Source organism: Oncorhynchus tshawytscha, linkage group LG03 (genome assembly GCF_018296145.1).
Source record: "Oncorhynchus tshawytscha isolate Ot180627B linkage group LG03, Otsh_v2.0, whole genome shotgun sequence".
Lineage (NCBI taxonomy): Eukaryota > Metazoa > Chordata > Actinopteri > Salmoniformes > Salmonidae > Oncorhynchus > Oncorhynchus tshawytscha.
Genome location: NC_056431.1, coordinates 28,383,089 through 28,513,493, shown reverse-complemented (window position 1 = coordinate 28,513,493; position 130,405 = coordinate 28,383,089). Strand labels below are relative to the sequence as shown.

The 130,405-nt window shown below is 43.3% G+C and overlaps 1 protein-coding gene across 2 annotated transcripts; it reads right to left on the bottom strand.

The window, feature by feature from the left end:
* Positions 1–9,166: 9,166 nt before the first annotated feature.
* Positions 9,167–121,347, bottom strand: me1 (malic enzyme 1, NADP(+)-dependent, cytosolic). 2 transcript variants are annotated; one of them, XM_024399783.2, is made up of 14 exons: positions 121,112–121,347; positions 86,612–86,745; positions 81,588–81,737; positions 49,692–49,767; positions 42,696–42,857; positions 33,285–33,388; positions 16,898–17,007; positions 15,828–15,925; positions 15,016–15,129; positions 14,484–14,589; positions 13,975–14,117; positions 12,468–12,641; positions 9,969–10,067; positions 9,167–9,560 (listed from the first exon to the last, which is right to left on the bottom strand). In XM_024399783.2, exons 1-14 carry the CDS (start codon positions 121,238–121,240, stop codon positions 9,393–9,395), a joined length of 1,767 nt encoding a protein of 588 aa, XP_024255551.2. In that variant the 5' UTR covers positions 121,241–121,347; the 3' UTR covers positions 9,167–9,392. The 2 variants fall into 2 exon arrangements, with proteins under 2 accessions (XP_024255551.2, XP_024255561.2); XM_024399793.2 differs by lacking the exon at positions 121,112–121,347 and adding an exon at positions 120,757–120,841.
* Between the last annotated feature and the right edge of the window lie 9,058 nt (positions 121,348–130,405).

Sequence of the window (130,405 nt, the reverse complement as noted above, 5' to 3'; positions counted from 1 at the left end):
ATGTTACACGTTTAAGTGTTAATAAAAATGTATCTGGTGAAATGACTGTTTCCTCTTTACACATTGTGCAAATGCACAACAACATTCTGGCTGTCTAAAACGCTACCAAAGGTCAATACATTGTGTAGGCCTAGGTCTGATTTACTGTAGTGGATCTCTCTGAGTTCCCTAGTCGGAGTTGTACAGTGCCTTGAAGTATTCACTCCTAAACGTTTTCCACGTGTTACGAGCTGAATTTGAAATGTATTACATTTAGATTATTTTTTTGGTCCCTGGTCTACACACAATAAACCCCATAATTATAAAGTGAATTGTTTTTAGACATTTCTACAAACTATAATGGAAAGTTGAAATGTCTTTAGTCAAGCATTCAAACCCTTTTTGTTATAGCACGTCTAACTAGATTCAGGAGTTAACATTTGCTTAGCAGGTCCCATCATAAGGTCATGTGCAATAAGTGTTTAACATTAATAAAACAACTACCTCATCTCTGTACCCCACATATAGATAATTGTACGGTCCATCAGCCGAGCAGTGGATTTCAACCACAAAGACCAGGCAGGTTTTCCAATGCCTCGCAAAGAAGGGCACCTATTGGGAGATGTTTTTTTTTTAATCTATTTTTTAAAGCAGGCACTAAATATCCCTTAGAGCATGGTGTAGTTATTAATTACACTTTGGATCGTGTGAATACTTAAGTCAATTAGATGTTTGTTTCATTTTCAAGACATTAGCAAAACATGTTTTCACATTGTCATTATGGGGTATTGTCTGTAGATGTTTTGAATTCAGGCTGTAACAATGTGGAATACGTCAAGGGGTATGAATACTTTCTGAAGGCACTGTATACCATAAATGTATTCACAAATGGACTAAAAGCTATGTCTGTGTACTGTCCTCTGGAAGATAACGTTCGGAAGACTGTTTATGTTAAACACGTACTGTACACCAGCAACCCTTAGAAAACCACAGTGGCCATCTTTAATATTAATACGACGGAGCCATGTCATGGGATGGAAATAAAACCCGTGGTATGCTTACACAATAACACACAATAGTGTCATGTCCAATGTAACACCCACTATCAAGGGAGGAGGACGTTGCGTGCAATTTTATTATTGATATCTACAGCACACACACACACGTTGTAACTCAGAAGAAAAATCAACACCCACAGTTTTTTGTGCCAAAACATTGTAGTACAATTTAGTTAGAAAAGCAATGGTTGAATCAATCAACATTGTTTCCACATCATGGAGACAGCCAAGGAACGGATTTTTTTCGAAGAGAGTAGAACACAAGGGATTTACATGAACCTGTATGTTTAATTTGTCCCCTATGACTGAACAAATGGAGCCTATTTCCTGAGTGGCGCACCGGTATAAGGCATTGCACCTCAGTGCAAGAGGCGTCACTACAGTCTCCGGTTCAAATCCAGGCTGTATCACAACCGGCTGTGATTGAAGGTCCCATAGGGCAGCCCAGCATCGTCCAGGTTTGGCCGGGGTAGACTGTCATTGTAAATAAGAATTTGTTCTTAACTGACTTGCCCAGTTAAATAAAGGTAATAAAAATGACTTATAACTGAAGATGCAGCATAAGAGTAGAATCACAATGTCCATGTGTTCTCATTTCTTTCAAATACCTGTTGATCCCTATTAACACTGCCTTGCGCAGTCACCAAGCACAACTTGGCTCCATTCCTGATTTCAGCAAAGTTGAGAAAAGTGGGAAAGCGATTAGACATCGGCGGAGATCTAACATGAAGAGAGCACATTTTGACACTCCTCTTATCACCCCACTGAGCCCACATGTGTTTGGGGGAATCAGAGTCCAGGCAGGCAGAGATTCCTATCTTCACTCGAGGCAGCGGGCTGACTGCTGGAGCACTTTGCATAAAGATAAGGGGATGAAGAGGATAAATAATTGCTTTATCGTCTGAAGGATTGGAAAGAGAGCATCACTTACACTTAGTTGTTAAAAGACGAAAAACAAAACAACAGTGGTATCATAAATGAACCAGACGTGTCAAAAGTCCCCACATAACAACATTGCATTGTCGTGATAGCTACAGTATGGTCGGATGATCTCATTTCTTTTGCAAGCTTTTTTCATAAAGGAACCATACATTAAGCTCTCATGTCACATATTACAACACGTGATAGAGCTATGTAGCTATGGTCGGGCATTCTAAGGTCTGTTGCTGCCTAAAAACATGGCCCTGCCCAGCCCACCTGTTTGAGCAAGTGATCTGTATTATGGGGTTGACCACTTCTCATACCCAGACAGAAACTAAAGGTCACTGCTTAGCAGCATCAGTCCATGGGTAGCTCTCACTGTGCTGAAGTCAGTGTCAGTATTTTTATTTGCTTTTATTGGTTACTCTGTCTTCAAAAGAGAACATTACAATCAACATTTTTTACTTTACTTCCTGAACTTCTCAAATAAATAACCAGGACAAATAATGTCTCAGTCAATTCTCTCAAGGAGTCATTAGGTGGAATTACAATCAGTCTGGAAGACCTACTGTAGACTCAAAACAAACAATACAGTTCTTCTCGAGAGAGTGGATAGACTAAGGATTTTAAGAATCTATCAAACAATATGACAGACCAGAGTATGTGAGTGGAGCGGCGCTGGAGTGGAGCGAGGAGCCTGCCCAATTTGACTGGAGAGTGGAGAGAGATTCCCAAAGGCTGGAGTGTCCAATTTAGCACCAATAGCGCTCCAGTAGCACTCACTTCACAAACTCGGGGCATACCCGGCCCAGCATGCATTTGTAGTCTGCTTGTGGGTTGCTTTAGGCCCTTGCTTTAGCTAATGTCATGGAGTTCGCTAAATATTTTCATAAAGAAACTGAAAAAAACAAGGTGACTTACAAAGATGAGGACCAACAGCAAGAGAGGGAGTGCGGTGATGTAATGTCCACAAATAAAGAATCATTGTGGAATCTGAAAAGACACAAATCCTGAAAGCATGATGGTGTACTTGCTACATGCACATGCTTAAAAGAAAGGAATGAGGTGGTTATCTAATTAAGTCATCGCAGCAAAGTATTTATAAACAAAAAATCTGATCTCTTAAAAGTTTACTTCATTGTTGGTCTGTTGTCTATACAATAGGCCATAATTGATTTTGGCCCAATAGACCTGACATATTTATTATTTCAAGCAGCTTACCGTTTGGTTGAGTTATTTATTTTGTTATAAAAAATGTTTTACCCCTTTTTCGTGGTATCCAATTGGTAGTTACAGTCTTGTCCCATCTCTGCAACTCCCGTACAAACTCGGGAGAGGCAAAGGTCAAGAGCCGTGGGTCTTCCCGAAACACGATCCCGCCAAGCCGCATTGCTTCTTTGACACAATGCTCACTTAACCCAGAAGCCAGCCGCATCAGTGTGTCGGAGGAAACACCGTACACACCGGCAACCGAGTCAGCACGCATGCACCCGGCCCGCCACAGCAGTCGCTAGAGCGCGATGGGACATTGACATCCCGGCCGGCCAAACCCTCTCCTAAACTGGACGACACTGGACTAAATGTGCGCGGTCTCATGGGTCTCCTGGTCGCGGCGGCTACGACACAGCCTGGGCCCGAACCAGGATCTGTAATGACACAGCTAGCACAGCGATGCAGTGCCTTAGACCGCTGCGCCACTTGGGAGGCCTGGTTGGGTTATTTTGCCTAAAAACCTTTAGGCCTACCTAAAATAAAAAACACTCTGCATCCCTGTCCAGCCTGGCAAGAGCGGCCAAAAGGGTGTTCAACATACCCAGTGGCTCTGCAAGCATGGAGAGGATATTCTACGCTGCTGGCCTGCTCTCCAGGCACCATGACATGAGCCTGAAGCAACAGACTCTGGCCAAACGGGTGTTTCTAAAAATGAATTCAAAGGCAATGAGGCATTGTTCATTTAATTTGTATTTAATTCTAAGTAAGTCACAGCTAATATGCACAATTATACACTATGATGATTTAATACAACAAAATGTTGTGTAAATGCTGAGCGCTTAATATCCCTGACTCCCTACAAGCCTAGCGTGTCACATTCATTAAAGCTCCACAATATATTTCTTTATAGGCTATAGCCTTGAAATAATTTAAATAATATAGCCTAAATAATTTACTTCCATTCCTTTTTAGGCTCCCTTTCTGGCTCCTGACCTATTTAGAGTGTTTATATGCAGTTTAATATGACATGTAGCCTATTTGAAATGTTTTCGTGTTTATTATAATACTTTTCATTCAAAACATATGGTTTGGTTTCAATACTTCAAAACCAAATAGTAGATCCAGGTAGTCACACAAATTGACTGGTGTTGGTTAAATTGTGATTTTAATGAATGGAGTGTATTTGGAGAGTTTTTTTCTGTGAGCAAGGAGCAGATTTTAGCGGTGGTTGGAAAGGACATGGAGCACCTGAGCTTGAGCACCACTCCATGAGCAATAAGCGGGATTTCTGACCCCTCAACTCCACTCACATACTCTGACAGACACTAATACTGTGAGTATGGTCGGGACTCAATCCTTGTTGTTTGCACACCTAATATAGAATCCATAATATTAAGCTGCTGAGCCTTTTATATACCAAGAGAGACCATAATTATCACTCTGTCTACATCCATTCTGACATTCAACGAACTGTATGGGAACGTAAACAAACAAGAAACCGCTCCCCCAGAGGGAGTGTTTCTGGTGGGTGGAGACTAATGCGGAGAGGCATAAAACCGTCCTACCTCACTTTTACCAATACTAGGGGCGTTAAAACTCTAGACCACTTTTATTCTACCCACAGAAACACATACAAGGCCCTCCCTCGTCCTCCCTTTGGCAAATCTGACCATGACTCCAATCTCGTGCTTCCTGTTTACAAACAAAGGCTCAAACAGGAAGTACCAGTGATGCGCTCAATGCGGAAGTGGTCGGATGAAGCAGATGTGAGGCTACAAGACTGTTTCGCTACGTTCTGAGATACATCCTATACCATTGAGGAGTTTACCACAACAGTCACAGGCTTCATCAATAAGTGCATAGATGATTTCGTCCCCACAGTGACTATACGAACATATCCAAACCAAAAACCATAGATAACAGACAATATCCACCTAGACTAAAGGCTATAGATACCCCTTACACGGAACAGGACACGGACATGGATGCGTCGACCACCAATGAGACATCAAACACGCAAAAGGACGATACACTCAGGAAAAAAAGGGTTCCAAAGGGGTTCTTTGCGGAGGGATAAGCTTCTACCAAGAACTGTTTTGATCAGAAGATCCCTTTTGGAAGACAAGGGTTCTTTGTAAGGCAAAGGGTTATATAACCTTTAACATCCTTAGAACCGTTTTTGGAAGAAAGGGATCTTTGATAATTCTTTGGAAGGCAAAACGGCTTCTACAAAGAATCATATCATATATTCCAGCATGCTCTAGTGCAGGGATATTTTCAGAATTGTTTGTTTTACTGTTATATCAGTTGTTTTTGCATTGATTGGTTGATACATTTCATGCAACAGGAAGATAAATAAGATATCGATTTCTAAACTAATCAATCTTCACTTCCCTGGCAATCATTCTGAATGCAGGTTGCAGGTGATTAACAATTCTTCTTGTTGGATACCCTAACTCTAGCTGGATTCCAATAGGAATTACACATCACTTTGCAAGCCAGCATATTGTGACTTGCAGGCCTGATGTGGCCTGTAAACCAGGAGATTCCTAACACCCCTGTGTTAGGATATAACTCGGCACTCAAAGAAAGGCCTTATATATGCAATGTATTGTCATAAATCATTCTATTTTAAAGGCTAATGGATCTGTTCATAGCGAGTTCTTGGAAGAGCACTCTATTTTACCTTTAGGCAAGTCAATTAAGAAGAAATTCTTATTTTCAATGACAGCCAAGGAACAGTGCCTTGTTCAGGGGCAGAACTGCAGATTCGTACCTTGTCAGCTGGTGGATTTGAACTTGCAACCTTGGGGTTGCAAGTTCTAACCACTAGGCTACCCTGCTGCCCCAGGTTCTTGGAAGAACCCTTCATAGAGGGTCCTAGATAGAACCATTTACAGGGGGGTTCTTTGAAGAACCCTCTGCAAAGGGTTCTACCCAGAACCAAAAAGGATGCTCGTCGTATGCGGCAGCGCATGCAGACAATAACAGATTACAAAAGGGAAAGCCAGCCGTGAGATGCCCATTGATGCAGAACACCTGTGTGAAAGCCCTTGTTTTTCCAGATGACGGTGTGATTTCACTCTTCATGGCCGATGTGAGATTAAATGTTTAAAACAAGTTAACAATCACAGACGGAATACCAAGGCATGTTCTCAAAGCATCCACTCCAAGCTAGAGAGCCTGAGATTGAACACCTCCCTCTGCAACTGGATCCTGGACTTCCTGATGGGTCGGCCCCAGGTGGTGAGGGTAGGCAACAACACCTCCGCCACCCTGACCCTCAACACGGGGGTCTGTCAGGGGTGTGCACTTAGTCCCCTCCTGTACTTGCTGTTCACCCACGACTGCCTGGCATCGCACGACTGCCTTACAACACAACAGTGGTAGACCTGATCACCGACGGCAATGAGACAGCCTACAGGGAGGAAGTCAGAAGCTTAGCAGTGTGGTGCCAGGACAACAACCTCTCCCTCAACATCAGTAAAACTAAGGACCTGATCGTGGACTATAGGAGAAAGAGGGGAGAGACCCAATCCACAGGTCTATAGTGAAGAGGGTCGGGAGCTAAAAGTTCCTTGGCGTCCACATTACTAAGGACTTAACATGGTCCACACACACCTGCACTGTCGTGAAGAGGGCACGGCAACACCTCATCCCTCTCAGAAAGCAGAAAAGATTTGGCATGGGCCCTCGGATCCTCAAAATGTTGCATAGCTGCACCATTTGAAAGCATCTTGACTGACTGCATCACCTCTATACCAGGCGGTGTCAGAGAAAGGTCAGAGAAAGGTATTGTACACACCGTTTACATCAGCTCTCGTATCAACAGGCTCCGAGACAGCTTCTACCCCCAAGCCATAAGACTGCTAAATAGCCATAACACTGCTAAATAGTCAATTAATGGTTGCTTGAACTATCTGCACTGACCCTGTGCTCACTCACTAGACTATAAATACAGTACACACACTCCATTGACACCCCCACACATACAGGCACAACAAACACACTTTCACACATCATTTGCTGCCAAAACGGTTAATTTCTTTTATTTGTATTTTATATATTATGATGCCTAGTCACTTTACCCTGCCTTCATGTACATTGTTTTGTATTTATTAAACTATTTTTTTTCTATTTATTCAACTAGGCAAGTCAGTTAAGAACAAATTCTTATTTACAATGGCCTACCAGGGAACAGTGGGTTAACTGCCTTGTTCAGGGGCAGAACGACAGATTTTTACCTTGTCAGTTCAGGGATTCGATCCAGTAACCTTTTGGTTACTTGCCCAACGCTCTAACCACTAGGCTATCTGCCTCCCATACATTACCAAAAGTATGTGGACACCTGCTCTTTGAACATCTCATTCCAAAATGATGGGCATTAATATAAAGTTGGTCCCCCCTTTGCTGCTATAATAACTTCCACTCTTCTGGGAAAGATTTCAACTAGATGTTGGAACATTACTGCGGGGACTTTGGGCAATTAGGCCTGGTTACGCAGTCAGTGTTCCAATTTATCCCAAAGGTGTTCGATGGGGTTGAGGTCAGGGCCATGTGCAGGCCAGTCAAGTTCTTCCACACATATCTCGACAAGCTATTTCTCGATGGACCTCGCTTTGTGCACATGGGCATTGTCATGTGAAAAGGAAAGAGCCTTTCCCAAACTTTTTCCACAAAGTTGAAAGCACAAAACCATCTAGAATGTCATTGTATGCTGTAGAGTTAAGATTTCCCTTCACTGGAACTAAGGGGCCTAGCCCGAACCATGGAAAACAGCCCCAGACCATTATTACTCATCCACCAAACTTTACAGTTTGCCCTATACATTGGGGCAGGTAGCGTTCTCCGGGCATATGCCAAACCCAGATTCGTCCATCAGACTTCCAGATGGTGAAGAGTGATTCATCACTCCAGAGAATGCATTTTCACTGCTCCAGAGTCCAATGGCGGTGAGCTTTACGCCACTCCAACCGACATTTGGCATTGCACATGGTGACCTTGTGTGCGGCTGCTCAGTCTTGGAAACCCATTTCATGACGCTCCCGACGAACAGTTATTGTGCTGACATCGCTTCCAGAAGCTATTTGGAACTAGGTAGTGAGTGTTGCAACCAACGATTTTTATGCACTGAGCTTGTGTGGCCTACCACTTCGTGGCTGAGTCGTTGTAGCTCATAGACGTTACCATTTCACAATAACAGCACATACAGTTGACCAGGGCAGCTCTAGCAGGGCAGACATTTGACTAACTGAAATGTTTGTCGATTGCATGCCTGTGTGCTCAATTTTATACACCTGTCAGCAATAGGTGTGTATGAAATAGCTGAATCCATCAATTTTAAGGGGTGTTTACGTACATTACATATACAAAAGTACCTCCCTCAAATACCTCGTACCTCTGATCTGGTACTGCTACTCCCTGTACATAGCACCATTCTTGTGTATTTTATTTTATTCGTCGTGTTACTATTTTATTTTGTATTATTATTATTTTATTTTATGTGTCATTGGGAAGGACATTTCACGGTTTTACTCTGCATTTCACGGTTTTACTCTAATTCACACCTGAGCCAACATCTGCAGAGTCTACAGTGAATGTGGTGCCCACGAACCTTGTGAATATAGCCTTTAATAGGCAGGCAAATTGTTGGCAGGGCAACACACTTCTCTATAACCCCGGCCTTTGTGTATGGATGACCGACTCTTAGCAGTATATCCATGGGGAAAGAGTTAGTCATGCTACTTTTGGACAGCTGAGTGGAGACATCGAACATGTGACATCAAAAACCCACTCTCCTCTCATCCTGTGCATCACTGCCAACAGTCTTTCTCCGAGTTATACATTTTGTACACACATTTTCTGTTAGCTTTGAAGATTGTATTTTGCCTCTTAGTATGACAGGGTCATGGGAGCAAACAATGGCGATGCCCAAAACCTCCCCAAGAAACCTCTCAAAGTACTGTACACCCACACAAACACAATGGCAGCAGATATGAAGTAAACAATCATTTAAAGCATTTTATTTGATCATCGTGTCTATTTTGGCTCATAGCTATCACATTCATAAAGATATTTTCTCTTTTACATTATTAACCCACAATCACCATTGCCTTGATGATATTGCACTTCTGTCGTCTCCTTCACTCCCTTCCTGGACCCTGGTCTCCTGTCACTTCTCCTTTGTGCCCCGCGTCCCTCGCCCTCAGTCTCTCCGCCACGTCACAGTTTGCATGACTGGATGGTCATGGCGTCCTTGGGCCAGTGGTAAGAGTCCACAGCAAACTCGTCATAGTCGGTGCTGTAGATGAGGGAGCGCACAAAAGCCTCCTTATCCTCAGGCTCCGGGTACAGCGTCGCCATCTTGTGCTCGTAGGCAAACTTCACGATCTGTAAGACACACAAACGCGATAGTTCATAGGTGTACACGGTATAGACGGAGTAGTATACAACACGTTAAGAAAACCTGCTCTCTCCATGACATCGACTGGCCAGGTGAATCCAGGTGAAGGCTATGATCCCTTATTGACGTCACTTGTCAAATCCACTTCAATCAATCCGTGTAGATGAAGGGGATGAGACAGGTTAAAGAAGGAATTTTAAGACAACCGAGACATGGATTGTGTATGCGTGCCATTCAGAGGGGGAATGGGCAAGACAACTCAATATTAGGAAGGTGTTCCTAATGTTTGGTCTACTCAGTGTAAGTGTGAAGACCTATTGAGGGTATGGAAGCATGAAGAACTAAGGACATGTTTGTGTGTGTGTGCAGATGTGTGTGTCTGAGTGTGCTCTCACTTTTACAGCCAGCTTGAGAGAGACATCTCTGATGGTGTTCAGGGGAGGGTACAGTCTTCCCTCCGACAGATCCTTCTCCGTCACCAGGTCGGCAATGGTCTGTCAGAGAGCAACCAAATGGATGAGTTATCCACACACAGTCAAACAGATATTCGGCATACCTCAACACATACACACATTTTACTGTAAAGAGTATTGAGACATTGGAATGCATTTTAAATAAAGTTACATTTGATTAGATGTTCTACATGATATACTGGCTAGGTGGGCAGGAGGGTATAACGGGTGGCAATCAGTGTAGATAAGGTGGCTAAGACTTGACATTAATCCCACCCTCTCCCTCCTTCTGTTGCGCAACTGTCCTCTATCCTCAGTCTACACTAATTGGCAGGCTAAGTGTGGCTCTTATATGCCTGAGGCACACGATGACAGTATCAAATAAAATATGAAATTGTCATTCAGTACTGCACCCCCACTTATGCGTCCCTGTGAAGTTTTAATCGTCTCCCATGTCTGCAGAGCCAGGCAGCAGAGAGCAAAGCGAGCTGATTGGCATTCGCACAAAGAACAGCCTATGAGAGGTTATCAGTTTTGCCATTTTTTCTGACGGTTTATTAACTGGGCTTACAGGGATATTATTATATTTTCCGTGACACTGAGTTGGGGACAGACATGAGGACGTGTTTAAGGGATTTCCTTAATGATCTGTAAGCACAGACTGGGTTTTACTGTAGTGTTTTTGCAGACTAAAGTCTGCAAAAATACTACAGTGATTACTGTAGTATTTACAGTTAACTATAATATAAATACTGTAGTAAAGTAACTATTATATACAACAGTAATGCATGTAGTGTTTTTGTGGACATTACTGTAGTATTTACTATAGTGTTTTAATTTTATTATCCTTGACATCAAAGTGGAGTCTTTCTCCTTCAGGAAACCTACTGGAGAAATGTAAGTTTCTCCAGTAGGTTGTACATAACCTGTAAGGGGTTTAGGACTGGGTAAGGGGTTAGGACTGGGTAAGGGGTTAGGACTGGGTAAGGGGTTAGGACTGGGTAAGGGGGTAGGCCTGGGTAAGGGGTTAGGACTGGGTAAGGGGGTTAGGACTGGGTAAGGGGTTAGGACTGGGTAAGGGGTTAGGACTGGGTAAGGGGTTAGGACTGGGTAAGGGGTTAGGACTGGGTAAGGGGGTTAGGACTGGGTAAGGGGGTAGGCCTGGGTAAGGGGGTAGGCCTGGGTAAGGGGGTAGGCCTGGGTAAGGAGGTAGGACTGGGTAAGGAGGTAGGACTGGGTAAGGAGGTAGGACTGGGTAAGGAGGTAGGACTGGGTAAGGAGGTAGGACTGGGTAAGGGGGTAGGACTGGGTAAGGGGGTAGGACTGGGTAAGGGGGTAGGACTGGGTAAGGGGGTAGGACTGGGTAAGGGGGTAGGACTGGGTAAGGAGGTAGGACTGGGTAAGGAGGTAGGACTGGGTAAGGGGGTAGGACTGGGTAAGGGGGTAGGACTGGGTAAGGGGGTAGGACTGGGTAAGGGGGTAGGACTGGGTAAGGGTGTAGGACTGGGTAAGGGGGTAGGACTGGGTAAGGGGGTAGGACTGGGGTCTGAACGGATAGTTCTGAGATTCTGCTCTTTTCTTTATAATTGAGGTATATACTGTACCTGCCATGTAGGATTCTCACTCCTGGGTGGCACAAATTGCGATATGGGGGAGGGGAATGGGCAAGGTATATGCACATTCGATACTGTAGAATTAACTATAGTTAAGAAGTGTAGTGTTTCTGCGGGCTGTGTTTTTGCAGACATTTCTGTAGCATTTACTACAGTGTTTGTTTTGCGGATAATAGTGTAGTGTTTACTCTGGTATTCTACAGTATACTATAGGTTTACTATAGATTTCTAAAGTGAGTACTGTAGTATTCTATAGTAAACTGTAGTAGTTTTCATGTAGGGTCTCCAGAAAGGAGTGAAGATGAAGAGGGAAGAAGGAGGGTAGAGATATGGGGAAGAATTATAACGAGATTGAGTGTAAAAAAAATACAGAAAGAGATACAGAGGCAGAAAGAGAGAGATATTGAATTGGAGAAAAGACATGGAGAGAGAAGGAGAAGAAGAGAGATACAAAAGGAGAGAGATAGAGAGGGAGTTGAATAGGAAGTGATAGAGAGAAAGGAAGAGAGAGTGTTGTAAAAGAGACAAAAGGCCAGATATAGGGAGGAATATGCAGAGAGAGAGAGTCAGTTGAAGAAGAGCGAAGAAGAGAGTTGGAGGGTGTTTGTGTGTGGGTGTGTATTAAGAGGATATTTTAATGAATGTCTGTCACCAAGCTATTTGAAAATAAATTAAATGATAATTGGATGGATACATTTGCATGTATGTATGTATGTATGTATGTATGTATGTATGTATGTATGTATGTATGTATGTATGTATGTATGTATGTATGTATGTATGTATGTATGTATGCATGTATGTATGTATGTATGTATATGTGTGTTACCTCTGCGGTGATGAGGAAGATCTCATCGGTGACGTGTCGGATTGCACAGGCGGTGACGCCCAGGCCGACTCCAGGGAACACGTATGCATTGTTGCCCTGGCCAGGGAAGAACGTCCGCCCATCAGGGAGGGTCACGGGGTCAAATGGACTGCCACTGGCAAAGATGCCCCGCCCCTGGACCAAACACAAGTGTCAAGGGTGTCAACACGGGGAAAATATATTATACTGTGCATATACTGTACCCCTCACCTCTCTAAATGAACTTTCCCCCAGGGTCATTGTAGTAAGTTGTTAAGGGATGTATTATCAATAATGACTAATTATGTATACATTTCAATGAGGACTGAATAATCAGAATACTATTATGTTACTGTACATGTATGAATTTTCTTTTAATCCTCGTACTGAATATAATGTGTGTAATTATAATCAAGAATTAGAACAATGACTGTCTGTTCCTTAGTAGAAATGAATGATCTTATCGTCAGACTGGCTAGAATGCTTATCTACACAGGGAGACCTTGGCTCGGTCATAAATGATCTAAATTGGCCAGAAGCTATGTGGGAAGGCTTGAGAACTATACTGCCATTGTACTGAAGTGGAGAAGAGACGGGACAGTTCGAAAACTAATGACGTCATTTTCAGTTTATAACCTGTGGTAAATTGAATCGTGTTCAGTACTCTCGAGAATAAACGCTACTGATTGATTTTGAGACTGGTCTCTGTCCATTTTATGCAAATAAGGGTCTTACAAATTCTTAGGAGTGGGCAGAGTGTTTAATTGAATTGGTTAAATAAAACATAAAGGAATTTAATTCCTCTAACATAAGTAAAATATGTGCTCTTTATCAATTCATGGAGTGGTTGCATGGCCGAATTCTCTGGACGCCTCTTCCCGATCTCTAAACAGCTGAACCTTCTGTACCATCTGTGGGATTACAGGCTACTCTGGCGAAAACACAGGACGTCCGGCTGCCCAGAGGTTGAACACTGGCAAGTTTCAATCATGCTGTCAATCAAATTGCGTGGTGTTGATCAATGAAAAGCGAAATAACAGTTTTGGGGTTAAAATGCAGACTGTCTTAGACTGTGTCCTGCTTATGTTTATTCTACTGCAATATCATAAGTTACAACAGACAGAGGGTTGTAAGCCTACATCCTAAATGAACCTAGAAAATATCTATATTTTTTAACGTTCGTTTAAATCGCCGCTGGGTTTTTCATTTCAGCCATTCAGAAATATGAGGAAGTAAACCAAGTAACACTTGGGCAGAATGTGATTCCTTTGTTTAGCTCTGGGGAGGAGGCGCCCAGGTGGGCGGGACAGGAACTCATTGGTTTGATTCGGTCACGCAGTCTCAGCCACCAAATTAACCAGTAAACACAATACATTCACTTATATTAACTTCTGTACACATACTGTTCAAGCACAGTGCTGTTTGAGTGTTGAAGTACACAGACATTTGAAGACATTTGCAACAGCACACTTCAGACCCCCTCCAGTACCTCTGTGATGGTGTAGCACTGCTCGGCAGTGCACTCTGCCTTGCTGGTGGGGTTGCTAAGGGCGAAGATGATTGGCCTCTCATTAAACGAGGCCATATCCCGAATGATTTCCTCCGTGAAAGCTCCAGAGATGGCCGCCACACCTAGAGAGCAGGATCATATTCATTAGGCACCAAACGGAAGAAAACGGACTGAAACAGGGTGGGACTACCTGAACTTAAACCCAATACAAAATGCTCACTTTCATTTGCCGTTGCAAAATGTTTTGCTGTGGTGTATCCTAATGAACAAGACCCACGAGAGAACACATTAACCATGCAGACTACAAACTCTAACCCAGGAGTTGTATAAACCAGCTCTATCCACCTGGAGAGATATTGGGTAATTGGAATTTCAATTAAATCTCAGTGATTTACTGGATTGTATGGAATTATAATCTACATAAATAAAGGTTATATGAAAATCCAATTGACCCCCCCCCTCCCCCAGTGAGCTGATTGGTGTATTACCTATGATGGCTGTGGGTTTGAGTTCATGCACCACATCTACCAGGTTCCTCATCTGCTCGTGCTCGTGGGCAAACCTCTCCTTCTCATGGGTCAGGTGGTCTCTGCCCTGAGAGTGGAAGAGAGATAGTTGAAAGACAGATTGTGATAAAGCTTGTTTCTACACATGCCAACTGGCAGCTGCCGTGCTCTCTTTGAGGATCTCTGAAATGAATACATGAAGGCATTCAAACACAGGCACAAAAACACAAAGACTATCTCCAAGAGCCAAAGATTCTGAACTGCTCAACCCTAACCCACTTAAGGGAAATAAGCTTGATGGGGTTTCAGTGGAGTCAAGTGCTATGTGTTCTGGTCACTAGAGGGCAGTGTTGACTCAATGCTGGTCTACAGAGTTGGTGACAAATCTATTCATACATCATGAATATATGCATGTCTATAGGTCCGGACAGCGGGGACTCCAGACAGAGCTGTGTCTACTCTACAGGGGCTGAGTGACCCTGGCCGAGTGGCAGAGCAGAGGTACTTGTATCACCTTGACGATGAGGCCCTTGGAGTCAACCATCCAGATCTTCCTCAGAGCCTCGTCTTTTGGGAGTCCCTCCTTCTCCATCGCCATCGTGATGAGGTCAGCTATCCCCATCGCGGCCTGGGGACAAGAGGGATAGAGAAGGCAGATGTGATAGGAATGCCTCTGTGCCCCACCATTCACTTCCCTGATCAAACAAGGAATAAGTCCCTAGCTTTCACCCCTAAACCTGCAGACAATTTACCCAGTTATTATTCAGACTTAATATAATCTTGACTCGTTATATTAATGCACACCTTTTATTTTGGGATTTAATTCAATGCAGGTCAGTGAATAGCTTGAAAGGCTCAACAAGTCATTTTCTTCTGTTCTCAGCACAATAACCATTTACTGTAAAATGGCCTCAAATTCTACACATTACCATCTACTTCCCTTTCAATACAAAGTGGTCATGCATCAACATGGAAAACACATGAAACTTGGCATTTTAAAGAAGATGGGGGGTACTATAGTTCACAGTCAGGCCAAGAGCCCCAGAGACTAAAAGACATTCTAAATGTCTCCCCATTACAAATTATGTTGAGCTAATCACAATTTTATGGCCATGTTCTCCTGTTTATTAGAGACAGGGTCTGTTGAGCCACAGCCTAGAGGTCTACTAGACCTCAATAAAAAGCTCAGTGATTGGGAATGGGAATTTGAAGCATTGGTTTGCGCTTATTTCTGATTCTGTCATTAGGGGCAATCAGTCTGCCGTGTTTCTGAGCAGAGAATAAACCAGGAGTGAATTTGCCCATTGACAAGAGTTCTGCACCCACCTCCCCTGCACCCTGGAATACAATGGTATGGTCTGACATCTTGCTCTTGGTGACACGAAGGGCAGCGAGTAGGCCGGCCACCGCCACTGCAGCGGTACCTGGGGGGGAGTGACATATATGATTTAGCCCTGCAAGTATGAGATTTCCTCAAGTGAGTTACTATCGCAGAGAGAGAGTGAGAGTATAAAAGACAGAAAACAGACAAAATAAAAGATGAGACATATTACAGAGCCGCACCGTAACACAATCTCCTCAGTACATCATAGGGCTTGTACAGCAAAAGTGCTCTTTACGTTGTCTGCAGTAATAGCAAGCAGATTTACCGAGACAGAGAATTAGAGAGAAAATATGGTTTAGATTAGCCTGCAGAAATCACAACGGCTACCAGGGCTAATTTCTGGGGAATGTAGTTTTATTTGACAGACAAACTAATGGCTCCTCAGACACGGTGTGACTGATACTGTGGTCTCATTAACAGAGCGGATGTAAAAAGTTGGTCCGTGTCCCACTGTTCCCTGTACAGTGCGCACAGGGCCCATAACGCTCTGGTCAAAAGTAGTCCACTACAGAGGGAATAGCGGTGCCATTTGCGACACAACCCGAGTCTGGAGTCTCTGGACTTACTGTTACATTACTGTTGTTTTCCACAGGACTCTATCAAGGGGTCAGAGAGAGAGCGATCAGAGAGAGAGCGATCAGAGAGGGGTCAGAGAGAGAGAGCCGTCAGAGAGAGCCGTCAGAGAGAGGGATCAGGGGCTCGGTGTGTTTGTTTGAGATTTGAATTAGTGCTCCATGAACAAGCTATCTGATTTAAACTGATTGATTGGATGAATGGGCGGATGGATGTGCGTGTGTGCGCTTGCGTGCGTTGGAGAAGGAAAAGGGATATAGGAAGGGAGGAAGAGAAAGTGGAAATAGAAAAAAAAGGAGGATGACTGATAGAGAGGGAGTTTGAGTGCATGTGGTGTGTGTGTGTGTGTGTGCGTCGTGCGTGGGTGGGTTCTTGTGAGCACGTTATCGAGTCTCTGTGCAATTGACATTGGAATTTTGCAATTGAAGTATACGTGTACCTTGGATGTCATCGTTGAACGTGCAGTACTGGTCGCGGTACTTGCTCAGCAGACGGAAGGCATTGGTATTGGCAAAGTCCTCAAACTGGATAAGACAATCCATTCCATACCTGTGGATAAGACAGCCAAGTCAGATAAGACCACATTCACATCCCTACCCCTTTTCTAGTCATTCACCACAGGGCCAAGAGAGCTCAAACAAAAGGAGAGAGCTGAAAATCAGATGAATCACTTCCAGGACTGTGATAATACTGTGCATCTACAGTACAGAGGAATGTTGCTCTCTCACACACACACACACCTACACACACACACCTCTGTGTAGCATGCTCTATAAAGTGCATTGCCTATGCCTGTACCAAGTCCCTCTTCTACACCATAAGAATAAGGACCTTCACAGTTGTGTCCTGGAGAGGGCACTCTTTCACTGTTGAGGAGTTACATTTGAAACGTGTGGAGTGGGATGCTGGATGAGCTTGGTGTGTTTATGCATACGACTAATTATGCATGTAAATACGCATGGCTCAATGTGCAGGCTATAGCATCCAGCAATCCACTTTGTCAATGACTTAGGCCACAAGAATGCAGCAAGAAACTTGGTGTTCGCGACTGATTCCATGACAGGCTATTTGCCTCTGCTTAGTGACCGATCCTCAAACAGCTGTCCTTCAGGTGACTAGACAGGTTAAATGTCTGTCAAGAAGGGAGATCGACTAGCTACCACAAAAGGAACGGAAACACTATAAAACCCTGAGTAATGGCAAGAATGGCAGGACCTCCGAGTAAATCATCACCAATCTACTTTACAAGCTAATCCACAGTCCACCTGACACCCTGTTCACCAACATATAGGCCTCTTCATCCACTAATACCAAAACCCGACAACAAACACGATACACAGACAATAAGAAGTGCGTTGTGAGTTGCTAAAATAGCCTTAGCAGAAAGTAACTCCCGGTTCCCATGCTCTCTTCTGCAGTGCTGTAAATCTGTGAAAACAGAGTAACATAAGCTCTGTTAGCCAAGCCCAGTGTCACACATATACAATAGGGGTGGAGGGAGGGAGAGGGTGGGACATGAGTTTCTAATGAAACCTCCAGGGCTCGCATTTCGGCAGCATGGCGCGGGAGGAAATTGGGGACAGGTCAGGCAAACAGAGAGCGACGCCAGCCCCGAGTATGGACCCGGCAACCACGGAGGCAAGGAGAGGGAGAGGGTGATGAGACTTTCACCCCATTGCTCTTCATGGATCTTTCTCGCTCCAATATGACGCGTCGTCTCTAACCCTCTCAGTCTTTCTGTCCCTCTCCATTATTTCTCTCTCTACCTCTCTCATTCGCTCCTTCTCTCCTTCTCTCCATCTTTCTGGTAAAGCCCCACCTCGTCGCACCCGGCACATGGAAAATATTCACCCCGGCACTTCTGCAGCTTATTGTACAAGTCACTAAAGCGGTTTCCCAGTTGGCCTTCTGCTGCTGAAAAGCTTAGGCCTTCGGGGCAGGAGGAGGAGGAAGAATTGAGAGGGGGATGAGAATTGGAGAGGAAGGGTGAGAGGATGAGAGTTGGGCTTCAGCGATAATAAAACTTCAGCTCCAGGTCAGAGAGGTGGGTTCCATCACTGTGTCGGTCTGTCTGACCCTGCATTCATCAGACTCAGCCATCTGTGATACGGCGCATTCTGTAAGTGACGATTGACGCAGGGAAGGACGGAACGAGCGCTCAAAACGAGCACAGCAGGACAGTGGAGAGAAAATGTGTTTTCTATCAGGCAGGAGGGGAAAGCAAAGTGCTAAAGCAGTGGAGCTATGGCTACGTGGAGGACCATAAACTTTTCATTGTCTCAGGGCTGCGGGAGAGGCGAGGATGCTGTCGCAACTGCAGCACCACTACCGCCCCCTACCGGGCTTTAGTGTATTCGCTGCGAGGTCACCTCAGTTCATCCAGAAAAACAGGCGCCCTCGCACTTCTTCAAAGAGGTGGTTTTTGGAGGCAGAGGGCTGTGGCTCTGTAGCTCTGAGACAGATGACAGTCAAGCAGCTCTCGTGTTGCCTGTGACACAATCATATAGTAAGGAGTAGAGAGCTTCGAGTGGAAGCACAGACGGATTCTATCCTGCTGATAGACAGTACATGATATACACAGCTCTGTATAGGAGTTCTAATGAGGACTGAATGGCCACAATCAATCAATCAAAAGCAAAATGAGAGTGTTTGTGATGGAGGGAGAGACTGAAAACAGTGACTGTGTTTGGATCAGTCTTGGCTAGGGTCAAGCCCCTGGTCCTCAGGCCATACCAATAGAGAGAGGGGGAGAAAAGGGAGAGGGAGTGACGGCTAGAGGGGAGTTAGGCGTGAGGGCTAGAGGGAGGTACCTCCGACCAGAACAAAACCCCCTGGTATGCATTAACGATTTCCATTCTTCCCAAAAGCCTGTTGTCTTTCTCTGATGAAAGAGAGAGAGAGAGAAAGAAAGAGAAAGAGAGAGAGAGAAAGAGAGAGAGAGAGAGAGAGAGATGAGAAGACCTGTTGAGAGGAGCTCCTCTGCCCAGTGCTAAATCAGCCCATAACTCAATGATAGCCATGAGATATTGGGGAAGATGGCTGTTATGGAAAAAAGGAACAATCCAAATCAAATCAAATTGTATTGGTCACCTACACATGGTTAGCAGATGTTATTGTGAGTGTAGCGAATTGCTTGGGCTTCTAGTTCCGACAGTGCAGCAACGTCTAACATGTAATCTAACAATTCCACAACAACTGCCTAATACACACAAATCTAAGTAAAGGAATGGACTAAGAACATATACATATAAATATGTGAATGAGCAATGACAGAGCGGCATCGGCAAGATGCAATAGATGGTACAAAATAGAGTATCCATATCCATGTACTCGGACTGTGATTTGGCAGGGGGAATCAGTTCTCTCTATACCGGTCCCTCCAGCTCCACTCCTCAGCTCCTCTGTCAACTAGACTGTCCAGTCAGACTCCTAGAAGACAGAGTGGCTGCAGAGACAACTGGAAAACATTCCATCCGTCACTGTAGATTAGAGGGACAATGTGGAAAAAGTCTTCCTCCTTGCACCTGCTTAGGGAAGTGTTCACAAGACAGTTCACCTAACCTGGTCCCAAATCTGTATGTGATGAATAGCCAACTCATATGGTCGTACAACAACCATAAGAGTTGGCTTCAAAAGCACAAACAGATCATGGACCAGGCTAACCACATCTCCCTGGCACAACACACACCTGTGAGCTAAGGCTGTGTGTGTGTGTGTGTGTGTGGCCCTGCTGAAGGGGCTCAGAATAGGTCTGGGTTGCTTACGCATTGGTTGAACTGTACCACATCAGGTCTTAACCAAATAAACACAGTATTCCGAGGAAAAGTTGAAGAAACACACCCAGTAACGTAATGCAGATAAACAAATACACGCACAAAAAGCATTGCTGGTTGTGTGCTACTGTACAAGGGAGAGGACACCATAGATCTCAACTCAACTAGGTTGGTCTAAGTCTAAAGGTAGGCCTAAACTTTACTACAAACTGCCAGTCTCTTGTACACTGCACAATGGGGATAACATTTTAGGTGAGAGAACATTCAGGGAGACAGGTGGCCCTATGTCCCAAGAGGTAGCCTAGTTGGACAGAGAAAGTGCATTGGTAAGCAGCTTAGATAAGTATTATGCCCACAAATGACAGAGAATATTAACATGTTTCTTAGCCAAATATTATATAAAATGTAGGCCTATATTTTTTATATATATTTTTTTTATGGGAAAATGTTATAATATAATTGATTCAAGCTTGCGTTGTGTAAATAACTCCAACGCATCTAGTGAACTGTCAAGCGTGATCAACTTTAGATGACATGTGTAAGATAAAGAGAACATTTGTTAAGTGGATGATCACAGATTGTTTAAGTCAGATTTGCATCTGTAGCTAGAATGTGAGGCACAAAAATGCAAGGGTTGAATTTAAATATTGATCAAAAGGGTAGTGGTATTTCTGTAGATTGGCTGTAATCAATTCAAGTGTACTATTGTGTATAACTTCCTTGACTTAGTGACATCAAGGGTTGGCATGGTTATTATTGCTAAGTGATGCGATAAGACAGTGTGGCGTTACTAGCAGAATACTGTGATATCACAACAGTGTCGACATGGACGTAACCGAATCATATGAGATTACATAGATTACATTGAGGTCCTTATGAGAAGAGATCATGACAAGAATGTACCAAACCGAAGTACATATTGGCTGGACAGTGGGAGCAGGATAAAGTTACATGTGGAGAATGAAGGACAGACGTGTTGTTGCCACATTATCTGTGCTTGATACTGTATGTCTGACATTGTGTATCTCAATGGTGACGTGACAGTGACTAATGGATCTTTAGAGCTACAAAGCCCGACGTCATGAGACGCGATCGCATACAGTTTTTTTTATTGCCTTGCTGCTATTTTTCACAAGTACGTGGTAACATTTCACAACTCTTAGTGCAAAACTCAAAAAAGGTCAAAAACTTTAAGCACATTTTCAATTGACTAAGTACAACACACAAAATCACACAGTGAACTTTTCACCCAACCTGATCAGTGTTTCATCTAGAAATACCTTTCATGTGAAGTAATTGCCTTTCACAATGCAATCTCAAAATACTTTTCATATGATTTGTTTAAATACTTTTGTCCATCACTTAATCCAACTGTGCTTAATGGTTAATCACTTAACCATTTATTAAACTGGTTTGTCAATTATATATGGATTTTGATGGGGCCCATGCCCACCTATTTGAGGGGGCCCATGTCCACCTCTTTGATGGGAAATAAAGCAGGCCATTGAGGAGAACTGTGACACCTTTGCCAATGTGGCATCCATCAGCCTACCAACAATCGCCTGGCTTCTGAAGAGGCACCAGGTATCTATGGAACACATTTACCTGGAGTCTTTTGAGAGCATCAATGACCTGGAAACAACTACGGGCCGAGTATTTAAAAATATATATATTTTTATTTGTATTTAACTAGGCAAGTCAGTTAAGAACAAATTCTTATTTACAATGACGGCCTAGGAACTGCCTTGTTCAGAGGCAGAACGACAGATCTTTACCTTGTCAGCTCGGGGATTCGACCTAGCAACCTTTCGGTACTGGTGTGGATGAGAATTTATGACCAAATTCTCAAGATAGGCTCGATACAAATGAATGAAATGAATTACATTTCTTACATTTGATTACAGATTGCAATTCTATCAGATTTTTTTGTTGTTGCATGAATGATTGTTGAGGATGTCTTCTATGTTCACACATTGGATAGATATTATGGAAATTATAGATTTTCAGTCAATTTTGTTGGGTAATGTAAATGTATTGCCTACTGTGAAAACGGTATAATCTACTGTGATTTACAGTACTGTAGTAAATTACTTTCAGCACTTCTAAGGGCGATTTGAAACCTACATTGTTTGCTATTGGATTAACTGGTAGTTAAAACAACCAAACTGAAAAGATATCATAATGTTGTGTTTTGGTGATTAAACCGATGTTCTCATTACATTTCACAATAAACTTATATTTTGAATCAATGGTTGTGTGGTGAGAGATGTTTACGATCCAAATCAATGCACAGTGGCAGGTTTTGAATGAAAGATGGGCTGCATTACAAGTGTGACCAGTTTGGAGTTGTTACTAAGAGTTGTGAAAATGTACCACATACTTGTGAAAATAGTACCAAAGCGATTAAAAAAAACGGTAAAAGGTGATATTCTAGAAGGTTAAAGTGTGTTAAAGATGCACTATGCAGAAATCACTCCGCCATTTCCTAGTTGCTAAAATTCAAATAGTTTCAGTTTGTGACAAAACAAACAAGTTTCGTGGAGAGAATCATTGTACCATCTGTGAAATATATTTTCCATTTCCCAAAATATTGTATTTTCAGGAAGCTTGGCCCCAGTGATGTACTGGCCCGTACGCACTACCCTCTGTAGTGCCTTGCGGTCAAAGGCCGAGCAGTTGCAATACCAGGCAGTGATACAACCAGTAAGGATGCTCACGATGGTGCAGCTGTAGAACCTTTTGAGGATCTGGGGGCCCATGCCAAATCTTTTCAGTCTCCTGAGGGAGAATAGGTTTTGTCGTGCCCTCTTCACGACTGTCTTGGTGTGTTTGGACCATGAAAGTTTGTTGGTGATGTGGACACCAAGGAACTTGAAGCTCTCAACCTTGGAGCAGCCCCGTCGATGAGAATGGGGGCGTGCTCGGTCCTCCTTTTCCTGTAGTCCACAATCATCTCCTCCTCCCTCCACATTGAGGGAGATGTTGTCCTGGCACCACACGACAAGGTCTCTGACCTCCTCCCTATAGGCTGTCTCATCGTTGTTGGTGATTAGGCCTACCACTGTTGTGTCATCGACAAACTTAATGATGGTGTTGGAGTCATGCCTGTTGAGGGAGAGGTTGTTGTCCTTGCACCACACGGCCAGGTCTCTGACCCCCTCCCTATAGGCTGTCTCATTGTTGTCGGTGATCAGGCCTACCACTGTTGTGTCATCATCAAACTTAATGATGGTGTTGGAGTCGTGCCTGGCCATGCAGTCATGAGTGAACAGGGAGTACAGGAGGGGACTGAGCATGCACCCCTGAGGGGCCCATGTTTTGAGGATCAGCGTGGCGGATGTATTGTTCCCTACCCTTACCACCTGGGGGAGGCCCGTTAGGAAGTCCAGGATCCAGTTGCAGAGGGAGGTGTTTAGTCCCAGCGTACTTAGCTTAGTGATGAGCTTTGAGGGCACTATGGTGTTGAACACTGAGTTGAAGTCAATGAATGGCATTCTCACATTGGTGTTCCTTTTGTCCAGGTGGGAAAGGGCAGTGTTGAGTGCAATAGAGATTGCAACATCTGTGGATCTGTTGGGGCGGTATGCAAATTGGAGTGGGTCTAGTGTTTCTGGGATAATGGTGTTGATGTGACCCATGACCAGCCTTTCATTTAGCTCGTCTGTTAGATTTGTGTCACTGGGCAGTTCGTGGCTGTGCTTCCCTTTGTAGTCTGTAATAGTTTGCAAGCCCTGCCACATCCGACGAGTGTCAGAGCCGGTGTAGTACAATTCAATCTTAGTCCTGTATTGACGCTTTGCTTGTTTGATGGTTCGTCAGAGGGCATAGCGAGATTTCTTATAGGCTTCAGGGTTCCTTGAAAGTGGCAGCTCTATCCTTTAGCTCAGTGCAGATGTTGCCTGTAATCCATGGCTTCTGGTTGGGGTATGTACGTACAGTCACTGTGGTGACAACGTCATCGATGCACTTATTGATGAAGCCAGTGACTGACGTGGTGTACTCCCGGAACATATTCCAGTCTGTGATAGCAAAAGAGTCCTGTAGCTTAGCATCTGCTTCATCTGAACACGTTCTTATTGACCGAGTCACTGGTGCTTCCTGCTTTAGTTTTTGCTTGTAAGCAGGAATGAGTCGGATAGAATTATGGTCGGAGTTGTCAAATGGAGGGCGAGGGAGAGCTTTGTACACTTTTCTGTGTGTGGAGTAAAGGCTGTCTAGAGTTTTCCCCCCCTCTGCACATTTAATATTCTGATAGAAATTAGGTAAAACTGATGAGTTTCCCTGCATAAAAGTCCCCGGCCACTAGGAGTGCCGCCTCTGGATGAGCGTATTCCTGTTTGCTTATGGCCGTATACTGCTCATCGAGTGTGGTCTTAGAGCCAGCATCGGTCTGCGGTGGTATATAGAGAGCTACGAAAAATATAGATGTAAACTCTCTTGGTAAATAACGTGGTTTACAGCTTATCATGAGATACTCTACGTCAGGCGAGCAAAACCTCGAGACTTCCTTCGATCTCCTGCGGTAGCTGTTGTTTACAAATATGCATAGGCCGCCGCCCCTTATCTTACCAGAGGCCGCTGTTCTATCCTGCCGAAAAAGTATAAAACCCGCCAGCTGTATGTTATTCATGTCGTCATTCAGCCACGACTGGGTGAAACATAAGATATTACAGTTTTTAATGTATTTGTAAAACAGCGGCCATATCCTTTGGCACCAAATTCACTCCTTGATGGTTGTACTACTGGGTTTACTACTGGCTTTGATCATTGAGATTTGCAGTACTTGCACTTTTTGTTTTTGTTTGGATATCTGCAATTAGATCATGCTAAGCTCTAAGTCTTAAGTAACAATTCTGAAGTTTATGTCTCATCATTATTCTCTCAGATGTCTCCATCTTCTCTGTAGGGAAACACAGACAGTGGCCAAGGCCTCTCCAGCCCAGTAGGTCTATAGGACATCACACCACAAAAGGTAAGAACAAGACAAGGTAACACATGACTGGACACCTCTGCCACAGACCTACAGGTAACTGCAAAAATAAAAGGAAACACTTGCGTAAATGAGGGATACAAAGTATATTGAAGGCAGGTGCTTCCACCCAAGTGTGGCTCCGGAGTTAATTAAGCAATTAGCATACCATCATATTTAGGGTAATGTATCAAAATGCCCAGTTGCTCATTATTTTGGTGACCATGTCTGTCTAGGAGAAGAGATCTCATTGACTTTGAAAGAAGGGTCTCATAGGAGCATAGGGTTTTAAAGTGTGTCTGTCTGTTTGTCACCAGATCTCAACCCAATTGAACACTTATTGGAGATTCTGGAGAGGCACCTGAGACAGCGTTTTCACCACCATCAACAAAACACTAAATTAAGGAATTTCTCGTGGAAGAATGTTGTCTCATCCAGGGCTCTAACTAAATAAAATAAAAAATTGGTAGTACTAGTGCTCACAACATAAAATCTAGGAGCACCAGAAAAAATTAAGCTTTGTAATAAAATCGATTGAGATATAGCCTCAATGAATTCTAGCTATTTCTGAAGCAGAAGTTGTACCCTAAAAACTATACATATCAACTCAGCAAAATAAGAAACGTCCTCTCACTGTCAACTGTGTTTATTTTCAGCAAACTTAACATGTGTAAATATTTGAATGAACATAAGATTCAACAACTGAGACATAAACTGAACACGTTCCACAGACGTGTGACTAACAGAAATTGAATAATGTGTCCCTGAACAAAGGGGGGGTCAAAATCAAAAGTAACAGTCAGTATCTGGTGTGGCCACATGCTGCATTAAGTACTAGAGTGCATGTCCTCCTCGTGGACTGCACCAGATTTGCCAGTTCTTGCGGTGATATTTTACCCCACTCTTCCACCAAGGCACCTGCAAGTTCCCGGACATTTTTTGGGGCATGGCTCCAGCCCTCACCCGCCGCCCCAAAAGGTCCCAGACGTGCTCATTGGGATTGAGATCCGGGGCTCTTTGCTGGCCATGGGAGAACACTGACATTCCTATCTTGCAGGAAATCATGCACAGAATGAGAAGTATGGCTGGTGGCAAGTCAGGATGAGCCTGCAAGAAGGGTACCACATGAGGGAGGAGGATGTCTTCCCTGTAACACACAACATTGAGATGGCCTGAAATGACAACAAGCCCAGTCCGATAATGCTGTGACACAACGCGCCAGACCATGACGGACCCTCCACCTCCAAATCGATTCCGCTCCAGAGTACAGGCCTCGGTGTAACGCGCATTCATTCGACAATAAACGCGAATCCGTCTATCACCCTGGTGAGACAAAACCGTGACTCGTCTGTGAAGAGCACTTTTTGCCAGTCCTGTCTGGTCCAGCGAAAGTGGGTTTGTGCCCATAGGCGATGTTGTTGCCGGTGATGTCTGGTGAGGACCTGCCTTACAACAGGCCTACAAGCCCTCAGTCTAGCCTCTCAGCCTATTGCGGACAGGCTGAGCACTGGTGGAGGGATTGTGCGTTCCTGGTGTAACTTGGGAAGTTGTTTTTGCCATTCTGTACCTGTCCCGCAGGTGTGATGTTCGGATGTACCGATCCTGTGAAGGTGTTGTTACACGTGGTCTGCGAGGATGATCAGCTGTCCATCCTGTCTCCCTGTAGTGTTGTCTTAGGAGTCTCTTTACAATGAAGATCTGCCAAGTTATTTGAAGTTTAATTAATTATCTTTGAAAGACAGGGTCCTGAAAAAGGGATGTTTCCTTTTTTTGCTGAGTTTACATGTTGAAACAAATACCGGTCATTCATTCATTGCTATGATCATCTCCTGAAGAAGCTATCCCTTTTCCTTTTTTTCCCTGTGGCCCCAAATGTTTGGATATACTGGTAAAGTTAACCGGTTGTTAGCTTGCTAGCTAGCTAGCTAATGAGGTATCAAACATGACTGAACAAGGTGTAAAACAAATGGTTAGCGGCCTGTGAATAGTTTTACAATGGTCCGCGACATGGTGTCACGTTCTGACCTTAGTTCTGTTGTTATGTCTTTGTTTAGTATGGTCAGGGCGTGAGTTGGGTGGGTTGTCTATGTTCCTTCTTCTATGATTTGGCCTGGTATGGTTCTCAATCAGAGGCAGCTGTCAATCGTTGTCCCTGATTGAGAACTATACTTAGGTAGCCTGGTTTCACTTTTGAGTTGTGGGTGATTATTTTCCGTGTTAGTGTTTGTGCCACACGGGACTGTTTAGTTTGTTTCACTTTGTTATTTTGTATTTTGTAGTGTTCAGTTTGACATATTAAAATGGACACTTACCACGCTGCAAATTGGTCCGATATCTCTTATTCCTCGTCGGAAGAAGAGGACGAGCGTTACACATGGTTTATTCTTTTAAACAAAACTATGAAATAACACACATGGAATCATGTAACTAAAAAAGTGTTTAAACAAATCAGATCATATTTTATATTTTATATTCTTCAAATTAGCCACCCTTTGCCTTGACATCTTTGCACACTCTTGGCATTCTCTCAACCAGCTTCATGAGGTAGTCACCTGGAATACATTTTAATTAACAGGTGTGCCTTGTTAAAAGTTAATTTGTGGAATTTTTTCCTTCTTAATACGTTTGAGCCAATCAGTTCTGTTGTGACAAGGTAGGGGTGGTATACAGAAGATTGCCCTATTTGGTAAAAGACCAAGTCCATATTAAGACAAAAACAGCTCAAATAGACAAAGAGAAACGACAGTCCATCATTACTTTAAGACATGATGGTCGGTCAATGTGGAAAATGTCAAGAACTTTGAAAGTTTCTTCAAGTGCAGTTGCCAAAACCATCAACCGCTGATGAAACTGGCTCTCATGAGGACCACCACAGGAAAGGAAGACCCAGAGTTTCCTCTGCTGCAGAGAATAAGTTGATTAGAGTTACCAGCCTCAGAAATTGCAGCCCAAATAAATGCTTCAGAGTTCAAGTAACAGACACATCTCAACATCAACTGTTCAGAGGAAACTGCATGAATCAGGCCTTCATAGTCAAATTGCTGCAAAGAAACCACTACTAAAGGACACCAATAAGAATAAGAGACTTGCTTGGGCCAAGAAACACCAGCAACAGACATTAGACTGGTGGAAATCTGTCCTTTGGTCTGATGAATCCAAATTTGAGATTTTTGGTTCCAACCACTGTGTCTTTGTGAGACGCACAGTAGGTGAACGGATGATCTCCACATGTGTGGCTCCCACTGTGAAGCATGGAGGAGGTGATGTGATTGTGTGGGGGTGCTTTGCTGTTGACACTGACTGATTTATTTTGAATTCAAGGCACATTTAACCAGCATGGCTACCACAGCATTCTGCAGAGATACACCATCCCATCTGGTTTGCTCTTAGTGGAATAATCATTTGTTTTTCAACAGGACAATGACCCAACACACCTCCAGGCTGTGAAAGGGCTATTTGACCAAGAAGGAGAGGGATTGTAGTGCTGCATCAGATGACCTAGCCTCCTCAATCACCCGACCTCAACCAAATTGAGATGTTTGGGATGAGTTGGACCGCAGAGTGAAGGAAAAGCAACCAACAAGTGCCCAGCATATGTGGGAACTCATTCAAGACTGTTGGAAAACCATTCCAGGTGAAGCTGGTCGAGAGAATGCCAAGAGTGTGCAAAGCTGTCATCAAGGCAAAGGGTGTCTACTTTAAAGAATCTCAAATAAATAAATCAGAATATATTTTGTAACACTTTTTTGGTTATTAAATGATTCCATATGTGTTATTTAATAGTTTTGATGTCTTCACTATTATTCTACAATGTAGAAAATAGTAAAAAATAAAGACAAACCCTTGAATGAGTAGGTGTGTACAAACCTTTGACTGGTACTCTATATATGGTATATGTTTGTCTATACAGAGGCCAATGGTGACCAGTGACCTCTACGATCATGTTCTTACATTTATGTTGTTTACTTTTTTTCTAGACTTATTTCCTCATTCCTCTTATAAATCAAAATGCATTTCTTGTGTTTGTGTGCACGTGTTGTTTTGTGGGTCAGACCAAAACTAATGCTGCCTTGAGTCAAACGTAGATAGGTGTATGATGTGTGCTACAGGCAACTGTGTTGAATAATATAATTTTTTTAGTAGACAGCAAGTGTTGCTTCGTGGGGTTTGTGTGACACACACACACAGGCTACTCATTGGCGGATGGACTCGGGGCAGGGCGCACAGATGAGGCCTCCATCAATGTGATACTTTCCTCGCGCTAAAGCCATCTGGGGGACGTCACCAGCACAACACAGACCTCTTTTGTTCTTGACACTTTCATTCTTCTGTGATTTACAGCTTGCGTGGATAGTACACATTCGTAACTGAAGGAAATAACTGCCGACACGGGAAAACACTTACGGCTATCACCTTTTGATGGGGCGCTGAGGTTTCTCACCAACTGCCAAACTTCCCCGACAGTGAGCGTAAAGCCTTTTGACACACTAAAATGTTTGATACCGGCCTGAAGAAAAAAAAATCCAAGATGGCTATGAGAGATGACAGCAGTTTTCCCATGTGGAGGATCGCTCAGACGCGGCGGTGTTACGTCTGGACCGCCGCGTGGGATAAAGAGGACAAATTTAAGACCCTGGATCTTAATCCCAGGCCCGATGAAACCTAAACTTGTACCTGGAATCTTTCCGGAAGTGTCCTCTATTTCCAGGTTTGAGGGGGTGACAGAAGGAGGCATGAAGTGGGTTTTGTTCCTCTGTGTGCATACCAACGAGCCGCTGGCCTCCATAAAGAATGTCATGGACAAGGGCACTCTGTCCAAACACAGCTGTCCAAGCAGTATAACTCACACACACACTGTCCTAAACTTTACATACACCTGTACAGTACACACGCACACATGCCAGGGTCAAGCCCTGCTAGGTCAGTATTTGTTTCCATCTCCCTGTGTGTGCATCCACATTGGCTGCCTGTTCTTTAAGTGTCCCTGGGGGGCTGAGGGGCCTTGGGGGCTGAGAGGCCAGAGAGGCTGAGAACTAAGCCTTCTTAATAAAAGCCCCAGCGTCTCGCCTCCCTCTTTCCTTCTCTCCCCCAGAGAGCAAACATCTCTCAGCAACACGCATTATTTCCCAAAATCCCCTCTCCATCATTAAAGACGGAAACAGTCTGCATTCCTTCTCCCCCTCCATCTACCAAAGAGGTTTAACCCAAAGCTGGCCCCGTAACCATGACGATGGACAAACAGAAAGACGGACGACAAAGTTGTTGGGCTCAAAAGAGGGAATCTTTGCTCATTAAATTATTTGACATGGGGACAAAAAAACGTGGGGGAAATGGTTGAGAGGCACAGAGAGGGGCAGAAGTAAAAAAAGATCCTCGACTTTTCAGGCATTGAAATGCCTTGAAATGCCCTGAGGAGGCCAACTCTCATAGAGCCAATTGAATTGCAAAGGAAATGTCTCCTGTTAAGCATTTGAAAATGGTCTTGCCAGTTAGAGAGGGCTCTTCACCCAAAAGATGAAAGACTTGAACAGTGTCTAGATTCTTGGTGGGCCTTGGTTCCTCTGGTTTAAAATATTGTGGGGGAGAGTGTTGACTGATTGGAGTGTTTCTTTCCCAATAGTCTGGCCAGCGACTAAGGAAGAGGGGACACATGTAGACTGTTTCACAGGAGCCACCTTGGACAAGACCTTGGTCTGAAATCAAAGACAAATGCTTGCACGGCCTTTGATGAGCGAACATATAAAAATATACGAGGCAGCGAGAGTATAAAAAGCAGCTTCAGAATATGAAGTGGCTCCAAATGAGAGCTCTCTCTGTTTCTCTCAAAATGAAACAAGAATATTATTAAAAACTCCCAGGCTATAATCAGTCATTCATTCAATCTCCACCACATAATCATTTGTTTCCCGAGTCATGGCTTTCCCCGGCCAGTTGGAGAGGCCCCAGACCCTGGCCTCTGCTCTGCTCTGGCCTCTGTGGAGCTGAGTTGGTCTTACATTTAGCAAGCCCATATGTGACCGGGGGTGGTCAGGGACAGCTTTGTGTCACCGAAGCCAAAACATCAGCCACTACAGTGACAGGACTAGACACACTCCAAGCCCAAGGGCAAAGTATAGGCCTTGCCATATTCATCCCCTTATTTATAGTCATTGATCCATCCCCACAAAGTGACAAAATATCCAATATGAATGTCCAAAACCTATGTAGATATGGAATACGGAATACCAAACAGCACTATATCTAGTTATGCATCGAAGCCCAGCGAGCCCATCTCTAGCCAGTCCTATCCTGCCATGTCAAGCACAATAGTGAAAGTTTTGGAGACTGTGGTTTGAAAGGGCTAGATTGGTTACATCACTAGGCTGCAGGATATGATGGGTCTGTTGGTGTGTGTGTGTGTGTGTGAAAGAGAGTGTTTAGAAAATTGGTGAATGGGGAACTAACTCATAGTGTGGTCGGATATCTTTCTCAGTGTCTGACCACTTAAGTCCGCACTCAGAAACGGCCTCTACCCACAAACCAGAGGCACGTACCACCCTCACATTCCAACCAGTGTAAACTGAAGGCTCAGATATTATGTACAAGCTCAGTAGACCCACACCACCATGTAACAGCATCAGCGTGAGGTTCGCTTGAGAACGAGTCTGTGCTCTTTTGTCCGATGTGTAATCGAAACTATAGTAAGACAACATATCGACACACAGGCTTGGAACAGTACGGCGACTAAAGCTGGGCGATATGGACAAATATCCATATCGCGATAAATTGCCTGAATTGACGCAATAACAATACATAGAAAGACATGTTTCTAACATTAACGTGCATCATAGTTTTTGATTTATTATCCTACAACTACTACTTTGATGGTTGAAGCCATCAATTGTACCATTAACAAATCACCCATATTAGCAAACTTATTTCATTTCAAAAACTTTACATTTCTGTAGTATATAGGCTACTTATCGTAAACAATATCAGCAAAGTGCCTGCAATAAGTGGCCAATAGACATTAATGGTAAATAATGTACTGTGTAGTTTTGGAATCACTTTTATTGTAAATAAGAATATAATATGTCTCTAAACACTTCGACATTAATGTGGATGCTACCATGATTATGGATAATCATAAAGAATTGCGAATAAGGTTGAGAGAGAAAGTTAGAGGCAGAAATATCACACCCCCCCCAAAAATGTTAACCTACGCTGTTATTGTTAATGGTAAGAGGTTAAAGAAATGATGTGATTGGTGTCTTTTTTCACAATCTAATCACGATTGATCATTGAAAGATGTGTATTTTGTTTAAACTCTTTCACTTGGTTTCATTTTAGAGCCAAATAATCATGTTTTAAAGCAACATGCTATACATCTGCCTTACTCTCAGATTAATAGTAGTACTGCTAGGTTTTACATAGTCAAATATAACAAATAACTACATTCTTAATTAAGAACTGTACAAATTATACATTTGTGACATCAATATTTAAAAAAAAATGTATACAAATAATTCTGTACGCAAAACATTTATATTTGACATTTAAGACATTTAGCAGACGCTCTTATCCAGAGTGATTTAGAGTAAGTGCATTCATCTTAAGATAGCTAGTGGAGACAACCACATATCACAGTCAAATATATAGCACACGAACACTCCATTCCAGCTAAACAATGGATATATAGCGTTTTGCCCACACATGAAGGTACCCATAAGCAATCTTTATTTTTTATTTTTTTATGAAAACGCACAAATGTGAAAAATTGGTGGATATAGCATTTTGGAAATAAACTCTTCAGATGCAGTTCCTAGGCTGATAAGGGCATTAGTGCATTAACCCTTTCAGAGTCACTGTCCTGAACTTTAGATAAAACAGTGTAGAAGATGGAAATGTTGGTGTGATTCTTGGGCAGTAGTCATATACCTCATTTTCACTATGGTCAACCTTAAAAAGTATCTGAGCCAGCACAGTATGGTTATGGGCACGTGGTCCTTTCCAGCTTGGTTCCAGTAACTATGGTGGATGTGTAACCATACTAACCCAGTACATCTCGGGCTTGGCTCAGTAGTGTGAAAATAGCTCTACTGTACCTGTCAGACACTGCCTTCATAAACTCCTCCAGCAGGTCATCATAGGCCTGGCCTCGAATCCTCTTGTGTCTCAGCCCGATGTACAATGGGTCCTTCAGCAGCTCCTAGAAAAAGTGTGTGTGTGTGGGGGGGGTTAGGGTCAGTTCATACAACTTTTTCCATCTGCAGCAGCTGGGTATGTCACACATACTGTAGGAACAGACATCACACTGTGAGGCATGAGAGAGAGAGAGGAGTTTGGTCTGATTGGGTTCCATTTACTCCTGCATTTTAGACCACTACTTATCTAGAAAAAAAGACTGGGTTAGAGTTCACAAGGCCGCTGTCCTTCAGACTCAGATGCCACTGACCCTCACCAAATCAAAAGTGTTGGCCTTATCACCCTTGTTGGATTGAATTCCATTTCTGTCGTCACTTTTCACTCCTCCCAAGGGCTATTATGGGAGAAACAAAGTCAGACTAGCTGGTAACGCTTAGATCCCTAAATTACCTCATTGCTGTAGGTAAAAGCTCAAATTAAGCTTCTGGACAAAAATATGTGGAAGTAATTTGCTGAAAGTCATTGGAAGAAGTAATCCACTCTCCCAAAACTCTTCGTTGAAAACTGTCCTTTGGTCAGAAAAGTGCATCGGTTTTCTTTTTTGTGTGCAATTACAACAGGTTAAACCTTAATCGGCCTATCATACCCCTTTACTAGGGATTCAAATGCCACTGGTGTTGGCTGAATTTGTATCAGGCCTAATTTTGGGATTAAAAAACACCACACCCTTTCACCAAAATATGGACCAATGGAGGAACCAATATGATGGGAAAGGTGAAATTAGGTTAGGTTACCATCACAAAGTCCAGTACCACATCCTGAGTAGTTAGTCCGTTTTATTGCGTTCCAAGCTGGCATGTTATGAATGTTGTTTCGAAGACGGCCAGATTGAGACAAAGAGAAAGACGGATTGACTAACTATGCTGGCACATCAGCCCTTTGACTGAGGCCTGAGTTCAGGTCGAGTGCGTGTGTGTGTGTGTGTGTGTGTGTGTGAGTGAGTGTGTGAGAGGAGAGCAATGGCATCTGGTATTATAGTGAATATTTAAAGGGTTAAAGGGCTTTGAGAGGACAAGAGGAGACATTCTCTTCAAACACAGACCAGGGTAGGATGCTGAGGAGTTTAATTTGCCAGCCTTAATATACATCTCTTCTGTAGCCCCTCACATCTCTTCAGGGAGTGGAAGAGATGACTCTCCTCTATTCATAATGTTAAGTGCTCCCTTTGCCCCATTGGATGGAGAGATAAAGAGAGGAGAAGGAGGAAGGCGTGGAGTTGGGATAAGGATCAGGAGCAGAGGTCACTGGGCATGTGTGTGTGTGTTTCTGTGTGTGTAGCTTGTCTGCATGTCTGTGTTGATCCTGATGGAGTCCTTGGTGAAGAGGGGCCTGGGTTTAGAGGGCCCCTGTATGTGATTTATCACACACACACTTTGATGTGCACTTAACACACACACACACACACACTACATCATGACCACTCTACAATGTGTCTCTTCTTTGATGTGGTCAGCTAGTGTTTTATTTTGTGCTTTTATACTGTACTTCTTCTATTTGTCTCATCTATCTCTGGCATGTCTGTAAAGAGAGCCACTTGGAGCCAGGTTCTAAATGCGGGATGTCCTCCCTAGGCTACCGCTTGTCTTCTACCCCCATCCCCAATCCTGGCCCCCCTGTCTGCCTCACTGTTTGTTTCAGTGGAGGCTAATGAGAAGAGGAAGGGGAGGACCATCCTCCTCAGTGAATTTCATTTTTTGATAAAACTACACTAAATATATTTGTATTTCACCAAATAATTGATTAAAACACACTGTTTTGCAATGAAGGTCTACAGTAGTCTCAACAGCACTCTGTAGGGTGGCACTATGGTGTAGCTGGAGGACAGCTAGCTTCCGTCCTCCTCTGGTTACATTGAAGAGGCTCATGGTTCTTACCCCCTTCCATAGACATACACAGTAAATATGACATCTTCCATAGGACGTACTCCAACCTATTAGAGCTCTTGTAGCATGAACTGGCATGTTGTCCAATCAAAGGATTGGAGAATGAATCTAGTACAGAAAGCATAAGCTACAGCTAGCTAGCACTGCATAAAATGAGAGAAAGACAATAGTTAAACAGTTTTGAACAAATTGTGACAATGATCTAGGCTGTGTGTAGCGGTAATGATACGGTTTGGCTTGGAAAGTTTTTTTCGCCTGGTCACATACAGCTGATGTGTTGTGAATTGAAGTCCACAAGCAAAGGGAAAAGGTGAGAAGCAGGAGAGTGCATAGATGTGAAAAGGAATACAACGTGGCTGCTATGAAAGTGAACTCTGAATGGACACCCCACTTTGGGTCCAGGAGAGCCCACCCAACACATTGTGTGGGATGACATCACCGGGGTCTCATTTCAGTGTGTGTGTTGTGAGACAGAGGTTATACCAGGTAATTTCAGTGAAAGAGAAAGGGAGAGAAAGAGGGAGTGAGTGGGAGAGTGAAAGAGCTAGATGAGAGAGGGCCAACTTTCCCATAACACTCACTGTTTAGTTTATTTCCCACAAGACACATTTAGATAAATGGCCATTTAGAGAAAAACAAATGTATGTGTTGTATACTCACTCTACAGATCTGTTTACTGGGAGGGAAAACAATGTGCAGACACAGAGACATGTCTTACTGATGAGTGTGAGTGTATACAGTTGAAGTCGGAAGTTTACATACACTTAGGTTGGAGTCATTAAAACTTGTTTTTCAACCACTACACAAATTTCTTAATGACAAACTAGTTTTAGAAGTCGGTTAGGACATCTACTTTGTGTATTACAAAAGTAATTTTTCCAACAATTGTATACTGATAGATTATTTCACTTATAATTCACTGTATCACAATTCCAGTGAGTCAGAAGTTTATACACTTGTTTAAACAGCTTGGAAAATTCCAGAAAATTATGTCATGGCTTTAAAGCTTCTGATAGGCTAATTGACATCCTTTGAGTCAATTGGAGATGTACCTGTGGATCTATTTCAAGGCCTACCTTCACTCTCCGTGCCTCTTTGCTTGACATCATGGGAAAATCTAAAGAAATCAGCCAAGACCTCAGAAAACAAATTGTAGATCTCCACAAGTCTGGTTCATCCTTGGGAGCAATTTCCAAATGCCTGAAGGTACCACGTTCATCTATACAAACAATAATACGCAAGAATAAACACCATGGGACCACGCAGCAGTCATACTGCTCAGGAAGGAGACGCGTTCTGTCTCCTAGAGATGAACGTACTTTGGTGCGAAAAGTGCAAATCAATTCCAGAACAACAGCAAAGGATCTTGTGAAGATGCTGGAGGAAACAGGTACAAAAGTATCTATATCCACAGTAAAACGAGTCCTATATCGAAATAACCTGAAAGGCCGCTCAGCAAGGAAGAAGCCACTGCTCCAAAACCGCCATACAAAAGCCAGATTACAGTTTGCAACTGCACATGGGGACAAAGATCGTATTTGTTGGAGAAATGTCCTCTGGTCTGATGAAACAAAAATAGATCTGTTTGGCCATAATGACCATCGTTAAATTTGGAGGAAAAAGGGGGAGGCTTGCAAGCCGAAGAACTCCATCCTAACCGGGAAGCACAGGGGTGGCAGCATCATGTTGAGGGGGTGCTTTGCTGCAGGACGGACTAGTTCACTTCACAAAATAGATGGAATCACGAGGACAATGTGGATATATTGAAGCAACATCTCACGACATCAGTCAGGAAGTTAAAGCTTGGTTGCAAATGGGTCTTCCAAATGAACAATGACCCCAAGCATACTTCCAAAGTTGTGGCAAAATGGCTTAAAGACAAAGTCAAGGTATTGGAGTGGCCATCACAAAGCCCTGACCTCAATCCTATCGAAGATTTGTGGGCAGAACTGAAAAAAAATGTGTGAGCAAGGAGGCCTACAAACCTGACTCAGTTACACCAGCTCTGTCATGAGGGATGGGCCAAAATTCATCCAACTTCTGTGAGAAGCTTATGGAAGGCTACTCGAAACAGTTGACACAAGTTAAACAATTTAAAGGCAATGCTACCAAATACTAATTGAGTGTATGTAAACTTCTGACCCACTGGGAATGTGATGAAAGAAATAAAAGCTGAAATAAATCATTGTCTCTACTGTTATTCTGACATTTCACATTCTTAAAATAAAGTGGTGATCTAACTGACCTAAGACAGGGAACGATAACTAGCATTAAATGTCAGGAAATGTGAAAAGTGGAGTTTAAATGTATTTGGCTAAGGTGTATGTAAACTTCAGACTTCAATTGTATGTCTGTGTGTGGAAAATAGACGAGAGAGAGAGAGAGCGAGATGTGCATCTGTGTATGTGCTTGTGTATGTGATGAGATGCAAGAGAGCTGAATGATGCGTCTTTAACAGAAACAGTGTGTGTCTGTGTATGCGTGTTTGTGTGTGCGTGAGAGGGAGAGGGGGAGATGTCCACAGGTAGCAGGAACCCCACGGCACAGCACATCCCATAAATCAGAAACATCCTATACAGGAGCTCTGCCATATCCCATCTGTTTACTGGACATGTTCCCAAAACATTCCCCCATGACATGTTCCCAAAACATTACCCTTGGACATGTTCCCAAAACATTACCCCTTGCTATATCATGTTCTGGAATTACACACTACCACAGGGAGAAGAACATGACTGGGGAGATCCAAGCCAAGTCTCACATAGCACCCTACAGTACTTCCTCATTCCTATATACCTTTGACCAGGTCCCATAGGGAATAGGGTGCCATTTCGGACACAACCCAGTCTTTCCAGTCAAGGTCCAGACGTCGCAAGCCTGACCTCAGTCAAGGAGTCCTCATACCTACCCAAGGTCAGAAATAAGCCGATTAACGACAGTCATGTTTTCAATTATTTACTGCCAACCTCCCGCCACCTCCTACCGCTGTGTAACCCTCTGTCTGTAGGGGCTGGAGCATGGCATCAGACCAGTGTGTCTGAGATAATATATTATGAGTCATGCCAAAGGAACTCCATATGGCTTAAGACACACGGGCACTCCATTTATCCTATTACAACTCATTTGGCCTGTCACCTCTTTAAAACACAATGGAAAACTCGAGACTAGAGTGCAAGGCCCTAGTTCTCGTGAGGTTGTGGACCACATGCGAGCGCACACAGACACGCGCGCACACACACATAAATCTGTGCGTGTGTCTAGGCATGAATGAGTGTTTGTGTGCCTGTAGTGATCCTGATGGAGTGCTTGCTGGCACATGCTGCTGCCCGGGGCGGGTGAGTTGATTTTTAAGGTAAATGTGCTTGGCCTGTCGTAAACTCTGACAGATGCTGCTGTGTGATATTATTTTGCAGTGCTACATCTGCAAACACTTTACACGTTTGGAAAACAACAGGCAGAAACCTGTAAATCCTCTGAGTGTGAGGAAGAACACCTTTTCACACATGAAGGTTACGGCCCATTCTAGTACTGTGTGATTTGAAGAACTGCCCATTATTCTCAACAGTTGCAGTACAGTCCCTGCCACAGACACACAACATACAAAGGGAGAGTAGCATGAAATATGAGCAAACACCGCTAAATGCACACATAAAAAAAGATTCCTTACACACACATACCTAAACTCAGCAAAAAAAGAAATGTCCCTTTTTCAGGACCCTGTCTTTCAAAGATAATTCGTAAAAATCCAAATAACTTCACAGATCTTCATTGTAAAGAGTTTAAACACTGTTTCCCCATGCTTGTTCAATGACCCATAAACAATTAATGAACATGTACCTGTGGAACGGTCGTTAAGACACTAACAGCTTACAGACGGTAGGCAACTAAGGTCACAGTTATGACAACTTAGGACACTAAAGAGGCCTTTCTACTGACTCTGAAAAACACCAAAAGAAAGATGCCCAGGGTCCCTGCTCATCTGTGTGAATGTGCTTTAGGAATGCTGCAAGGAGGCATGAGGACTGCAGATGTGGCCAGGGCAATAAATTGCAATGTCCGGCGGCTAAGACAACGCTACAGGGAGACAGGACGGACAGCTGATCGTCCTCGCAGTGGCAGACCACGTGTAACAACACCTACACAAGATCAGTACATCCGAACATCACACCTGCGGGACAGGTACAGAATGGCAACAACAACTGCCCGAGTTACACCTATGGGCACAAACCCATCATCGCTGGAGCAGATAGGACTGGAAAAAAGTGCTCTTCACTGACGAGCCGCGGTTTTGTCTCACCAGGAGGATGGTTGGATTCGCGTTTATCGTCGAAGGAAAGAGCGTTACACCGAGGCCTGTACTCTGGAAGTGGGATTGATTTGGAGGTGGAGGGTCCGTCATAGTCTGGGGCGGTGCGTCACAGCATCATTGGACTGAGCTTGTTGTCATTTCAGGCAATCTCAACATTGTGCGTTACAGGGAAGACATCCTCCTCCTTCATGTGGTACCCTTCCTGCAGGCTCATCCTGAAATGACCCTCCAGCATGACAATTTCACCAGCCATACTGCTCGTTCTGTGCGTGAACTCCTGCAAGACAGGAATGTCAGTGTTCTGCCATGGCCAGCGAAGAGCCCGGATCTCAATCCCATTGACCACTTCTGGGACCTGTTGAATCAGCGAGTGAGGCCTAGGGCCATTCCCCCCAGAAATGTACGGGAACTTGCAGGTGCCTTGGTAGAAGAGTGGGGTAACATCTCACAGCAAGAACTGGCAAATCTGGTGCAGTCCATGAGGAGATGCAGCATGTGGCCACACCAGATACTGACTGTTACTTTTGATTTTGATCCCCCCCCTTGTGAAGATGCTGGAGGAAACAGGTACAAAAGTATCTATATCCAGAGTAAAACAAGTCCTATATCGACATAACCTGAAAGGCCGGTCAGCAAGGAAGAAGCCACTGCTCCAAAACCGGCATAAAAAAAGCCAGGCTTGCACGTCGAATGGCTTGTACGTCGAAGAACACTATCCCAACCGTGAAGCACGGGGGTGGCAGCATCATGTTGTGGGGGTACTTTGCTGCAGGAGGGATTAGTGCACTTCACAAAATAGATGGCATCATGAGGAGGAAAGTGATGTGAATATATTGAAGCAACATCTCAAGACATCAGTCAGGAAGTTAAAGCTTGGTCGCAAATGGGTCTTCCAAATGGTCAATGACCCCAAGTATACTTCCAAAGTTGTGGCAAAATGGCTTAAGGACAACAAAGTCAATGCTACCAAATACTAATTGATTGTATTTAAACTTCTAACCCACTGGGAATGTAATGAAAGAATGAAAAGCTGAAATAAATAATTCCCTCTACTATTATTCTGACATTTCACATTCTTAAAATAAAGTGGAGATCCTAACTGACCTAAGACTGGGAATTTTTACTAGGATTAAATGTCAGGAATTGTGAAAAACCGAGTGTAAAAGTATTTGGCTAAGGTGTATGTAAACTTCCGACTTCAGCTGTACATACAGAAACGAATAGAGGAACATAGAAGGTAGACAGACCGAGACAAATCCAGACATAGCAGAGAAACACGTCACAAACATGCACGCACACAGACACTACAGACACATACTCTTAGAAAAAAGGAGAACCATTTTTGTTTCCAGGTAGAACCATCTGTGAAAACCAAAAAGTACCTGGAACCAAAAAGGCTTCTTCAAAGATTTTCCCTATGGGGACAACCAAAGAACCCTTTTAGGTTGTAGATAGACCTTTTTTTCTAAGAGCGCAGACATACACACACACAAATATATGGTAATAAACCCCCATTTGCTATCATCCTCTGGAAACAGCTACAGAGTGCATTGAGGACACAGACAAACACTCTGAGGCAGCTCGTTAAAGTGGGTATTTTGATGCCTATAAACGTACGGGAAGAGTTGAGCATCCCCCCCAAGCATCCCTAAACTGGATCTGTACACCATAGATGGCTTCTGGATAGTCTATGGTCTTTCAAAATCTTTCAATAGAACAATAAGAGTTCATGCATAGAAGTGTCTATGGAGATGCCACTAAAGAGATGGGGGCCAAAGGCCATGGTATCTACCTCTGCTATAAGGCAGAACAGAGTGGGAGAAACTGGCAGAGAGAGAGAAAATATTATCCTGTTCACCAAGATCCAATGCCACCTACTGTATTCATGCTGCAGTGCAGATCTTTTATAGGTTCTCTCATAAGCCTTTTATGTGTGTTTTATGAATACGGGGGATTTCTGCTGGGTCTCAGTGCAGTTTGATGAAGTGTGAATTGGCCAGCCGACATAAGAGAACATGGAGAGAGTTTGAATGCTACATCGGACATGGATAGGGCTAGTCCCTCTGTTCAACTCTGCTTCCGGTCTCCTTCCCTTTCCCTCCCCCTTCCTTTATTTATCCAACTTTTATACTGGTGTCCTCATTTTGCTGCCCATGGAGTGTCTCTCATTATTTCTCTCCATCTCCTTTGATTATTGCCAGTCGTTTACATCTTTGACCGGTCCTATACCCGGGTAACCCCAAATCCATCTCCCTCTTCTTTCCTCCCACCCTTTATCCATCTATCCTTCTTTCACAGTGATGTCTTCTTTTAGGTCTCCTTCTCAGCATCTTGATAACTGTCTAGATCATGTCTATCCTTGACCGGACCGACTCGACTAACCCCAAATCACCATTCATCCTCTCCCCAACTCTTATACTGAAACACAATCAGTAGCTAGGAGAGCTGGTCCAAGCCCAGGAAATCAGAGGATGGCTCAGAGTTGACTCAGCTGTGGCTTAAAAGCCAGGCAGCAGGCATGTGGTGGCAGTGCCCCACCCTTTGGCCCAGCTCTGGATGACATGGAGAAAATACACAGAGTTTAAATATAGCCGTGTACACAAAACAGACTATTCTTGGTTTGCTCCCGTTTAACAGTGTAGCCACAGCACACGTGCCGCCCGGCCTAGTGAGGCTCCTCTTTCAGCTATAAAGAGGAGGGCCAGGCCATACATAGGACCAATGGGACCAGCAGGAAAAACCAAACCAGAGGGCCTCTTTGAATACTGTTGACTGGCGGTGCTGGCGGATTGAATAGGTGCTTTTCTAGCTGGCATGGGCGAACGGTGCTGCTTTCGTCAGTTGCGTTCCCTGGTTGTAAAGTGTTAGAATTTCTCGTTTCTTGGCTGTTAGTGCTTGGAAATTGGAGTTTGGAGGCTGAGGGGCTTACCTGATTATAACGTATTGACTTGAGGGTATTTTCTTAGCTGGCAAATTACGTCTAGCATATAATATGTTACAAAGTTGACCGTTTTTTGTTATGTAGTTGACAGGTGTCAAGTGTAGGATAAAGTGAAGTGTATCATCTTGTTTGCATGTAGCTATGTATTCATTTGGTTGTTGGGTGTGTCTCTTCTTACCTCATTGTCTGTGCCCACATCCAGCATGACTGGCAGACACTGCTGGGGTGGCATTCCTCCACAGGCCGTGTAGAGTGCCAGTTTGCCCACAGGGATGCCCATGCCGTAGCAACCCAGGTCCCCCAGGCCCAGGATCCTCTCTCCGTCCGTCACACACACCGCCTGTCAATCATATCACATCTGTCAATCATACCTGTGATTCTATGTCAATCAAATACATTATCAGTCAGAGCAGACTGTCTATGGCTCTTGATAAGTCATTTCCTTTCAGATTCCTATTTGAAATGAACCAAATAAGCTCTCAGAATAGCCAAAAATGTTATAATATCAGGCAGTGAAAATACAGAAATTAGCAAATAAAGCCAGCATATTCATTAGCCAATCAGTTACAGTAAGTGTACATGATTAAACAGGAAATAGTCACACTACGTCAACAGTGAAGTGGTGACTCCGGGATGCTGGGTTCCTCTGTCCAGTGTCTGTTCTTTTGCCCATCTTAATCTTTCCTTCTAATTGGCAAGTCTGAGATATAGCTTTTTCTTTGCAACTCTGCCTAGAAGGCCAGCATTCCGGAAGTCACCTCTTCACTGTTGACGTTGAGAATGGCATTTTGCGGGTACTATTTAATGAAGCTGCCAGTTGAGGACTTGTGAGGCGTCTGTTTCTCAAACAGGACTCTCCTAATGTACGTATCCTCTTGATCAATTTGCCTTTTAAATGATAAACTTGGATTAGCTAACACAATGTGCCATTGGAACACAGGAGTGATGGTTGCTGATAATGGGCCTCTGTACGCCTATGTAGATTTTCCATAAAATAATTCAGCAGTTTCCAGCTACAATTCTGATCAATTTGATGGACAAAAAAAGTGCTTTCTTTCAAAAAGGCCATTTCTAAGTGACCCCAAACTTTTGAAAGGCAGTGAATAAATATAGAATAAAGCACACATCATGACAACACTACATAAAGAGAGACCTAAGACAACACAGAAAAGCAGCAACACATGACAACACAGCATGGTAGCAGCACAAAACATGGTACAAACATTATTGGGCACAGACAACAACAGCACAAAGGGCAAGAAAGGTAGAGACAACAATACATTACCCATGGCAGCCACAAATGTCAACAACAGTGTCCATGATTGAGTCTTTGAATGAAGAGATTGCGATAAAACTGTCCAGTTTGAGTGTTTGTTGCAGTGACCCAGGCATGTGCGTGCTTTGGGGACCTTTAACAGAATGTGACTGGCAGAATGGGTGTTGTATGTGGAGGATGGGGGCTGCAGTAGTTCTCAGATATGGGGGAGTGAGGCCAAAGAGGGTTTAATAAAAAAAGCATCAACCAGTGGGTCTTGCAACGGGTATAGAGTTTTACAAGCCCTGTAGATACAGTTGAAGTCGGAAGTTTATATACACCATAGCCAAATACATTTAAACTCAGTTTCACAATTCCTGACATTTAATCCTAGTAAAAATTCCCTGTTTTAGGTCAGTTAGGATCACCACTTTATTTTAAGAATGTGAAATGTCAGAATAGTAGAGAGAATGATTTATTTCAGCTTGTATTTCTTTCATCACATTCCCAGTGGGTCAGAAGTTTACATACACTCAAATAGTATTTGGTAGCATTGCCTTTAAATTGTTTAACTTGGGTAAAACGTTTTGGGTAGCCTTCCACAAGCTTCCCACAATAAGTTGGATGAATTTTGGCCCATTCCTCCTGACAGAGCTGGTGTAACTGAGTCAGGTTTGTAGGCCTACTTGCTCGCACGCGCTTTTTCAGTTCTGCCCACAAATTTTCTTTGGGATTGAGGTCAGGGCTTTGTGATGGCCACTCCAATACCTTGACTTTGTTGTCCTTAAGCCATTTTTCCACAACTTTGGAAGTATGCTTGGGGTCATTGTCCATTTGGAAGACCCCTTTGCGACCAAGCTTTAACTTCCTGACTGATCTCTTGAGATGTTGCTTCAATATACCCACATCATTTTCCTCCTCATGATGCCATCTACTTTGTGAAGTGCACTAGTCTGTCCTGCAGCAAAGCATCCCCACAACATGATGCTGCCACCCCCGTGCTTCATGGTTGGGATGGAGTTCTTCAGCTTGCAGGCCTCCACCTTTTTCCTCCAAACATAACGATGGCTGAACAGTTCTATTTTTGTTTCATCAGACCAGAGGACATTTCTCCAAAAAGTACGATCTTTGTTTCCATGTGCAGTTGCAAACCATAGTCTGGCTTTTTTAATGGCGGTTTTGGAGCAGTGACTTCTTCCTTGCTGAGTGGCCTTTCAGGTTATGTCAATATAGGACTCGTTTAACTATGGATATAGATACTTTTGTACCTGCTTCCTCCAGCATCTTCACAAGGTCCTTTGCTGTTGTTCTGGGATTGATTTGCACTTTTCGCACCAAAGTACGTTCATCTCTAGCAGAACACATCTACTTCCTGAGCAGTATGACGGCTGCGTGGTCCCGTGGTGTTTATACTTGCGTACTATTATTTGTACAGATGAACGTGGTACCTTCAGGCGTTTGGATATACATCCACAGGTACACCTCCAATTGACTCAAATTATGTCAATTAGCTTTAGAAGCTTCTGATAGGCTATGACATAATTTTCTGGAATTTTCCATGCGGTTAAAAGGCACAGTCAACTTCGTGTATGTAAACTTCTGACCCACTGGAATTATGATACAATGAATTATAAGAGAAATAATCTGTCTGTAAACAATTGTTGGAAAAATTACTTGTGTCATGCACAAAGTAGATGTCCTAACCGGCTTGCCAAAACTATAGTTTGTTAGCAAGAAATTTGTGGAGTGGGTGAAAAACGAGTTTTAATGACTCCAACCTAAGTGTACGTAAACTTCCGACTTCAACTGTAAGTAGGGCCTTGGATCGTGATAAATAGTTTTAAGAGGTCCTGTGAGCTCAGGCTGCAGAGGAAAATGCCATTGTGTTGACAGCTGTGAACAGGTGCAAGAACGGCTAGGGGCTGCAGCAGGTATATCTTTCCATGCCAGGAATACCTGGAAGATTCTTCCTACTGACTGGATAATGACAAGATCATGACTTGATATGGATGCCCGATGAAGACCTACGGGTCGAAACGCTGTTGTAAATAAATATCACCTGTGAGCATGTGCAGCAGTGTGCTGCGTTGTCCTGTCTGTTTTCCACAAGTTTTGCCTACAACTCCAGCACCCGTGGAAAGTACCTGGATGTGCGTATGTTCTTCAGCTTTGCACATTGCTGTACTGGCATATTAGAGCTCAGCTGGTTGTAATGGCCTCAAACAGGCCAGATCCTAACTGAAGATATCTGTTGAACTTATTGACATCAATGCACGATTTATGAGAAAGTTGGAAAGTATTCAGACCCCTTGACTTTTTCCACATTTCGTTGTTTCGTTACAGCCTTATTCCTATTCTCTCAAACAGAGAATTAGTGAACATAAAAGTTAAATCAGGAGAAACGACAGGGATTATCCAGTCGCAGTACATTTCAATGACCTGAAGCATGACATTTCTACCTTTAGATTTTGTGGCATAGAGAAAGTTAAGATATCAGACAGGGGAGGAGATATTAATAATACTCTGAGTAAAAGAGAATGTTTTGGGGTTTTCACCCTCCAGACATTATTTCCTAAAGGACTTAATCATGAAATGCCTATGTATGTTATGCTGTGAATTTGAACATCAATTATGTGCCTATTTAAGATTTACTCTGATGTTTTTCGAACGATGTACCCAATGATTAATGAAAACTTGCTATGTCCTCATTGTGGCTTTACAGACGTGTTTAATACGTCTTATTTATACACTTTTGTAATATTTATGAAATGCATGTTGTTGTATTTGGTAGCACTTATTTGTTTTTCCTTTGCCTCCAACACCCTTCGATGTGTGGAACGGATGTGGGATGGGCTAGGTCTACATAAGGGTGCAAATTTTAAAAAATTCACTAAAAGCTTTGACGAAGGCCGTACTTTGTACTTTGTTGAAGCTCCTTTGACAGCGATTTCAGCATCAAGTCTTCTTGGGTATGACGCTACAGGCTTGGCACACCTGTATTTGGGGAGTTTCTCCCATTCTTCTATGCAGAGTCTCTTGAGCTCTGTTGGATGGGGAGAGTTGCTGCACAGCTATTTTCAGGTCTCTCCAGAGATGTTTGATCTGGTTCAAGTCTGGGCTCTGGCTGAGCCACTAAAGGACATTCAGAGACTTGTCTTGGATGTGAGTTTAGGGTCATTGTCCTGTTGGAAGGTGAACCTCCGCCCCAGGTCCTGAGCACTCTGGAGCAGTTTTTCATCAAGGACCTCTCTGTACTTTGCTCAGTTCATCTTTGCCTCGATCCTGACTAGTCTCCCAGTCCCTGCCGCTGAAAAACATCCACACAGCGTGATGCTGCCCCCACCATGCTTCACCGTAGGGATGGTGCCAGGTTTCCTCCAGAAGTGATGCTTGGCATTCAGGCCAAAAAATTCAATAGTTAGTTTGTTTTATCAGACCAGAGAATATTGTTTCTCATGGTCTGAGAGTCCTTCAGGTGCCTTTTGGAAAACGCCAAGTGGGTTGTCATGTGCCTTTTACTAAGGAGTGGCTTCTGTCTGGCCACTCTACCATAAAGGCCTGTTTGGTGGAGTGCTGCAGAGATGCTTGTCATTCTGGAAGGTTCTCCCATCTCCACAGAGAAACTCTAGAGCTCTGTCAGAGTGATCATCGGGTTCTTGGTCACCTACCTGACCAAGGCCCTTCTCCCCTGATTGCTCAGTTTGGCCGGGCGGCCAACTCTAGGAAGAGTCTTGGTGGTTCCAAACATCTTCCATTTAAGAATGATGGAGGCCACTGTGTTCTTGGAGAAATTCAATGCTGTAGACATTGTTTGGTACCCTTCCCCAGATCTGTGCCTCGACACAATCCCGTCTCGTAGCACTACGGAAATTAGTTTTAGTTAGTTTTTGCTCTGAAATGCACTGTCAACTGTAGGACCTTATATAGACAGGTGTGTAACTTTCCAAATCATGACCAATCAATTAAATTTTCCACAGGTGGACTCCAATCCAGTTGTAGAAACATCTCAAGGATGATCAATGGAAACAGGATACACCTGATCTCATTTTTGAGTCTCATAGCAAAGGGGCTGAATACTTATGTAAATAAGGTCTTTTTACTTTCATTTGTTTTAGGCAAAAATGTTGTTTTTTTAAAGTTTTCGCGTGGTCATTATGGGGTATTGTGTGTAGATTGCTGAGGATTTTTAATTTATTTAATCAATTTTAGAATAAGGCTGTAGCGTAACATTTGGAAAATGACATGGGGGCTGTATACTTTCCTTAGGCACTGTATATACAAAAGTATGTAGACACCCCTTCAAATTTATGGATTCGGCCATTCAATCTCCATAGACAAAACATTGGCAGTAGAATGTCTTTCCAACAAGTCAGTTCGTCAAATTTCTGCCCTGCTAGAGCTACACTGGGCAAATGTAAGTGCTGTTATTGCGAAGTGGAAACGTCTAGGAGCAACAACGGCTCAGCCAAGAAGTGGTAGGCCACATAAGCTCACAGATTGGGACCGTTGGGTGCTGAAGCGCGCAGCACATAAAAATCATCTGTCCTTGGTTGTAACACTCACAACAGAGTCCCAAACTGCCTCTGGAAGATAAGTCAGCACAATAACTGCTTGTCAGAAGATTCACAAAATGGGTTTTCATGGCTAAAGCAGCCACACACAAGCCTAAGATCACCATGCGCAATGCCAAGCGTTGGCTGGAGTGGTGTAAAGCTCGCTGCCATTGGACTCGGAAGCAGTGAAAACGCGTTCTCTGGAGTGATGAATCACGTTTTACCATCTGGCAGTTCGACGGACGAATCTGGGTTTGGCGGATACCAGGAAAACGTTACCTGCCCCAATGCATAGTGCCAACTGTAAAGTTAGGTGGAAGAGGAATACTGGTCTGGGGCTGTTTTTCATGGTTCGGGCCAGGCCCCTTAATTCCAGTGAAGAGAAATCTTAAAGCTACAGCAGACGATGACATTCTACTATTCTATGCTTCCAACTTTGTGTCAACAGTTTGGGGAAGGGCCTTGTCTGAGCATCACAATGTCACCGTGCACAAAGCGAGGTCCATTCAGAAATGGTTTGTCGAGAGCGGTGTGGAAGAACTTGACAGAGCCCTGCACACAGCCCTGATCTCAACCCCATTGAACACCTTTGGAATGAATTGGAAAGTCGACTGCGAGCCAGGCCTAATCGCCCAACATCAATGCCCGACCTCACTAATGCTCGTGGCTGAATGGAAGCAAGTCCCCGCAGCAATGTTCCAACATCTAGTGGAAAGCCTTTCCAGAAGAGCGGAGGCTGTTTTAGCAGCAAAGGGGGGACCAACTCCATATTAATGCCCATGATTTTGAATGAGATGGCCGACGAGCAGGTGTCCACATACCTTTGGTCATGTAGTGTACGTGTGCCTTTCAGTAATGGCTGTTGGGAGGAGCTATAGGAGGATGGGCTCATTGTAATGGCTGGAACTGATTGAATGGAACACTATCAAACATATGGAAACCATATGTCCTCTTATAGCTCCTCCCACCATCCTCCACTGGTGCCTATCCCCAGTTATCCCAGAATTACCAAAAATGCAAACCCCTGACTTCTAAGCCAGGGCTTCCCATCTTCCTCCTAGAGAGCCACTCTGTTGCAGAGCAGATTTTCACTCTAACCCTGATCTAACACACTTGATTCTACTATTTAGCAGTTCACCAGGATCTTGAGTTGCTGGATCAGGTGTGTAATATAGAACAGGCCTGGAGCAAAACCCTGCATACCCAGTAGCAATACCTGCCTTAAGCCGTCAGACAGAACAACTAGGCCTAACAGTGTAAAGGGCATAGCACCCCCAATAGAGAGATAGGGTGCAATTTCAGACACAACGTATTTCCGCACTATATAGGGAAACGGGTGCCATTTCAGGTTTGACTATAGACTTACACGTATGTCCTTCTCTGGCCAGCTCTGGAGCACGGTGGAGATGTGAGTGAGGTCATGGATGGTGATGAAAAGCCCCCTGGAACAGATCAGAGATCAGATGAGTTATAATGAGTGAGACTAGATAAACTGTTTACAGTGCCTTTTCCATTGCGCATCGATTACCAACATAAGGAAATACTATACTTTTGCTCAGTACAGAGAAAAAAGAACATTGTCTTTTGCATTCAGTGTCAAATGGTTCCTTGATACCTGAGTGGAAGCTTGGAATTAACTTTAAGCACCATTTCGGTAGCTTTTTAAAAACCCAATTTTTCCCTCTGCTTGTGCTGTAATGTCCCAGAGCAGATGTCACCTGGGAAATGGATCGCTGGGCCAGGGACCCCTCTAGTGCTACTCTGCTCCAGGAAAAGCTAGACAGATACGCTTAGTCTGTGTGCGTGTGTGTAGGCCCACGGGGTGGGAGGTCCAGCCCAGAAGGGTTTCAGATCGGTCCAACAAAGCCATCTGCCCACGATGTGGAGGCACCATCATCTCCATACGTGCCAGCAACAATAAAAAAACAAACATCTATATTGTCAAATCTGCCCAGAAACTAAAAACACAGATCAAATCTGGAAAGCGAGAAGGAAAATGTGAAGCACCAAACAGACCAAAACCCTATTAACAAAAAATCAGAACACAAAAAGGTTTGGAAAGAAGAAGAGACATGAACGTGTCACATGAAAATGATAACTGTCAAGTTTCAGCTGAGCTTGACCCCAAAGTCATGGCTTGGTATTAACTTACCTGCCAGACTTAGGTAACTAGAGACAATAACAGTACAGAGACAGTACAACAAGTCTAATAGTAATGACAAACCTGTCACACCCTGATCTGTTTCACCTGTCTTTGTGTTTGTCTCCACCCCCCTCCAAGTGCTGCCCATCTTCCCCTGTGTATTTATACCAGTGTTCTCTGTCTGTTGCCAGTTCGTTTCGTTTTGTGAAATCTACCAGCGTTTGTTCCCCTGCTCCTGTCTGTGCTTGTTCCTGTTTTCTAGTCCCTTCCTGGGTTTTGACCCTTTTGCCTGCCCTGACCCTGAGACTGCCTGCTGTTCTGTACCTTGCCCCACCTCTCTGGATTACTGACCCCTGCCTGCCTTTGACCTGTCTTTTGCCTGCCTCTGTACTAGAAATAAATTGTTATTTCTTCGGCACTGTCTGCATCTGGGTCATACCTGAAACCTGATGACACAATCCTTGTATCAAGGCCCACTAGATTAGAGCATTGGATTCTGTTGTGAGATTCGGTTAGCCATGAATAGTTTGCTAAAAATGAGGGGTCACATTTCATCCCCCTGAGAAACTGGAAACATGCAAACCTTTCTACCACATCATTTCATTTAGAAATGGAAACCTCTGGAGTTGAAACTTGGGTTTTGGGTTAGTTTCCGTGGTGTGTGTGTGTACGTGCATGTCTGTTTGCACGTGTGTGTCTGTGTGACTGTGCATGCATGTGCGTGTGTGAGCGCACGTATACATCTATATGCATGTGTGTGTGTGTGTGTGTACGAGGCTGATAGAGGACCAGTCAGTATGGGGGCCACATTACTTCAGTTAAAAAAGGTAGAGAGAGAGCCTCTCACACATGGTGACCCACGTCACTCACCCCGGGGCTCTACATATTTGGCCTCCATTGGTAAACACTGTGTCCTCCTGCCACATTTCTGATGAATCTGAATCGACATGTCCAAAATAAGAATAGAGAGAAAGAAACAGACGAGGAAATGAAGAGCAGGTAAGAGAAGGGATGGAAATGTGATTTTACAGCAAAATAAAAAGATGAAAGGATGAGAGACGGGAGACATAAAAACAAAAACATCCACGGTCAGTCACACTCTTTAAAATGTTTAAACTGGACCAGCAATGGCTGCCAGAGGTCACTCACGTAACGAGAAAGCTAACGATCAGCAACAAAGCTAACGATCAGCAACAACTCACAACTCATATGTGTTTGACCATCAGTGATCAAACACATGCACACAAACACACTCACGTCATTGTCACGGATCCCTCTGGAACTGTGTCATTACGCACACCTGGTCCCCATTTCCCTGATTGCAATTGTATAATTGTGCCCTCTGTTTTCCATTGGGCGGTCGATTATTATTCCCATGTCCGTTGGTCGTGTGAGTACCTGTGCGTTGTCTCAGCCTGTGCTGCATGTTTTGTGCATTACTGATCTCGTCCGGTGTCATTCTACGAGGTTTACCCTCGCTCTTTTGTTTGGCTACACCCCAGTGTTTTGCATACGTGTTTGTTTTGGGTGTATTAAAAACCCAGATGTATTCCTGTGCCTGTCTCCATCCTTTATACCCCGCGACAGTCATGTTTGACACGCTTCATTGGTGGAACATTTGATCAGTCGGTCTCTGTGGCATTTAAATAGCTGCGAATAGTTGGATTTGCTTGCTGTGTGTGTGTGAGCCTGTGAGCAGTGTGTCTGGAGTGTGTGAGGCCTGCTGGGTGTGTTTGCCTGCAGCGTCCGTGGGGCAGAACGCTGAGCTGCTGCCAATCCCACAGCTAAGAGATCCAGGCCAGGGAAAGGAGCATGTTGATGTTGGTGATGGTAGGGGATGGTCCTCACTGGCTGGACTGACCCCATTCACTGGTGTTGGTGAAAATGACTTGTCTGATATGTGATAGACATGGACATGGCTCTTAACACATTATGACAATAGATGTTCCTTAATACAGCATTTTAGCTCTATTTGTTCAAATATCTCACTTATTCTCCCAATCTGTCTCCGGTTTCTCCCATCATTCTTTCTCTATCTCTCTCCCTTCCCCTCTCACTGTCTGTCAGTTTCCCAATCTGTAGTGGGAGACCCCATGTCCCTGAGATGAGGGAGGTGTCTCAGCGCCTCTGACGCCTTTCCCCTGACCCCCTCTAAACATCTGTACAGGGCCTCCAGCACCTTCTCCATCCCTTAGGAACAGTACTGGTGTTATAATAGGACATTCTTCTGATAAGCTGCTAGAACAATCTTCAGCCACATCTCCTAGGCTGAAGGGAAAGGGATGAGATATACAGTGCCTTGCGAAAGTATTCGGCCCCCTTGAACTTTGCGACCTTTTGCCACATTTCAGGCTTCAAACATAAAGATATAAAACTATTTTTTTGTGAAGAATCAACAAGTGGGACACAATCATGAAGTGGAACGACATTTATTGGATATTTCAAACTTTTTTAACAAATCAAAAACTGAAAAATTGGGCGTGCAAAATTATTCAGCCCCTTTACTTTCAGTGCAGCAAACTCTCTCCAGAAGTTCAGTGAGGATCTCTGAATGATCCAATGTTGACCTAAATGACTAATGATGATAAATACAATCCACCTGTGTGTAATCAAGTCTCCGTATAAATGCACCTGCACTGGGATAGTCTCAGAGGTCCGTTAAAAGCGCAGAGAGCATCATGAAGAACAAGGAACACACCAGGCAGGTCCAAGATACTGTTGTGAAGAAGTTTAAAGCCGGATTTGGATACAAAAATATTTCCCAAGCTTTAAACATCACAAGGAGCACTGTGCAAGTGATAATATTGAAATGGAAGGAGTATCAGACCACTGCAAAACTACCAAGACCTGGCCGTCCCTCTAAACTTTCAGCTCATACAAGGAGAAGACTGATCAGAGATGCAGCCAAGAGGCCCATGATCACTCTGGATGAACTGCAGAGAGATCTACAGCTGAGGTGGGAGACTCTGTCCATAGGACAACAATCAGTCGTATATTGCACAAATCTGGCCTTTATGGAAGAGTGGCAAGAAGAAAGCCATTTCTTAAAGATATCCATAAAAAGTGTTGTTTAAAGTTTGCCACAAGCCACCTGGGAGACACACCAAACATGTGGAAGAAGGTGCTCTGGTCAGATGAAACCAAAATTGAACTTTTTGGCAACAATGCAAAACGTTATGTTTGGCGTAAAAGCAACACAGCTCATCACCCTGAACACACCCTATCCCCACTGTCAAACATGGTGGTGGCAGCATCATGGTTTGGGCCTGCTTTTCTTCAGCAGGGACAGGGAAGATGGTTAAAATTGATGGGAAGATGGATGGAGCCAAATACAGGACCATTCTGGAAGAAAACCTGATGGAGTCTGCAAAAGACCTGAGACTTGGACGGAGATTTGTCTTCCAACAAGACAATGATCCAAAACATAAAGCAAAATCTACAATGGAATGGTTCAAAAATAAACATATCCAGGTGTTAGAATGGCCAAGTCAAAGTCCAGACCTGAGTCCAATCGAGAATCTGTGGAAAGAACTGAAAACTGCTGTTCACAAATGCTCTCCATCCAACCTCACTGAGCTCGAGCTGTTTTGCAAGGAGGAATGGGAAAGAATTTCAGTCTCTCGATGTGCAAAACTGATAGAGACATACCCCAAGCGACTTCCAGCTGCAATCGCAGCAAAAGGTGGCGCTACAAAGTATTAACTTAATGGGGCTGAATAATTTTGCACGCCCAATTTTTCAGTTTTTGATTTGTTAAAAAAGTTTGAAATATCCAATAAATGTCGTTCCACTTCATGATTGTGTCCCACTTGTTGTTGATTCTTCACAAAAAAATACAGTTTTATATCTTTATGTTTGAAGCCTGAAATGTGGCAAAAGGTTGCAAAGTTCAAGGGGGCCGAATACTTTCGCAAGGCACTGTACCTGTGAGAAGAGGGTGAGAGCCGAGCTTTCTCACCAAGAGTCTAATGACCCCATACTCACAATCATAGTACTTCTCAGAATCACCTAATCTGGATCCAGGTGTAAAAATGAAAGGTCATCTTGAGAGGAAGGAGACACAACTGTTTAACAATGTATACGAGAAATCAAATGTGTTTAAAGAATGCACACCTTGAGATGGATACAGAATGAGGTTGGTGAGGGGTGTTTGTGAAGTTTGTAACTGTCTGTAAGCACTTGAGAACTGATAGGTGGAATGTGTCATGACTGTCCTGTGAGGACCCAAATAGGTCAGACCAGCTTTGCAATAAATCACTTCAACCAGACCACCTCTCACCCACGAGGGGGAGGGGGGGGGGGGACTGGTGGGGGTTGACAGCTCACACCCTGTTGTAAATCAAGGACCTCCCTCTCCAAATTCACCCAGGGAATGAGCCTTTGTCTTAAGAAGATGTTTCCCTTTTTCCCAATGAAACAAACACCTTCAAAAGCAACTATTGGAACAATATTTCTAACATAGAACGTGGTGAATGGGTGACCTAAAAGAACACTAATGTCATAGTGTGTTTGTGTTGTTTTTAAGTGTTATAAAGGAAATACTGTACCTTAAAGTATACCCACTATGTGTGGAATGTCCATCGAATGCATTGTGCATAAAAAATTAGAAAGTGTTTTAGTGAAGAGGGACAATTTTAGGAGCCATAAGAGACAATAGTTTCATAAAACTTTGTACAAGTAACAAGTTACGCCCCTGAGTAAGGTCAGAGAGCATGCCAGCCTGACAGAACCGCCCCTTTTGAATAAACTGTATCAAATTATGGATTAAGAATTAACATATCAGACCATAGAGACGTTGAGCTGCAGCTCACGTTTAAAGCGGTTTGAACGCTGAATCTCAACACGAGGTAGAGATGATAAAGTCACCTCGCGGACAATCACTGGTACGGCTGATTAGCTGTCCCAAGTGAAGTATCTAGAAAAGCACATTTAAGTGGAACTCTGATCAAATCATCGTATTATGCTACTCTCATCAGAATAAACTCTGTAGTTCTGTTCAGGACTACACGACAAGTCACCAGACACTGGACGACTGCAGAGGAGAACGACAGAATACAGGTGGGGACCCCTTTTGGGCAATCAGAGCTTTACAAGCGTGCCCTCGAAAAGGGCCCAACCAACCCCCTTTCCAAGAAGGTCCGGTTAGAAGAGATACATGGCAAACCAAGGCATTTCCACGTTAATACATTTGTGATAATACATTACATTCCCTCTTTCTCTTTCGCCCTCTACATGTCATTTTGTAACAAGTAGCCATATTGTTGTCAGTCCACTAAGGACCTGTTTCTAATGTTTTAAGTGTGTATGTTTATCCTGTGTTACCATTTAGTTAGCTAGTAACTAAATAACTATAACAATGTGTAGTCCTGAATCATAACTAAGGCTCAGGTTTTTGCAGATGCAAGGTTACGACTGTTCAGAATGATGACATGATACGAGGTTACGATTAATAAGTTGACTGTTTATAGATGTCATAGAGATTCATTTGGGAGATGTTAACTCTTTAAAGAACCACTCTCGTGGTGCCCCAAATCCTAATGAGTTAATTGTTACATGATTAATTTAGTCGGGTAACAATTAAACATAGTTAGTGGATCAGATTAATGACAATAAAGTCACGACAATGGTATAGTCTTCGTTAACAGAAAGGTAATGTTTTTGAGCCAGCCTATGTAGTTCCTCCTTAGAGACTATGTAGAGAGAGAGAGAGAGAGAACAAGAGACCAGCGGATTGAAGGAAGAGCGAGAGAGAAGGAAAGAAAACAGCACCGGGCTGAATCAGCAATACCGCTGACCCCACAACCCAGCAGAAAACACAACCCAGGGAGTGTGTGCCGAGAGTGGGACCGCAGCAACAACCCAGCCCCAGCAGGAGCTGCTCTCTACACTTGACCCACAACATGGCCAGAGCCCCAGAGAGACACCAACTTCTGACAGACTACCGACCCGTGTCCTCAACAAACACAGGGAGCCAGCCACTCACCCAAAATATATCCGCCCCCTGCACGCCACCGCTCACCCCATTCAAGACTCTCCCTGCTGCTCGTTAGCCGTAACCTCTGAACGGCTAAACTGTCACTAAGCAGTGTGAGCAGTGTGAGCTGTGTGTGTGTGTGTGTGAGCACAGTGAGAATGCAATGGGAGGTGAAACAACCTGTGCCAGTTAGTTATGTGCTGTTCAATGCAAACTTTTTTTGTCAAAGTTAATAGAATATTGAATGCATTCTAAAATGTCACTCAGAGAGACTTCTAAGTGGGTTACATAAAACATCTGGGACAGTTTCCATACCTACAATGCCATTGATACTATCCTTCATTTAATGTGCATATGTGATTGAAGTGGACAGATAGTGGACAGATACAGGCATAGAGTGGACAGCTATGTACAGTACCGTTATACAGTGCAGTATCCACTTCTGGATCCCGTGACAGCAACACAGCTATACATGTTATAGTAGCCAGGTACCTACTGTATTACTGTTAGAGTAATTAAAGTCTCATTAAGAATACGTGCTGGCATTGTTGAAATGCTGTAAGGCTTATGAGTGTGTGTGTGTGTAACCCTGTCAGTTACACACACACACACAAAGGGCTATGACTGTAACCCTATACTGACAAGCTCTCACAGATGGTGAGACACAGATACCTCCCATAGTGATGTAATCCTATGGGTGGGTGTGTGTGTGTGTGTGTGGGCGTGTTTAACTATTCTTGTGGGGACCGGAAGTCCCCACAAGAATAGTAAACAAACAACAATTTGACTGGGGACATTTTGTTAGTCCCCACGAGGTCAAGTGTTACTTCTAGGGGGTCTAGGGTTAAGGTTAGAATAAGTGTAAGGGTTAGAATTACGTTAAGGGTAAGGGGCTAGGGTTAGTTTTAGGGTTAGGAGATAGGGTTAAGGTTAAGTTTTTGGGTTAAGGTTAGGGCTAGGGTATGGGTAAGAGTACGGGTTAGGGCTAGGGTATGGTAAGAGTACAGGTTAGAGTTAGGAAAAACAGGATTTTGAATGGAACTGAACTGTGTCCCCCCAAAAGGTTAGCTGTACAAGACTGAGTGTGTGTGCGTGTGTGTTCCAGTGCATAGTTAGGGATGAAGGATTGCAGTCTGCTCTCAAAGATTTCTATAAGGACAAATGACATGAACAATAACATGTAATTTAACACATTCAAGACCTAGAATACAATGTGTTGCACCACACAGACCGATTTCCAATCTGCTGAGACTCCACACAAATGGAATATGAAAAACGTCTGTGGATCCCAGTGGAGATTATTTTCAAAGCAGCTTTAAAAAAACTGCTTATTCCAACTTTGTCCAGCTGCTGGGTAATGAAACTAGGATTCAGCTATTTTCAAATGGCCTTCAGACTAACTGAAACACAAAGTCACAAATAACAAAAGATCAAAACTCTCAGATGGTCATTAGTAATGGTCTTATTTCACCACATCGCTGTAAGCCAATGGTCTAGAATAATAATGAGGACAATGCAGTGAAGGCAATAACTTTCCTCTGCAAAGAAATCATCTGTTTGGACTGGAGATATTTTTCATTTGGGAGAGAGAGGGGGAGTTTGTGACACAGCAAATATCTCTGGTCTTCACTCTTTCCAAAACAGAGAACACTGTGGAATACCCTTGTGTCATAAGGGAAATCAACTACTTTGTCTCCTTCCAAAACATAACTTCTGTCAATAGACTGGAAAGATAGCAGTGTGCGGTTGAGCACATGCTAGTCATTTCTTTGACTGGATGTGGTATCTGTAAGCTTAAGAAAAGGACTGACCGTACAATATTTGAGCCATGAGGTCACTGGTTTCAGCTTTCGGCTTCTTCCTTCTCCTAGCGGTATTTAAAGACATGCAACGGAACTTTTGCGACTAAGTATAATTTATACCTCTCTCTTTGGGCTGCATGTGTCAATTTGTAGTTCATACATGCATCATTTATGAGCAGAATTACTGTCTTACCTCAAATAGCCACGAAATCCCTAGTTTGAAAGTGACTGTTTTTCTGAAAGCTGTGCAGCGCCATTTTCCCTACATATTCCCCCACCTGCCCCAGCCCCCTAGGAATTGGAGTTCAACCAATGAACTGCAGCCCCTCGACATTTGAGCGACAGATAGCAAGAGGCACAACACGCACACACAGCAGAGAGAGAGATACAAATGACACTAGATGGCTTAACGAACTGGAGATGGAGGCAAGGGTCAAACTGTACTCACACACAGCAGCAGACGCAACAGACTCAATATCAATAAAAATTGCTATTTTCATTAATTGTGTTTATCTTGAAACTAAAAGTTAAAACTAACTCAAAGCAGGTTTCACATGACATGCAAAAGAATGACATTGCACTAAGGAAGCCGGGATAGGCTGTACGGACACGCATGATGTCCAAATTGCTGACTTATGTCACACAGCTGAGAGTCAAGTGGAGATGAATGCATCTAGCTAGTTTATGCTTGTGGCTAAAAACTTAAAATCGAGAATTTTTGTCTGCCGAAGTTGGGACTTGAGTGTTCAGAATCATTCAGTTTTGATCAGAGTAATTGTTATGTATATATATTTAAAAAATACCGCCATTAATTGCCAGAGTTGTACATTTTCTGCGAAAATCGCATTTTAACCATCACCCTGGTCTGATACTACATATTGGTAATGGCTACACTATCTAGCGACATCCCTCTCAATTACTGAGGTATGTCTGACAAAGATCAACTGTACTATTTGTTACAGGCTTTGATCTTGTCCCATCTTGATAACTGTCCTGTAATATGGTCAGGTGCAGCAACGAAAGACATAGCAAATTTGCAGCCGTCTTAAAATAAAGCAGCACACCCTGCCCTTAACTGCACACACAGAACTAACATCAACAACATGCCTGACTACTTATCTTCTAGTCTTTTTAAGAAACATTTGTGTGTTAAATGCCTAACCACTTGTATAGTCTATTTACATACCCCACTAAACATGCCACAATGGGTTTCTTCACAGTACCCAAACCAAAAACCTATTTAATGCGTCGCTCAGTTAATGGTATGTATAGAATGTTGTCATCATGGAATACTCTGCCACCAGAGGTTACGCAGGCAAAAAGCAAGTTTAACTTACATTTTTAAAATCTTGTATCAGTGTATCAAGAATGTAACTGTACTGTATATAAGAATATGAATATTGTGTAAATAATATATTTTTGTCCCTTGGTGTCTTTACTATATAAAGTATAACTTATTTTATTTGGAATGTAATAATGTATTATGTTGTTCTCGTCTATGACTGATTTGTACTTTGTTATGTATTTGTACATTTTATGCGGTCCCCAGGAAGAGTAGCTGCTGCATGTGCAGTAGCTAATGGGATCCTAATAAACGAAACAGCCGGACAGCAGTCCCCCCCTAGCGAGAGCAAAGGACACTCTTCCCCTTGATGTTGTGTTGCCCTCTTGCAGCGCAAACTCTTCCCATTGAGCACATTAGACTATCACAGTGACATCCAGATGGCTACTACGAAGTATGCAATATTACAAATGATTTATTGTGTAGGCCACTATCCTACTCAAAATAAAATCAAGTGGGACAAAACTAATTGGCCACGTTAACTACCACCGGCGACATGTGATACAGCTGCCTAGCCTGCCTGATAGGAACCAACTACATAGCACCTCGTAATACAACATCGTTGCAATGGGAATTTGCACCGGCTTGTCGTTACGTTAACTAATTGGATGTCACAGTGACATCCAGAAGGTGACCAATACTACAAGTTATTTCTGCCTTGCCCATCGAAATAAACATCACTTTCTTGTACAAGTTTTAAATAGTGCCATGCTGCTGTGATTGCCAGCTAGACAGAATAAACTCGCTAGCTGGGAAGGGCTCATCCGGACCAATTACTGCTGCTACATTTGACCCCCACAGCGAGCTCAGTGCGTTGCACATATCAAGGACAGGGCCAGTTACAGTGGTTCTTCCTGTAAAAGTTGCGTCACGTTATTTACGAAACGGAAACGGTGCCGAAATAGATGACCACAGCGGGTATGCTATGCTGCAAATATTGCTTCTAACTTCAATATGCTTTTTAAATAAATAAGACCTACACCACTTTTAACAGCACATTACTCAACACTAGTGAGACTCATGTCGCCTATGATAGGCCTACAGTATATCTAAACGTATTTTTTTCAATGACGTGACTCTCTGCCAATAATTAGATTTAGAGGATTGGAGGATTCTAAATGAATATCTAAGGGACATTTTTTGTTAGGGCAAATCTGATCTGTGAGAATATCTAAGGGACTTTTAAATAATTCAAAATTAATTAATAATAATCGCTTTGTTTAACAAATAACTATATTGGAGATTATTTCATTTTCAAATAACCTAAAGTGAGCGATTGAATTCTGAATAAAGGCCAAAGTAAAATTTGTAAAGGCCAAAATATTTATTTCTGTTTTTAGAGGGAGAGAAACCATGAGCCTATCGTGCCTATATTTTGGACAAGGACATCCCGGCCGGACAAACCCTCCCCTAACCCGGACGACGCTGGGCTAATTGTGCGCCACCCTATGGGACTCCAAATTACAGCCGGATGTGATACAGCCAACCTAACTAAGAAATACATTTGACGATACAATACTCCCCCTACCCTCCTTCTTGGCAAGAGTCTATTGTCCTACTAATAGCTCATAATGGCGCTGTACAACATGACTGGTCGGGAGTAGGCTACAGTAAGAGCAAAATAATCATAACATTTCCACACCCTAATTGTAGTCTAACCAATATCCAAAATGGAGACTCAGTGAAAATAAAATCTTGTTGATTTATCAAGACCCGTCCCCATGCCTGTCTCAGAGCAGCGCTGTCTTGACCTCTGAATGCAGTCTCTTCCATTCATTTTGAAAGAGTATTTTCCAGTAAGCAGCAATTTGTTTACCTTTATTAGCCTACTTCGTTCCAATATTTCTGTCATTCAGTGATATTTATTCCCATAATAATTCGTTATGGATCCATAACGAAATAAACATCTGCATTTTGAAAGAGTATTTTTATAATTATTTTATTAACGAAAGCATATATATGCTGATGAAGAAACACAGTACTGTACAGTATATACTTACCCAACATTTTGCAGTTGCATGAAGTCGCCCACAAGCACTTTAAACATTTGGATAAAGCATTTAAAGCATTTTGAAGATAAGAACCGCCTGCATTTGTTCATTAGGCTACTGTGCAGTCTGACATGTAAACATAGCCTACAGTACATACTGTAGTAAACATGGTAAAGTGCCTAATTCCTTACATAAGCGAGAGCAGGCCATGTCCAGAATTTCTCAGTGACCTCAAGTACTCATTAACTCTGTCTTTAATGCTTTTTCAGGTTGCATCAGTCATGGACAGAAACTTAATACTGAGACACAGTATTAATGATGAACACCCGGAGGTTCACTGGTAAGCCACATTTGCCTCGGGATCCATCCCAGTTGGTATTCTGTGTCCACTCGTGGTACCTCTCCAGTTACACATCCTTGGAATAGCAGAACAGCTTAACGGTCCGGATGGCCCTTGTTGTGCCTGGTGAACAGTTGGTCAAGTTCTGTTGTCAGAAGAGGAATGTAAATGTCAGGGTGAACCGACGACCTGATGAACCCGCCAGCTATGTTGACTCTGCCTGTTGGAGGTGGAGTTCCAGAGCTCACAGGTGTGTCTGGCATGGATTGGGACTCCATCTCGTTCCTCGCCCTCGTCAATGCGTCATCCTCCGCCTAACTCTCCGCCAATGCCGCCTGACTCTCTGCCAATGATGAGTAACTCTCTGCCAATACCGCCTGGCTCTGGACCTATGCATCAGCTGTTGCCCGTATCTCTGCCCTCAGATAATGTTTTTCTTTCTGATGGTCTGCCTCCAATGACTTGATCTCAGTCTTCAAAGTTTGATTCTGAACCATGTGCACCTTCATCAGATGAGCAGAATGGTACCGCCATGAGCCCCCATCGATTACAGTGGCCTATGATAAAAACGTTAGATCAATTAAGAATTAAAAGTGACTAACACACAAATGATGTGTACGCATTTTAAGAATCTAGCAAAACTAACCACTTTCTTGGCAACCATGCATTTTTTCAGGTGGAGTTTGGGGTGGGGTGAGGAGTATAGGCCATAAGCATACAGCAGATTGCCGATTGTCCTCACTTTCATTTTGCTGTAACAACATATTGTAGCACCATGACTGGGATCTCTTCATTTAAGTGAGCAGATTAGGGGTTTCAGGAGGAACGGAAAATCTAATACAGCCAATTGTCATAGTGTTTGCTGTCATTAAATGTGAAGACTGTAATATTATTAAATCAATTCTCTATGTGTAATTATTCCATAATTCAATGAATCACAAAATAGTACTTAACTAGGAGGTTGGGGCACCACGGGAACATTTTGTTTATAGTTTCATTTCCCAAATATAACTCTTCAGATATTTTATTATCTTAGCGATTACAGTCTTCTATTAATGTATTGTTACCTCATCAGTCTCATTTCTGAACGTCACAAACCCTTGGATATCTGCAAGAACCCTAACATAAATCAGCGTTATAGAAATTGGCTTAATTATTTATTTTCTAACTAACCAATCGCAGAATTACATAAACACACACAATAGGTCATATATTGCTTACTAACATGACACAAATTTAAGTCCCTTGTGGACTAAAACAACATGACGACTTGGTAGACAAAGGAAAGGGGTGGGGACAGTTCAAGAGCGGAAAACTCAGAGTGGATTCACTGTAATACAGTTGATAACTACACTCGTGCAATGCTAATACCTTTAACATGAACAGCCGCTCATTAGAAAATAAATAGCATTTTACATATTTATGAGCATATGCCTTTGTTGTCCCTCTCTGTGATCACCGGTCCATCTGCTGGATAATAGTTCATCAGAGAGTCTCTGGTTGCGTTCCCAGAAGTCCCATGTTCTTTCATGGTTGTAGCTTGTTATAATGGATACGTCAGAGTACCATTCGGAAATGTTCTTAGATCAGATGCATTCACCAGACTAAAGTATTTAAACACCTGCAGCCTGAATAATCTGGTCTTTAGTTTGTAGATTTCTTCACCATTTCAGCGTGGTGATGATCTCCATGTTCTCTGGTCTTGTTCTATTGTAGAGTTGAAGTTTAAACCACTTCACACACCAGCATCACCCTGTGAGTTTTGGTCTAGAGTAGTAGCCATTTCAACGTGGGGACCCCGTCCCAGGGTCATCGTGACTATATTTAAATCGCCAACCATTTCAACATGTAGCGACAGTCTGATGTACAATTTGTCGGAAGTCCTTTTAACTGACTAGTTCACTTTATATGAAAACCCAATTAGACCTAACCTTCAATTAGAAGGAAAACCTCACGTTTAATATTTTCAAAAGTATTCCTATACTCAATTTATTTTATACAACATTCAGATGCAAACCCCATAATTGAGAAGTGTATACAAACAAACAAAGTATTGTGCGTCTCCTGTCCTTCATGAGGTCAACAAATGAAACAAACTCAAAATGATTGTTCCTTAAGTATCCACAGACCACTCCAACTGCTTGGAATATAGAAATACTGTTCAATTACTCAACCTTTTGACGTTACCGTACTGCAAAGTCTTTCTCTGTAGTAACAAAGGGATGTCGGCATGGGTATCGAACCAGCATCTGTAGCAACGCAGTTTGCACTGCGATGCAGTGTCTTAGACCACTGCGCCACTCAGGAGGCCCCATCCAAATTTTTTAATGCTGATCATTTGCCTTGCACAACGTATCAAAATACAGAGAGGTGTTGGCAAGAGTCTATCTATTGTCCTGCTAACAGCCCATAATGGTGTCCAGGTCAGGGTAACCAAAACCTTTCTTTATTAAAGACTATCAGAACGAATGTTGCTAGCCATGAATGAGTGAGTCACTCAGCGTTATGTAGGTGCCAAGGCTATATGACTGTGCCATCAACTTAATTATTTAGCAGACATCACCTGCTTATTCAGTCAACACATATATCTTAAGAATATCATGGAATATAATTGAACATTTTCGTTTCTCTTAGAATAAAAGCCTTAGCGTAACAACAGTTTTAGTAAGTAATACTGACGGGAGTAGAAACCAAAAAATAAGTGTATTTTTCAGGGTGTGCGTGTGCAGGACAGAGGAATAGCAATTCTTACACTATTGTTCTAAATTCAATCACCTTCATCCTCATCATTCAGTTCATTGAAATTAAATTTTAAAGTCGTGCACAGTTATCAGTTTCTATTTGGTTTATGTCGCCCATTCATTGTCAGTTAGAGACACATTAGCGCCTTGGGACCCAAAAGCGTAATCAGTGCTCTAACTCCCCCTTGCGCTGGTCTGGAGCAATGAAGCAGTGACGCAAGGTACCGTACTAAACCACAAATGACCTCTAAATCCCGCAGCATAATCTCAACACTTTTAGTTGAGAAACCACTGTAGTTATCAGAGTCAGTTATGGTAAAGGTCAAAGAATAGAGAGGAGTCATGTGTAGAGTAGAGGTCAGGTCAGTCATTAACAGCATTAGGTAGACAGGAAGTTTTAGATAAAAAGGTTTAAGGTAGAAATTCACCCTAAGATGTTTTGTGCAACTGTCTAAAAAGTTAAGGGACCTAAAGGGGAAAAGATAACAGGGAAAGTAACTGTTTTGTGCAACTGTTGGCTGTAGGGTTCTGGAATAATACACCCCTGTTTCAGTGAGTGAACCAGCACCAACCAAAATCAATAGCAGCAGCATATGGGGGAGGAAAAAGAGCCAATAGTAGGCAGGCCGCTGGCACTGCCCATCAATAAACCGACCAATGCCAGTGCCTGTACTGACGGTCGTTCTGTTTGCCAGTTTTAAAAATTACTAATTACAACAGAACGGAGCATCAAATAAGCTAAATATGCAGCAGAGCTCTGGGAGATGGAAAATAGCTCAGTTAAAATTCGAGACAGCGGGGGGAATTTGGAACGGTGACGGAAGAATCCGGCATCAGCTGGACAAACAGGCGCTTTGCCTCCCTCCCCGATCTCCCCCTCTCCTGTACACAGAGACATGAGAAGCATTCCCGCTGAATGAACCGGCTGGCAGACCCCCCATTCCATAAAACCTCCGGAGTGAGAACATTCCCGGTCCGCGACATCGGAAAATTATAACCCATAACCCTTCCTCCCCCTCCACCCCCTTCCTCCTGAGTCACGTTTCTTTCTACTGCAGCCTGTTGAATATAGGCAAAGCCTCCAACAGCCAGAGCATCTTCCCAAATGGCGCCTTCCAGGCCTGCAGCCATTGACGCTGTGGTGGATGACATTGCCAATCACATTGCATGACAATAGCAAACAGGACACTCCGCTGTGGAGAGTGTCGAGTTTCTCTCAGGCCTTACGTTACAACAGGAGGAAAAGTCTCTCTTCCCAAAGAAAGGACATCCTGCTAAAGGAATCAGAGCCACAGACCTGCAGAAACTGACAAGCTCTCCGATATCTTTCAGCCATATGCCGCTACATTTTCCATTAATTAGCCCCTTCTGCAGAGATCATTACTTTTCTGGTGCGCGAATGACAGTTTGTGTGGATTGAAATGTGCCTCCTTTTTGTGCTGAAATGTATCAGATTTGATATTTGACTCTGCCAACTGTGTGCAGTGATCAATTACAGTGTGTTTCTGCAAAATGCTATTTTGTGTTAGCAACAGAGGTCAAGATTGGATCAGACCGCATGAGAAAATTGCATTGGTCTTTCCACAAAGTTCAAATGGGATCTTGTTTTTTTCTGGGAAAATAACCTAAAGGTAGTATGGTTGAGATGGGGAACAGGTCAAAACGCATTGTATAGCATCATTAAATACTGTATGTGAGACTATGGCGCATTATATACCTTCTTCTCTTTACAGATAAATATGGATTGAATTTTAGTAGATGTATGGGGGCAACACTGGGTAGGCTGCTACAACAATGTCCACTGTGAAACATCTGTAGAACCACTTGTAACGGTATCCCATTCTGATTCCTCATACATTACAGATGAGGAGATAATTTAGAACATTTATATGACACTATGACAGGCCTGGACTGGGACAAAGATTTTATGACAAATAACCAGACATTTCACGCACAATCCAGATTGTAGTATTATATTCAGATCCCCCATTTTCTTCCTCCTGAAGAAGAACAATGCTGTACTGGGCCAAGACTTTGTCTGGCTCTTGGAGATCAAGCTGACTGTTGGAATTACGAGCCGACTAGGTGAAAAATATGCCGATGTTCCCTTTAGCAAGGCACTAATTGCTCCTGTAAGTCGCTCTGGATAAGATTGCCTGCTAAATGCTTAAAATGTCCATGTAAAAGTTGGCTTTTCATTCAAAAACACAATTAGTCAGCATAAGGCATGCACACACGTATTGTTTTTTATAACAATATTTGTATTGGCATTTTCCATTTCAGCGTTGCTAGTTTTGACCTTTTAAATGATCTTTCATGTGTATCAATGGGGGGATAATAGGATGGCCTTTGAACAGATCTTCAAGAGTTACTTTAGACCTACTGTATGAGGTGATGGATGTGTGTGATGGGTGAACCCAACCCCACTAACACATATGTGGTCTTCTGTGGATTACATTGCAGGAATATTTCCTAGAAGCTGAGATGCTGAGACCTAAATCAAAGAGATTGCTGAAAGGTCAGGTCAATCACAGTAGATCAAAGGAGTTTAGAAACTAAGATTGACCATGGTCAGTGTACAGTCAAAGTCAAGTTAACAAAGTGTGGCATCTGTTGACAAAAACACAGTCGTATCCAGTCGGCAACCATGGAGTTGTCGACGTGACGTCATGTGAATGTGCCATATTTTTCTCTTTATGCTGTTTCCAACATGACAACAACATATAAAAATACAGTCTGAAGGCAGAGCAAAGCTCCCAGAAAATGTGAATTCGCTTAGTAAAGAAATGACACACAGGTTTGGCTTAAACGATCTGATTATGTGCAGGATCACTAGCCCATAGTTAATTTAAGGACAGTTTATAAAGAATGGCCTGTATCTAAACTGGTATGTTTTTACATTTTTATTTAATTTACCATTATTTAACTAGGCAAGTCAGTTAAGAACAAATTCTTATTCTCAATGACGGTCTAGGGGCAGAACGACAGATTTGTACCTTGTCAGCGCAGGGATATGAACTTGCAACCTTTCGTTTACTAGTCCAACACTCTAACCACTAGGCTACCCTGCCACCCCATACTTCAAGTGTCATTATTGTTGTGTAATGAAAAACATTGGTGTGTGTGTGTGTGTGTGTGTGCGTGTAATAGTATCCTTGTGGGTACTGGAAATCCCTAGGGGTTAGGTTTAGAGTTAGGGTTAGAGGTTAATGTTAGGGATCAAGTTTAGGGTTAAAGGTTATGAAAATAGGAATGGAAATAAATGTTAGGTCCCCACAAGGATAGTAAGTAAGATAAGAGTAAGATAAGAAAAACAATAAATAAAAGTAAGATAAGAAAAACAATAAATAAAAGTAAGATAAGAAAAACAAATAATTTAAGAGCAGTAGTAAATAACAATAGCGGGGCTATATATAGGGGGTACTGGTACAGAGTCAATGTGTCACTGTGAGGGGGCACCGGTACTGGAGATAATTACAGTCTATGACTAGGGTGGCTGGAGTCTGACGATTTTCAGGGCATTCCTCTGACACCGCCTGGTATAGAGGTCCTGGATGGCAGGAAGCTTGGCCCCAGTGATGTACTGGACCGGCCGCACTACCCTCTGTAGTGCCTTGTGGTCGGAGGCCGAGCGGTTGCCATACCAGGCAGTGATGCAACCAGTCAGGATGCTCTCGATGGTGCAGCTGTGAAATCTTTTGAGGATCTGAGGACCCATACCAAATCTTTTCAGTCTCCTGAGGGGGAATAGGTTTTGTCGTGCCTGCGTCACGACTGTCTTGGTGTGCTTGGACCATGTTAGTTTGTTTTGATATGGACACCAAGGAACTTGAAGCTCTCAACCTGCTCCACTACGGCCCAGTCAATGAGAATGGGAGCGTGTTCGGTCCTCTTTTTCCTGTAGTCCACAATCATCTCCTTTGTTTTGATCAGGTTGAGGGAGAGGTTGTTGTCCTTGCACCACATGGTCAGGTCTCTGACCTCCTCCCTATAGGCTGTCTCATCATTGTCGTGATCAGTGTTGTGTCATCAGCAAACTTAATGATGGTGTTGGAGTTGCGCCTGGCCGTGCAGTCATGAGTAAAACAGGAAGTACAGGGGGGACTGAGCACGCACCCCTGAGGGGCCCCCGTGTTGCGCATCAGCAGTTGGGGATGTGTTGCTATATGGAGGAACTTTGAACATTAAAAGGGTAAAACATGATTTACCCTTTTGTAGTTAATAAATCCAATGTGAAATGTGATAACTAGACCTTACCATTGAAAAATTGAATCCATTATTTTCCAGCTAATTAAAAGTATCCCTCTCCATCTTCTGAATCAAACATGTAATGTCAGTACAGTAGCCTATGCTTCGGAGGGGGGTGGGGCAAGTTGCCTAAACACAGGCAGACACTGGAATACGTTTGAGTAACAGAGAGGTCTTTGCATAGGCGCTTTCTTGCATTGTGTTGTGGGACTAAAAAAATGACTGGAACGTTAAACAATGTTATTAACCAGTTCCCATGATTTTAAAATAACGGAACAGTATGGATCACTTTCGTACCAGGTTCCATTTCTGTTCCTTGAAAAAGGAGAACACCATTTTGGGTTCTGTTCCCTGAACCGGTTCTAACCCCTGCTATTGACCAATAAACATTCACGTGGGCGTGGTCTGGCACATAAATGCATATAAAAATCATTCAAGGATATTCGTATTGTAACAAAATTTGGTACACACGTTGCAAACACTCAAGACTTACGCAAGAACATTCATATGCTAAATGAATGACTAAAATATCGACCACAGGATGGTTCTATAAACGCCACATGTTTATATCTCTTTATCTGTTAGACTCAGAGTGATGCACTTTTACACATGCTCAGGGATGTGAGTTAAGTTAACCCACATGATATCTCAGACACCACCTGCTCGATTTTGACCAAACTTGGGTGAATGATGAGTCTTGCCATAGAGATCCATCATTTACAAGGATTGCCCCAAGGGCGCTGCATCATTCGTGTGGGACGACATGTTTATTGTTGCCTTGTCTGACAATGGTTTAATCCAGGGGTGGGCAACTCCAGTCCTTGAGGGCCTGATTGGTGTCACAGTTTTGCCCCAGCCTCAGCTAACACACCCGACTCCAATAATCACCTACTCATGATCTTCAGTTTAGAATGCAATTTGATTAAATCAGCTGTGTTTGCTATGGGATGGAGAAAAAAAAGTGTGACACCAATCAGGCTCTCGAGGACAGGAGTTGCCCACCCCCTGGTTTAAATCCGTGACTTGGCTTAACCTTGAAACCATTAAACCCTTGGACATTCGCTGTACTAAACTCAACTTCTTTGTTTGGGGAAAAAGTGTGTATCCAGAGCTGAAGCCTGAAGTGCCAGAGCTGGAAAAACAGTGACTAAAGTTAACCACGTGGGTTGTAGACTCGGTGGCCATAGACATCCATGGAGCATCAGGTTCAGTAGAGCACATGGCCCAAAACAACCAATCCCTCAGCATGGATTTTATTAATCATCATGAAACGGATAGTTTGGGAAAGTAACTCAAAAACTATGTACTGTAGCTAGGGATATCCAACACTACAGTTGTATTGAGATTGAAAATGCATCGAGTCCTGCTACTGTAGCTTGAATCTGGCTCATTTGGTGTAACTGCTGTTTATATACAGTAAATTATGTTGCATATGAAATGTCATGCTCCTGATATATAGATTAATTCCTCAGATTGGCAACATGGGTTTTTAGCCCGGCTCGGAGAGAAAGGAGAAAGAGAGGCAGAGACTGCAGACGATGTTGTGCCAATAAGGTTGGGAGTTGGAATGCGAATGGGGCTTTTTTTTCCCCATTCACCCTGGGGGAAACAAAGCTGGATTCAACAAACCAGCAGCGAACCCTTTCCGTGAAAAAAAACAAATGCTTGGTGTTAAGATGTTTCTGCTCGCTTGCAGTGTTTCCTGAATCCCAGGTCATACGTGGTGTCATGTGTTAAATCACACACACACACACAGCTGGCATTTAAAAAGCCACAGAAGAACGGGGCCCGAGACAGGTCACCGGCTTAAAACATATTTACTGGGGTATAGCAGCACAACACTGGCTCCCCTCCTTTCTAAACACTCTGCCAACATCTGCTCTGGCATCACTGCAGCACACACACCCATTCTCACGCACGCACACAAGAGATATAAACTCTATATTTTCTTTCATTCTCAGTCTTGCTCTAAATCGTATTCTCATGCCCTTCCACAGTCAGAATGATTCAGCCAAAAAAATAGCGTCATTAAAAATGCACACACAATAAAGTTGGTGGAAGTAGCCGACATGTGCCAACACAGGGCATTTCATAAAGCACTGTATTTAACACTGCAACTTCTCCCTACTTGATGCTTTATGGTCCCACTTCTTTCCTCAAGAAAGGAAGAGGGATTTCTTCATCTCTGCCAGCTCCAGTTAGTATTGTAGAGGGAGGAAGCTTTGTCTGGGGTGTTGTGAACTGATTGTGTTTAGGGAACTGAAGGGTTCTCTCTTGGACCTAAACATCACATTTTCCATATATTTTCTTGTGTTCCAACACACCTGCTACTAATGTGTACTTAAAATAAAGAGGTAGAGTAAATCTGAATCCAAGCAAATATAAAAATGCCTATATTTAGAATTGATATATAGAATGATGACGCTGAACTAACCTAGGAGATAGTTTTCAGTAAATCAATGCATTGTTGAAGGTTTGCTAAGCATTGACATGTTTACGCCACATCAAGTGTGAAGTTAGTGTGCTTAAATTCTATTTGATTATTGAATTGACTAAACAGTGATGCAGTCAAATCACTAAATCACTTTAGTTCTCCCCTGAAGCCTGTGTGTGCAGCATTCCTGTGAGCCAAAGTCTTTGTCACCCTCCCCCAGAGAGACAGAGAGAGAGAGAGAGAGAGAGAGAGAGAGAGAGAAAGAGTACAGTACAGGCTCAGTGAGCACAGCCTTGCCATTGAGAAGGATAGACACAGGAAAACCTGACTCCCTGTAGAGGAAAGGCTGTGCAACGACTGCAAAACAGCAGAATCTGAGAGCTGCATTTCCTGACAAAATGTCCAAAACATAAATCAATTAGAGAGTGTCATTTCCCCAAATGTGAAACCCTTATTCAAGGTTTCAAAGACCTCTCTGATGAGGATAGGCTACCCTGTTGGGGGAAGACGCAGAAAGCTGTGGGTTGGCAGCGCACTACATTGCTGCCTGCCATAAGATGAGGGACAGCGTCTGACAGGCCAACCAACCTGAACATGTCCTCTATGCTTATTGTTATTGGTGAATGTATGGTTATTTTGACCCTCGGTTATTGTTGTTACTGTTGTCCCGTTGACAATTTTATTATTTTAATATTGTACATATAAGTAAGCTTTGGAAATATGTACATTGTTACGTCATGCCAATAAAGCACATTGAATTGAGAGAGAGGAGAAGTGTGAGCCAGAGCCTAACTTATCCTCCCCCAGAGAGAGAAGAGAGAAGAGAGAGAGAAAAATGGGGAGGAGGATGGAGATGGCTGGATCGGAGCGGAGAGTGGAGGAGGTGATTGTTCGGCATTGGGCTCCGTTCCAGGACTGCAAGCTAAAGCTTGGCCAGAGGAGGTGAGAGGGAGCGTCAGTCTGATGACCTGAGCACACTGACCCTAATATAATCCAGAACGGTGGAGAGGAGAGCCCTGCTTATCCAAACATCTACAAGTTGTCTGCTATTAGGCCAATTAGCATGGCTAAACCCACAAGGTCCTATAGTGACTAGGAGTTCTCACATACAGTACTGTAAGAGTTCATCCTCCCTTGGCACTTAATCCTGTCATAAGTGCTCCAATAAACATACAGCAATGAAAGAGGAAAGGATATTAAGCTAAGGACCCTGAGGCTAAACACCTCCCTCTGCAACTGGATCTGGACTTCCTGACGGTCCGCACCCCAGGTGGTAAGGGTAGGTAACAACACATCCGCCACGCTGATCCTCAACACAGGGGACCCTCAAGGGTGTGTGCTCAGCCCCCTCCTGTACTCCCTGTTCACTCACGACTGCACGGCCAGGCACGACTCCAACACCATCATTAAATTGGCCGATGACACAAGTGCCTGATCACTGACAACAACGAGACAGCGTATACGGAGGAGGTCAGAGAACTGGCCGTGTGGTGCAAGGACAACAACCTCTCCCTCAACGTGATCAAGACAAAGGAGATGATTGTGGACTACATGAAAAAGAGGACCGAGCACACCTCCATTCTCATCGACAGGGCTGCAGTGGAGCAGGTTGAGAGCTTCAAGTTCCTTAGTGTCCACATCATCAACAAACTAACATGATCCAAGCACACCAAGACAGTCATGAAGCGTGCATGACAAAACCTATTCCCCCTTAGGAGACTGAAAAGATTTGGCATAGGTCCTCAGATTGTCAAAAGGTTCTACAGCTGCACCATCGAGAGCATCCTGACTGGTTGCATCACTGCCTGTTATGGCAACTGCTCGGCCTCCGACCGCAAGGCACTACATAGAGGGTAGTGAGATCGGCCCAGTACATCACTGGGGACAAGCTTCCTGCTATCCAGGAGCTCTATACCAGGCGGTGTCAGAGGAAGGTCCTAAAAATGGTCAAAGACTCCAGCCAACCTAGTCATAGACTGTTCTCTCTGCTACCGCACGGCAAGTGGTGCCGGAGTGCCAAGTCTAGGTCCAAGAGGCTTCTAAACAGCTTCTAACCCTAAGCCATAAGACTCCTGAACATCTTGTCAAACGGCTACCCAGACTATTTGCATTGCCCCCCCCTCTCCACACCACTGCTACTCTCTGTTGTCATCTACGCATAGTCACTTTAATTAACTCTACCCACATGTACATACTACCTCAACTAACCGGTGTCCCCGCACATTGACTCTGTACCGGCACCCCCCTGTATATAATGATATTTTTTACTGCTGCTCTTTAATTACTTGTTACTTTTCTCTTATTCTTATCCATATTTTTTAAAACTGCACAGTTGGTTAGGGGCTCGTAAGTAAGCATTTCACTGTAAGGTCTACACTTGCTGAATTCGGCGTATGTGACTAATAAAATGTGATTTGATTTCCCAGTTGACTACAGTGCATGTCTCCTGAATAAACTGAGAGGGACTATGGTTTGAAGTCAGGTAATGCCTGCAGCGGAAATTCATTTATTATCACAAAGGTTCGTGTAGAGAAAAAGGAGGTGAAATTCAAGGTTTTTTGTTTATCCGGTCTCAACTTTTTACCAAGCAGACCAAAAGACATATGCTCTAAATTGTTTTACTAGGTCCTCAGTCTGTGAGGTAATTAATCCCAAATGTTTTGCCACGTTCCTCATGAGGTCAGTGTAATTCAAAACCTTTCCTCTCTATTTTTTTCCATCATGATGTGTGATAGCATGCATAACAAAAGAAGGAACAAAGTTATGAAGTGGTCATAAAATAGGTCACATGATTAACTTCTCAAACGTATGCATAGAAAAAAGGATTTGTGTAATATGGCAGTCACGCATTCCGGCTATCAAAGACTTGTCCCAGTCGAATGCTCTCGTGTCTCATGGATTAAACATCCAAGAGGGCAATTTTCTACTTAGCCACTTAACCTAAATGCTCATCGATCCAAAGGACACTCATCTTACATGCTTACAGCAGCAATGTGTGTGGGCCTGAATGCTTGGATCACAACACTTAAGCCTCTACCCGGGGGGCTGAGGTGCTTCATCAAGCACATGTTGCCCCTGCAGACTGAGTTAGCACAGTGGAAATTTCATCTCATGTTTATCGTTAAAACAGCATAGCCATTTATACTGTATGTTAATAATGTTCTTTTACATCTCGCCTTTTGTTTTAATCAGACTCCCTGACTTCGTAAGTCTAATTATGCTACAGTTTGTCCATTATCGGCATGATTGTAAAACGCGTTCTCTGGAGTGATGAATCACGCTTCACCATCTGGTAGTCCGACAAACAAATCTGGGTTTGGCGGATGCTAGGACAACGCTACCTGCCTCAATGCGTAGTGCAAACTGTAAAGTTTGGTGCAGGAGGAATAATGGTCTGGGGCTGTTTTTCATGGTTCAGGCTAGGCCTCTTAGTTCCAGTGAAGTGAAATCTTAAAGCTACAGCATTCAATGACATTCTAGACGATTCTGTGCAGTTTGGGGAAGGCCCTTTCCTGTTTCAGCATGACATGCCCCTGTGCACAAAGCGAGGTCCATACAGAAATGGTTTGTCGAGATCTGTGTGGAAGAACTTGACTGCACTGCACAGAGACCTGACCCCATCGAACACCTTTAGGATGATTTAGAACGCCGACTGCCAGCCAGGCCTAATAGCCCAACATCAGTGCCTGACCTCACTAATGGTCTTGTGGCTGAATGGAAGCAAGTCCTCGCAGCAACGTTCCAACATTTAATGGAAAGCCTTCCCAGAAGAGTGGAGGCTGTTATAGCAGCAAAGGGGGGACCAACTCCATATTATGGCCATGATTTTGGAATTACATGTTCGACGATCAGGTGTACACATACTTCTGGTCATGTAGTGTGTTTATCTTCAAGGCCTCTCATTTCCACCTCCAACAAAAAATATTGCAGTGGTCCAGAGTCATCGACACTTGACCTCTACCGCCGAATCCACTAAGGGGTTATAATCAAGATAATCCATCTTTATTAATAAGATGGAATGGTTATCAGCGCTCACCTTAGAAGGTTCTTTGTTGGTGTTATTTAGTGTCTGTGAAATGAACATTTGTGGTGATAGTTGTAGCAATACTAGTGGCAGTTGTGCTAGCAAACAGCTCCTGCATTTAGTGAGTGACTAGCCACAAAGTCATTAGTTTAACTGAAATAGACTAAAAATGCCCTGTGTATCCTACACTTATGAGCTTATAGGTCCCAAATTGTAATGGATCCAGTGACCTCTGTTGTGAATGTTTATCTTCTCTGCCTACGATTAGCCCACCCAGAGATCAGTGAATCAGCTCTGTTCTGACACTTCATGGGGCTTGACCTTTGCACCCTACAGTGGAGCCTAGTATTGACGTGGTTAGTCAGCGTGAATCGGATTACAGACAGTAAGCCTGGGTAGGACCAACAGGGCGCCTCTACCACAGAGTGCTCTTTATACCTGAGAGGGAGGCAGTGATTAGAGAGCTAATATCAGTCTATTCAGCCACTCTGATGGTCTAGACAAGCATACAGACAGACACACACACACACACGCAAACTCACATCAGGAATTCATTACTGTTATATCTAGATGGTGCTACTTGTGCGTATAAATCTGCTATAAGAGTTAGAGAGAGAATCACAGAGATGAGTTAGAGTTGAAGTCGGAAGTTTACATACACCTTAGCCAAATACATTTATACAAAAATTTTCACAATTCCTGACATTTAATCCTAGTAAAAATTCCCTGTCTTAGGTCAGTTAGGATCACCACTTTATTTTAAGAATGTGAAGTGTCAGAATAGGGGAGAGAATGATTTATTTCAGCTTTTATTTCTTTCATCACATTCTCAGTGGGTCAGACGAATACATACACTCAATTAGTATTTGGTAGCATTGCCTTTAAATTGTTTAACATGGGTCAAACGTTTTGGGTAGCCTTCCACAAGCTTCCCACAATAATTTTGGCCCATTTCTCCTGACAGAGCTGGTGTAACTGAGTCAGGTTTGTAGGCCTCCTTGCTCGCGCACGCATTTTCAGTTCTGCCCACAAATCTACCATGGGATTGAGGTCAGGGCTTTGTGATGGCCACTCCAATACCTTGACTTTGTCCTTTAGCCATTTTGCCACAACTTCGGAAGTATGCTTGGGGTCATTGTTCATTTGGAAGACCCATTTGCAACCAAGCTTTAACTTCCTGACTGATGTCGTGAGATGTTGCTTCAATATATCCACATCATTGTCCTCCTCATGATTCCATCTATTTTGTGAAGTGCACCAGTCCGTCCTGCAGCAAAGCACCAAAACAACATGATGCTGCCACCTCCGTGCTTCATGGTTGGGATGATATTCTTCAGCTTGCAAGCCTCCTCTTTCTCCTCCAAACATAACAACGGTCATCATGGCCAAACAGTTTTGTTTCATCAGACCAGAGGACATTTCTCCAAAAAGAACGATCTTTGTCCCCATGTGCAGATGCAAACTGTAGTCTGGCTTTTTATGCCAGTTTTGGAGCAGTGGCTTCTTCCTTGCTGAGCGGCCTTTTAGATTATGTCGATTTGGACTCATTTTACTGTGGATATAGATATTTTTGTACCCGTTTCCTCCAGCATCTTCACAAGGTCCTTTGTCCTTTGCTTGTTGTTCTGGGATTGATTTGCAACAAAGTACGTTCATCTCTAGGAGACAGAACACATCTCCTTCCTGAGCGGTATGACGGCTGCATGGTCCCATGGTGTTTATACTTGTGTACTATTGTTTGTACAGATGAACGTGGTATCTTTAGGTGTTTGGAAATTGCTCCCAAGGATGAACCAGACTTGGAGGTCTACAAAAAAAAATTCTGAGGTCTTGGCTGATTTCTTATGATTTTCCCATGATGTCAAGCAAAGGGGCACTGAGTTTGAAGGTAGGCCTTGAAATACATCCACAGGTACACCTCCAATTGACTCAAATTATGTCAATTAGCCTATCAGAAGCTTCTAAAGCCATAAACTTAGTGTATGTAAACTGCTGACCCATTGGAATTGAAATACAGTGAATTATAAGTGAAATAACCTGTCTGTATACAAGTGTTGGCAAAATTACTTGTCCTAACCGACTTGCCAAGAAATGTGTGGAGTGGTTGAAAAACAAGTTTTAATGACTCCAACCTAAGTGTATGTAAACTTCCGACTTCAACTGTATGTAGACAAAGATTGTGATAACAGAGACAGTTGTCCCTATAAGACCAGTTGACCATAGAAAAGGTGCTCTGAGAGGCTGTGAGATCTCTACACAGTACATACATGCTCGAGCTCCCCGACTGAGTTCCCTGTGAATCTAGACAGAGTTTAACCTTGACTCAGGGGTAGACGTACCATAGTAAATGTCCGGGACAGTCCAATTCGTATGATTTGTTGCGTTTCGTATGGTACGTACAGTCGTGGCCAAAAGTTTTGAGAATGACACAAATATTAATTTTCACAAATTTTGCTGCTTCAGTGTCTTTAGATATTTTTGTCAGATGTTACTATAGAATACTGAAGTATAATTACAAGCATTTCATAAGTGTCAAAGGCTATTTTTGACAATTACATGAAGTTGATGCAAAGAGTCAATATTTGCAGTGTTGACCATTCTTTTTCAAGACCTCTTTAAGCCCTGGCATGCTGTCAATTAACTTCTGGGTCACATCCTGACTGATGGCAGCCCATTCTTGCATAATCAATGCTTGGAGTTTTGTGGGGTTTTGTTTGTCCACCCGCCTCTTGAGGATTGACCACAAGTTCTCAATGGGATTAAGGTCTGGGGAGTTTCCTGGCCATGGACCCAAAATATCAATGTTTTGTTCGCCGAGCCACTTAGTTATGGCAAGGTGATCCATCATGCTGGAAAAGCCATTGTTCGACACCAAACTGTTCCTGGATGGATGGAAGAAGTTGCTCTTGGAGGATGTGTTGGTACCATTCTTTATTCATGGCTGTGTTCTTAGCCTAATTGTGAGTGAGCCCACTCCCTTGGCTGAGAAGCAACCCAACACATGAATGGTCTCAGGATGATCCCGCAGGTGCCCCGATCCCGCAGCTAAATCAACTTTAGGAGACAGTCCTAGCACTTGCTGGACTTCCTTGGGTGCCCTGAAGCCTTCTTCACAACAATTGAACCACTCTCCTTGAAGTTCTTGATGATCTGATAAATGGTTGATTTAGGTGCAATCTTACTGGCAGCAATATCCTTGCCTGTGAAGCCCTTTTTGTGCAAAGCAATGATGACGGCACGTGTTTCCTTGCAGGTGACCATGATTGACAGAGGAAGAACAATGATTCCAAGCACCATCCTCCTTTTGAATCTGTGATCTCCAGCTTTGTCCTCGTCAACACTCACACCGGTGTTAACGAGAGAATCACTGACATGATGTCAGCCGGTCCTTTTCTGGCAGGGCTGAAATGCAGTGGAAATTTTTTGGGGGGGATTCAGTTCATTTGCATGGCAAAGAGGGACATTGCAATTAAGTACATGCAAATTGCCATCATACAAACTGAGGCAGCAGACTTTGTGAAAATTCATATTTGTGTCATTCTCAACTTTTGGCCACGACTGCATGGTAAGTATCAATCATTTTGTATGATATGTTCAGATTTCTAATTCATATGATAGGTTACGATTTGCAATTTGTACAATATGTTACAAATTTACAAAACGTATGATAAGTTACGAATTCCAATCTGTTGTGGCTAACGGTAGCTAGGTGGTTAATGTTAGCTAGGCTAGGGGTTAGGGTTTAAGGCTAAAGGGTTAAGGTTAGGTTTGGGTGAAGGGTTAGCTAACATGCTAAGTAGTTGCAAAGTAGCTAAAAAGTAATAAGTACTTAACATTTGCTAATTAGCTAAAATGACCAACCACCCTACTTTTGTTAATGCCTTAACCTTCTGTCCTGTGTAATCATACCGGAAGTTGGGAAGAGATTTTCAATCGACAGATTCTATGGCACATGGTTAATGAACTGATAAACAAAACGATGACGTATTCAAACCTTAGAAGTTTTCAATTTGAATTATTATAAAGTATTCTTGCAACCAATATAATGTTCTATATATGGAGGATGCTACCATCCCAGCTCTGCAGATTTAGCTGTGAAGAGACAGAATCATTAGATCATTTGGTTTGGTACTGTCCATCTGTAGCTTGTTTTTCTTCGCAGATTCAGAAACTGCAGAATTGCTCAATTTACCTGGAGCTAACACTGCAAATAGCACTGCTGGGTGATTTATGACTTGTTTCAGGAAACTAGGCCTATGTCGCGTGTCATTACTTCACAGGAGAGGCATTTGAATGTAAGCTTATTTTTTAATCAAAATGCTTTTTTTGTCAGAAATGCCTTCTCCACCCCCCTCCATGGGCTAGGTTTAAATTTTTTTAGTTAACCAGGTACGTTGACGGAGAACACATTCTCATTTACAGAAACGACCTCAGGAATAGTTACAGGGGAGAGGAAGGGGGGGATGAATGAGCCAATTGTAAGCTGGGGATGATTAGGTGACCGTGATAGTATGAGGGCCAGATTGGGTATTTAGCCAGGACACCAGGGTTAACACCCCTACGATAAGTGTCATGGGATCTTTTGTGACCACAGAGAGTCAGGACACCCGTTTAACGTACCATCCAAAAGTCAGCACCCTACACAGGGCAATGTCCCCAATCACTGCCCTGGGGTATTGGGATATTTGTTTTTATACCAGAGGAAATGGTGCCTTCTATTGGCCCTCCAATGACACTTCCAGCAGCATCTGGTCTCCCATCCAGGGACCAACTAGGACCAACCCTGCTTAGCTTCAGAAGCAAGCCAGCAGTGGGATTGAGGGGAGAGGCCTGGGTCTAGGACTGGCTGAGGACCAGGTTTGTCTGAGAGTCAGCGATAGTCCACTGGGCCTCTCCAGTGTGTCGAGTCTACAGAGCCTGCTGCTAACTGACCCAATGTCACATGTCTACCAGTCCCAAGTTCCCCACCCCCAGGCTCTGGCAGCTCACCTCTTGGCCCACTGCATTGTGGGTCTGCGGGGAGATATAAGATTACTCCTTCAGCCCAGTGTCAGAGGTAGGGGAGCTTGGAGCATAGAAGCATGCTAGACATATTTTCCACATACTTGCTAGTTCTGGGGAAATTGTGGAAAAGGGGGTTGTATAACTCCACGTGTGTGTGCTTAGGTTTCCGAACGCATTTTCAAATGTGCCCAAGGTAAGCATTTCAAATAAAACTGCTTTGGATTTAGCATTCGCTACTAATCAAAAGCATCCCTGGTTATGATCCGTTTATTTGGGGTTTTAGACTTGAGACCCACAAGGAAAAGTTCACTGAGGAAGTGAGTGGGGTAGAGTGAGTGAGTGTGAGTCCATACAGTTTATATAGTCCATACAGGCCCTGGTTAAAAAATTTATTTTTAATTTTTAAATAGTGCACTATATAGGGAATAGGGTTCCATTTGGAACGCAGTCGGTGCATCAGTGTGTGACTGACTGACGAGAGAGTGAGAGGAGAGTGAGAGGGTAAAGAGCGTTTCTAACTGAGAGTTACTAATCAAGCCAATAGAACGTCACCATCCTTCTTCCTCTCCCTCTCCCACAGTGGTTGACTTGCAGAACAATACTGGCTGTGGTCTTTCTTGGACCATGTTAGTTCTACTGTCTAAGACTCAAACCCAACACCTGACATCTTCACAACACAGCGCAGTGTAGATGTGTCGGAGCCAAACGTGATCAGCTCCTTGACGTTGTCTGAACGTGTGTTATATTAGTTTGATCTCCAGTATGACTCTAACGAGGGAGTTCAGTGGTGACAGAGAGACGTGGACCTAATTATTTGAGGAGAAACAGACACGGATAACTGAGCAGACCGAAGAGGCAAGTCCTGCTTTATGCAATGCCAAGTCCATCAAGGTGAACTGTACACAGTAACTGCTTAAACTGGCCTGAGATGCCCAAGGACTCGCAGAACCCAACTCGACACAGACCCGCCCCACCCTCTGATTTTGTTTGAGAGTTTGCTGCAATAGGCCAACATACACAGATATTTGAAGATTCAAAAGGATTTATGTTTCATAAGAATGCATCTAAATTATTTGACAATTGATGGTCAAATCTTAAAACAATGTTTAGGCTGGCCACGAGCAGCAACTGTGTGTGTGTGTGTGACAGTATATCCAGGCCTATTCAGTGTGTGTGCATGCATGTGGTGTGTGTGTGTGTGTGTGTGTTTCTCTCTCACCTGGGTCTCCTGAAGGCAAGGCCATACATCTGGCAGGCCAGGCCCACGGTGGGGGTGTAAACGATAGGCATGAACCTCTCTGTGTTGGACGTCAGCACACGGTAGAACAGCTTCTCATTCCTGTCCTGGAGCCCCATCAGAAACACATATCTGGGAATGGCAGAGGGGGAGGAGGGGGTGAGGAAAAAGGTGACAATCTTTAACACTGATTCCTAAACTGTGCATGTAAAATGGGCTTCAGAGTGGCTTTATGAAATACAAAATCTCAGAGAGCGCGAAAGAGAGAGAGAAGTGTGTGTGAAGAGGAGAGTGCGAGAGAGACGTCTGGGGTGACAAACAGATTGCACCGTGTGAGAGCAATACCTCACTCTGTCGGGCCCCACTTTCCCCTTTCCCTCTGGACTAAAAAGGCCCAATTGGAAAGAAATGGCCCATAGAAAGTGGGGGAGAGAGCGAGAGAGAGATAATGCCATGCTGACTCCCTCCTTGCCTTGATGAATACAAGCCCTGCTCACCATGCGATGAGTGCCATGTAGTACAATAACTGCTGGATAAAGTTGCTGTTGCTTATGTTACAAACGCTTAGAAAAATACAGAGCGCACAAAGACACCCATCAGATATCCTTCACAAGCTCCTTGTTACGAGCAAACATCGACAGGGGGACTGAAGGTTTTACATATGACCCAAATTAACTGCTAGACCACACCACGGGTCCTCCACTCATGAAAAGAAAGCTTTCCACAAAAGATGGAGTATAACATCGCTCTTGTTGGGATGATAGAAAGTATGCATGGCCTTCTCCCACACTGTCATTGGATACAGGGTGTTAACAATCTCTTTTAAAAAAGGTTGGTGTTCCAGCCAGGTAAAATCACTAGATTCAGACGCGGGATGAATTCCTATTGGGCGGATGGTCAGGGGGAACATAATTACTAATCATTTGTAGACTGCAAATTGACCGCAAGAAGCCCGAACAGATATAATGTATGACTAAAACCGTAGTTTCTAACCTTGCTTAAATTTGCATACGATCACTTGCCTGCCTGTCTATTATACGTGGGAACACTGGGGAACAAAATTAAAATCCCTTGGAGCTGATTCCCTGGTGTTTTCACAGTATTTTATGTCACACACACACACACACACACACACACACACATACATATATATTTACACACACATATATATATACATATATAAATATATATTTTTGCTCAGCAAACTTGGGTGGCCAAATAAAACCACCCGCAGGCCAAATTTGGGAATCCTGCCATACCAACACAATTCAGTCACGAAATAGGGACACAGAACGAGACCACCTTATTGGTGCCCAACGTTGTGTGATTGGTGATGTGACTTTGAGGCCACGTCAACGCACAGTGTCAAGCTAGGGTTGTACCACTCACATGACACTAGGAAACGGGGTGGCACAAAATGTATATTGTCAGTAAAATTGGGTATTTCAGTCTAGGTGGTCTAGACCCATACAATCATTTTGATTTCACTTATCTAGTTGTGGCAGGACAGCAGGTCTCAATAACCATGTTGAGTCTAGTTATCTTTTCCATGAGCGACTACAGCTTGAGCCTGTTGTGACTCTCTCTCGGCCTGAAAGGATATCACAGTCACACACACACACCGTTTTCTTTCTTCAGATAAAGTGTGTTAACAAGCGTGTGAAACTCTGCTTAAACTTGGCATGGGAAAATTTCCCTCTTCCAACCCCTTCTCTCTCCATCCAAATTCATGATTCTTTGCAGACACTCTTGCCGGATGGTTTTTATGATGTTCCTTTAAACTGCTAGATAGCGTATCACATGCATCAGGTTAAAAATCACAAATGGGCATTTTAAGAGTTGACCCCATATGACTTTTTAGTATTCGTGAGTCCTTCTCTTTATCTCTGCAACTGGGTCTTCGTGCAGAGAAGAGGATTTCTCCAATAAAGCCAGCCTGGGCCGCCATCTCTGTTGTTATAGACATGTTTGGGCTTCAAGCCAGTGATGTCCAGAGTCCAGCCTGCTTTATCAATGTCCAGACACCAGAATGAAGCCCTGCTTTGGGGAGTAGTAAAAACAGTAAATAGCTGCTGCTTGGAATAGAATGGCATGTAATCGTTTAGTGAGAGTTTTGAGCAACGGTCATGCAAAAATACAAGTGACACGGTCGGGTCCAGCAAATACCACAGAAGGCTTGAGAAGAAAAGTAAGGCCCGGACTGCAATGGAAATACTATGGCCAGAGGCATGAGGACAGGCAGGGTGAATACCAGCTCTAATAAACTGGTCCGATGCCCTGAGTGGACTGGAAGGCAACGCCGGACTATGAGACAAATTGTTGGTGACATTGAAAGGGCATGGGAAAAGGAATAAAAACACGGCTAATTGCTGTTTTGGAGGATTGGTGTGGTACAGTATAGCAACCGTGCCTCAGTCATCATACCACCACGCTGGAAAATCAAGTGGGCTAAAAGCAGTGGTGGAAAAAGTACCCAACTGTCATACTTGAGTAAAAGTAAAGATACCTTCATAGAACATGACTCAAGTAAAAGTGAATGTCACCCAGTAAAATACTAGAGTCTAAAAGTATTTGGTTTAAAATATACTTAAGTATCAAAAGTAAAATAATAGATTATTTCAAATTCCTTATATTAAGCAACCAGATGGCACCATTTTCTAGATTTTTTTAATTTATGGAAAGCCATGGGCATATACTCCAACATTCAGACATCATTTACAAACAAAGCATGTGTGTTTAGTGACTCCACCAGATCAGAGGCAGTAGGGATGACCAGGGATGTTCGGTTGATAAGTGCGGGAATTGGACTATTTTCCTGTCCTGCTAAGCATTCAAAATGTAATGAATACTTTTGGGTGTCAAGGAAAATGCATGGAGTAAAAAGTGCAATATTTTCTTAAGGAACTTAAGTAGTATTTTAAAATAACTACTATACACCACTGGCTAAAAGGTCTTCCTGACCACAAATTGACCACAAATCCTGTCCCTCTCTGTCCCATTAAGCAACCCAACCAGTCCTCACACTAACTACACATCCACAGGCCACAAATGAAGACTGCAGATACCATGGTTAGAGACCTGCTGTCCTGCCACTATGGAAATGTATCCAACATTGGGATTACATTTACTTGAAGCCTTGTAGTGTCTGACAGAGAGATGTGCTGCTCGTCAGCAAACAAGTTTTCAAGATACACTACATGCTCAAAAGTATGTGGACAAATTAATGTGCCTTCAAATTAGTGGACTAGGTGATTTCAGCCACACCCGTTGCTGACAAGTGTATAAAATTGAACACACAACCATGCAATTTCCATAGACAAACATTGGCAGTAGAATGGCCCGTACTGAAGAGCTCAGTGACTTTCAACGTGGCACCATCATAGGATGCCACCTTTCCAACAAATCAGTTTGTCAAATTTCTGCCCTGCTAGAGCTGTCCCGGTCAACTGTAAGTGCTGTTATTGAAAAGTGGAAACGTCTAGGAGCAACAACAACGGCTCAGCTGCGAAGTGGTAGGCCACACAAGCTCACGGAACACAACCGCCGAGAGCTGAAGCGGGCAGCTTGGTGAAGCGCGCAGCTGGAATGGTGTAAAGCTCGCCGCCATTGGACTCTGGAGCAGTGAAAATGAGTTCTCTGGTGTGGTGAATCACGCTTCACCATCTGGCAGTCCGGCGGACGAATCTGGGTTTAGCGGATGCCAGGAGAACGCTACCTGCCTGAATACATAATGCCAATTGTAAAGTTTGGTAAAGAAGGAATAATGGTCTGGGGATGTTTTTCATGGTTCGGCTAGGCCCCTTAGTTCCAGTGAAGGGAAATCTTAATGCTACAGCATACAATGACAATTTAGACGATTCTGTGCTTCCAACTTTGTGTCAACAGTTTGGGGAAGGCTCATTCCAGTTTCAGCATGACAATGCGCCCGAAGACGAAGCAAGGTCTATAAAGAAAAATGGTTTGTTTTCACCCGTTGTTGAAGAACTTGACTGGCCTGCACAGAGCCCTTACCTAAACCCCATCGAACAACTTTGGGATGAGTTGGAATGCTGACCGATAGCCAGGCACAGTAGCCCAACAACAGTGCACAACCTCACTAATGCTCTTGTGGCTGAATGGAAGCAAGTCCCCACAGAAATGTTCCAACATCTAGTAGAATGCCTTCCCAGAAGAGTGGAGGCTGTTATAGCAGCAAAGGGGGGGACCAACTCCACATTAATGCCCCTGATGTTCGACGAGCAGGTGTCCACATACATTTGGCATGGTATTGTATGTAACTTTCAAAATAAAGAAATCATCCCTGTATGATGCATTGTGCATCATATAAAGCTGAGTTTTGTGTCATAGGATGAAAAATGTGTCATACAGGGATGATGATTTCTGTATTTTAAAAGTAACATATCTTGAAAACTTGATTGCTGACAAGTAAAACATTTTGGAACTATATCAACAATGGACTGATGTCCAAATACCAAAATACAGTTTTTTGGGTGAAATTTTCCTTTAAAACAGAGGGATCAACACAGAGAATATGGTACACCCGCCCCCATGATTCAAAACGTTAAATTCACTCTGCATGACTAACTTCAGGAATGTGGTATCTGTGACCGAACTGCCAATGATCAAAGAAATCAGCCTGGGACATAAGTAATGCAGCGTTACATAATACTAAACCTTTGTGACCCTAATCAGCTGCAGTAGGGACTGGAGATTAAATCAGCATTTATTTGATGTCTTAAAGAAGATTGTAAAATGCTGTGAAGAAGGAGAGGAGAACAAGGATGAATGAAGCCATAGAAATTGAGAAAAAAGTAGAAAAAAGTAGTAGTGGTTTGTTCAGTAACCAGTAGGGTGCTAGGGTGGATTGAATAAAGAGCTCAGAGGACTAGTCCGTAATCCTTCCCTTAAATCTCAGTCTCTTTGAAGGCTTCCAGGTGTGTGATCTTTCTCTTTCGCTCTCTCTGCAGCTGGGCTCTCCCAGCACACATACAGGATCTCAGTCTCACCTGTCCAGGTCGTCCCTCTTCATCTCGTAGTTCTTGAGGACCCGGAGGAGCTGCACGTCCTGGCTGAGGAAGCAGGGAGGCAGCAGGCCGTGGATCCCCAGCTGGAGTCGTTCCTCCAGGGAGAAGGCCATGCCCTAAAACACACAGAACCATATTAGGGACATCTGTTAGACCACCACCATAACACCAGAGCACAGTAGAGACATCTGTTAGACCATTAAACTACTAGAACGCCACAGATCACTGTTTAAGGCCACCGTGGGCTAGCTTCTGTAGGACTACTGGATGAGAAAGACTGAGTCTGACCTTAATGTATACGGTAAGCCCTCTGGTCCCAACTACTCAACATTATCGTGCGGCTGTATGTCTTGACTACAAACTGTGTACTTGAGTGTATGTATTTTGTCTTTGAATGTACTTTAATTGATAAACTTCACATTGCAAATTAACTTTGTGTAAAAAAGATAGTCATTCTAAGTGTACAAGTCTGGGGTCTGTGGAATGATATGTACATAGGCCTACATTCTAAACAGTTCAAAGTCCAGTTCAAGTCCAAAGACAGCAGTAACTGGAGAACGAATGGTTTAAACCACAGATCAGATCTCATTACCTACTTAAAATGTCTCTTCTACAACCCTGCTATCCTCTTTCTATTCAACATGACTGGCTGAGACTGCCCGAGTAAAACGTCCTTTGTACTTTTAGCCAAAGTTTGTATAAGCAGGGACATTTCCATTCATCCCTCTACAGAATCCCTGGAGTGATGATACTCGGACTACTGCATCATCAGCCCTATCCCAGTGTTTGCTCTGGATGGGGGGGGGGTTCCCCTCAAGTATTAACCCTATTGGCTGATCTGATGTTCTGATGCCCCAACCGTCTGCTCACATTCTGCTGTGATGTCCGTCCCCGCGAAGATACACACTGCAGTCATGAGACCAGTCTCCGTCAGACGACCACAACCCTGACCTCCAGACAGGCATATCGATAAACACACACGTTTAGCTTCTGGGTCGTGACCTTGAACACTACTGGATCTGGGAATCGGCTGTTGCCACCGTTGCCCCTCCTCTCTAACGGAGTCTGGTGGAGGGAGAAATAAGAGGGTAGGCTCATTGTTATGACTGAAATAGAATAAATGGAAAGGTATCAGATCAACATCAAGGTTTCCAATTAATTCCATTCCAGTCATTACAATGAGCCCAACCTCTGATTAAAGTGACACCAGTCTCCACTAGTCCATAGAGGTGCTGCCACCGCCCCATAGAGGGATCAGAGTGTGTGTAGCTGTGAGAGAAGACTCTCTGGCTGTATTTTTACATCTATGTCGCTGCTGGGATGGAATTGAAGTTGTGGTGCAACTTCTGTGTTTTGGAACGCACACCACACGGGCTTGGCTGAAATGTACAGCTTTTTTAAGGAATTGGCACTTTTAAATCTGGTTGAGGGGTTTGATTACATGGACGCAGAGCAAGAGTGAAGTAGAAAAGCATACAGTGCAATAAAATGTAGTGTTCTTGACGTCGTACTAACCATTGGAACTGACCACAGGCACATTTTCAAACCTCGGCAGATTTTCTTTAAAAAAATATATAACATTATTGGGTTGGGTCTCAACTGAACTTGGGACTAATGACTCTGGGACACACACAGGTTACAGTGCATTCATACGCAGTGCACATCATCAGACAGGAACACACACACCTCTTGGCAGAACACCTGAGGAACAGGCTAGAGATTGACAGCTTGGATGTCATCTATTGTACCTGTGACTTTCAGTGGACCCATGGTCTGATGTCAATGTCAATGCACTCCATTTCTGTCAGCAGGCCAACAGCGTGTCCATTCACAGCCCAAAGCCTACACTAGTCATGGATTTGTGGTTTTCCATACTGCCACATAACAGCACATTATAGTACATCAACCACTTCTGGTCAGACGTAACCAGTGTAGTCGTTCCTATACGGCATTGACACTCGTCCCTTGTGTTGGAGCTAAAACACAACGCCCTGAATGCCATTTCAATGATGATTAGGTGCAATTATCTTTTGTTCTGATGTTAAAAAACATTGTTTGTTATTTCAATAAAGTTCTGTTCCCTCTTTGTGCCTGTCCTTTCTCCAGGCTTGACTGAGTATGTACTTCGATGGCCTGAGGAGCAGACACTCAATACTGCCAGCTCGGGAATTGCTACCTTCCCCATAATAAAAAGATACATTCTATTTTGCGAAGAGCCAGTGGTTGACATCATAAAGGGTGTCTCAGAGGCTTAGGACTGTACTGGGCCATTATACAGCTCTGTTTAGCTGACTCATACAACTGACCATGAGACATATTGGAGACTAGAAGCTCTGGAAACGAAGCAAGGTTGTTGTTTTTTAAATACATGAATGGATCTACATATAATGTGGTGACATTATTATATGAGATCAAGCCTCAGATGTGCGAGTGCATACGCCACTTGTGTCAAACCAGAGAGGGAGAGGCGAAGCGAGAGGGATAACTGGGCCCAAAATTTGTCTTCTCCAGCAGGTGGCATTTGTTTTGTATGTTTATATGGAGGTCAATGAGAGTGTGGAATTTGATGAACAAAAATGTAATGGCTTGTTTGCTACGTGTGGCTTATTCCATCAAATCGACGTTTCCTAATGCTTAGGTTGTCACAAGTGTAATGATATAAGTAGGACACGTTACCTCCCGGACACTTTGAGGGAAAAATACACTTTATATCAGAGCCCTCTCATTAGCTAGAATGCGCTCAGCTGATCTTGCCTCCTCCCGACTGCACTTTCATTTTTGAAGACATTTCGTTTCATTGTTATATCACTAATTAGTAAAGAACACCCCTCACCTGGTTGTCTAGGTCTGAATTGAAAGGAAAAAACAAACACCAGCTGACACTAGGCCCTCCATGGCATACGAATACAAGCTCACACAAACAGCCACACATGCCCAAACTTGTTCTCTTGAATAATTGTGTGAATTCGGACAAGCATTAAAACAAAACAGTGGCCCACACAGTAGCAGCTCTGACACAGTTAGGGGCTTGTCTGTTTCAGAGCTAAATGTCAGGGCATGTCTGAGTCAGATGACCCATGGACTCAGTCTCATTAAGAATAATTACTCGACACAGCTCTGTGGTCGCTCAAAGGTTCCCAGTGTCATACGTGAAATGGAGAGCCTCCATGGAACCTAGCCCAAATGAGCAATTAATGGATCAGGGAGCCTGGGCCGACAGGGCGAGCCACTGGGTATGGAACTATGGAACCACCTTCCGATTGGGGACATGGATGGCTGGGTTAGTGACGTGGGAGGGGGAGGAGAGAAGGAGCAGGAGGAGAGGGTAGGGATAAGATGTTGCTTTCCTGCTTTTCCACTGTATGCTTGGATGGCAAGAAATATTAGATCGACATGGTCTGCAGCTCCTGGCAGGTTCACTGTGGGAACCGGCAAGTGGATTTGGCGTGTGACTGACTAGCTATGTATCGGCCTGCGTCAACCCTGAACTTAGCCCGTAAATAGAACTGGCTATCCTCTCAATCAACCACCACAGACCCTCAGTCAGTCACTACAGCCTGGTGAGGCCCTCAGCTAGCTACTGACGAAAGCCATTCTCCAAAATAAACCAGATAACAGCTGGAGAGTGATGAGATAAGATGGCGTGATGGGAAGAGGTGGTGAAGGAGGATTGTGTTCAAATCAAATCTATTTATATAGCCCTTCGTACATCAGCGGATATCTCAAAGTGCTGTACAGAAACCCAGCCTAAAACCCCAAACAGCAAGCAATGCAGGTGTAGAAGCACCTAATATTCCTAATGTGTTCCTAATATGGGTGCCATATTTTAAACTGTTCAACTCACACAAACATTTCCACTTGTTGATGAGGAGGTGGAGCAGGTATTAGTTTGTTGAGAAACAATGGAACAATGTGTTGTCAAACACTTTTTACTGTTACAGTCAGTCAGTGACTGGGGTTGAGCTCTGGTAAGGCCAGGCTCTTGAAAGGTAAATATACAATTGGAACATTGTGAGAGAAAATAGAAAATGGATTAATAATAATGTTTTCACTTTCCATGAATCATCAATGGAATAGATTCCTCCGTTCATCGTTGTTGAATGTTTGCACTCAAACACGAGCAAAGATGCATTCTTGACCAAACAGACACACATACACTACATGACCAAAAGTATGTGGACACCTGCTCGTCGAACATCTCATTCCAAAATCATATGGAGTTGGTCCCCCTTTACTGCTATAACAGCCTCCACTCTTCTGGAAAGGCTTTCCACTAGATGTTGGAACATTGCTGCGGGGACATTCTTCCATTCAGCCACAAGAGCATTTGTGAGGTCGGGCACTGTTGTTGGGCTACTAGGCCTGGCTCGCAGTAGGCGTTCCAATTCATCTCAAAAGGTGTTCAAAGGGGTTGAGGTCAGTGCAGGCCAGTCAAGTTCTTCCACACCGATCTCAACAAACCATTTCTGTATGGACCTCGCTTTGTGCACGGGGGCATTGTCATTCTGAAACAGGAAAGGGCCTTCCCCAAACTGTTGCCACAAAGTTGGAAGCACAGAATTGTTTAGAATGTCATTGTCTGCTGTTGCTTTAAGATTTCCTTTCACTGGAACTAAGGGGCCTAGACCGAACCATGAAAAACAGCCCCAGACCATTGTTACTCATCCACCAAACTTTACAATGGGCACTATGCATTCGGGCAGGTAGAATTCTCCTGGCTTCCACAAAACCCAGATTCCTCTGTTGGACTGCCAGATGGTGAAGCGTGATTCATCACTCCAGTCCAATGGTGGCGAGCTTTACACCACTCCAACCAACACTTGGCATTGCGCAAGGTGATCTTAGGTTGGTGTGCGGCTGCTCAGCCATTGAAACCCATTTCATGAAGCTCGTGACGAACAGTTATTGTACTGACTTTGCTTCCAGAGGCAGTTTGGAAGTCAGTGGTGAATGTTGCCACCCGAGGACAGACGATTTTTATGCGCTACGTGCTTCAGCACTCGGAGCTCAGGTTCTGTGGGCTTGTGTGGCCTAACACTTTGTGGCTGAGCCGTTTTTGCTCCTAGATGTTTCCACTTCACAATAACAGCACTTGCACTTAACCGGGGTAGTACTAACAGGGCAGAAATTTGACAAACTGACTTGTTGGAAAGGTGGCATCCTATGATGGTGCCACGTTGAAAGTCACTGAGCTCTTCAGTAAAGCCATTCTACTGCCAATGTTTGTCTATGGAGATTGCATGGCTGTGTGCTTGAATTTATACACCTGTCAACAACGGGTGTGGCTGAAATAGCCAAATCCACTAATTTGAAGAAGGGTCCACATACTTTTGTATATATAGTTTACACACTCAAGTGGACATGCGTACACGCAGCTTTTGTCTTTTTGTTTGCTTGCCCTATAGTTTTAAAGTTTGATTGTTGTAAAGCTTTTCTCTTTCGCTTAGGGAGTCGAGGGCTGGGCAGGGTTGGGCTGGGCTGGGTAGACTATAATGCTTCCACATGTGCCGTACCACATCTAAAGTGCCCGCGCACTGTGCCAACACATGTCGCCAGCAGATCCATGTTCCAGGAGCTAGTGGTAACCAAGCAGACCTGTAATCTGCCCATGGGGCAACGCCACCCTCCAGCTCAGGCCACACTGCCACGGCAAAGCCTACACCAAGAACACACAGTCCACAAGGAAACGGGTAATTAGTAGACCAGATGGTGAAAGCATGGAAGATAAAAGTATGTTCTTTTCAAACTGATAAAAATCCTTCCGTGTGTTCCAGAAAGTTCAAAGGCAGAGTTGTTTAGGATATTCATTCTGGAGGGAGCGTTTCAGAAGTTTGACTGGCCTTTCCCATGCTCCAACCATGTAATCTCACATCTCCCACAAAACCCAAATACAGTGCGAGGTTCTGGGGCCTGCCTATTTAAACCTCAAATACACTAAACATTTAAAATGTCCAGCACTGCAGGAAAGTTCTCCTGCAACAGGGTGATCAAATTAAGATCCTACATCTGTAACACTGCTCATAATTAGTATTTTCCACTCCTTTCTTTCTTTTCTTACAGTATTGCTGAAATATGCTACAAAATTTTAAAAAGCACGAACTGAACCTGATGTACAATTTGCCCTCCCGCTGTTGACATTTCCTGAATTGCCCCCCCCCCCTTTCCTGTGTGTCCCCTGAGCATTCTGTTTCGGTGGACGCAAAGCCCCCTCTTGGACGCGAAGACCCCCATTGAGCGAGTCCTGGGCCAGACACCCCACTCACCCCAGTCTGAGATTAGATACAGAAACAAAAGCCCTTCATGGAAGACAGATGGATAATGTTTGGCAGAAAATAGACTCACTGGCACAAACATGTGATCAGAGAGGTTTGGACTCTGCTGCTCCTCCTAGCACTATGGAAGGGGGACTGGAGGGCTCTCTTTACATCCCAGAGAGACAGAGAGCGCTGAGCTGACCCCCTGCACCTCCACTGATGCTTTCCCCGCTGTAGGGTGTATAGGGCACTATGAAAGTGCATTAACTGTGTTTACTGCAACTCCAGTGTACAGCCCTGGACTCATCAGCCCACAAAGGGCTCTTCTTGGCACATTTGGCTCATCGATAAACATGGCCAACTGCTGTATGAAACTGCTGAAGATGCTGACAATGAACTAAGAGGTGTTGTAGTGTTGAAGCACTGTGTTCAGCTTTAAGCTGATCTGGCTGGTGTTCAGGAGGTGAAACGATATGTAACTTTGCAGATAGAAATGTCCTACATAGAGCTGACATGATTCCCTATTCTACGTGACAGTGAAGCATTTCTATTCTACATACAATATTTATACCTGAACACTACGTAACGTTGCACCCCAATGGAGGTGGCCTTGGAGTTTCTTCTGGGTCTGAAGTAGGCTAAGTCCCAGGGGGGTACTCACTCTAGAACCCTCCAGCTGACCAAACAGGGAACGAAGGCTATTACTGTAAACCCTGGCCAACCATCAGCTAAAGCACACTGTTACTAGCATGTGTTCTTCGGACCACACTCAGAACCATGCAACACCTTAACCCAGATTATGTATGTCATTGGGGGTCTTCATTGGTGGACAGTGAGAGCAGGGATGAGTTTGCTTTTCTACTGAAATGACAAGGAGTTTCATGTCTGGAAACCTGCCCATATAGACGCTATTATTCTGTACTAGAATAAATATGTTTGAGAAATGCAAAGTAAGATCGTTTGGAAGAGCGGATACGATTCCATAAACGGCTGAAATTGTATAGTCAGCAAATTGTAAGTTAAAGCATGCTATCACAGGAAGTATGAGTAGTTTGGTTGTCTGTGACCTGACTGGGTTTACCACAACCGAACAGCTTGGGGAGAGTCTGACTCACATGTTTAAATCACAATATGTTTAAAACGACCTGACACACAGACACAAACTCAGAGAAGAAATCAAGATTGTGCAACGCTACAGAGGAGAAACACACTACATTACTTCCTTATTGTACAGCGGCGTACCACATCATCCTTTTGTTTGATCAATTGTGGCATGTGAGTCTAGACGCTGTGAAAACAGTGGGGCTGGAACAGGGCTGGGGGAGGGGGGTGTGTGTGTCCAACAGAAGGGGCTGGGCTCCCAGTTATCACAGGAAGGGGATGAGGAGACAGAGACACAGTCCAGAGAACCCAAAGTCCAGAGAGAGGCTCTGTTATTCTGTGTCTCAAAGACAAACTGGCACCAGAAGCAACCAGGCAGGCCATTGCAACCAGGCAGGCCATTGCAACCAGGCAGGCCATTGCTGGCTGACTGTATGAGACAATACGAGCCAAGACTCAGGACTCAGGACCATTTATGGTCCACTCGCCTCCCCGGCTTGACCCGGCCTGACTAGCTCAGCCAGTTCGCCTGTTATATAAACCCTCACCACCTCCCTTTCTCACTGTCTCTCATGCTGCCACGTAGCCAAACAAGCAAGAGAAAAAGCGAGAGAGAGAAAGAGGGAGCAAAGGAGAGAGGGAGGGGGAGAGAGAGACATGGAGAGAAAGACTCCCTGGCACTTTGAGGCTTACTGGGTGATCTGAAAGGACTCAATGAGTCAGTAGCAGATCTACAATACAGGCCACTCTCCCTCGTGAATATAACTTTCCCTCTCTCTTTCTCACACTCACATATGCATACGTTTGCATTCACACACGCAGACACACATGCCACACTTGCACTCACATGTACAAACACGCATGCACACACCATCCGATCCAGCCCCAGTTCTTCTCTCAACACCTGCCTCTCCAATGGGGTGTTAATGAGTCTGACTTGTTAATTTAGTGCCAGAGTGTAACGATTCCGTAACTACAGACGCTGGGAGACACGAAACAAGTGCATTGTGAGGATTTAATAATAAATAGACATGCGCCTCTCGAGCCAGCTGAGGCATCTCCGGTTGCATCGGCAGTGGCACCCGGCCCCGACGCCACCAACAAAGAACTCCATGATGCTTCCAATTGTGATATCTGCATTCTGTAATGTTTCCGTAACTACAGACACTGGGAGACGGGATGAGATATAGGGTGAGGATTTAATAATAAATAGACCTGAAATTAACAAGAACAGCATCTGGACAATAGAAACAAAACATCAATGCAGGCAAGGGAATGAAATTGAGGAAGTTAAAGATATAGGGGAGGCAAACAATGACATGATGGAGTCCAGGTGAGTCCAATGAAGCGCTGGTGCACGTAACAATGGTGACAGGTGTGCGTAATGATGAGCAACTTGGTGACCTCGCGCACCAGAAAGGGGGAGTGGGAGCAGACGTGACACAGAGACCCCAGGGAGGGAGCAGGGGACAGTGTTAGCTAGTTGGTGCACTGGCCTAGCACCCTGACCCGTCTCGAAGATTTCTCACAAAAACAAGCTGGTCTCTGTGAAATGTCAACGCAGCACTGAACATATACCAAGCTTTTTATTTTCAAAGCCTTTTACATATAATTCAGCTCGTGTCATTCGAATTTAGCTTTTTTGCGACCTGCGGAAACAACTTTGAAGACGACAACCAAAAAAATGTAAAATCCTAAAAACTTGTTACGAGAGGGTGGCGCTGGTGAGCAGCAACATGTGAAGACGCGTTTTCTCGGTGTTCCGATCCAGGGCGAGCAATTTACTATTAATACTTGACCAACACCTCCCCCACAGTGTTATTTTGTAACATTTCATTTGGAATTGAACCCAATTTACCAATCTGTCTTTTTTTCCCCCGGAAATTTTGGACTTCTACTCAAAAAATGTCGAGACAACAAGGGCCGGGGGCCACAAAAGAGCAGGCCTCTGCTGAAGCCTCGGGCTCACCTGACACAGACTCTGATCCCCCCGACCTAGCCGTGGTAATGGTGGCTATCATTAACTCTGAACAGACTGTGCTGGCTAAGGTGGACTCATTATCCACTGACTTATCCGCACAAATAGCTATTCTCGCCACCGAGGTCAACATAAAGATCGACTCAGTTAATGAAGACTTGGCGAGACATGACACCCATCTGAATAGCCTGGAAGATGGTGCAAATATTTACTGGAAGAGCAAGTCACCCGGCTATCATCATGTCGTCAAACTCACTTCCAAGGTTGAGGACCTTGAACAGACAGCCCCCTAATTTTCGGTGTGAGAGAGGGACTCGAGACAGTAGGCGGAATGCGGCCTACCCTGTCTATAGCTAAACTGCTACAGGAAATTCTAGGCCTTCGATTATGCCCCCACACTTGAATGCGCGCACAGAAGCATACAGTCTGCGCCGAAGAATGGGGAGCCGCCCAGACCCATAGTAGTTCAATTCCACTACCTGTCTTCCGTAAGGCAGTGCGAGCGGCTCCCATTGCCCACGATGTCCAGAATATTCGCATTTACACGGACTATACGGCGGCAGTCATGAAGAGGAGGTCAGCCTTTAACGATGTGAGGGGGCTCCTACACCACTGTCTGGACACCAAGTTCGGCATTCTTTACCCAGCTGTACTGAAGATCACTACTCTCTCCGGGCAAGCAGAAGACATTCTTAGACCCAACCAAGGCCAAAGAATATATTGTTGCGCACCTACATCCACAGGACAACAAGTTTGTTTTTTTGCAACTCTGCCTAGAAGCCCTGGGGTCACCTCTTCACTGTTGACATTGAGACAGGTGTTTTACGGGTACTATTTAATGAAGCTGCTAGTTGAGGACTTGTGAGGTGTCTGTTTCTCAAACTAGACACTAATGTACTTGTCCTCTTGCTCAGTTGTGCACCGGGGCCTCCCACTCCTTTTTCTATTCTGGTTAGAGACAGTTTGCGCTATTCTGTGATGGGAGTAGTACACAGCGTTGTTCGAGATCTTCAGTTTCTTGTCAATTTCTCACATGGAATAGCCTTCATTTCTCAGAACAGGAATAGACTGACGAGTTTCAGAAGAAAGTCTTTGTTTCTGGCCATTTTGAGCCTGTAATCAAACCCACAAATGCTGATGCTCCAGATACTCAACTAGTCTAAAGAAGGACAGTTTTATTGCTTCTTTGATCAGCACAACAGTTTTGAGCTGTGCTAACATAACTGCAAAAGGGATTTCTATTGATCAATTAGCCTTTTAAATTATAAACTTGGATTAGCTAACACAACGTGCCATTGGAACACAGGAGTGATGGTTGCGGATAATGGACACATACCTATACCTCCTTTTTTATATACTGTTAGATAACTGAGGTGGTTCCCTCCAGGATCCCTTCCTTAGGTGTAAACTTGATTATGTTCGCCCTGGATAGATCTCTGGATAGATCTCTACAGAGGTTCAGTTTAACATGGTAGCATTTTGCTCTAGTCTAGGAGACGTAGATGCAGCCTTCCAACAGGGGGAAGGACAGCATTTTTTATTTTCTTTATATTTTATTAAACTCTCACCTTCAAGCACATTGGCCATATGATCGTATTAACATTCATTTATGAGTACTATGACTATGTTGAATTCACATACTCTAGGCTCCACATGCTTTATCACCTGGGACGTGAAAGGAATTAACCAGGTGGTCAAGTGTAGCCGAGTGTACGCTCATCTTCAGTTCTTGACCTTTTCATACGTGAGTTTCAAATATCTTTAACGGTTGCCCCCAGCGTGAGTTGTTTTATGCACGTGATGTCAGAAGGCACTCACTGTTCCAAAATGTGATTATTAAGCAACAGGACAGTTAGCACGCGCTGCCTGCTAATTATCTATAGGCTATGTTTCAACTTGTCAATTTCAAATTATTTTCTAACAACAGTTTGAATTGAGGTGTGTTCCGCCTCATTAATTCACATAGAAGAAACCCATTTCAGCGTTGTGGACAATTTATGTTTGAGGCTTTACTGAGCCGTATAAACTCCGCTCTTTGAGGAAAGCCCACACACGTCACCAATGTTTGCGCAGATCAAGTATGCAGATATTTGCGAAGTCTTGCACGAATTGGAACATTTTCTGGGTGGTGCTTGCATTGCCTTGTTTTTTTTCTTACAAATAATAATAAGATAAAAAATTTAAAGGCAATGCTACCAAATACTAATTGAGTGTATGTAAACTTCTGACCCACTGGGAATGTGATGAAAGTAATAAAAGCTGAGATAAATCATTCTCTCTACTGTTATTCTGACATTTCACATTCTTAAAATAAAGTGGTGATCCTAACTGACCTAAGACAGGGAATTTTTACTAGGATTAAATGTCAGGAAATGTGAAAAACTGAGTTTAAATGTATTTGGCTAAGGTGTATGTAAACATCCGACCTCAACTGTATGTATTATTCTGGATTTATAATAAGCTATAAATGGGGCTGTCATTTTGGACCGGGAACACAGAATTAAGTAAAATGAAACTAACACAACCGGAGGTTAAAAAAGACAAGAATCCCTTAGACTGTGGCTCATACCATCCTATATGCCTGTTGTGCTGCGATCATAAAATTCTCACGAAGGTCCTCTCGTGCCATTTATAGACAGTGATGCCTAATATAATTAACTGACCAAACCAGATTTATCTCAGGTAGGCAATCTCTCTATGATATTTAATGTTCTGTAACCTGCCCGCTCAACTCTACAGCCAGAGATTGTCATCTCTCTTGATGCTGAAAAGGCTGAGTGGGGATATCTATTTATAGTACTAGAGAGATTTGGGTTTGGCCCGTCAATCCTTTCCTGGATTAAGATTTTGTACTCGTCCCCAGTGGCTCTGTTTGCACCAACAATGTTACCTCCCCACAGGGGGGGCCGGGCAGGGTTGCTGTTTATCCCCTTTCCTATTTGATATGGCTATTGAACCTGTTGCTATCGCCCTGCAGGCGGAGGAGAGGATCAAAGGAATATTAAGGGGCAACATAACTCACAAGGTGTCCTGATATGCAGACAATCTTCTTTTATACATTTTATACAACCCTGTATAGTCTATACCCTATCTCTTGGACATGCTACAAGTGTTGGGACATTCTCTCAGTTAAACCTAACAAAAACGGTGCTCCTCCCCATTAAATCAGTTAGCAGAAGGAATTGGGTATGCTAATTTCCCATTTCTTGCGATAAAGGTCACACTCATTTAAAGCTCTGTTTAAACATAACTTCAAAACACTCCTTGAGCACACCAAGCAGGATTTTATAAGGTGGTCGTCTCTTCCCATTTCATTAACAGGTCACATTAATTCGGTTAAGATGACTGTACTACCTAGGTTTTTGTGCTCATTCCAAATTATTCCCATTTTTCTGCAAAAGTCGATGTTCAAACAACTGGACAGCTACATTTCCAACTTCATTTGGAGTAAGTCAAATCCACGAATGAGAAAGGTATATTTAGAGAAACCTAAGCCTGCAGGCGGGCTGGTCCTTCCCAATTTTTTACATTACTACTGGTCAGCAAATATATCTAAATCTTGTTTATTGTGTTTCTACATTTGAAAACAAGAATGGCACAACTTGGGCCACCATGGAGTTACAATCAAGCCTTCCAATTTATCTTGTCTCGCTCCAGTGCTCCACAATGCCTATGAACATTGGCACCCATGTTTTGAACCCCATTGTTAAGAACTCCCTTAAAATCTGTTCCCAATTTCAAAGTCACTTTAGCCTTAAACATCTCTCCATTAACATCTAATCATCTCTTCCCAGCGTCATAGATTGACACGGCTTTCCAGGTCTGGCATAGAAACGGTCTGGGTGTTTTTTTTGTGACCTATTTGTTTGTCTCATTCGATACTGAGGGCTGATCATAAAATTCCCAATACCCACTTTTGTAGATACCTGCAAATTTGCAGCTTTGCCAAAAAACATTTCCCTTCATTTCCACTCATGCCTACTAAGTGCCTAGGCGAGAGGTGCTTAGATCTTAACCGTCTCCAGACAATACGACATAATACAGAACATTAATCCGCCCTCCTTTGCAAATACACAATCTGCATGGCAGCAAGACAGGTGGCGAGCTACCCAATGACATATGGCAACAAAGTAATGAACATATCCATGCATCATTTTGCATAAGGCATGGGCTTATTCACTGCACCATCTCCTTTAATCAAATGACAGATTGGCAAAAATATACCCAAATGATGACCCCAAGTGTTTGAGATGCCACCAGAGTCCACTAGACCAGAATGCTACCACGACAAGGTTGCTAGCGCGCCGCCTTGTCCTCTTTCACTGGAAGCATGCAAAGCCGCCCTGCTTTATGCAGCGGGTTAAGGAGGTGATGTCATCTCTGCCTCTGGAGAAGGCTTGGTACACTGTGCTTGGGTCCCAACAAAAGTTAGACTAAACCTGGTCCCCATTAATACAATATGATGAGAGCCTGTCTTTTACTTAGTGGAACTTGCATAGTTTTGCAAGCAGTCATGTCTGTTCTAGTGCCCATTTGTGCTGATAAGAATTTTTATATAACTTGTTTTTGTTTCTATTACTGTTTGTTTCTTTCCTATTTAACTTACTTTTATAGATGTATTGGTGGTTTGGAGGTGGTGGTGGGTGGGTGGGTGGGAAAATGAGGGGTTGGGGTTGAACGTTTTTGTTGTTACATCGAAAAATCTATAAATAACGTTTTTTTTTTAAACAAATACACTTGTTACGATGTCAATAGAACTCGGTGCTTATTATCGGATGTATTAGGTTACGAAATCCGACTTTTTGGCTATAATGTTAATTTGTTCAGAACATGATTATTCATATTTATCTTGGTCAAATGTATTTCATAACATGAGGAAGTTCAATTTCATCACAAAATTGCAGAGAGGTGTGTGGTACCTAACTTGGGTTCCCGCTTTCTATAAATGGGGAGCTAGGTCAGGCAGTGTTTCACCAGTCACCTAACGACAGAAAAGATGACCGATTCATGAGAAACATTACAAAAAGGAAATTCCTCACAAGAGAGATAGAGATATAGAGAGAGATATAGAGAGAGATATATAGAGAGAGATATAAAGAGAGATATAGATAGAGATATATAGAGAGAGATATAGAGAGAGATATAAAGAGAGATATAGAGATATAGAGAGAGATATAGATAGAGATATATAGAGAGAGATATAGAGAGATATATAAAGAGAGATATAGAGATATAGAGAGATAGAGAGATAGAGGAATGTGGAGAGAGAGAGGGGTACAGAGAGAGCAGGTGTGAAACCTCAGAGGTGTTGTGTTTAGTGGTTTACGTTCCATAGCAGAGTTGGGATAATGAGCCGGTGAAGTGTGACGTGTCACAGCCATGTCCTGGAAAAACCCCAATCATATGGACCCCAGTGCCGATGGAAAAATTGATAGCAAAACACATTGGGTTGTCAACACCATTCTGTGTGTGTATGTACAGTATATATACACACACACCGTCTACAGTCGTCCCCAAAAGTTTTGAGAATGACACAAATATACATTTTCAAAGTTTGCTGCTTCAGTGTCTTTAGATATTTTTGTCAGATGTTACTATGGAATACTGAAGTATAATTACAAGCATTTCATACGTGTCAAAGGCTATTAATGACAATTACATGAAGTTGATGCAAAGAGTCAATATTTGCAGTGTTGACCATTCTTTTTCAAGACCTCTGCAATCCACCCTGGCATGCTGTCAATTAACTTCTGGGTCACATCCTGACTGATGGCAGCCCATTCTGCATAATCAATGCCTGGAGTTTATCAGAATTTGTGGGGTTTTGTTTGTCCACCCGCCTCTTGAGGATTGACCACAAGTTCTCAATGGGATTAAGGTCTGGGGAGTTTCCTGGCCATGGACCCAAAATATTGATGTTTTGTTCCCAAAGCCACTTAGTTATCACTTTTGCCTTATGGCAAGGTGCTCCATCATGCTGGAAAAGGCATTGTTCATCACCAAACTGTTCCTGGTCGGTTTGGGAGAAGTTGCTCTCTCGGAGGATGTGTTGGTACCATTCTTTATTCATGGCTGTGTTCTTAGGCAAAATTGTGAGTGAGCCCACTCCCTTGGCTGAGAAGCAACCCCACACATGAATGGTCTCAGGATCCTTTATTGTTGGCATGACAGAGGACTGATGGTAGCGCTCACCTTGTTTTCTCTGGACAAGCTTTTTTCCAGATGCCCCGAACTATCGGAAAGGGGATTCATCAGAGAAAATGACTTTACCCCAGTCCTCAGCAGTCCAATCCCTGTACCTTTTGCAGAATATGTCCATGTCCCTGTCCCTGATGTTTTTCCTGGCTTTTTTGCTGCCCTTCTTGACACCAGGCTATCCTCCAAAAGTCTTCGCCTCACTGTGCGTGCAGATGCACTCACACCAGCCTGCTGCCATTCCTGAGCAAGCTCTGTGCTGGTGGTGCCCCAATCCTGCAGCTGAATCAACTCTAGGAGACAGTTCTGGCGCTTGCTGGACTTTCTTGGGCGCCCTGAAGCCTTCTTCACATCAATTGAACTGCTCTCCTTGAAGTTATTGATGATCCGATAAATGGTTGATTTAGGTGCAATCTTACTGGCAGCAATATCCTTGCCTGTGAAGCCCTTTTTGTGCAAAGCAATGATGACAGCACATGTTTCCTTGCAGGTGACCATGATTGACAGAGGAAGAACAATGATTCCAAGGACCACCCTCCTTTTGAAGCTTCCAGTCTGTTATTCAAACTCAATCAGGCTGGAGTGATGGAGTGATCTCTAGCCTTGTCCTCGTCAACACTCACACCTGTGTTAACGAGAGAATCACTGACATGATATCAGCTGGTCCTTTTGTGGCAGGGCTGAAATGCAGTGGAATTTTGGGGGGGAGGATTCAATAATTTGCATGACAAAAAGGGACTTTGCAATTAATTGCAATTCATCTGATCACTCTGTATAACATTCTGGTGTATATGCAAATTGCCATTATACAAACTGAGGCAGCAGATGTTGTGAAAATGTATATTTGTGTCATTCTCAACTTTTGGCCATGACTGTATATGTCTGTATGTGAGTGAGGGAGTGAGTGAGTGAGTGAGATCAGAAAGAATATGTGCCTGAGTGTTTGACCTCCGCTTTGCTGCTATGGATCATCCAGTAGGGTGCTGCTGCCTGAGATGGAATACCACTCACTTGGATCAATCAAATGACTGGTTAGATGTAGGAACAAGGCACACATGAGAAATTAAAGCATCTGTCCTATGTTTAAAATAGCTAAATCAGGAGATTCCTTCTGAAAGCGAAGCCAGGAAACCACATCTGATTACTAAGAGAGACTGCAGGTCGACAGACACTAGGCCAGCACATGTTCACAGTAAACAAACTATATCCGTCTGTGTCAGTCAGTCAGTCATTATGTTTCTATAAAAACAAATCCAAATGGTGCCAAATATTGTAAATTAGGCTACAATGACTACATAACATCAACAATGTTTTCAAAATATGCTCTCATAACCTAGGACTAGGCTATGATTAACGTTGATGACAGAATTATCACATTTGGTATGGAGAGGCACACCTCCACCCACAAAACAGGAGCCTGAACAGATTCTACCCCCAAGCCATGAGACTGCTGAATATTTAATTAAATAGCTACCCGGACAATCTGCATTGGACGTTTTTGCGCTCACCTTTTTGACTCATCACAAATGCTGCTGCTACTGTTTATTATCCATCTATCCTGCTGCCTAGTCACTTTATCCCTACCTATATGTACATACGGTTGAAGTCAGAAGTGTACATACACATTTACCAAATACATATAGTTTGTTAACAAGAAATTTGTGGAGTGGTTGAAAAACGAGTTTTAATGACTCCGACCTAAGTGTATGTAAACTTCCTACTTCAACTGTATATACCTCAATTACTTTGTACCATTGCACATCGACTCTGTACTGGTATATAGCTAAATTATTATTATTTATTGTGTATATGATGTTACTTTTCTATTATTTCTCAGTTTTCTTTCTCTCTGCATTGTTGGGAAGGTCCCGTACGTCAGCATTTCATTGTTAGTTTACACCTGTTAAAGGAAGCATGTGACAAATAACATTTTATGTGAAAAAGGCTAGTAAACATTTACAAGGGCACACCACATTTTTACTGGGACCTAGGGCTAGGCTATAGAAAGATGCAAACGTCAAGTGAAGTCCGCTTTCTCGATTATACAGGTTGTAATTATAACAGAGGACAACATTGACTGTGGTGCCACCTTCATCGTAAGTTGATCCTATATTTTCAAATGCAGGAAGAAAGGAGTAGGCCTAACACTCAGTAGTTTCTCTGAAAGATATGCAGCCAAGGTACACAGACACCATTGATGGAAGCTCCTCCTCCACTCATAACTCTACACACCTTAAATAATCATGGCATTGGCCTCCGCCATCTGACACGGGAGTGGCTGCTATGGTCACACACACACACACACACACACACACTAAATATTAGGTTGAATTTACAATGGTGTTTGTTCTTCACTAGTTGCCCTTTTCTTGTGGCAACAGGTCACAAATCCTGCTGCTGTGATGGCACACTGTGGTATTTCAACCAATAGATAGTTGTATTTATTAGGGATCCCAATTAGCTTCTGCTCCTGGGGGCCAAAAACAACAAAGCACCCACATTACATATAAAACATAAGATAAAACAGTGAACTGTTTGTGCTGAATGACCTGAAGATAAAACAGTACATCATATAACATCCCTACACCACCACATGTCCACAACACAAAATGTTCAATAACACCATACAACAATATCACAATGTGTGCCTATGCATGTCTGCACCTTTGTGTGTGTCTCTTCACAGTACCGTTGTTCCATAAGGTGTATTTTTACCTGCTTTTTTGTTTTTAAATCTGATTCTACTGCTTGCATCAGTTACCTGATGTGGAATAGAGTTCCATGTAGTCATGGCTCTATGTAGTACTGTGCGCCTCCCATAGTCTGTTCTGGACTTGGGGACTGTGAAGAGACCTCTGGTGGCATGTCTTATGGGGTATGCATGGGTGTCCGAGCTGTGCGCTTGTATTTTAAAACTGACAACTCGGTACCTTCAGCTTGTCTCTCTTACAAAAACAAGTAATGGGGATGTCCATCTCTCTTCCACTTTGAGCCATGAGAGATTGACATGCATGTCATTAATGTTAGCTCTCTGTGTACTTTTAAGGGCCAGCTGTGCTGCCGTGTTTTCCCAAGTCCCTCTACTCAACAGTAGTCTAGGTGCGACAAAACCAGGGCCTGTAGGACCTGCCTTGTTGATAGTGTTGTTAAGAAAGCAGAGCAGCACTTTATTATGGACAGACTTCTCCCCTTCTTAGCTACTGTTGTATCAATATGTCTTGACCATGACAGTTTAAAATCCAGGGTTACACCAAACCGTTTAGTCACCTCAACTTTCGGAATTTCCACATTATTCATTATGAGACGTAGCTGAGGTTTAGGGTTTAGTGAATTATTGGACTCAAATACAATGCTTTTAGTTTTGGAAATAGGACTAACTTATTCCTTGCTACCTATTCCGAAACTAACTGCAGTGCTTTGTTAAATGTTGCAGTCATTTAAGTCGCTGTAGTAGCTGACGTGTATAGTGTTGAGTCATCCGCATACATAGACACACTGGCCTTACTCAAAGCCAGTGGCATGTCGTTAGTAAAGATTGAAAACAGCAAGGGGCCTAAACAGCTACCCTGGGGAATTCCTGATTCTACCTGGATTATGTTTGAGAGGCTTCCATTAAAGAACACCCTCTGTGTTCTGTTAGACAAGTAACGATTTATCCACATTATAGCAGCGGGTGTAAGCCATAACACATACATTTTCCAGCAGCAGACTGATCGATAACAGCCCCCACAATAATTGTATCATCAATTTTGCTCAGCCAATCATTTGTGTAAGTGCTGTGCTTGTTGAGTGTCCTTCCCTATAACTGTGCTGAAAGTCTGTGGTCAATTAGTTAACTGTGAAATAGCATTGTATCTGGTCATTTTTTCCAGAAGTTTACTAAGGGTTGGTAACAGGCTGATTGGTCGCTTTGATTTGAGCCAGTAAAGGGGGCTTTACCAGTCTTGGGTAGTGGAATGACTTTAGCTTCCCTCCAGGCCGGAGGGCACACACTTTCTACTAGACTTAAATGGAAGATGTGGCAAAAAGTAGTGGCAATATCATCCGCTATTATCCTCAGTAATTTTGCATCCAGATTGTCAGACCCCAGTGGCTTGTCATTGCTGATTTGCAAAAAAACTTTTTTCACCTCTTTCACACTGACTTCTCAGAATTCAGAGGTACAATTCTTGTCTTTCACAATTGGTCAGATATACTTGGATGTGTAATGTCAGCATTTGTTGACAATAAAGTAGTTGGCAATATCAGTGGGTTTTGTGTTGAATGAGCCATCTGATTCAATGAATGATGGAGCTTAGTTGGCTTTTTCCCCCAAAGAATAATTTAAGCTTATTTATTTGTATTTAGTCACATGATTTCTTAATTTGCAGTATGTTTGCCAATCAGTTGGGCTGCCACACTTATTTGCCATACATTTTGCCTCATCCCTCTCAACCATACAATTTTTCAATTCCTCATCAATCCAAAGGGTTTTAACAGTTTTACAGTCATTTTCTTAATGAGTGGGTGCTTATTAGTATCTGGAATAAGCAATTTCATAAATGTGTCAAGTGCAGAGTCTGGTTGCTCCTCATTCCACACCACAGACCAGCAAATATTTTTTACATCATCAACATATGAATCACTACAAAACGTATTGTATGACCACTTATATACTATATTAGGCCCAGCCTTTGGAACTTTGGCTTTCCTAGATATGGCCATTATATTGTGAGTGAACAGCTTGATGAGAGACAGTCAATATTAAATCACTCCAAAAATATAGTTCTCTGTTGATATCACATACAGTTGAAGTTGAAAGTTTACATACACCTTAGCCAAATAGATTTAAACTCAGTTTTTCAAAACTCCTGACATTTAATTCTAGTAATATTTGCCTGTTTTAGGTCAGTTAGGATGACCACTTTATTTTAAGAATGTAAAATGTCAGAATAATAGTAGAGAGAATGATTTATTTCAGCTTTTATTTCTTTCATCACATTCCCAGTGGGTCAGAAGTTTATATACACTCAATTAGTATTTGGTAGCACTGCCTTTAAATTGTTTAACTTGGGTCAAACATTTCAGGTAGCCTTCCACAAGCTTCCCAAAATACATTGGGTGAATTTTGGTCCCTTCCTCCTGACAGAGCTGGTGTAACTGAGTCAGGTTTGTAGGCCTCCTTGCTCGCACACGCTTTTTCAGTTCTGCCCACAAAATTGTCTGTGGGATTGAGGTCAGGGCTTTGTGATGGCCACTCCAATACCTTGACTTTGTTGTCCTTAAGCCATTTTGCCACAACTTTGAAAGTATGCTTGGGGTCATTGTCCATTTGGAAGACCCATTTGCAACCAAGCTTTAACTTCCTGACTGATGTCTTGAGATGTTGCTTCAATATATCCAGATCATTTTCCCTCATGATGCCATATATTTTGTGAAGTGCACCAGTCCCTCCTGCAGCAAAGCACCCTCACAACATGATGCTGATGATCAGAAGCTTCTAAAGCCATGACATAATTTTCTGGAATTTTCCAAGCTGTTTAAAGGCACAGTCAACTTAGTATACGTAAACTTCTGACCCACTGGAATTGTGATACAGTGAATTATAAGTGAAATAATCTGTCTGTAAACGATTGTTGGAAAATTACTTGTAGATGTCTTAACCGACTTGCAAAAACTGTAGTTTGTTAAGAAGAAATTTGTGGAGTGTTTGAAAAACGAGTTTTAAATGACTCCTACATAAGTGTATGTAAACGTCCGACTTCAACAGTACATTATCAAGCATTTCACACATATTATCCAAATACTGACTGTTAGCACTTGGTGGTCTTATGCAGCTTCCCACAAGAATGGGCTTTCGGTGAGGCCGATGAACCTGTAGATATATTACTTCAACAGTATTTAACATTAGATCGTCTCTAGAATTTAACAGCTCTTTTTCTGGATTTTGATCATTCGCGGGTATCGGCCTAATTCTGCTCTTCATGCATTATTTGGTGTTTTACGTTGTACACAGATTCTATTTTTGCATGCAGTCTCAATTTGTTTTTTGTCCCATTTTGTGAATTCTTGGTTAGTGAGCAGACCTCAGACCTCACAACCATAAAGGGCAATGTGTTCTATAACTGATTCAATGATTTTTAGCCAGATCCTAATTGGTCTGTCGAAAGTTATGTTCCTTTTGATGGCATAGAAGGCCCTTCTTGTCTCTCAGATCGTTCACAGCTTTGTGGAAATTACCGGTGGCGCTGATGTTTATGCCAAGGTACAGTATGTCTTTTTTTGTGTGCTCTAGGGCATTGGTGTCTAGATGGATTGTATTCGTGGTCATTGCAACTGGACCTTTTTCGGAACACCATTTAATTTAGTCTTACTGAGATTTACGGTCAGGGCCCAGGTCTGTCAGAAACTGTGCAGAAGATCTAGGTACTGTTGTAGGCCCTCCTTGGTTGGAAACCGAAGCACCAGATCATCAGCAAACAGTAAACATTGGACTTCAGATTCTAGTAAGGTGAGGCCGGGTGCTGCAGACTGTTCTAGTGTCCTCGCCAATTTGTTGAAATAAATGTTGAAGAGGGTGGGGCTTAAGCTGCATCCCTGTCTCACCCCCCGGCTCTTTGGGGAGAAATGTGTGTGTGTTTTGCCAATTCTAACGGCACGCTTGTTGTTTGTGTTAATGGATTTCATAATGTATGTTTTTCCCCCAATGCCACTTTCCATCAATTTGTATAGCAGACCCTCAAGATGGCCAGAAACTAAGAACTTTCTTCTGAAACTTGTCAGTCTATTCTTGTTCTGAGAAATGGAGGCTATTCCATGTGAGAAATTGCCAAGAAACTGAAGATCTCGTACAACGCTGTGTCCTACTCCCTTCACAGAACAGCGCAAACTAGCTCTAACCAGAATAGAAAGAGAAGTGGGAGGCCCCGGTGCACAACTGAGCAAGAGGACAAGTACATTAGAGTGTCTAGTTTGAGAAACAGACTTAATATTAGATTTTTATTGGATATGGCTTTTTCTTTGCAACTCTGCCTAGAGGACTAGCATCCCAGGGGTCGCAACTTGTGAGGCTTCTGTTTCTCAAACTAGACACTAATGATTCGGTTTCTCAAAGGGAGGCTGTGTAGTCTTGCCCACTACTTGTGTCTGTTCCGATAGGACAGGTTTAGCCTAATACAGAGGCTATTTCTTTAGGGCCGTTGCCCATGTATATTTTATAAATCTACTCGTTGTATATATGACGCCTTCACTGTTGGATCACCAAGACTTGTAAATAGATATACACTTTGAGAACTTCAACTTCAACCTTCCTTCCACTGATTCCTGGCCTTACAACTGCTACAACATTTGTAAACACTCGCTTACCAAGACAAATTGGGTCATTAGTTGGAATCACGGGCAGAAAACACATTAATATGCCAACTTTGTTTAGAGAGCGGTTGTCATCAGGACCTAAACATTTGCAGCTAGTAATAATAACTCAGCAGGAACAAGTAGGGTAAGTGGAGAGAGAACATGGAGGCATTCCTACTTTAACTGAGAAATGCGGAGGAAAGTCGGTGGTGGTGTGAAACAGGATAGTAGTCTATGAGAGATGTGCTATTGGAAGTAGAGAGACAAGGACACCATAGAGGGGGGGGGGGCAGACATGTTCAGGGCCAGTAGATAGACTCACAGGGTCTTCTGGAAACGCTATTTATGAACATTTCCCAACATACATCACAACTGACTTCTCTAAATTAAACAGGCAAATTTTGACTTAACACACAATTTTGCTCTCAGGAGTAAAGGCCAGCCTTAGTTTAGTTTCGATCATTAAGCTGTCAATCTTCAACAGCACCATGCTGAAGAGCTTAACATTATCCAGAACATCTGTTGACAGTCTAACGGGTACATTTCATTTCTAAATTGGCTTCTTTGTCAGTTGCTTACTGCCATTGTGTTTAAGCCTGCTTGGACGTGGCGTCACCTTGGATGACTGAGACGTTCTTGAGGCCGGATGACAGCGTGACCATGACCAGCAATCAGCCCCACACAGTGTCCCACAGGACACGAACAACATGCAGAGTATACAACCATCACAGACACGTCCATATGGCATACCACAGCCCAGCGCTGTTCCAAAACCACCATTAGTCAGCACAACATTAAAGCCTAGATTTAGATTATCTCCACTTCCATTAAGTCATCCTCATCCTGAAAACTACACCCATCTGGGCTCCCATTCTCTTTTGACTGAGAGGAGCTTCTCCAAGTCATCCTTCGGAGCAAATATGTGAGCCGCAGGGCTCTGAAAATCAGTGAGGTGTCAACTTGTGACTGTATGGACACTTGCTGGTTAAACAGCTTTGAACAGAGATGGTGTTGACTAAAGAGGGGACGGCCGGGGTGTGGGATGTAAGACTTTTCAAATGCAGCCTTCCGCCGCGGTCTTCTCTTGAGACTTTTCATGCTCTGTGTATGGGGGTCCTTCGGGGTCTACAGTCTTGCCGGGCAAGAGTCCAAGTCTCTAATCAAATCGGCAACTCTGAAGCCTTGGGCTAAACATTCATATAGTTCAGGCCAGTACCTCTTTAGCACACATTAGTCTAGTTCCAAAGACAGTCTGGGTTGATATGGCACGACTGATGGACAGCGCTAAGCACAAGTATTTATGCAAACAAGCAGAGCTGTCACAAGGCTTCTGTCACATTCAACATGGTGTTCTCCTGTGACAGCTGAACCGAGCCTACACCCAGAATGCAGCTAAATCCATATTAAAGAAGCTGTACATCAAGGGTCACGAGGTAATTGCTGAGCAATAGAGATGGTCATTTCTGTCCATTTTAGTATACACCATCTGGCTCAGGAGCTCCCCCAGATGTAACATTTCTGTATAGCCTTTAAGTATAAAGTAGGCTACAGTAATGTTTTAAGGTAGACTAGATATGAGGAAGAAACGTACCTGTCTAAGTCCGTTAGCTACTGAATTGCTCTTCTCACTCTAAATTCCCTGGAAAATCACTAAACAATTTAGCTTCCGTTCTGTTCTCAGTAATAAGTAAATGTGGCTAAAGTAAATCCTTGTTGACCTGCTATCTCAAAATAACAACACAACACTGAATAAATCAGGTGGGCTGATTTATTTCCAGTTGTACAATCATCAGAATTGAAGTGCTTTGGCCATGTTTTAACGACAGCCATGCTGGTCTTGATAAATCAATTACATTTTTATTTTCACTGAATCTCCGTTTGGGTATTGGTTGGACTACAATTATACAATTAGGGTGTAGAAATGTTATGCTCTTAGTGTAACCTTTATTTAACAAGGTAAGTCAGTTAAGAACAAATTCTTATTTACAAGGACAACCTACTCCTTCCTCCCCGTCGGGGAATTGAACCCCGGTCTCCTGCATGCCCGCACAACACAGGGATTCTTTACCTTAACAGCCCAGTACTGTAGCCTTCTCCCGATTGTCCCGTTGTACAGCGCCATATTTTCTGTTCCATCCTAAATGGAAACCCAGAGGGTTTTTTGTTTTTCTTGGAATAGAAACACCATAATATTAATAAAAATGAATTAAGCAAAATTTCTTAAAATCATTCACATATACTACATTCTTACAAAAAAAAGTTTTAAATTCTCTAGTACAGCCACTATTGAAGGCTATCAAATACTTCTCAAAGATGTCCTCTGGTGGTCAAACTAGCACTAACTAGCTTTAATGTTCACAATGGCTGACACTTAAATAACGTGCCAAAGAATTCTGCAGCACCATGCAAGCTGTGCTGCAGTAAGTACGCTACAACTTTTAAAGGACGAACCACTGTACATCTGTGCACTGAATTAATCTTTACAAAAAAACACAAAGGAGAAAAAGAATGAAGCATTGAACTTGTTTCTAGCTATGCAAACACCTTCACCATTATAATGAGCAAAGGCCATAACATAACTCCATTGCCAGTGGCTCAGGGGGATAGAGCGTTGGTCTTCAACAATCACTTTCCCTGTGACAGCATTCCAGTTCCCAGTGATGTGCTTGGTGGCGAGCTTGTGCTGCTGCCTGTGCAGGCTGAACTGTGTTTCTCCACTGTATCCTAGAAAGTGGATATGGAGGCCCATTGACCAGGTTTGACTTTCAGTCATTGACATTTGGGCATATTCAAAGTCCTTTGGGAGTTGTGCCAAAACCAGACCCCCAACCTGTTTATCAGACAATATCCTCATACAACATCTTTTATGATACAATAGGCAATCGGTCATTCCAAATTCCAAGTCCACTGACTAGCCTCACTTGGATTGGCCTTTTGGTTATTCCCTTGGTTCTCCAGCTCTAGACCCATATTGATATCAGGACTTTCCAATATGTTCCCTTTCAAACAACAAACAAAAGCTGTATTGAGGAAACAAGAGCAACAGATGGGTGGGGATGGGAGGTCTGAGCCATGCTTTATAGTCAGGCGATAAGTCCATCACTGTCTCCCTCTATGTGTCTGGGACCAGTCTAATGGCTGGTCCATTGTCCAGACCTGGAAAGAAATGTCTTAGAGAAAACACATAGCCTCAACGAACCAGCAGGTTAGGGGATTTAGACGGGTCTGTCCCAGAGAAAAAAAGCCAGAATGAACAGGCAGATGGAGATCTTGTGTGTGTGAGTGTGTATGTGTGTGAGAGACAGGGTAAAATGAGGCTGCTTGGCAGGTGCCACCGAGGTTGAGTTATTGGAGGGGAACAGGGTTGCACTTTCCCCGTCTGGCCGCTCCACTCCAGTCCATCAGTGGAATGTCTGGCGGCCGGCGATGCGTGCGGTCGCACCGCCACACCTGGAGACACCTGGCCACACCTGAGATACCTGTGACATCACACACACAGTTCTGGGAGTTCTAGGAGCAGTTTAGAGCGGGAGATTGACAGGACCATCTGACCTGTGATAGAGCAAGAACAGAGCGCTCTTTGTCCCATAGCCAATCATCAGTTTAACAGTGTCATGAAAGCGTATTGCCAGCTAACACCCGCCTGCATCTCACATTGGCCCTAAAAAAAACATGTTTCTGTACTACTCATAATATAATGGCCTATGTCTTTAGAGGACAGTGTACACATTATACACAATCAGCCATGGCTACACAAGGCCCCCCACATAGAGTTGTGACCGTCGGTCAAAAGTTTCCCAAACATTAGAAAATACTTGGAGAGACACGCTCATTCTGTAGGTGAACAAGTCAGGGCTAGGCCCATACTCCCACAAGCATCCAGTGGTGCCTTTTTCCAATTAGGACAGCATTATGTTATACCTTGGTCCAAGTACTACGGCCCAGACTGGAGCACATCCAATAGGGCGGCGCACAACTGGCCAATTGTCGTTAGGTTCGGGTTTTGGCCGGATTAGGCCGTCATTGTAAACAAGAATTTGTTCTTTAACTGACTTGCCTAGTTAAATCAAATACATTTTTGAAAAAATGTGGATTCACACAAAACCAGTCTCTCTCAATCACTGGCTGGTCTTCCAACCAGCAACCCATAAAGAGTGCTCCAAAATCCAAAGTTACAGCTTTAGAAATGTTTCCATTGCAGATTTGAAAGCTATTTGATGCCATCTGTATGTTTGTTTCGAAATGTATTTATTCTAAACTCGGTGAGAGGAAGATGCAAGGCTTGTGAAAAAGCTAACTATAAAGGAGAGAGAGACCAATGGGTGTAGCAACCAAAGAACAGTTCGGTTCAGAATCATTCAGGCTAATAATGACTTCCATTTGTTAGAGACAGAGGGTTATGATAACCCAGCTCCATTGCCAGGGTCAGCCAGTTAGCATTCCAGCACATCCTCGTCGTCCAATCAGATACAGTGTTGTTCCACAGAGTTTTCACTAAGCCAAGAACACAGATTAATGGACGTCTGTTGTCTGATGGGCCATCTGCGATGTCATGTGGAGCCTGTGGTTACAAATGGGGCATCCAATTTGTGGTCTGGATCTTCAACACAATTTGTATTTTGGGCTGAAATGTTACGTAACACCAGCTATTTAAACCTCAATAAACTGCATATTACTTCTTAATTAAGGGATCTCCATTTTCTGGAGAGTTGAAAGTTGATGCCAGACTGAACTCTGAACCATTCCACACAATTTTAATGAAATGGAATACCAATCCATGATGAACAGCAGAACATCTTCTGTGCATGATGGGGGTCTTCTGAGGAGAGCCATATTCCTTAACATCCAGAGATGTCAGAGGACTGTCCCAGGTCAAGGTCTTCATTGACGCTAATGAATGCTAAGGGCCAAGTGTCCATCCATACCATGACCACACTCAGCACAGGGTTAGCTTAGTTAGCACACAAAGACACACTGAATGGGCATCTGTTGGATCACCTGCACTCCACTACCTCAGTGTTTGAAGTAAAACACCATCCCTGATAGGATGCTCAGAGAGCGTATTTCACTTCTTCTTGTTTTTCATGCCAGCGTTTCGTGACATGCCGGCCTGCCCAGCAAGCGTCTGAGGGCTGCAGTGTGGCCTGGGAGCCTGAGATTCACACAGGCTGCTCATTAATACCTGATCAACCCAGAGAGACAGAGGACGTCTGTGGAGTCCGGCCAGCTCTCTCTTCCTCCCCACAGAGACCCCCTTTCTCTGCCTCGCTCCCCACTTTGTTTCTTTATTGCGTGGTGTGCACATAGAAAACACACCTATAATATCCTGTTCCACCTTTTCAGAGAGGCGGAGTGAGTGTGGAGCGAGAAAGGAGGGGTACGAGGTGAAGGGAGAGTGAGTGGAGGGGGATGAAAACAAAATTGACTCTTGCAAATGTGAGGACACGCCACTTTTAGCAACCTCTGTCCCTCAGCATTAGTTAGTGTGTTGTCCCGCTCACTGGCTCCTGTCCGAGGCTGAAGTGGATCAGGTGAGGGAGGCAAACACATATCCCCAGGGTGTGCTGAACCCAGGAGAGCGCAACAATGTCCCACTGCTGGGTCCACAGAAGGCTGCCTGTTGTTGAGAAGCAGAACATAATTTAGCAGTCATTTCTTACCTTCTCCTCTAATTTCCTCCTGCTGGTTCATGGACAAGGTCGACAGTGAATGGTTCACTCCGCCGCATAAAAAGCCTTTTTCTCCTCAGAGGAGAAAAACGTTATTCTTACCTGTGTGCTTGTGTGTTTAAGTGTGTATGCCTACGTCTGTTTCGACCGGACTTATGAGGGTATCAGGTAGCTCACACCAAACCTAAGCTGGTGCATTCAAGAAAGCAATCTTAGTGTCTTTGCACTCAGTGCTTATGAGTCATTGCCTGCTGGCGGTCAAAAGTAATTGTGGTTTAGCCCTACTTATATAAAAAGAAACGTTCTTTAGTTTTCCCCAATTGTTTACACACTAAAATTGGATCTTGAAACGCAAATCACCAAAACCTGAAACTCACGTACCAAATCCCTACACCAAGTCTGCAAAATTGCAAGAACAATTCCTGCTTTACACTCGGTTTTCAAACCTATATCACACTTTTTGCGAAACACCGTTCCCTACATTAGGCACAACATTCAAAATTAAAATCTCTTTAGTCCCATTGGAAAGCAACGCCAACCACAATGCCAATTTCTAAACACCAATTGGCAACACCCACTCCTCACAGGTGTAAGCACTAGTTGCTGAATTGTTCACTTAAAAATCAGAGCTTTAAGCACTATAAAAGGCCACAGATGAGCTCTCCTGTTCTGGAGGGAAATGGAAGTCAATGGTGAAGCAGGAGCTAGACGTGAAGGAGTGAGAGGAAGAGGAGTGAGAGGAAGAGGAGAAAGAGGAGGACGAGGAAGGACAGTTGTCTCAGATGAGATCAGGTCCACATTGGTTGACCATGTGCTCAACCATGGATTGAGTATGAGGGAGGCTGGGCAGAGAGTTCAGCCCAACCTGAGCCGCTACACGGTTGCATACATCATCTGTACATTCAGCAATGAGAACCGATAAGTTACCTACCATCTACACTATGCTCTTTGTGTATGTATACTATAGTATACTGCAGTCTGACATATGAGTAGGCCTATGCTACTCAGTGATTGTTGGCCAATGTTATAGTAATGTAATTTCATATTGAAAGAAAATTGATTATTTTAGCTTACTGTAACCAATCGTATCTTATTTGTGGATCTTCTACAGAACTGACATGGCCAGGCCATGGTGAAAGATACCGGCTGTTCACACCAGAACAGGAGACCGCTATTGTGAACATGGTGGTGGCAAACAATACCATTACACTATGAGAAATTCAGAACCACATAATTGCAGACAACACAATATTCAATAACATTCACCAGGTGGGCTTGTCTATATTGGACCGTGTATTACAGCGCAACCGAAGCCGGATGAAACAGGTCTACAGGGTGCCATTTGAGCGAAACTCAGAGAGAGTTAAAGAACAGCGTTATGAATATGTGCAAGTAAATACTAGACTGTGAATTTACTATCATATCAGCACTGTATAGACACATTACAGTACTGTAATCCAGTGCATTGTGCCTCACCATATTGACTGCTCTAGGTCTATGTGATCGCCAATGTCTATTTCAGAGTCTTGGAGCTGGATGCCGCTGCAATTCAGCACATTTATATTTACATTGATGAGGCTTCAACCTAGCCAAAAGGTGACTGGGACGGAACGTTATTGGCCACTGTGCCATTGTGAATGTCCCTGGACAGCATGGAGGGAATATCACCATGTACACAGCCGTTAGCCAGCAAGGAGTACTCCATCCTCATGTCAACCTTGGTCCCTACAACACCGCCCTTCTCATCACATTCCTGAACACACTACATGGCATCCTTATTCCAGCCGAGCAGAGGGGTGGACCAGAGCAGCCCAGGTATGTTGTCATCTGGGACAGCGTGAGTTTCCATCGGGCTGCTCTGGTCCGCAACTGGTTCATCGACCACCCACAATTTATTGTTCTATACCTCCCACCATATTCCCCATTCCTAAACCACAAGTTTAGGACTTTTGTTTTTTTAGTTTCCCCTCGCACGCATGCCTCTTCTCCAGGCAATGGAGGATGCATGTGGTGAAGTTGATGTGGGGGCTTTCGGCGGCTGGATCCGTCACTCCAGAAGATTCTTTCCCCGCTGTTTAGCCAGGGAGAACATCGCTTGTGATGTACATGAGGTACTGTGGTCAGACCAAAATAAGAGGCAGGATGCAGCCTGAAGTCTTTTTTCTTACATTTTGCATGTGTTTTCATCTTTTTCTGTTTAGAGTTCTGATAGAATGAGCCACTTAAAAAAAAAAAAAAAAAAAAAAAAATTGTACAAAAACCCCTTTATCTTACTGTATGTTTTTCCTGGTTTTCTCCTGTTGTGTATGGAAAGTGTTCAAAATTACTGCATTTTGGAAATAAATTACAATGTTTTTGTTACTGTATTGCATTTGTGTGTGTTTATGTATATTTGAGTAGGTATACATTACTGTAACAATATTTTACAACTGGCTCCAGTGTAACAATGAAAAGCCATAAATCTACTGATGGGAAATTCATAGAAGTGTTTTGTGTTGAGCACATCAGTGTGTTGTTGGTTGGTAGACAGATCTATTCATATGACGTGTGTGTCATTTTGATGCATCAAAAAATATTTTGGAAAGAGAAAAGTTTTGAATGCAGTGTTTGCTTTTGCTAGAGATATGTAGAGTTTTGGGAAAATGGCCCAAAGATTCAGCAAATGTGAGTAAACAATTGAGGAAAACTGTAAAGGGCAAGTAGCCTAAACCTATTCATATAGCCTCTCTTTTAAATCTCAGGTTATTATAAATTAACAAAGAGAGAAACCCATTGTAGCCTTCTTTGACCGATGCAAATAGACCTGCCAATGTTTTACTCACACTGACTATTAAGCCTGTACTTTGGTCTTGACAAGTCTTTTGGTGAATTAGGCTTAACTTAACGTTTTCCAAACGAAGCACGTTTACTACAGAAGGAGAGTTAAATAAATAGGTTGCTGCACTCAGTCTCCAATGACTCCCAAATGAAAGCAGTTTGAAAGAAGTGTTTCTTAATTCATCTCATTAAACCCCCAGTCTTCTCCAAAACAAAGCAATAACACATGCTCTAGCTAGCTCATTACGATGGAAGACATGTAAGTAACATGAAAAGCCTCACCATAAAACATGAAGGACTGTGGGTCTCGTAACATTCACTCTTCATACTCTGACACAGAGAGAGATGAGCATAGAAATATAATGGGTAGACCAGCCAGGGTCTCAGATAGCTCATAGCCATGTGACCAAATCCAATATGACCATCCAAATCAAATATTGTTGTGCTGACAAGTGTCTCTGTGGTTTGCACCTAGTGAAGCATGCTTGAGAAGTTGTGCAACTCAAATAAAAATCTCAGCCATTCCTTCTGGAATTTCAACATTCAATGCTATTCCAGAATCAAATTCACTGTGTTTGTCTGACCAATCAACTTGTCAAATTCCCTGTCCAATTTCAAATTCAAGCTTGCATTGGAGGGCCAATTTTCTTACCAAAGAGGCCCAATCACAAATGAAAGACCATTTGAGGTACACTAAACACAAATCAGTAGACCAATCATGTTTCACCATACACTAACAGCCTAGTTGTCCAATCTGAGACCTCTACAGCTCTCTTGTACAGACGGTCCATTCACACCACTGAGGTGCAAACTGGGAAGTGTGGCAGGTAGCCTAGCTGGTAAGAGCATAACTGAAAGGTTGCTGGCTTGAATCCCTGAGCCGACTAGATCGATGTGTCGATGTGCCCTTGAGCAAGGCACTTACCTCTAGTTGCTCCTGTATGTTTCTCTGGATAAGAGCGTCTACTAAGTGGATGAAATGTTAATTTAATTTAAACAACCAGTTTACTAGATGTAAACAAACAATTTAGACAGGGTTCAGAGCTGACATGACCAACTTGAGTCAAAACAGCAGAAGCAAGAATCTGGCTAAAGCTTTTAGTCTATCAATGACTGGGGATTAGAGGCAGATTCAGTGCTCCCAGTGACCAAAATGACATGGGTTTTGTCAAGGGCAGCCTACTTCTTATTGGATTAACAAACTGAGGTATGGAATTGTACAACACAAGGCAAAGCCTAACCATACTCCAACTGCAGCCAGCCACATTCACAGTGTAAAAAAAAGACATCACTCAAAACCATAATGTGGTAGGACATGAAAAATGTGACCTAATTTTCCATCATATTACACACACACACATGCCCGCTCACAAACACCTGTGCATGCACTCCTTGTGTGAGAGCTGGTCTTAGAGGAGTGGACTCATTAACCTTCCTGACAAACTGGGCTCAGTGTAAGCAGTGGGGCCTTGGGCCCCCCTCCAGGAAACAGGATGTTTGAACGGCACTGACTGACTTATCAGCAGTTAGGTAGGTACAAGGACCCTGACAGCCATTTCAACAGTAGTAAATGCCACTCTTTATCAGATAAGGGAGAGCTTTCACCCAAAGACTTCCGCTGCTGAATGGCGTCATGCCATGCTTCAAGGCAATCAGAGAGGACATCCGAGACCAAGGGTGGGGAATATAGCAGGGTCATTCAATTTTCTCTTACCTAATTTCTAAAATGTCATCTATTGAAATTAAATAACACTCTAATATCTACATGTATTGTGTTAGCTTAAATACAAGCTAAGTATCCTAATTAGCAGTTGAATGGCAAGTACTCAACTAAAGCTTACAAGTGACCTCCAAGTCCTTGTTCTTCTCTTTTACAGCGTCAAATGAAACATACTGTATGACACCAGCCCAAATCAGCCTGGTCTCATAGACTAGAAGTAACATAGTAAATGTATATTCGGGACACTCAATTTAGTATGATACTGTATGTTATGTTTGGTATGGTTACATAAGACAGATGGTTAACTAAGGCAAAAACGAAAGTTGGGTGGTTGGTCTGCCCTGTAACGCCAACGTCTAGCAATCAAAAGGTTGCGCGTTCGAATTCCATTACGGCCAACCTTTAGCATTTTAGCTAATTAGCAACTGTTCAACGACTTACCACTTTTTAGCTACTTGGCAACTACTTAGCATGTTAGCTAGCCCTTCCCTTAACCTGAACCCTTAAACCTAACCCTTCCCCTTTAACCTAACTCCTAAACTTAACCCTAACCCCTAACGTAGCTAACATTAGCCAGCTAGCTAGAATTTGTAAACATATAGTAAGTTCTGCAAACGTGTAATATACTGTATAATACGAATTGTAATCGTGATGACCTGATCAGGACCATGGACAAGGATAGTAGGCTGTCACTCTCCCCCAGGTTGACCAACAACATGTAGCCTCACTAGCCTGTAACCGTAAATCTGTAGGGGAGGCAGGGCTCGTCCGACAAAAGAAAACGCTCGAAAGCTCCCTCCGTTACCAAACTCAGACTGACACAATGACTCTGCTTTGTTGCCTAGCAAAGCTACCTCCTGACAGCTTTTAGCTAATTTCGTTCAACCGTTTTGCCAGCCTCTGTGAAAATACGTTCCTAAAGTGGCAGCCTGTGACAACAACAACAAAAAATGGAAGAGTTTTCGAAGTCTGACAAGCAAGTAGAGAGGGGACCCATGCTTCGTTCCACTCGTGCAATTGCGAAGGTTAGCAGCGGACCGACTTTTAGTTATTCCACTTACCAAATGAAAATAATATATTGTTCGCGCGTTAATGTTAAACGCACAAGTCTCAATCATCCACAGAAGGCTGACAGTGGGCCGTCATGTAATATTTGAAAAGCTGCATTTGTGTAATAGGTATTACGCGGGGAGGATGGGCTTTCGCGTCATGTCTTGTAGCTAAGTGCTACTGGGAAGAAAAAAAACAGCAAAGGCGAGAGTGGTACAACTTCATGTAACCCGCTCCGAGGGGCACTGGGCTCCTTTAAATCTAAATATAGCCTGATCTGAAGCTGATACTCCTAACCATGTAGACTAAAGCTAACACTTCGTTTAGAAAAGAAACGTCAACACAAAAAGCACTTGTTTTGGTTACCTTGTTCAGGTAGGGGTTACGTGTAACGTCATACCCCCTCTTCTTCGTGTAAACAAACATTTTACTTTGGTCTTCGGATTTATGCATCTCACTCTCGACCGATTCCCGTTTGACTAAACCGTGTGCCATGTTGCCTCCCTCTTTAAATAGCGTACAGTAACCCTGAACTCTGTTGTGAACCCAAGTCAACAAGTGGATGCGCCGGTGAATGCTCTCTTGGGCACATTGACAGCTCTCCCAGTGACAACACAGAGCGATGAGCATGAGCGCAACGGATCAGTCTACCTACAGTGAGGAATGAAGTTAGGCTACATTAATTAACAACACTACTATTTTATTGCTTGGATAAGATAATGCAACTATTTAATTGTATTTAATAAATGTCAAATGCGTGTGGTAATATTTTTATGAAGAATAATTCATTTTATATTCCATCCTGAAAAGAGCTAGGGGCTGTTATTAATCATTTAATTTGAGTGAATATTGGCTTTTATCCCTTACAGTAGGAGCACTTTTAAAAATGATGGGCCATGAATCTTCAATAGCCATATAGGTTTATGGCCAACCTTGAGTACACACACACGTGTTGTTGATAAGGAGTGAAGGCAAGGCTGTGTCAAAGTAGCTACCCTTTGCCTTGATGACAGCTTTGCACACTATTGGCATTCTCTCAACCAGCTTCATGAGGTAGTCACCTGGAATGCATTTCAATTATCAAGTGTGCCTTTTTAAATGTTAATTTGTGGAATTTCTTTCCTTCTTAATGCGTTTGAGCCAATCAGTTGTTTTGTGACAAGATAGGGGTTGTATAGCCCTATTTGGTAAAATACCAAGTGCACATTATGGCAAGATGTTTCATCAAGTGCAGTTGCAAAAACCATCAAGCCCTATGATGGAACTGGCTCTCGTGAGGACTGCCACAGGAAAGGATGACCCAGAGTTACCTCTGCTGCAGAGGATAAGTTCATTAGAGTTACCAGCCTCAGAAATCAGCAATTATCTGCACCTCACAGAGTTCAAGTAACAGACACATCTCAACATCAACTGTTCAGAGGAGACTGCGTGAATCTGGCCTTGATGGTTGAATTCCTGCAAAGAAACAACTAATAAAGGACACAAATAAGAAGAGACTTGCTTGGGCCAAGAAACACGAGCAATAGACATTAGACTGGTGGAAATCTGTCCTTTGGTCTGATCAGTCCAAATTTGAGATTTTTGGTTCCAACCGCCGTGTCTTTGTGAGATGCAGAGTAGGTGAACAGATGATCTCCACATGTGTGGTTCCCACCGTGAAGCATGGAGGAGGAGGTGTGATGGTTTGGGGGTGCTTTGCTGGTGACACTGTCTGTGATTTATTTAAAATTCAAGGCACACTTCACCAGCATGGCTACCACAGCATCCGGCAGCAATACACCATCCCATCTGGTTTGCACTTAGTGGGATAATCATTTGTTTTTCAACAGGACAATGACCCAACACTCCTCCGGGCTATGTTAGGGCTATTTGACCAGGAAGGAGAGTGATGGAGTGCTGCATCAGATGATCTGGCCTCCAAAATCACCCAACCACAACCCAATTGAGATGGTTTGGGATGAGTTGGACCGCAGAGTGAAGGAAAAGCAGCCAACAAGTGCTCAGCGTATGTGGGAACTCCTTCAAAACTGTTGGAAAAGCATTCCAGGTGATGCTGGTTGAGAGAATGCCAAAAATGTGCAATGTATAATATAGTATAAATAAGGAAAAACCCTTGAATGAGTAGGTTTGTCCAAACTTTTGACCGGTACTATATATACTGGAATTTAAAAGCAATTCATCCCGACCTTGTTTCTTTAAAAAAAAGAATATATATATATATATATATAAAAGAAACAGGGTTGGGATGAATTCATTTAAATTCCAGTACTTTTTTCTATTTTACCTTTATTTAACTAGGCAAGTCAGTTAAGAACAAATTCTTATTTTCAATGACGGCCTAGGAACAGTGGGTTAACTGCCTGTTCAGGGGCAGAACGACTTCCTGAATTGACTGGAATTGTCACGCCTGCTCCCGCTCCCCTGTCCGTTTTCCATTACATGTTCACTGTTTCTGGTAAGAAATCAAGGTAAAAAAAACTCAAAACTGCATTCACATTGTTACAATGTGGAGAACAAGTATTTGATACACTGCCGATTTAGCAGGTTTTCCTACTTACAAAGCATGTAGAGGTCTGTAGTTTTTATCATAGGTGCACTTCAACTGTGAGAGACGGAATCTAAAACAAAAATCCAGAAAATCACATTGTATGATTTTTAAGTAATTAATTTGCATTTTATTGCGTGACATAAGTATTTGATCATCTACCAACCAGTAAGAATTCCGACTCTCACAGATCTGTTAGTTTTTCTTTAAGAAGCCCCCCAGTTCTCCACTCATTACCTGTATTAACTGCACCTGTTTGAACTCGTTACCTGTATAAAAGACACCTGTCCACACACTCAATCAAACAGACTCCAACCTCTCCACAATGGCCAAGACCTGAGAGCTGTGTAAGGACATCAGAGATAAAATTGTAGACCTGCACAAGGCTGGGATGGGCTACAGGACAATAGGCAAGCAGCTTGGTGAGAAGGCAACAACTGTTGACGCAATTATTAGAAAACGGAAGAAGTTCAAGATGACGGTCAATCACCCTCGGTCTGGGGCTCTATGCAAGATCTCAACTCGTGGTGCATCAATGATCATGAGGAAGGTGAGGGATCAGCCCAGACCTACACGGCAGGACCTGGTCAATGACCTGAAGAGAGCTGGGACCACAGTCTCAAAGAAAACCATTAGTAACACACTATGCCGTCATGGATTAAAATCCTGCAGCACACGCAAGGCCCCCCTGCTCAAGCCAGCGCATGTCCAGGCCCGTCTGAAGTTTGCCAATGACCAGCTGGATGATCCAGAGGAGGAATGGGAGAAGGTCATGTGGTCTGATGAGACAAAAATATATATTTTTGGTCTAAACTCCACTCGCCGTGTTTGGAGGAAGAAGAAGGATGAGTACAACCCCAAGAACATCATCCCAACCGTGAAGCATGGAGGTGGAAACATTCTTTGGGGATGCTTTTCTGCAAAGGGGACAGGACGACTGCACCGTATTGAGGGAAGGATGGATGGGGCCATGTATCGCGAGATCTTGGCCAACAACCTCCTTCCCTCAGTAAGAGTATTGAAGATGGGTCGTGGCTGGGTCTTACAGCATGACAACGACCCAAAACACACAGCCAGGGCAACTAAGGAGTGGCTCCGCAAGAAGCATCTCAAGGTCCTGGAGTGGCCTAGCCAGTCTCCAGACCTGAACCCAATAGAAAATCTTTGGAGGGAGCTGAAAGTCCGTATGGAGGAGTGGGCCAAATTCCCTGCTGAAGTGTGTGCAAGAACTACAGGAAACATATGATTGTAATTGCAAACAGGTTTCTGGACCAAATATTAAGTTCTGCTTTTCTGATGTATCAAATACTTGTCATGCAATAAAATGCAAATTCATTACTTTAAAAAAAATCATACAATGTGATTTTCTGGATTTTTGTTTTAGATTCCGTCTCACACAGTTGAAGTGTACCTATGCTAAAAATTACAGACCTCTACATGCTTTGTAAGTAGGAAAACCTGCAAAATCGGCAGTGTATCAAATACTTGTTCTCCCCACTGTATATAGGATTAGTGTTTTCTTTAGGTGGAGAGGCGGACCAAAATGCAGCGTGGTGGTTATTCATGTTTTAATTTATAATGAAGAAAACTATACATGAATAAACTAAGAAAACAATAAATGTGAGAAAACCTAAAACAGTCCTATCTGGTGCAAACACAGAGACAGGAACAATCACCCACAAACACACAGTGAAACCCAGGCTACCTAAGTATGATTCTCAATCAGAGACAACTAATGACACCTGCCTCTGATTGAGAACCATACTAGGCCAAAACATAGAAATACCCAAATCATAGAAAAACAAACAGACTGCCCACCCCAACTCACGCCCTGACCATACTAAATAATGACAAAACAAAGGTCAGAACGTGACAATTAGGCAGTATGGCACATAGGCTACATATGGTGTCAATGTCCATTACCCGTTAACTAACTGTGGTGTTGCAGTAGTCTCGGAAACCCACACCCTAAACCAGAATAATGGTTTGTTAGTAGAAGGAAACCCGTCTGTCTACAGAGACTAGTGTTGCAGGATTAGGGAAGTGGTCACTTCCTCTTTTCACACTGAATCACTCACATGCCATTTACATGTTCCTAAATAATTTCATAGCTTTATCATCTGATTTAATAGCATAGGCTTATCCCATACTGTACATCTTTGTATGTTTATAGTGCTTGCCTCTAGAGTAAGTCTTTACTGTTCCATATTTGTCCAATTAGTTTTACAATCACATTTAACAAGAGATCAAGAGAGGTTTAAAATGTGCTTGAATATGAAACCAGATTCGGCCTTTGTGTGTCAGCACTTATATTGTCTCTGCAATGAGGACAGTCCTGTTTCTACTTGCTTGTGCCTGTTCAACTGTAGCGTATTGCTGTCCCTCAAATTGAGATAAGGAAAGATTATATGAGCTGTGGATGTGCACATGAAGCTGTTCTATCTGGACCTTGATCCATGCTGGTGCGTGTGTGTGCATGCTTGTGTGTATGAAGACATGGAGAGACACAGAGACATAAGGACAGAGTGAGAGAGAAGAGAGAGAGAGAGCTCAGCTAGAGTAATTGAAGGCCAGCTGAACAACAGTGCGTCTGGCTGGCACTTAGCTTTGCGCTGACTCACAGATCAAACAGTCAGAGTCTGCTGCTGATTCACTGTGACTGACTGCAGGCCTGGCTGGCACTTTGTCCTCCTTGGCCCTGAGTCAGCGCTACAGAGCTCTGCTGCCTGCCTACTGGAAAAGGAGGGCCAAACATGTCCCCATTCACATCGACAGGATTCCATGGTGTCCACATCACCGACAAACTATCATGGTCCAAACACACCAAGAAAGTCGTGAAGAGGGCACGACAATGCCTTTTCCCCCTCAGGAGACTGAAAAGATTTGCCATGGGTCCCCAGATACTCAAAAGGTTCTACAGCTGCACCATCGAGAGCATCCTGACTGGTTGCATCACTGCCTGGTATGGCAATTACTCGGCATCCGACCTTAAGGCGCTACAGATGGTGGTACATACAGCCCAGTACATCACTGGGGCCAAGCTTCCTGCCATCCAGGACCTATATACTAGGCGGTGTCAGAGGAAGGCCCAAACATTTTTCAAGTCATAGACTGTTCTCACTGCTACCGCACGGCAAACGGTACCTGAGCACCATGTCTAGGTCCAAAAGGCTCCTTAACAGCTTCTACCCCCAACCCATAAGACTGCTAAACAGTTAATCTACCTGGCTTACATCAGTGGATAAGTTCTATTTACGCACGGTTATTTTATTAGAGAAACTGTCAAATATGAATGATTGCGGGTAGTTAATTGTTAAGATAGACCTCTTCTTATACCAATGGATGGTGACATAATGGTGACATACATGCCATTCAACAGGCCCCTTGCAAGGCAGATGACTTCCCGCCGTGTCAGAACACTCTGGATTGGAGCATATCATTGTTCATTGGGCTGGGTGCTGTAAGATTTCTCATTTTTCCAAACTGAGTAGTTGGTTTACGGTGTCGAGTGAAATTTCAAGGTGTACAACTACAGGCTGGAAGAGTAAAAGGCCAAGAAGCGAAACCTGCACTACAAGAAGCGAAACCTGCACTACAAGAAGTGAAACCTGCACTACTGAAGCCCAGGTTTAACCCTGCAGCCAAATCAGTTCTGCATGCCCAGTGAGTGTAGCCCATAGGCCAAATGGAAACCCATTACTCCCTTTTCCCCCTCAACAGAACGATAATGTATCAATCAGACTTTCCAGCTAAATCCCTCCCGAAATGTAGTAGTTTGATAATGGCTGAGCGTCCCGGCACTCCACACTGTCAGGAGATTTCCACCCAGAGGCTGAAGGATTTATCCAGATGACTAACAGCTGTCATCTCCAATGGGACCGGGAGCCGGGAGTAACTGTGTTGCAGGTTGGGCAGCTAGCCAGCTGGCAGAGGGAGGAACAATTTGGCAACCACCTCCACCGACCAAATCAACGTGTTGGTTAGAGAGGGGGGAAGGAGCTGATCACGGTGCTGGATATGACCTACAGGAAGTTGTGCACGTCTGGTGATGAAGCACTGGTGGCAAGGATCCCTTGTGTGCGGTTCGAAGAAAGAGAGATAGAGGGAGCTGAAAAATAGAGAGGAAGACTTGGAGTTTTGGAGGGGTGGTGCATGTACAGCATCGTTCTTGGGGGCATGGGGCTGGACAGAGGCTGGGTTGGTGTGTACCGATATAAAAATATAAAAATAATAATAAACAAACAAGCTAAGGCCAAAGGTCACCTTTTAAGCATCAATATGTCATCAGGCTCTCTAACCTTGTGATCTTCGGGTAAATGGATGTTCCTGGTTGAATAACACACTGTACATGACATGGTCACTCACTCTGCATAACACTGCACAGGCCTCATACCTGAGTTAATACCTTTGTAAAAGCTGGTACATTCACCTATGGATAGCTTTCATTGTTTTTCCTCACTCATTCGTATTTTCTGGGATTGAGAGGTAAATATATTGAGAGGTAAATAATGTGTGTCTGTCTCGAATTCGGTTCAAACTTTCCATTTAATTACGAGTAATAATGCTTATGTAATGGCCACAATCCTGGTTTAAATTTATCCACGCCTGAAGCCTTTGTTGATAGATCATTTCCTGCAATAACAAAAAAGTTGTTTCAGCTCAAGTTGACAGGTTTTTGATAACAGCCTGTTTGTCCCGTCATGGCTTTATAATGACAGACTCTGATGAATACATACACTTGCCATGCATAGCCTGAATTTGAGTGAAAAATATAAACTCCATTCACATACAGCATGTAGCTCAGTGTCTTCTGGTTGATGTGTTTAACCCTTTAGGGCACTGCTAACAGGAGAGGGAGGGGAAAGATGAACAGAGACAAGTGAAATTACAGAGGATCAGAATGTCTGCTCAAACAGGATTACCACACTTCCTTCGCACACTGTATCACAACAGCAACACCTGGTCACACTTCCGTAGCTGGGGCTGATGCTAAAGGATTTATTCACAGACATGCTTATTATATATGATTACAGCCCGACTGACAGGAATGAGGAAACCCAACAGGCCTGGATTTACACTTGCCAATACAAACTATGCATACACTAAGAGTTCATAGCATGAAAAAAAGTACACTAGAAATGCATAGAATGGCTCCGTTTCAGTTCCCCTGGCGGAAATGACTTTGGTCAGTTTGAACAGGCTTGACATCCACATTGTGAAGTTCGCTGGTGTGAGTGAGAAAGACTGTGGCGGGGTACAAAGAAGGAGAAATATGAAAACTACTCCGGTGGTTTGGGGTGTAGGAAGAGGGCTGAGTGGGCTGTGGGTGTGTCTGGACCGGGAGTGACTGTTGGAGAGATTTGGATAGGGGAAATATGGCTGTTGGGGTACGATGTTGAATGTCAAAAGGGCTTAAAAAGTTCCCGTGAAAATGTCCAAGGTCAAGGAGTAGGATTAGCAATAGCTAATAGACTAGACTAACTCTCCCAAGTGTGTCAACCTGCTTTTGTCCTCTATAAGGTGTAGCACTCCTCCTCTTCTCATTGACGACCACTGTGGGCCATATAGTTTCTTTGTGTGTATTCTGCCTCATATGCCTAGCTCCATGTTCTAGACATGTTCAGTATTCTGGAATGGGCCCACAGATACGCACATGCTACGTAACATAACTTCCTTCTCATAGTTAAAGCCATCTATCCCTAAAAAATACCTGATATCTATAAAGTACTTCCAGCAGTCTGAACTTTTACCCTAAAATTCTGATCGATGCCAGAATAATAAACACATTTCTTCCCTCTGGGTGGGTGTATTAAAACCGAATTGTTGTTCGGTTCCAGACCAGAACACACACAACGGTACTTCTGGGTTTGGCAGGTTGAGAGCCTCCCTATGGCGGAAATGGGTGTCTGTTTTTGAGAGTGTCCTGTGGGATAGTGCCCTTCCTAGCCATGCAGCTCTTACCACCAGCACTTTGGCTCTGGCTAAGATATCATACAACTGGCCCTGTGTGGCATATGGGCCCACTTAACACCACCAGCCCCTTATTCAATGGGGCCTTTCACTGATCATGGGAATTAATGACCCAGTGTTTGAGCCCAGGGATATTTTAGGGATGTTGAAACTAAGAATAACAACTATAAGAAATCTTGAAACTGCAGAGTTACTTTCTTGCTTTTATGCAGAGAGTTGGGTTGACATGTAGGTATAGAGTAAAGAGGAGTCTGATCATTTAAAGGCTAGTTTGATTTAAGGTCCGGTTCAACTTTTCCGCAGAAAAGCATTCCTGAGTCTGATTTAATGACCTATTTGAACAGGTTAATCAACTGGTTTCATTCTTTTAGCTACCGGTTGTGTGTCTGTGTGTGTGCGCGTGTACGTGCGTGTTTATGTGTGTCTCTGTGTGTGCGTGCATGTGTCTGTGTGTGCGTGCTTGTCTCTGTTAGTGTGTGTGTGTGTGTGTGTGTGTGTGTGTGTGTGTGTGTGTGTGTGTGTGTGTGTGTGCGTGTGTGCGTGTGTGCACATGATAGAGAGAGATTTATGGAGAACTCCACAAAGAGAGCTAGACCCGCTTGAGACCCAACAGTCTCAGCAAAGGGTGTACTGAAAGGGGTGTGACTGCACAAATAGTTGGTGGGTCAAGGTCCTACACTGAGATCCACAGGAGATTCGGAGTGATCTTCGATTTTATAGGCAGAGGATAGGCCTGATGAGTAAAAAAGCTTTTTTCTTGTCTCGTTCAGAGCCCGTGGTTGAATGGTAACACTCTAAGCTGTTGGCACATATATGACCCAGTCTGAGACTGTGGTTCATTCCCCACACCCACCCTTCCCACTGTTTCTTCTACTTGTCTATTTTCCTCTCTAAATTCCTGTCTAAATAATGTGTCCAAATATGAAGAGGAGAGTGGAATTCCATTCTCCTTTATAAAATAAATGTGTCTCTCAAAGCAGCTAGCTGAACGTCATGGCTTGGGTAGGGCAGGAAACGTCATTGATTTGCTTCAACAAAACCACCTTTCTTCTTACAGGGGCAGAAGACATTGATTTACATAGTGTGGTGGTGTTTGTATAACCTGTTTGACCTCAAGGAATATGTATGTTAATGTGTGTGTGTGC

Excerpts from the sequence above, each read along its gene's own strand:
- me1 (XM_024399783.2), bottom strand. The coding sequence starts at position 121,240 with ATGGCACACGGTTTAGTCAAACGGGAATCGGTCGAGAGTGAGATGCAT. Across the intron at positions 33,389-42,695 it reads ATGTGGGCACAGACAATGAG|GAGCTGCTGAAGGACCCATT; the intron begins GTAAGAAGAGAC and ends CACTTTTTCTAG. Across the intron at positions 15,130-15,827 it reads TATTCCAGGGTGCAGGGGAG|GCCGCGATGGGGATAGCTGA; the intron begins GTGGGTGCAGAA and ends TCTTGTCCCCAG.